This window comes from Bacillus rossius, chromosome 1 (genome assembly GCF_032445375.1).
Source record: "Bacillus rossius redtenbacheri isolate Brsri chromosome 1, Brsri_v3, whole genome shotgun sequence".
NCBI classification, from domain to species: domain Eukaryota; kingdom Metazoa; phylum Arthropoda; class Insecta; order Phasmatodea; family Bacillidae; genus Bacillus; species Bacillus rossius.
Genome location: NC_086330.1, coordinates 87,246,417 through 87,371,091, shown reverse-complemented (window position 1 = coordinate 87,371,091; position 124,675 = coordinate 87,246,417). Strand labels below are relative to the sequence as shown.

Sequence of the window (124,675 nt, the reverse complement as noted above, 5' to 3'; positions counted from 1 at the left end):
ATCGGGCTCAATGGTTTTTACCTGCTCAACTAAGATTTCATAGGCAGAGTTCTTTTTTGTGTTGTTGTGGTAAGAATTACTTTTAACGTTCCACAAACATTCATGCTCCCGCCATAATTCTATAAAATTCACTAGGAAATCTTTCGACCAGGCAGCCATGTCAACACAGTGCACACTATTTCACACCAGCACAAATACAAAGCAAGGAATGTAAATAGTGGCAACACCATGATGATATAACAACTGATTACCACTTCATTACTAAAAAAAAAAAAAACTGGCATTTTTTCTTTAAGTATTTAATAATATATATAGAAACATTATTTATTTGTAATACAAATGCGTGCATTGTACCGACATTTTCAAAGGCATGTACAATTTCAATTAATAAAAATACAGTTTGTAACCCATAACCTCACTTTTATTATATATATGAAAACAGCTTGCAAAATTGAGGTACATACTACCTACATTGCATTTCTCTAGCCATGTGTTGTGAAATTTATTATGCATGCAATTAGCCATGTGTATATTTAACTCTCTTCTCACAACTTTTTGGAGTAATATTCTTACATCAACCACTATGGCCATGGCCCCGGTCATATTAAAAAATCAAACCTTAGAATGGGATTGACAATTAAAGTCTATCACCCGGTTTCACAAATCTTATTCACGCACTTTTCAATAATTTTTTATTTTTAACTTTGTTTACTATATCCTAAATTCCATGGATTGATGGACTGATTGTTTGGACTGACAGTTCGGACTGCGACCAGTTATTCCCACACACGGCAGTTTGGACTGAGAACTCTTGAGCCCACAGTCCGATTTGATGGAAAGTCATCAGTTCGTCAGTCCATCAGTTCCGACTGATCAGTCCACCGTCCTTGCGCACACACGGCAGTTCCGGCTGTTCAGTTCCGACTGATCAGTCCGAACTGTCAGTTCCGACTGATCGTATTTTTACTTATTACTTGCGCAACAATATCCAAATAACAAATAAAACATTAAAATTTGAAATGTTAAAAACTCACCTAAGTTAGAGGCGGGTACAATTCCTTTGCCATTAGTAGAAAATGATTTAGTCGTTCACCTACATCACGAAAAAAAAAATTAATACTCGTAAACAAGCAATAATTTTGAATGCCATATGAATGCACAGGTATTGTGATGAAAATTTAAAAATGAGATATCTCCTAAAGTATTTGGAATTTCTTATCTCCGCCGGGTTTAATGAAAAGAGGAAGTTAAAAAGCATAGAATAAAAGTATTTTCGGAATTTTAACATTTTTTTTTAACAAATATCGCCTAACTATGAAAATTATAAAATTCGATATCTCCTAAAGTAGCTTAGGTAAATGTACCAGTAGTCGTCATGCTAAGAAGAGTTTTAGAAAAAAAAAATTGTTTACATAACCTCGTAGGTGTATTACTGCCCCCTACATGTTTGTTTTTAACATCAAACTTTACTCTACAATGCTATCCAACACTCTTCGATAAAAACAAATTATTTTTGTAGATTTATAATTTTGAAAAAAAGTGTGATTTCGAGCCAGTAGTCGTCATGCAAATTTTCATGTTTGCCAGTGTTCGTCACATGTTTGTGCCAGTAGTCGTCATGTGCGATTTCGGCTGCATTAGTTTTAATTCATGGATCCAGAATGATAGTATTGTACTATTTGGGCTTCAAATTTTATTTGGTACTATATTTTAAACATCAAAATGGCAATTCATAAAGATCGTTTAGTAATATAATGAATAATCCTCATTAAATTTTGAATTTACTTACAGCACTCACGGAACAAAGAGGGACAGCACAACTAACATGAAAATATTATAGAGCTGTAGCAAACCGTACGTATTCGGTACTGAGTAACGTGTGCGTCGTCTAGTAACGAGTAACGAAACGTTACACACTGCTGCATTTTGTTACTCGCATTTTTCGTATGTTTTACGCATGCGCGCGCATATTCGATGAATTTACGTTACAAAGAATGATGTTTGTTTATTAAGTAAAGTATAATTTGGAAATTCCTCGTCCAAGTTTTTTTACTGTTTATTAAAGGTATTATGTGTGTAGACAAAGTTTGAGATTGGAACAGAAACAACGTAACAAAGTATTTTTTCACAAATTAGAAATGTGTATGTTTTTGTTTTTCACTATCGCATATTTTCACGTTTTTTTGTTCTTATCTTAAAAGAGATAATATAATAAAGCCGCTCTAATGAGATTTAATTGTTTCTTGGTTAACAAAAACGGTTTTATTATCAATTATTGTTAATTGTTTATATTCTATTTATTATTATTTACGCGAGTCATACTGTACGCGTACGCAATACGACTCGATTCGTTGCTGCAACATAACATAGCATGTTATGCGGTATCAGAAGTAAAATTTAAAAATGAATCGGGGCCCATCTTCCTACCCAAGGGCGATTTGCCTTTGTGTTTATAGAACAATGTGTTTCTTGGCACACTCTTTTTTTCCGCTGCTCGTTTTATACTCATACCATTCGCTACATCTTTAAGAGCAGCTTCCATGGCTGACTTTTCATACAACAGTATTTTTTTGTTTTGGCATTTTGCCCTGTAATTAAAGAATGAGACACATTATAATGTTTAATTTACTTATTAATGTCAAAATATATATCGAATGACCCCTAAATTAATGTAAACAACAATGCCTACACAATTTCTGCAATCAATAAAGTAAAGTAATTTCCGACCCAGAAGTCATACACATGCATCGGAAGTCGTCATAGCTGACGACTACTGGATCTGATCATAATAATGTACTTTGCCTATCAACAACAAAGAACCAATATTATTTAAGAACTCTAGGGTGTAACTTAGCACAACTTTAAATAAAATATTAAATGTACCAGTGTTCGTCAGGTATGACGAACACTAGCAATACAAGGTTTTTATTGATCCAGTTTTCGTCACCCTAACTAAACCATACAAAGAAAACGAATTTTTTTAAATAAATACTTTCACCTCTTCAAGAACATTTAACCAACACATTCAGCACAAAACATCACGAATAAACATGAAAAATTACAGAATTAGAAGTAAAAATGTGCACATACCTCCTTAGTGTTTTAGTATAGGAATTCCCCTATTTATCTTCACTGCTCTACGAACTTTTGATGCACGGACTTTTTTTGATTGAAAATAGGGTTTGTTCAGAAAACTATTGTGGTAATTTCAGCTAGAAAGTCGACCAAATTTTTGTCAATATTTAAGTTGGCGATATATTGAGCTACTTCTCTATTATTTACATTTGAAGTTGCTAGTGACGACCATTGGAGCAGTGACGAGTACCGGTGCACTTACCTTATTTGGAATTTCTTATCTCCATCGGGTTTAATGAAAAGAGGAAGTGAAAGAGCATATAATAAAAGTAGTTTCGGATTTTTAATATATTTTTTTTCCCCGCAAATACCGCTACACAACATGTTTACCGAAATTAAAGTCTTATGGCTCCGCTACAGTAGGATTGTCCTCTGTTGTGTGATTTGCCCAATTACACATGATGTCACTTCGCTGTGCCCCTAAGTGATATGAAGCTATGGTTGAAATGGCCAACTTTTGTAGTGAGGACGGCAGCAGATTAGCAAAGAGAATGTGATTCGTCATTCGTTATGACTTGTACCAATCAGATTTGGGTTAAAGTTCTGATTTACGTATCCAATTTTACCCCTTGATCCTGATGCATGAACCTGGATGTAACAAAAAGTTGTGATAGGCAGTAACTCTGAATTATGATCATAAGTTGAATATAAATGAAAAAATTTCTACAAAACTTGAGAGAATTTTTAGTGTTGTGATTTTCAAGTGTTTGTTTGCCGAGTATCTTTTGACATAGGTAATTAAAATTATATACCACATGATCAATGTATACAGGATCATGCAATTCAGAATCAAGGGATAAAAAATTGAATACAAGATACAGAAAAATTACGTAGATTTGTACTGGTTGTGCATTTGTGCAATTAAAGACATATTTGTGAATAATTGAGGTCAGCACTAAATGATTAGGTCAATTGTGTCAACGTTTCCATAAAAAAATTTATATAATTATTAATGGCTTCCGAGAAATTACTGTTTATATGTTAAATTAGGTAGCGACAGCCGCGTCACTGCACGAGCTCTGTAATGTAAATTTTAATCTGTTAATTCTGAGAAACCATTAGAAATTTTCAAACGTTTTCAGGGTAAATAGAGAAACTTCTGTAGTGCACAAAAATACCATTTTTGGAATTTTTTTTATTGGAAAGGAGGGACCCTCACAATTTACTAACGATAATTGTACATAAAACCATGTTAATAAATAAAATACACATATCTTAAATAGTTAAATACCTATATGCAAAATTATATGTGGTCTGTTTATAACTTGTAAGAATGTTAGATATAAGATATAATTTCTCTCTACAACCCATTGAAAATAGTACAATCACTCTGAGTTTTGTTTAGATTAATATTACATATGCACGTCGTCCAAGCACCAGCATAGCTAGGGCCAATGAAAAATGGTAAATAAAAAAGGCCCATTTTGGTGAATAAAAAGAGTTATTTCGGTGCAAAATTTCGGTGAAAAAAAAATTGTTTAGTTAGAAAAAAAGAACTATTTCGTCATTATAATTTTATACACATATATATGTTTGATGGAATTATTGTTTTGTTTGGTCAAAATTTTATCAAAAACGTTTTAAAGTACAACATGTACATCTAAAATTTAGCAAGCTGCATATGTAATTAAAATTCTCAAGATTACATACAAAAAAAAAATCAGAAACTGATCATAAACGTTAGTGGCTCAAGTCCATTTCGACTATCTCTGAAAATCAGCTTTTATATATTTCCTGCAAACTAGTCCCTACCAAAACACTGTACTTATTCAACAGTACAGAGAATTGTTTTTTTTTATTTACGTTTTTCACCGCTTCAACTGCGTGTGCGGTATTTGTTCATGTATACGTTGGCACTCTTGGCCGGCATTTATTTTCATGCGTTGCCGTGACAACTACGAAAATAAACAGTTGTCTCGGCTAGAACGCCCAGATACAACAATTAGCATTTTGAAAGTTATGATTTGATTGGCTAATATGGAAGTGACGCTATTTTTCTGGACTGCGTTTGGCCGATTCAGAGAAAGGAACAAAGAGTGAGTTAAGGCCTATCGACGATGGCGTCACTAGACACATTTGTGGTCGGCAAAATAATGTGATTTTTGTCGTTTTATGGCCTTCTACGTCTCGTAGGAACGTGTGCGACGACGGAGACTGAGTAGGCGTACGTCTGGATGTAATAATTTTCATTCGTGAAATATATGGTTCTAGAGTAACTTGACGCTTAGTTCCAGAACCCAATGCTTGACACCTATCTTTTAGTGATGGGCAGAACGGTTCTTTTGACTGAATCGGTTCTTTTGGATCAGTTCCGTGAAATGATTCGTTCAGAACGATTCGTTCATCTCGTTCATTTCGTTCTTTTCTGTGTATGGGATCTGGCTCTTTTATCAGGTGTCGTAACTTATGAAACAAGATTATTTATATTTTATTACTTTTTAAGTTACAAATATTAATATACAGGCTATTTACACTCTAGTGACAGTAAAGTGTTTACATGTAGACCAACACATTTAGAGAAAAAAAGACAAAAATTTAATAATACTACTGCGATTCAGTATGAAGAGACAAATGAAGTAGGTACATTAATCAACCCAAAAATGGTAAGTGTGACCATTTGTAGTTACTTACTTTCCCTGTTATTTTTTAATTCATCCGGTTTTTTTAGTTTTTTATTTCCAAATTTGTGTATGTGAATGTGAAAAAGCAATTTTAAACCACTACTTAACAGTTGACATTTTCAGGTCTAGATACTTTTCATGTTACCCTATTTTATTTGATCAGTTATTGTTTGCTCTTGTGAACATGCCACTCTGTGATTACTAATTCTTCAGACTCCTCACGTCATGAATCATTTCACGAACGAATCAGACCGGGCGCGTGGCCGGTTCTCTCATCTCGTTCTCTCGTTCTCTCCGCGTTTTCGTTCTTCCGAATCTTTCAAGGTACCGGATCTCAAAGAGCCGGTTCTTTACATCGCGAACGAATCGCAAGATTTCGTTCTCTCAAAGATTCGTTCTTTTTGAACAAATCGTTCACGAACAACCCATCACTACTATCTTTGTTCACCTTGTGCGATGCTCAAAATTTACAGTGTTTTTCACACATGTCTTGTCTTTTCTAGTCGACTTGCACATTACAGAACTTGCACATCATGATGCCTTTTTCTTTACTGAACACGTAAAATCCTTCGTCATCATATTCTTTAGCTCTTTCAAAAAAAACAACATTCGGCATTTTATACCTTTATCCACAGTGACCACGGTAATATGACCAACATGCCACAAAAACTTTAACGGAAAATGATCATGGAATGCGGAAAAGATACAAAATTGCGTGCACTCGGAAATAAAGATCTTAAACTCGACAGTCACGCACTCGTGAAAATAAATTCATAGAAAATTTCGACACTCTTAACTACCAACGCCATCTGTGATTTGTCCACCAGTAGCTAAAGTGATGATGTTTATTGCCACTCTACTCTATGGGTGCTAAAGAAAAACAAAAGCAAAGATGGCGTCTCACATATAAACGCTTTGAATAATAAATGTTTTGTGCAGGTTCCAGAATGATTCAACGTGATTTTTCGCAATAAAAAAGATTAATTTCGCGTAAATATCGCAATTTCATCATATTTCGTGAAAAACTACGGATTTCGTGCATCACAGCAAATTTCGTTAAAACGAAATGCAGTATATTAACGTCTTATCACTACCAAGTAGGTTTATTTGTATTACACATCATGTACAAGTGATTTTTTTTAAATTTTGCGATTTCGTCATTAACAAAATTTGACTACCCCTAAGCATAGCACAGAAATTATTCTAACAGTGCCTCAAATCCTGTACTGGTGGTTGGAAATATGCATCCATGGTGGTGAATGTAATTACTTAATTCAGGACAAACACCACGTTTAGTAAATTGAAGTGGAAACATTGCGCTGCAGTCTGCCTTCACCCAGCGTTAGAGATTAGGGTGGACACCCTGACATAGTTTTTGTTTTGTAGTAGTTATGTATACTTACAAATGTTCCCTGTGAAAGTTGACGTTTTCTTGTTGATGTGTGCGAGACGGTTCCGTTGGCAGGCTGGTACCTGGTGTGGAAGTTGTTCCTGTCTCGGTTCCGGTTCGTGCGGGAGTTGCTGGGCGGGGCTAACGATACACCTCCGGGCACCGAGGGGCGGCGCACCAGGAAGGTGCGCAGAGATTGAGCCATGAACATCCGATGTGCGCGGCCGGAGGACCTCATGAACATGCAGCACTGCAACTTGCTGTGCCTGCCCGAGAACTACCAGATGAAGTACTACTTCTACCACGGCTTGTCATGGCCTCAGCTCAGCTATGTGGCAGAGGACGAGAAGGTGGGTGTGGCGTTGGTACCTTTCGTATTTTCTGGCTGGGTCCCGTCACAGAGCCGCGTTTTCTTTGTCTGCTTGAAAAACTACTAATTTGATCATTTATTCTGTCTGCTTACTGTGTTGGTGTAATTTTCTAGGGTGAGTCTTCTGAAGAAATATTGAAAAATTCTGATCTTGGTATTTTTTAATTTTTCATCAATATAATCAATGCTTGTGTGCAAACTGCATTGCAATATTTGTGTCGTTTTACTGTTTTAATGGTTAATTAGGTTAGGTAGTTTAGTGTGAACAATTGATTACATAAGGCAACATTAACTAGGTGTTTTTTGGTGCAACTAATTTAAAAGAATATATATTTTTAAAATTTTTGTTTTGTTTTAGAAAAGCATTCTTTCTATGAAAGTACTTTTTTTTTTTTGTTTATTAGAAACATGCATTATTTTATTCAACCATATACACTTCCATTCTTTAATGTGTTTCCAATCTAATGCCATACCATTGTTCTCCATCTAAACTGTATGTTTTAGTTGGTTTTTAGTTAGATTGTTGCAAAACCTGTGGACATTTGGTATTATTTTAAAATGTTGTTTCCTCTTCACTATGCCATCAGCTGCCAACTTGTGTTCTTGAAAGGAGTACGTAACATTGGAAAACTGCAGACACGTGCACTGGTTATGCTAATGTGATGATGGGTCACAACATTAGAGCTATCACAAAGAACTGCAGGGTGTCCGGCGACTGGGAAAACCTGAAAAAGTCAGGGAGTTTTGGTGGTCAGGGAAAAGTCAGGGAAAATTGTGAAAGTTCTGAAATGACCAAAACCACTAACCACTCTCTTATCATGAAGGTTTTTCTCAAAGTTTTACAGAATACACTATTTAGTTTTACTATTTTACAAATCAAATCATATTTAAACTAATGTTTTCCTTTACGTATCTGGACTTGCGACATACAAGCGTGCTACTTTCATGAAGTCTATAAATACCTACCGTATGTATGACATGCAACCGTATTTTGATGATAATACCGCACACAACGTTAGGAAGGGGGCAGATAATACCATAGTTTGTAAACTTGTAAGCTACTGTTCATAGTTAGTCTGCCTAATATATTGCTACTGTACCATATTTTTGGTTACAACATACCATACTTTTGGCGTTCTCGAGTGTACCCGAAGGTTACAGAAGCTGGCGCCATTACTGCAGTTTCCTCCGTTTGTTTACACGTTTCGTCAGTTCTCTCAGATTGCCAAATATAATTTTCTTTGAAAGATACGAATAGTATTTTGGAAATAAAATACTTACGAATTTTAGTGCTGTGATCTTGGGAAGTTATAAAATGTAGCATATTTCTTTACACCGTAGCTATGTGCATACAAACTTACGCTTTGTTTATTGCGTATCTTTCACGGTCTTTCTGCTAGATTTTACTGGAGCTGCGACTAGGCCTCTACAATTTCGGTGAATAATGTCTAAATTCAAGAAAACATCGTTCAATCAGACATGGTTACTTGACCCAGCATTTAGTTGGTGCGCGGAAGTGCCGGGCGATAAATTTAATTTTTTTTGTAAATTATGCAAGACTGTCGTTTCCCTCAGTAATATGGGCAAACAAGCTCTTTCAAGCCACATGAAAGGCCAAAAACATCAACGTGCAAATAAATCAGTGAATTCTTCCAAGTCAGTTGGTATTTTTTTCAAATCGGTTACTGCTGTGTCTAAAGTTACCACAAGTAAATTCGATGGACAAGTTGCTGATGGACAAGCCTCTAATGAACAACTTCATTCGTCAGGTAATGTCAAATCATCTGAAAGCTCTTTGTCACATAATAGTGATTTGCCTAGCAGATCCCAGTCTGTGAGTTCTCGAGGTGTTGAACAATATTTCAGGAAAGACAGTGTTACAAAATCAGAAATTTTGTGGTGTTTAATGCCATTATGCAGCATTCTTCTCTTAGGTCTGCTGCCAATAGTGTATCTTTATTCAAAATAATGTTTCCAGATAGTGAAACAGCTGCAGGAATGCAATTACAGAAAACCAAATTAGCATACACAATTGTGTCAGGCCTTGCTCCTTACTTTCAAAAGGAAATGTTAAATAATGTTGTTGACTGTCATCATATTGTTGTTGCTTTTGATGAAAGTTTAAACAAAGTTGCTCAAATGCAACAAATGGATATTTACATCAGATTCTGGGACAAGGAAAAGGAAGCTGTTACTACACGATATTACAACTCTGCATTTCTGGGTCACACAACTGCAAATGATTTGTTACTTTCATTTAAGAAATCTCTGGAATATATCAATCTGAAAAATGTTGTACAAATTTCCATGGACGGCCCCAATGTCAACAAAAAATTGTTGGTAGATTTTAAGAAGCAAATGGCAGAAGATAACCAAGATGCTGGCATTTTGCTGGATATTGGCAGTTGTGGGCTGCACACCCTCCACTGTGCTTTTAAAGGTGGCGTGAAAAGTGCAAGCTGGAAAGTTGTCGAATTTTTAAGAGCTTTGCATAACTTGTGGCACCATATACCTGCCAGAAGAGCTGATTTTATATCCATTACAGGCTCTTCATTGTTTCCTCTCAAGTTCTGCTCGATTCGTTGGCTTGAGAATGTTGAGGTGGCAGACAGAGCTTTGAAAATATTTCCAAGTGTACAGAAGTATGTTGCGCACGTTTCTGTTACAAAAAAAGTACCAACATGTAATAGTTTTCAAATAATTGCAGAATCTGTTAAAGACAAGGCATTGACAGTGAAATTGGCATTTTTTAAGTCTGTTTCTTTAGAACTTGAACCGTTTTTAAGGGAATTTCAGTCAGATACTCCTTTAGCTCCATTCCTGTACAGCAGTATTTCATCACTTGTAAAAAACTTGATGGAAAAGATAGTGAAGCCAGATGTTTTAAAAAATTCACCCTGCCTCACAATTGATGTAACTAAAAAGGAAAATCTTATGTCTCCAAAATTAGTGGAACTTGGTTATGAGACAAGAATTGCTCTCTCGCAGGCAAAATTGTCAGAGCGAGAAATACTGGAGTTCAAAAATGAGTGTCGTACATTTTTGCAAACTATGATTTCAAAAATAATGTTGCGTTCTCCTTTTCACTTCAAGTTGACCAAAGCTATTTCATGCTTTGACCCTCTGGTAGCTACGCAAGCAGTAGTTGCCCAGGAGCGTTTGTCAGACGCCTTAGAAATATACTGCAAAAACCAATGGATATCTGGTAATTTAGCTGACAAAGTACACAGGGAGTACAAAGACCTCTGTGCTTTGGAATGTGTACAGTATAAACTGGCCTCTTATAGAAGAAATTCTATGACACTGGACAAGTTTTGGTTGGAGCTACTGGCATTTGGTAGTTTCGAGCATTTGACACAATTCCTTAAACTGGTGCTGATATTATCTCACGGAAATGCCTCATTAGAGAGAGGCTTTTCAGTTAACAAAGAGTGCCTCGTTGAAAATATGAGAAATGAGTCTCTGGTTGCACAGCGTAGGATTTTTGATGCAGTGATTGCTGCAGGTGGTTTGGACAAAGTGGAAATATCAAAACAGATGATCCATGCTGCGCGAAATGCTTATGCCTGTTACAAAGATACTACAGAGAAGAAAAGGAAAGATCGGGAAGAATAAGTAAACAGAAAACAAGAGAAACGAAGACAAGTTGTAGCTTTAGCTGAATTGGAAGCTCAGAAGCAATCAATTCTTGAACATGCTGCCAAGGAAGCAGCCCTAATAGATAAGAAGATGCTGAGCCTCAAGAACTGAAAATATTCTTATCATTAAGGTCAAGAATTAAAATTATATATAATATTAAGTGCATAAACTATTTTTTGTCTCTGTATATTTTGATATAGGTCTATGTTAGGATATGCAGTATTGATATGATGGACTTGACTATGCTCATTCATGAAGTGCAAGCTGAATCATTATTTGAAGTGCTACGTTTTTTTATAAATAGTCTGGTCCAGAAAAAAATACTTTTTAGAAGATTTCACAGCCTGGAATATATACTGGTAAGTTTATGGTCAATATTTTTTAAGATCATCCCTTTTTTTTAGTGCTGTGATGTCATTTACAATTTTTCTGGAAAAAATTTCATTTTTGTCTGGAAACCTGGAAAAGTCAGGGAATTTTTCTATCATGGTTTGCTGGACACCCTGAACTGAGACACGTGCTGGCCATATTAAAAGTTTCATCTGAGCTTATGTTGTCATGAAATGAATAAACTACATATCATCACAACTTCTACAATAAATGAATAAAGGGGCTTCCTGCATAATGTGCCACTGTATTGTATGTGTGTGTGCTGTGCATGCTTGCAGGGGCAGATGGTGGGCTATGTGCTGGCCATTATGGATCACGTCACTGGCCGTGCAGGGCAGTAAAGCCCTGTCACTTGTCACTATAGTGTAGAAGTGTGTGCCATTTGTGCTTGCAGGGGCAGATAGTGGGCTATGTGCTGGCCAATATGGATCCTGTCACGTGTCACTATAGTGTAGACGTGTGTGCCGTGCGTGCTTGCAGGGACAGATAGTGGGCTACGTGCTGGCCAAGATGGAGGAGGACACAGAGGACGCACCGCACGGCCACATCACGTCTCTGGCCGTGAAGCGCTCGCACCGCCGGCTCGGACTTGCGCAGAAGCTCATGGACCAGGCGTCACGTGCCATGGTGGAATGCTTCAATGCCAAGTACGTGTCGCTGCACGTGCGCAAGAGCAACCGCGCGGCCCTCAATCTCTACACCACCACGCTCAAGTTCGCCATCTCCGAAATAGAGCCCAAGTACTACGCAGACGGAGAGGATGCCTACGCCATGAAGCGCGACCTGTCCTCGTTCGGGGCCAAGCTGCCACTGCCGGCGCCACCCAGCCCGCCCCAGTGATTGCCGTGTTTTTGGGCGAAGGCTGGAGTTGCTGTGTTCTGCACGTGTTGTGCACGTTCTGCAGGACGCTGTGATCTTGCAGTACTACAGAGTCTAATAGGTATCGAGGGAAACCACACAGATGTGCTGTGCGGAAAGGTATGGGTTGGACGCTCATGACATGTACATGCTTGTGATGTTCCATGGATTTGGATTGAGGCATTGCCACTACATGCTATACCACGGGCATCGTCATTCCAATCAGTCATGCTTATTAACGATTCTCCTGACTGCAGCCAACTGGATCCTGTGTCATTGGACTATTTCTGCACTATTTCTGCTCGTACATTCACACACATCATTGCCACATCTCCTTGCTTTGTCATTATCCTTGAAAACCTATGACTCTGTAACACTTGGTCAGCTCTTTAAATAATTTTGGACTTGTTTATGTAATTGTATTTGCCAGTAATGTCACATGGTATTGTCCATATCTGAGAAATTCATTGCTGAGCTCATGGTTTGAGACATAGTGCAAGTGCGCAAGTACACAGAGGTAGCAACGCCATGCTCGGCTGTAGCCAAGATTACCAATGCTCAATCATCAGGCAAGGAACTAGCCCTTGCCTTTTTGGGTTTTCAATTATTGTGCTATAGTTTCAGTTATGGATTTTTAATCAAAATATTTGAAGTGACAGGACAAAATAATATTTGACCTGTTCATATTTATCAACAAGCCTCCCAACCTGTGATGTTCACAATGTTTCATGCAGATTATTGCAAGAGTCATCACAATTACCCTGGTTACAGTTACACCTACATCTCATCCTTCGGAGCTGTTTGTAAACTGCTGCTTGATGTTTGATAGCTCTCAAAATAGATAGGAATAATCCATGACAAAAGCCAAGAAATGAATACTTTGTTACTTCTCTATTCGGATATCTTTGTGCTCACCGGAAATTAGCTATAGTTGGAGAAGAGAAGCACAGTTACATTGACAGCACCACTGCCATCAGAAACTTTACGGTTACTGTCATGTGTTTGTCCGAGCCAGCCTTCAACCTTCGCAAGGCTGAAGTTCCACATCAATAAGAATTCCTGTATTTGCCATAGTTTTCCTGGGTGATTTGTACAAGTTTTTAATTGTGATATACTATCTGAATTGCTATTAAAGTCAAATCTTGCTGTTACAACTACTACACCAATGTTTTGTTTTAGGAGTTTCTACAAGCTTTATTTCAGTAACATAGTGGTGTAAAAATATGCTGTACTTTTTGTAAGAAAAGCCTGGGTAATACATGACGTAATACAGAACCTGGAGCTGTGGTGTAGCAACACTGGGATGTGCACATCTTCACAGCTATCCGCACATAACCTTGAATTTCTTTCATGAACACCTACAAATGGCAAAAGTTCCCATATTAACAATGCACATCATGTGTCTGAAATAAAGTTCATGTCAGTAGCTGTATATCAATGCCTGCATGAAAGGATGTCTACATGTTACGATATGTAACAAAATTGTACTGGAAGTTATGAAACTTAAATGTCTAGCAACCTTTTGCTAACTTCTTGCATTTCTGTTTATATAGAAACACATTAATGCAGTAAAACCCAGTTGCAACCCCCTTTTGAGGAAATGTGAAAAATGTGTGTTAAAATGTCAAAGTTTAAAGAAAACCAGCAAATAATTTGAAGCGTATTGCACTGTGGTTTTTTCTCGTTGAGTGGACACCCCTCCTAGCAAGAAACGGCTCCATGGCAGCAGCATGTCTCCCAGTCACTAACACCGCTTATTCTTGGATGCGCTGCGCGCTCAGCTTCTGCTATTATTAGGAACTAGGGAACTCGGGAAAAAATAACGTATTTGTGGTGCTTTAAGTTGAAATGCAATTGTCTAATTTTTTTCATCTTTTTAAAATCAAAAGTATCTCAAAAATGGTATATGGTAAAAAAAAATGCATTGAATATAACTTGTTGCAAATTTAATCATGACCTGAAACAATTCTTATCTTTAAACATTGTCATCACATCATATATCATATTGGCAAATATCTACAGGCCCTGCGGCTGTTTTGAAATTCTTCCGCTGCTATTCTGATTACTGTAACAGCGTGGATGAAAACCTACATGCTCCACCTGTAAACTGCTTTACCTATATTACTTTTGGCTGTCTCCTGAAGGACCACATGTGCAACAGATGAGAAATGTGTTGGAATGAGGGAAAAAAAAGGGGGGGTGGGAGAGAGGTTATTTTGAAAGCTCGCAAAGTGACGTAAGGCGAAAGGTCAGTTAATGGGTAAACTATATACAATGAAACCCCTTATTTACACTTTTCAGGGGAACAGAGACAAAAAGTGTAAATACCAGGAAAGTGTAAATTGAGGGAAACATATTTTTAAAATGTAACATACCTGGTTTAATGAACTCCTTTTACTCCAGTAGTCAGACACATCAATTATAGACACTGTGAACTAAATATCTTTTAAACAAATCCTTCATTAGGCCTATGTAAACAAAAATAAATTTACAACATATAACTTATAAAATTGTGTGAATACAACATTGAAGCAATGTGTGCCATGATAAAATGTTACCATAAAAAAGTTTTGTAGGCTTATGTGCAAAAACTTTCAAGCCTAACATAGGCCTATTTCTTTGTAAAATAATCAGAAATCTTGGTTTGCTTGCATCTTTGAGTGTTCATGCACATGATCTGCTTCTCTAAAAGTATAAAAATTATCAAAAACACCATCACAGTTTTCACCACCAGATACTCCAATGTAGTCTCGCAGAGTTTGAAGAGCAGCAAGAGCATCTTTACTAGTGGTGCACCGATATGACTTTACCGATTCGATTACCGATTATGAGAGCAATAATCGGCAGATACCGATTCAGTTACCGATTATAATGAAGAAAATTTTTTAAGTGTAATAATGCACACAAAATTTTTTATTCCCATGTGAATTTAATAACAAGATTAGGTAAAATTGAGAATACAGTTATAATAACAGTATAAAAATATATAAAATACACTATTAAGTCATTGAAAGGGGAAATTAAATTAAATTCTATTTAAATATTTGTTATTGTAAACAACTTGAACTACAGTCTAATAATTGTAATTTACAATGGGTAAGTTTTTGTTGCGGAAATCTAGCATTATTATCGACTATCACATAAGGTTGCATCAAGAAATTACCGTTTAACAATGTAAACATGCTGCTTTATTTTGTTCACTTGAGTTAATAGAAAAATGTTTCCACACTTCACTTTTTTTTCTCCCTACTCGCCATCTCACTATAATTATATAAAAATGACTAAAAAACCAATTCTAGCACATGTGATTTTATTTATGTTGACTGAATATAATTATAAAACTATATATACTTTTTCATTTTTCACGTCACATACAAAAAATAACAAACGGATAATGTTACCAAAGACGCCTATAACGAGTTTCTAAAACGCAGTGATAAAAACTAGAAGGTATCGGGACCACGATTTTGAACCGCTACTACGACTCGAAAAGATCGATTGTCATAGAATCCACTGCAACTGTTTGTGGTATTTTGATTGCGTGCCATCTATTTTACTTCTCTGGCTATACGTAATGTACAAGGCCACTAAACAAAAGACGAAACGTAAATAAACGTGTAAGAAAAATGCATTTTTTATTGTTTGAGGCAATGAGATTTATTTAACTTAACAAAATATCTGTAATTATGATATGACGCAGTTAGATGAATTTTGTAATATATACAAATATTACCGTATTTCGTCCTAAAATGTGTAACAGAATATTACACGGTAAAAACCTACTTAATTACGCCGGGACGTAAATAATCGGCAAAGTAATCGTTAAGATAATCGGCGATTACGATTAATCGGTAAGTACCCATAATCGCCGATTACGATTCATCGGTATCCGCATCGGTGCACCACTAATCTTTACTCTTGGGTGTTGTCACTTCATCATCATCATCGTCGTCAGTATCCTGTTGAGAAGTACTGACATGGCTTTCTACAATATCTTGTATACATTGCACTTCCGAAGTGATCACCTGACTGTCCACATCCACGTAATCTTGAAATAATTTCTCCTGCAACACCCTCTCATGTCCAACATCTTCAATGTCACTGTAATCATCTTCACTGAGAGTGTAAGCCTTTTCTGAGAACACAAATCCAGCTTTTGCAAAGCAGTTTTGAATTGTTGATGTTTTCACTTCTTTCCGGGCTCTTGCACTAAAATGCAATGCAGTCAGCAGATTTATCTTCATCAAAGAAGGGTCTTTTCCAACATCAAGCATTGTTACTGCCCTTGAAACTAGGTATCTGCGGTACAAAAACTTAAATGCCTGAATGATACCCAAGTCAAGGGGCTGTAGCTCACTCGTGCAGTTTGCTGGGAAGAAGACAATATCAGTGTTGCGAAGCTGGATGGTTGCTTTGTGAGCAGAGCACTGATCGACGAAAAGAAGAACTTTCCTATTTTGCAAAGCCATTTTTGAATCAAATGCATGCAACTGGCTCTGAAACAAAGCATTGGTCATCCAGGCTTTGGTGTTTGCTTCGTACTTTATTGGGATTGACTTGATGTTTTTAAAACACCGAGGTTTCCTCACTTTGCCAATGACATAAAGGGGGAATTTTTCACTTCCATCTGCATTGGTCAGCAATAACACAGTAATCCGTTGATTGCTGAGCTTACCTCCGTGACACGTTTCCCCTTTAAAACTACAGGTTTTGTCTGGTAGAACATTGAAAAACAACCCTGTTTCATCAACATTGAAAACATTTTTTTGGGTCAAATCCAGCAATTCTTTCCTGTAGCTTTTCCTTCCACTGTTCCAGTCTCCACATCCACACTTTTTGCTTTCGCCACAAACCACCTTGTAAACAACATTGTGACCTGCTTAAACCGATCAATCCATCCATTGGAAGCTGAGAAATCTTGAATTCCCAGCCTAGAGGCAATAACACGTGCTTTTCCTCTCAGTATTATACCATTTATTGGTAAATTTGCGGCATGTGCACCAGAAAACCACTCAAGAAGAATATCTTCCAGCTGTTTGAATTTCGAGTCCTTCACATATTTACGTTTTTTAAGACCTTGGCCCACATTGTGCGGCATTTGCAGTGATGGTTTCTCTGCTTTTGATGATGGTGTTAAGTGTACTCACAGGGATTGAAAGTTCTTTCTCAATGTCCACACGTGATCCAACATATTCGTCGAACAATAACGACAAACAGTTAAAGATGTGTCAAATACATTTACCGCTAAAGCCAATGATTCTACCAGCGCTCGTAGCGGAAAGCTGTGGAAATAGAAGTCATTGTGAATTGTGCAAGCTTACTTGCACTGTTCACAACGCGAATGCATTCACATACGCAGCTTTTGATATATCTTTCTTCTATGGCGGCCATGTTTCGGTGCTTGTAAACACTGAACGAGACGTTAATAACGGGAATGAAGAAACTTTTCCGACGTAACAAGCGTGAAAACGACATATACCGCCTTATGGAAAAGAAATTGGGCCAAAAACAAAGGAGGTAAATAACGAGAAAATGTAAATACTGTTAACGTAAATACGGGGTTTCACTGTAGTGCAAGGAAAAATTATTTTAATATTAACTAATGTATTCATAAAAACTTACTATTGACAGTAGACATTCGGGCCTACAGTGGTAACTGTAGGCAACGTGACTTCTCATACTGTAACGTACTGTATTATGTAAATCTTTTCACAACTTTAGGGGTGATATATCCTCCTATTCCTGCCCCCCCCCCCCCCCCCCTCATACACTGAGGGAGTTATGCTTCAGATAGTTAAAATGCTTGGCATCTCAAATATTAAGGACTTTGTGTTTATTCATTTTTTTCATCTTTAGCATTTAGGTTGAAACAGTTTTAACTCTGCCCCACATAATAAAGTAAATAAATGCTTCAAAGGGCAAGGTCAAGGGGTTAACACCAAGTGTTGAGAGAAAATATATTTTTGTCCAGCAAATGCCACATGCCTGGGTTTTGACATCACTCATTGTTTCATTACTCGTGTGTTTATAAATGGTTGAATGAAATTTTTTTCTTCTAATCAAGTATTTTAATTATTCAAACCAACAAAAATTTAAAGCTGTGAATCCTAATATCACATTCGAATGACAAACAGTATGATTTATAAAAGTGCACTGAATTACATCATAGTTAAAAACATAAGCTTGTAATCACAACCTTGATGAAAAGTCTTGAAGTGTAACTTATGTAAATAAGTGTAATACAGTATGTTGTACATGTAGCAGACAAATTTTTTATTGCAATACAATGGTGCTAAATATATATACTATATTACTAATCAATATGTAATAATATTGTATTAGATATCTAGAAACTAACTCAAAACAATAACATGACATTAACCACTAAAACTTCTGTGTTTCCTTGCACCTGTGTGTCAATCAACTACACACTAAAGAGTTCTTTAACCTCACCAAGTACTGCTTAGTAATGGATATATTTAAAAATTAGCACAAATCACGCTAGGGAAATCAGTATTCCTTACGAGTCCTCACTAAGTGGGAAAGGCCCTATTGGTTAGTACTCACATTTGAGCAGCTAATAAGGAATAACAAAATGTGAACAGTTCACTCCTCCCAGCATAGCTGGTTAGTCAGTTTGTGTTCCGTTAGAACACTCGTAGTCCGACAATGAGCTACTCTGAATGCTGTTTGACGGGGGCAGGCGGTGGGGCCAGGTCCTCGTTAAGCTTCTTGGCCAGGAAGTACATCTCGGCCAGCGCGATCACGAGCGCGCACATCACGCCGAGCAGCAGGCGGAACCCAAACTCCAACTGCCCCACCATGAGCTCCACGCCCACAAAGCCAAATGCAAAGCCGGCTGCTACGGACACCACGAACTGGAATACGGCTATCAGCTGCCGGTTGATCTGCTTCACTGCAACATGGATCTGTGCGCTCACAAACAACCACTGCGGTAACTCTACTAGTGATTTGAAGGAAGGTCCATGTGCTACACACACAGAGTTGGTATGCTTATTTTCTTTTCTGAGATTTTACTTGCTCTTTCAGATAAAACATTGAAATCCAGTTTTAAAAATAATACAAACAAATTTTAACTTCCTGTAAGAAGCCATCCTTCACTTAGTATTGAAAATGAATATTTACTATCCGTGCTTGGAGTACCGATAAAATGGACTGTAATAACAAAGTCATGGAAGCTTGCTTTTAATGCAACAAAATGTTAATTATGCTCTCCAACTGTACTTTTTTTCTTTAGAAACTGTGACCATGTTTATTTAGAACAAGTAAACAACTCATTTTCTTGCCACATGCCAATAAAATTGTACTTAACTCTGGCCACTAGCTTGAATTCTTTTATGACTTTGTGTTCTCACTTCTTTGGCAATGAGGGGATGTGTATTCATTTGATTTAAATGAAAATACAGTCAGTGATGCTGCTTCTGCTGGCCCTCGCACTGCTACACTGTGGGCCCAGTTACACATCATTTTCTCATCAGTAGAGATAGTGATTTATGGCATTTAAAATAATAACATTTAGCATTTTGAAATGGAAATTGAGCATTTTGTAGCATTTTTAAAAACAAGATTTAGCCAATTCTCTCATTTCTCTCATTTTACATTACTGAAGAAAAGTATATTTTTAAATAGCATTAAATAATACACATATTAATTATTAACCACAGAAATAAAGATCTAGCACAACTACAAAGATAGCCTATCTTGGCAGGTTTCCAAACAACATTTTAGCACTTATGAGTGCAATAAATTGAATACTTAAATTAACAATAAATATTTTTTAGCCGTGTTCATGGCCATAGTTGATGTAGGGTGCACAAATAATGTTATTAAAACTTTTTTTTTTTTTTTTTCAATTTTTTTTTCTTTCAATTTTTGCCTTCTTTTGGTTTTTGATCATGCCAGAAACCGTTGCTTGTCGTTTTACCGACTTTTTTTCTTCATCCGACTTCTCGGTGAATCTTTTTTTTGCAGCCTGATGTCCCTCATATTTAATGGCGCTTTTCAAGTAGGCCTACATTTTTTTTTCCACTCCAGATGGCGATTACATAAATTACACATTAAAATATTCATATCACTTTCGTAGAACTTCACTTTTGTATTCATTTATGCGATTGCGAATGGAAATGACGTTTCGTCCCATTTTTACCACGAGAAATAACCGTATACAACACGTTCACGAGTATGCACGTATTTGTAAACACACCACCTTCCACAGACTACACAAGAACACGGCTTTCTCGTGAAACACAGCCAGAAAATGGGACTTACAATTGTTAGCGCGGCGAAGCAGAGATGTCGCAATATGGTGGCCTAAAAACTTGTACTCTGCAAGATGACGGACACTCTTCTAGCTTGTTGTTCTTTGCTTTGTTTACAATCGCGAGGCGCGGATGGCCATTCTACATTCAATATTTATGAACAATAGTGTTGTGAATGATGTGACAATAAGATACTTGTGCTGAATACGCTATAAAATGATAGTTTCTTTTGATACTGAACTGAAACGAAATACAATATGTAAATAAATTGTGAAGACGAATCTACGTTTTTTACCTTGATTTTGCATTTATCTTGGAATAGTCTAGATTTCGCATTTAATAGTGGAAAAAATATAATTTAGCATATTTTTTCATCCATTTCGCAAAAACGAAAAATCACCATCCCTACTCATCAGCATTGTTTTAAATTTAAAAAAAATATATATGATTCAGGAGTTTCAAAATTTATTGAAGTAGTTTGACCTAAAGAGCTGAGAGCACACACACTACCAGACTTCAGTCAAGTTAACATTTTGCAGAAATTAATTCCAGGTACAGTCAGGGAGTGTGACTTAACTGGCAGAGTATTGCACATGGACCAAGAGACACCACATCGAGCCATGAACGAGAGCAGAGCAACTCACTCTGGTAGGCGAGGGAGTCATCACGGTGGTACTGGTGCGGGCCGGCAGAGTCCACGTTGCGCGTCATGGCGCGGTACTCGCGGGCGGCCTGCTCTGCACGCAGCCGCAGCACACGGGCCTCTAGCTGGGGGTCGCGCTGGGGCACTTGGAGCCCCGGGAGGCACACCTCGCACCCGCGCAACAGCTCGTGCACGTGAACGTCCGGGGGCAGGTGCTCCTGCAGCCAGCGCACCTCCGGCACGCCCAGCCAGGCCCCGGCCCCCTCTGCCGCTGCCAGAACGGCTCCCGGCACATCCCCGGAGCCCTGGACCGCACCCCGGCACGCTTCGCGCAGCCCCGGCGACACAGACACTCTGATGCTGCCCATGTTACTGGAGGTGCAGCTTGTGCTCTAGGTCGGCATAGAAGGCACTCAGCTGCGCTTGCTTCTCCTCAAAGGTGGTGTCCACTGCGCTGCACTTGTCTGTCATGTCCGTGATGAAGTGGTGCCACTCGGCCTTGCGTAGCTCGCGCCTGCTCACCAGGGGATCGGCCTGCGCACACATACTGGATTGTGAGAGCGAGACCCTTACGCCCCACATCACAGCTATTTCCAGAGGAATCAAAATTTCTACAATTAAACATTTTTTTTTGGAATTTCGCCTACAACAAAACTTCTAAAGTAAAGAGTTTTGTTATGTTTCAAAAGCAATATCAAAGAAAATTCATTGATTCCTTTGATTAGGAATCTCACCCAAATAAACAGATATTTTAAAATAATTATATTTTTTTATTATTAATCTTGTGTTTTGGACAATTGGGCCTTTATATATATATATATATATATATATATATATATATATATATATATATATATATATATATATATATATATATATATATATATATATATATATATATATATATATATATATATTGTTTTAATGTGAATTTTGTTTAGTAAATCAGGATTTTGATCAATACAATCATTGAATCTTATTAATATAGTTGGGAGTATTTTAAATTTTATGGAAACAGTCCATTATTATTTGCATTGCACTTATATTAGTTGAGTAAAGCTCTTGTTCCCAAATTAATAACAAGTTTTTTCCATCCCTAAAAGAAATAATTTTTCAAAATTAACTTAAAAAATATTATTTTGCTAGACAAATTTATGTTACCGTGTTTTATCGCATAATGTTCGCACGCGCGTAAACGTCGCAACCATATTTTAGGCTGTCAAAATTGGGATAAAAAACTTATCGCGTAAACGTCGCATGTTTTTGGTCCAGCTAGTAGATGCCAAGCACTTTGTGTAGGTATCTTTTCCATATAAAATAATGTATTTTAAAGTAGAAATCTAATATGTTTTTGGTCATTACCACTTACTTAATGAATGAATTTTTTTGACGTGTAAATTTTCTTATAAAGACGTTTTTAAACGTTATTTCCTTTATCTGATCGTCTGCGTCGCCGCGGTGTAGGTACAATCTAAAATTTAATTTCGGTCATTACCACTTATTTATTTAATTAGCGGAAATACAAAGTTGTCTGACGTGTAAATTTTCTTTTAAAGACGTTTTTAAACGGTATTTTCTTTATCTGATTGGTCTGCGTTACCGCGGCGTACCGCTTATAAAAATGTAGCCAGCGCATCATTCATGTTTGGTTATGTTGCTTCCCTTATAGAGCGCGCGCACGTAGTCGAATATCAATATCTCGCCGATTGGATGCAACGCGCGCTCTCCGTCAGGTGCCGAGTTAACTACATTTGATAGCCCGCATTCTTTCGTGGCAAGTGTGTACTACAACACGTTCGTTCACGTCAGATTCAAGTGGCTTGCGTTCACGTTAGAGTTTTGGTTTTTCTATTTAAAGTTGAAGAAAGGTTTTTGTTTAAGGAATTATTAATATAGATTGTTTGGCGTGCTATTGTATACTCCACCTTTTTTTTTTAAATAAACGTACTTTCCATGAACGGGTTTTGTTTTTATGAATAACTTTACCTAACAAAAAAATTTTTTTCTGCATAATCATCGCACCCCTACTTTTCAAACTTGATTTTAGAATAAAATGTGCAACAATTATACTAGAAAACACGGTATGTGTGTGGTTACAGCAAGGTTTAACCCCAATTTAAAATCAACAACAGGGATGAAACTTTTTTTCTATTCACAATTGAATCAGAATTGACATATTTTTGGTAATACCCTACTCTAGAATGTTCATACGTAATAAATCCATAAAGATTTTTTAATCTGTGAAACCTAACTGATGAAGTTTGACATGACTAAAGAAGATACAGACTTGCAGATCACAATCTTCCTCTGTAACAATTGTAGTTGTCATTTACATTTGCAGTCATTTGAAGTTTCATTTACAGATCAATAATACAATGCAACACATTTCAAACATGCCCTGAATGTGAGTTGAACTATATTTCCATTGCACAGTGAAAATATTCTGAGTAACAGTGTATAAGACGAGAATTTAACGCATGTTTGAAGAGTAAACAGCTGCTCTCTTCTTGAATTAAAAGTTGTTTTATGTGACAGTACATATGTCACTGTTGCATGGAGTCCCCACACCCGCCAGTACCTATACTGCTGCTCTATTGACGACAAAGGGGCAGAGCTAGCTTGAGCCAGTTGTTTAACCTTATGTCCAATCTCACAACCTCTACAATTTGGTTCAGTATCTGTCTCGCTTTAGGGCAATGTCTCTGTCCATGTGCTGTGAGTTGAAGAGCAAGGTGGTTAGAATTGATCCCTCTCTTGTTTATGAAACTGCTAGAAAACAGTCCCTCTTATCTATCACAACCTTAGTCCTAGATTACTATGCAAAAGTGAGCAACATTAAACAAAAAAAACCACTCATAGAGTTTGTCTACATTTACATAACTTAACCATAAAATGCTAGCCAAAACTGTTTGAACTGCATTGGATAAGCAGGTTTATCCATCTGCCATATTACTTTATGAGTGCTGGCGAGAGAAGAAGACTGGAATAAACTGAAGGCTGAGGAATGGAGGAGGGACAGAGGAAGATGGAGCCATTTTACTTTGCTGACCTGGCCACAGGCTGGAAGCAGATGATTATAATGATGGATAAGTAGGTCATGCATCTTCCATGCCCAGGACCAAGTAGCCTCACGTCTTATATGAAGGTGCATTTTTTACTTTCCAATTCTCATTTCTGTAAAGCTGACACACAATTATTTAGAAACTACATATGCACCACCACTATATGTAGTATCCCAAATACTACCATTAAATTGGTAAGAATGAGGAATGAGCAAGACTTGGCTTGTTCCCTGGAAGAGGGCTGCGTACCGACGCGTGCTGCTGCTCTTTGTCGAGGATACGCGCGCACATGCTCACGGCCACCTCCAGATTGGCATCGATCACGGGCAGGTGTGCGTCGCTCGCCAGCCGAGCTCTCTCCAGCTGCGCGTCACAGATGTCCGTGACACGCTCGAGCACAGAGAACAGTCGCGTCACCTCCCGCTCCCCTCTGCGCTCCTGCACACCAACACACTCGCAGACTTCAGCACTTGCCATCCTTATTTCAAACCTTAGCAGAACATCAAGTCACTAGCTTTTGTCCCAGCGCAGTGCAATGTACAAGCCACACTTGGATTATCATTACCAAGCACCATCTTACCTGGTCAGTACTGCTTTAGGTCATTATTTTATATTAAAAACTGTTTAACATTTGTTCATTTTGAGTGGCTTAACCATCACACCATTAAAAAAAATATATATATAAATTAATACATACTTTTTGCATAATTAGCTGCAAAAGATTCCTTTTAACATTTTTGAAGTTATACTTCTTTAGGCGCGTTATGAAAAAATGATGAGTGAAATTTTAAGATGCGCGCGCATCACTGTAACACAAAATTAACAGGTTGAAGCTGCCCGCTAAACCGCTCAATAAGTCTCGAAAAAAATCTACAAGGGTCATTCCATGTCAAATCAACACACCCATTTTACATGACCACTTTGGAATCTCCTCAAATTTTGTATAGTGGTAGTAGGTACTAAAAATAAGAAAAATATTTAATTTTAATTTTTTATCTCAAACGGTTTCCAAAATACAGCTATGTAAAGTTTTCAAAAAAGCGCCCAAAAACGCTGGACGAGCGTTTTTCAAATTGCTCTAGAACCTGTTCTAATTAAGCTAGAAAGGTGGGAATGGTGTCATTTTACTCCATTTTTTATGGGCTTTCTTTTGACATATAACACACCATAGGTTGTAATAAAGTTTTTTTTTTCTAAACTCAAAATCAAAATTTTGATTTTGAATATATCAAAAAGTGCGTCCCAAAAAATTTTGAAAAAATTCCTACAAGTAGGCTATATTAATGGTAAGCATAAGTTAAAATTTCAAAATGGGCAGATTATGGCTTCATGGTTAAATATTATCTGCAAAGAGGTGAGATTTTGGGAATTTTAATTTGGTAAAGATATTTTACTATGTTCTATTTTACCAACATCAGTAATGCTAATAATTTTACTATCTATAATAAATCTACACAAACATAGGTGTTGGTAGTTATGGCTATGGTTATGGTTATAATAAAACGTTTCAGAAGTTTTCTTTCACTTCGCACAGTTTGCAGAGTCTCTTCTTGAAAAATAACTACATGAAAACTGTAAACTGGAAACTAGAATTAGTTTAAAAATTAATAAAATTTGTTTACGCGGCAATGTAGCGATAATCGAGGGTCGCCATGATGGTATGGTCCAGTATGGTCGTATTTATCCCGACAACAACATCGTGTACCTTCGGGAAAGTTCGTATTGATATTAATTTATTATTGAGGTGACTGTTTATTAGTTAATGTCTTTATATAAGTGGATTTTAAAATATGTAGGTATCATTCAAGTAATTTTTAAAAAACAGTAAAGAATAAGCTAGAAAGTTTTAAGACTAACATTCAGACTGTAATCAATCTGCTCCAGCAGGCAGGAAGGAGAGGGCCTGAGGGGGGAGGGGGCAAGCTTTGCTGACAAGTTGAGACCTGCACCTCACAAGAATAGCTCACATAGCAGTTCGTCTGAGTCTGGTGCTCTTGTCAGTAGAATCAGTAGTTATGCTGAGAACAGTGATGTGATAAAGTATTAGTGAGTGTAACTACTAGTAATGTGTGACAGTAGTGAGTACTAATGATAATACAGTTATGTAATGTACATTATACATGTCAATATTTTTATTCAATTAATTATTATTTAAAGACAATTTTTTGTTGAAACTTGTAAATTGCAAAACGGTTTTAATCAATTTTAAATTTTAGACTTTAAAAAATGGAGAAAAAAGTTGTGTTTATTACATTACAATGTTTTAATCCCTTAAAAAAAGAAAATCATACAGTCAGGGATAAAAAGACATTAAGAAATGTCACATCATGGATGTGCAGTTTATATCCTGAAATTCCAAAGGAAGCTAAAATTTGCAATAAATGTAGGAAAGAAATTACAGCTTTGAAGACAAACTTAAATGCCAATCAACCTGGCCCTTCAGCTAAGCCTTGCTTAGTGGCATTGAATGATGAAATGTCCAGTTCGGATTCAGACAGGGACCCTAACTTTTCTATTTCGAAAATAATAGTAGATCAAATGAATACTTCTCTTTTGGAGCTAGAAGAGTCTCCTATTGACAAAAGGAAAATCCAATCCAAACAATATGCAACAACCAAAGCAAGAAAAATTCACTCTGCAATGAAACGAAAACTTTTTGTAGCAGCAGATCCATCATCGTCCAGTCAAGAGGACGATCTTGACCAATCAGTTTTACAAAACCTCAAAGATCAATTTTCCGTTTCAAACAATCGTGTTAAGAAATTAATGATACTTACTTGCCTCCCAGAGGGTTGGGGGATAAGGAAGATTATGAGGGAATTTAATGCGCCAAACTATATGGTAAGACAAGCAAAAAAAATTTTAAAAGAGAAAGGTATATTAGAGACTCCCAATCCCAAGCCTGGTAAGACGCTCTCAGAAGATGTTGTAAATACTATTCATTCCTTTTATCTAAATGATGAAATCAGCAGAGCAATGCCCGGCATAAAAGATTGTGTATCAGTTGTTGAGGCAAATGGAAATAAAACCAAAATATCAAAACGTCTTATCTTGTGTAATCTGAAGGAAGCTTATACTCTGTTCAAGGAGAAATCCCCCCACATTAAAGTAGGATTCTCTAAATTTGCTGAACTAAGACCAAAACAATGTATTTTAGCAGGCAAAAGTGGCACGCATGCAGTGTGCGTATGTACTATCCACCAAAATGTGAAGTTGATTATAGAAAATGCCCGATTAGGAACTCTAACTAATGGTGAATTGAAGTCGTACAAGCAGTGTATGGTCAAAATGCAATGCAATCCACCAGCAATAACATGTGTCATGGGTGAATGTGCCGATTGTCCTGGGGTTACACCTATACAAACAATTCTTGAAGATGCCTTTGAAGAAAATTTGATAGAAAATGTCACCTTTCGTCAATGGGTGTCTGTAGATCGTTGCACTCTTGAGACTTTAAACAAATCTTCAGAAGACTTTATCACTTTCTTTTTGGAAAAACTTTCACCTCTAATAAAACATGATTTTATTGCTAAAATGCAGTCTGCTTTCATCAATGATAAAAAAGAAAATTTAAATGAATCAGAGTTTGTGATAAACCTAGACTTTTCCGAAAACTACACAATTGTGGTACAAGACGAGGCTCAGAGCTACCACTGGGCTAATGAACATGTAACTCTTCACCCTTTTGTAATTTATTACAAAAGTGAAGACAAACTCAAACATGTCAGTTTTGTTGTGGTATCAGATTGCTTGGAGCACAATACCGTGTCTGTTTATACGTTTCAAAAGAAACTTATTGAATTCTTGACAAAACATTTCCAGGCATTACCAAAGAAGATTTTCTATTACTCTGACGGGTGTGCTGGGCAATATAAAAACAAAAAAAACTTCATAAACTTGTGCTACCATAAAGAGGATTTTGATGTTGAAGCTGAATGGCATTTCTCAGCTACGGCTCATGGAAAGGGCCCTTGTGATGGGATTGGTGGCACGGTCAAGAGACTAGCCGCTAAAGCTAGTCTACAGCGGCCATATGACAGTCAAATCCTGACAGCCATTCAACTTTATGAATGGGCAAAACAAAATATCAATGGAATACATTTTACCTTTTCAACCCAAGAAGATCATATTGAATCTGAAAAGTTTCTCGAGGAGCGTTTCAACCAGGCTATTACTATTAAGGGTACTCAAAAATTCCACTGTTTTATACCTGAACCATTGAGTCTCTCAAAACTAAGAGTTAAAGTTTTTTCGGAAAGTCAAACTGAAGACACTGTAGCTGTTCAAACATCACCAGATAAATTGCAAATAAGTGATGTAAATGGCTACATAACGGCAGTGTATGATTAAAAGTGGTGGGTTGCTTATGTTTTGGAGAAGAAGGAAGAAGATGATGAATTAAAAGTAACATTTTTACACCCTCCTGGACCGGCAGCTTCATTTTCATATCCAAGGAAGCCTGATGTGTTGTGGATATCAGTAACGGACGTCCTCTGCAAAGTTGATCCTACAACTCCTACTGGAAGGATTTATACACTTACAGCTGAAGAGACACTAAAAATAACTCAGGCAATGTCAAGTAACAAGTGAATTTGTACTCAGTAAGTAAATGGAATGCCTATTTGTTCATGTACAAACAATTAATACTACCATACACTACATCAACCGTACTGATTTTAGAAATCAACTCTCATTTCAAATATTTTTTACCTATTGAACCCATTGCATGCCCATTTTGAAATTTTGACACATGCTTCCCATAAGTACAACCTACTTTTAAGAATTTTTTCAAAATTTTTTGGGACGCACTTTTTGTTTTATTCAAAATCAAAATTTTGATTTTAAGTTTAGAAAAAAAATTTTTATGACAACCTATGGTGTGTTATATTTCATAAGAAAGCCCGTTAAAAATGGAGTAAAATGACACCACTCCCACCTTTCTAGCTTAATTAGAACAGCTTCTAGAGCAATTTCAAAAACGCTCGTCCAGCGTTTTTGAGCGCTTTTTTGAAAACTTTACATAGCTGTATTTTGGAAAACGTTAGAGATAAAAAATTAAAATTTAATATTTTTCTTATTCTTAGTACATACTACCACTATACAAAATTTGAAGAAGTTCTAAAATGGTGAGGTAAAATTTTAATTCAAAGTGTGTTGATCTGACATGGAATGTCCCACAAACAAAATAGAAATAGAACCTCTATTAGTCGCGCATGTTGGCACGCTCGTCGCCTCTGATCACTGTTTTCATATTTATAATATTTATCCACATGTTTTTAGTTTGTACATTCACAACACGTGTTTTAGTTTCATACAAGTGCGAATTATATATGTGCCAATAAATTATATTCAGTAGTGATTTAAATTGAATATTTTGATTAATATTATTTACTGTTCGTAAATATTAGTAAAAAAAAAAAATTGTGCTTATATACTTTTTCAAGTGCTCCAATATAATTGAGGTTAACTACCCGTATGTATTATTTATTGATATAAATAAAATATTATTATTTAATATAGTTAATACTAAATATTATTAAATTATTAATGTTAACATTTATTATTGATTATTTAATATTTACAAAATAAAAAAATTAATTTAATAAAACATTTAATAAAAAATTTGGGATAAAAATTAAAATCGAACATCAAATTAAAATATTAATTTTTAATATTTATTATTAAATTGAATAAATAATAAATATTTATAAAAATTAATGAACTCATTTAATGAAAACTTTTTGATAAAAATGAAAAGTGAATATTAAATTTAAAAAATAATAAATATTTAAAAAATCAATAAACTTAAATTAAATTTTTGAATTTATTATTAAATTTATTTATTTTCTTTTAAAATATTGAATAATCAATAATAAATATTTAAAATTAAGAATCTTATAATATTTAGCACAAATTATGTCATATATATTTATTATTCTCTAAATTTTATTTATTTAATTTTTCAAATTTAAACTGAACTTTATTGACTGTGCTGACTATCTTTTTCCAGCCCTTTTATTATTTTATTGTAATTAATTATTTGCATGCAATTAAAAACTACTTTTTAATGATGCCAAAGAAGTATAACTTCTCACGCGCGTACATAAGTACATGCACCCATTTTTTTAAATTTAATAATCATGAGAGTTAAATGATTAAAAAACCAAAACATTTAGGTATAAAGGTAATTCTACTGGCTCTTCAAGATATAGTTTTCATTTATTAATGAAAAATGTACTGTATTTTACCTAGCCTTACAAATTTTTTTTTAAAATTGTGGATATTTTGACAGCTAAGTAAAATAAATCTTTCTTAAAGAAATTTAATCTGTATCATGTAGTAGGCTTATTGCCTTTAAGTGTAAAGGAGTTCTGTTTTGTAATCTATTTAATTATCCTAGTGAGTATGTCACAAAAACGTTTAAATTTAACTTTGGCACGTACACACAGTGTGGGTGCAAGAGTGTATTAGTGTGAGATTGTTTGACAGAAAGAGACACTGTGAGTGTAAATATATTTCATTTTGTGAAAGCTAAGCTATTCAAAAGTTTACAAGTTTAACAGTGTAAAACATAAATAAAAATAATTAATTGAAATGGGTTAAAAATGTTAAAATTCCTATTGGGAAGAAATTTAATCAGATAATCAACATTTCTACCGCAAAAAATGCTGCAAAAGTTGACTTTTCTTCCAGACTTGCAAGACCTTTAAGGCCAGCGACGACCCTGTGGCAAAGTGCAGGCACATGGGCGACACTTTCCGATGGACAACAGGAAACGCAGACAGGTTTGATGCCTGATAAGTGTTGTCGCATGAAGAAAGACAACGTTGCGGGGAGAGGTAGGGCTGGAGGACTCTGGCAAGTTGTTCGTCTAGAAAGGACAAGATTCCGGATTTGACGCTTAAGAAACACTGCAGGTAAAACCCTGGAAGGAATCACACAAGGATATTCTGTGCCTTGCCCAATAACCATTACTGGTTAAAATTTACAGTTTTTTTTTGTTATAGAAATGTTGATTATCTGATTGAATTTATTCCCAATAAGGGGTTTAATCCATTCCACATCACTATTTTATATTTAACATTATTAAACTTGTAAGACTTTCGAATGGCCTAGCTTTTACAAAATGAAAAATATTTACACTCATTCACAGTTTCTCACACTCATACTCTTTTACTCACTCACTCTTCACACTCTCTCTGCATTTTTGTAACCAGCTGCAAAAAGTTACTTTTAAACTTTTTGTGACATACTAGGATAATTAAATGGATTACAGAACAGAACCCTTTTATGCTTAAAGGCAATACGCCCATGATACAGTTTAAATTTCTTTAAGAAAGATATATGTTACTTAGCTGTCAAAAAATCCAATTTTAAAAATTTCAAAAGGCTAGGTAAAATTCCTGTTTAGTATCTCTTCAGTGTAGCAACTATCCAGCTGTCAGTGCAGGGCAGTGCTGATGGGTAACCCTTTAAGCGTGATACCTTTCACCTTCTTTGCTTAGAGGCTAACAAACTACCTATGCACTGTAAAATGCCCCAACACAACACTTTTAAAACTTTTGGGTTCACAATGTAGCGTTACTGCCAGGTAGAAAACATTCCAGTTTTATTTTGAGATGCCTCAGCCTCGTACAAAGAGCTTTGAAATAAAACCTTAATTTTCTAACTGTTTATGAATGCATACCTCATGCTTTGCTTCACTCCACTGTACAGGGCCATGTAAAGGAGGGGATCCAGTATAACCATTATAACTTTTATTATGAGTAAGTATTTTTATAATTGAATTTTAAAAAAATTGATTGCCTCACTACCGTAAGTACAAACCAGCATTAAACATAGACTACTTGGACAAAATTCCTGCCACTTCTGTGGATGAGGCATGTTGGACTATAATGGAGGGGAATTAAATTATTTTATGCCATTAAGGATTACAATAGATTTTCAAAATAATCTCTCCATAACCTAATGTAGTAAAGGTGTAATTTTCTGATTCTGTCTTCAATTTTGTTTTCCCAAGTTTAAATCCTGGAAGGGAAGAGTCCGTCCCCACAGACCTACCCCTGGCTCGTCCCTGCACTATGTCCTATTTATGTTGGTCTCACTTCAATCTCAAGCCATTTGAGCCAACCACATTGTAATTATAATGTAAGTACATATGTACTTGGATGATGATTGTAATAAAATTACACAGTACAACCCGTACCTTGATCTGAAATCATCATAGTTTCTGGCATGCAAGATGACACAGCAACATAAATGCACTACGTCTAAACTGAAATGATCTTTTCAAAAGTGAAAAATAGAAGATAACTACTATGCCCGGCAGTTATCTTGGCGTCTGAGCTCCCTAGTCCTGTCTGGCGGGGAGGGGAGGGCGAAGAGAAAGCGAAACCCTATTGTCAAGGTCAGCGGCCAGGTTGTACTAGCAGAATAGAAAACATTCGGCGCGTGACTTCCTACACTACGTAAGTCTGTACAGTGGCGTAGCGTGGGTGGGGCGGAGGGGGCGGCCCGCCCCGGGCGGCAGCCCGCGGGGGCGGGTCGCCGGTGAAGCGGGTTGAGATCTGATCTATGATTCATTCATTACATGTGTCAGACACACTATAATGTTCCATTTTTATCTAAAATTTTGCGCACCAACTATATTTAATATTTATTTAAAATAAAAACTGCGAAATCACTGACAGAGCTCTTTATAACGTTTGTTTGTTTACATACGAACGGCAACATCGCATCACGCCGCGCCGCCCGGCGCGCGCGAGCTGAGTTGAGCGGCACTCCTTATTATGTTAATTACTCATACAAAATCTTTTGTTTCACGCGTCGGCCCGTGTCAATGCCTCTCTTTCGCACTCATTGAATTTAGTACTACGCATTCTACTGTAAAGTTTGACCTTAACCCAGGGCAAACCAAACAACTTCCGCAAACCGGGACACAGTAAAACTCCTATATTGCCCCGTACCGCGAGCGCAGGTAAACCCAAAAAAATATTAAAACCGAAACTAATAGCAGTCTTAAAAATACTAATAAGGTTGCGAACAGTGAGAGGAGGCAGCAAGTTAAAAAGACGCAAAATTTATATGACAACATTTAATAAATATATATATCATAAAATCGTTTCATCACAAATCGGCGCATCCATCATAAAATACATACCCTATTACTACTTATAAAAAAATAGCTATATAATAATACTAAAAAAATACTTTAACAATTCCCCCAAAAATTATAATTTGATCATATACTTCGGAGCTCCGAAAATTAAATATAATTACCAAAAAGGCATTAAAAATATATAAGAACATATTAATACAAATACAAATATAGATACGCACCGCTGTAAATACCAATTAACATAGGCGAAATCTAGCAAAAAGTTGACACACCTTAACATGCAAATAAATATACCAAAAATTTAGCAAATTACAAATTATGGGTTTACAAGCCGTTCTCAGTTAAGTCATTTTCTAACGGTCGACGCCTTTTTTCTTCTAGGTCTGGCAGGGATTGGGTGAAACACGCTGAACGTAAAATCCCAGTTTCAGTTATATTAATCCGTTAATTTAAATCCCAAAAATTCACAAATTATAGTTTCGCACCAGGGGTCAAAGGGGTCAACGGAGCAGTGGCACGGCTGGCACTTACTTGCTTTTTGACGTCGTGATGTCCGATCACCAAATACACTCGTTTGCTCACGAGTGTTTTTAATGGCAAACCCTTGCCATTATACGTTACCGTAGCTGCAGGTAATTGTACGGATATGACGAATCCTTCGCCATACCGTCTTGGAGTTTATTTCGGCGCACATAATTCATCCTTGGAAAATCCTCGCGATATTCACACACGCCTCACCAACCACTCGCGTTCATCGTACCAAAGCGTTCTAAATTATATAAATGAACCCCGTTCATATTCAAAAAGGAACACTCGTATACAGTTACTTCGATGTGGAACCATCACCATGGCCAACCCACGTTTTACTTCACGTGCGCGCCCGCCTGGGCCTACCAGGCGACTCCGCTCGCCCGTCTCACCTGACGTCACACAATCAGCTGTTCTGCTCGCGCGCCGTCTAGCGCAGCGATTACCAACATATTCTGTAGTGTCCTCGAACTTTCCAGACCAATTTAATAACTTAAAATCTTATAACTTAAACATATTAAGACTAAACAAGAATTACAAATTTCTTTTTTAAAACAACATATAACAAACTTAAATCCAAAATAACTCGTATTACCAGGGCATCCGAAAGATTAATAAAATACGTTAACCATTTCTGCCAACATAAACATTATCAAAGGTAGCAGCTGTAGCACACATGCTACAGTACTGATCTTTGTTTGTTTTAGTGCATCGTGAAGTACCGTTACGCAATCACGCTTTACTCGTATGTTTGTTTCGCGAGAGTTTCGGATACGGAACGAAAGTCATTTTGATTGTGTTTCGATCTTTTAAATACTGTTGAATCTTCTAAAACTAAACATTTAGAACTTTACCCAATCTTTGAACTAGTTTTTGAAAATGTAAAGAGTCAAAGAAAGCGGTGCGGAATTCCGCAAAAAAAAAAAGGCTAAGAAAGAAGCAGATGCGAAGAAGTCTCAAGGTGCATTACTGAAATATTTTAGTTCCAGTTCTGGTTCGAAAGCCACGTTAACGTCTTCGGTGGCATCCTGCAGCAGCGGAAGTGATTCCAGTGTAAGTAGGTATATGATTCCTCCATCTAGAATCATGCATGGCCTAGAATTACTCCAGTTATTTATTATTATTTATTATATATTTATTGTTTACAAAAGTTACAATATTTCTTACATTAGTCTCGAAAAACCTATTCACCTAGGTTTGTCTGCGAGTACGGAGTCACACTCGTTCATTAAATCTTATTTTATAATACACTTAAAATTGCTCTAATAGCTGTTTGAACATTGATTATTGTTTAAAAAGTATGGAGTATATTAACATAAATTACATTGAGTTAAGGTACATCTTTTTAAGTTTACGACTGAATTTTGTCCTGCTACTTGAATTTAAAACTTCAATAGGTGATGTTTTGTAAATCTAGTAGTAACCTAGGAATATTTTTGTTTTGTTTTTGGATAACTTGATTATTTATGGTACCTGTCATACAAAGAAAACATAATTTTTCATTTAGCTCAAAAATAGCACCAACAATTTTTCTCAAATTTCTCGTCATTTTATCTTTTAATAACATCTATAACATGGCTTACTCAGTCAGTTTTTACCGGGAAACTCTAAAAAAGGTAGCTTCCATACAAAATCAATTTTGTTTGTAAATTTTCCTATAAGCCCGGAAAACCGCGCCGTCACCAAAACCACTTTTGTTTTGTGATAGATAAAATAATTATTTGAAATTCGAACGTGTCCTCCGGCCAATATTCATGGGAATACATAACTTATTTTACAGGTACAAGAAGAAGACGTACCTGCCGTCACAGTTGGAAGTAGTTCTGGTCCCACCACAGAGCAGGGTCAAGACGAAGTCGACTCATCAAAAGTACCTCAAGCATCTAGTCATAAGCCTGCAGAAAAAGTGAATGTTGCCAAAGAAGACATAATTGAAATCGTGCCTTCTGCTCCTGCCGAAATAAAAGATGTGAATCTCGACGATGTAGGTTGCTGGCCTTCTCCTATGACCGATGAAGTACGAACGCTTCTAGTACGTCGCGGATCTGACTCAGTACAGCACATCGATTCCAAATTTGCCGATGTTGTTCGCTCAGGGACTTCAACGAAAGGCGGTACCCGAAAACTAACCAAAGAGTGGTTCTACAAACCATTATCTAAAGGCGAAAAGGTTCTCCGAACATGGATGGCGTACTCGCCTTTGAAGCAATCCTTGTATTGTTTTTCGTGCCAGCTGTTTGGCAATTACGGCTCTAACTTCGCATCTGAAGAAGGATTCAACAAATGGTGGAAGCTAAATCCAAGAATAGGAGACCATGAAAATAGCCTGGAACATGAACAGAGCTTCTTGAAATGGAAGGAGTTGGAAGTTCGCCTGAACTGTAAAGCAACCATCGATCAGAAACAACAAGAAGTTTTCTAAAGTGAGGAAAAGAAGTGGAGGGATGTACTGTACAGGTTGCTGAATATTATCCAGTTCTTAGCCAAACAGAATCTGGCCTTCAGAGGACATCGAGAAGACATTCGAGGAGATGATAGTGGCAATCGCGGGAACTTTCTGGAGTTAGTGCACCTCCTAGCTAAATACGACCCTCTTCTAATGGAACACCTGACAAAGATATAGCTGGGAGCAAGAGTCTCAGTTTCGTATCTATCTCCAGAAACCCATAATTAATTTATAAACTTACTGGGACAGCAAGTTCGATCCACCATCATCCGTCGTATTCAAGAAGCTAAATTTTATTGCGTAATCTTCGACAGTACACCAGACATCTCCCACAATGACCAAATGAGCCAAGTTCTGCGATACGTACATATCGAAGGAGAAAAAGTCGCCGTGGTAGAACCTTTCATTGACTTCTTCGAACCAAAAGGAAAAAATGCAGAAGATCTCAGCAACGATATAATCGCGAAGATAACATCAGACGGACTGGACATACAGAATCTGAGAGGACAGGCTTATGACAATGCTGCCACAATGTCAGGGATCCACAATGGAGTTCAAGCCCGGATTAAAGCACTGAATCCGAAAGCTATATTCGTTGCATGCACAAACCACTCACTAAACTTGGCTGGGGTACACGCTGCTTCTGAATCAGTGGATTCCGTGACGTTTTTTGGAACTCTGGAGAAGCTGTTTGCCTTCTTTTCCGCATCAACTGTTCGATGGAACGCTTTGGTTGCCGTCACAGGTCAAGCAGTAAAACGAGTCACTGAAACGCGCTGGAGCGCTAGACATGTAGCTGTCAAGATGCTTAAAAATAAGTTTGAGGTAGTTCTTGAGGTACTGGAACAATAAACAGATTCATCTCAAACTTCCGAAACAAGATCGGGAGCCAGTCTTCTCCTGACAGCCATACAGTCATTTAACTTCCTAACTTTTCTTGGATTTTGGGCTGCAGTGCTACCTGAAGTAGATGACGCACAGATTTACCTGCAGCAACGAGGACTAAGTGTGGATAAGTGTGCTCAGAAACTCTGCGCTTTGAAAACCCTCTTAGTGGAAAGTAGAGACCGTTTCGTGCAAGAAGCAATTGACTTTGCTAAGACTCTCTGCGAAAAACTCGGAATCGAACTCAAAACGAGAAGAATTCGCAGGAAAAAACCGTACATGGCGATGAATCTTCTGAAGATGCAGCTTTGTCTCACGAACAGGAAATCCGTCGAGAGATTATCGCATCATTCGACAAGATCATTCAAGAAATGACGACTCGATTCCAGCAAATTCAAGAAATATCGGACAAGTTCAGATTTTTGATGCCAGCGAAACTTTTGGACAGCAAGTTCGAGTGTGATAGTGTTGCAAGTTGTGAGAGAAGTTTTTCGAAGTTGAAGCTAATAAAAAATTACCTCAGATCTACTATGAGCTCCGCTAGACTATCAAACTTGGCTATATTGTCGATTGAACAAGAATTGGCTGCTAATATTGATTTTGACATAGTTATTTCTGACTTCGCTGCTCATAAGGCCCGTAGAATCCGCTTGTAAAACCGCTCATCCTATTTTAACTTCAATAAAAGGTACCTCATTGCATGTGAAATTTAATTTTAACTAAGCACCTATAGAATGGGGGCGGCAAAATGGGTCTCCCGCCCCAGGCGCCGAGATGGCACGCTACGCCACTGAGTCTGTATCCACGTCCGTGGGGGCCCCAGGGCGGTAAGGCCTTTTGGCTAAGAGCGCTGGGTTACTAAACCAAAAGTGAGAAATCCTATGAATTGTACTTGTATTCAGGGCTCGATTTTAGCGCCTGTCCGCCTGCCCGGGACAGGCAAAATCTCGTCCGGGCAGGCAAAATAAAAAAGGCAACTGTCCGGTGGACAGGTGCAACTTGTGACGCCGAGGTTATTCGCACGCACTAATGCAGCAGAGGTGATTAATAACATTTATGCGACCGCGACCGCAAATAAAACGTCTTTGACAATATCTATAAATAAACAATGGCTGCTCTTTTGTGACGGACGACTCTGGCTATTGTACACCGCGGAAAAAAAAAAAAAAAAAAGTAGGTTATGTACAAACCGTGATGAAATCTTCTGAATCATAATTCTTAAAATCTTACGTTCACGTCATGATTCACGTAACATAGTCGTATTCGTATGCTAGAGATGCAAAACGTCTCACACCAATGATGTTTGTTTTTGTTGCCATGTTTTAATATTAATTTCGTTGCAGTGCAGCCAACAATTACGTAATTTACCGTTGTATACTTTCAAAATATAATTTTTTAAATTTATTGTCTTTATAAATCGCGACTTTACTAATTCCTTGCTCTACTTTAACATAGTTTGTTAACAGAAAAGCGTTTTCGCGTGGTTAACATTTCACGGCGTACTCCAGATGCAGCTGACAGTGGCCGCAGTGACTACGACTGCTTGAAAATTCGCCTGTCAACTGTTGCATCAAAAAAAAACATTACTTGTTTACAGAGGACACGGTAATCTTTTACAGTTTATCTTGTCACGGCGATTGTTTAAGTATTTAATTAACTGCGTTACACAATGTGGAAATTCATTACTGGTGCTTCAAAACCACCAGAAAAGAAAAGAAAAACGGACGAGGACAAGTCAGAATATAATGTTAAATATGACAAAATCGCCCGGTCCCGTACCTTTTTAACGTCTTGGTGTTCCGAGTTTCTTTGGCTTCGTTACGACACAGAAACAAAACAAATGTTTTGCAAAGTCTGCGAAACGCATTCAAAATCATCTGGATCAGTTTTTGTTACGGGCTGCTCAAGTTTTCGCAAGGAAAACCTAACGTTGCATGCTACAAGCAGTGCCCACAACAAGTCTCAAGATATGGAAGATGCAATACTGACAAAACCTGGACAATCCAAAGCAGAGATGACCTTACAAAGTATTCAAAAGGATGTTTTCACTAAACTGGAAATATTGTTTCGTACGTCTCATGCCCTGGCTAAACATGGGCGACCTTTCACAGACTTTGTTTGGCAGTGTATACTTGACACAAAGAAAGGCCTGGATGTTGGTAATACTTACCGCACTGACAAGAAGTGCAAAGAATTTCTGGGTTCCATTGCAGAAATAGAACGCCAGGAATTGGAAAGTAACTTAAGAAGTGCACCATATATTTCAGTAATGTGTGATGAGTCTACAGACAGTGCTGTACAAGAACAGGTCATTGTTTATGTAAGGTTTGCTGTTAAAGGGGTAATACATTGTAAGTTTGTAGGTGTTAAACATGTAGAAAGGCCTAATGCAGCCCTGATTTATGACTGCATATTGTGTGTTTTAAATGAGTATTGTGGGTTCACCATTTCAGATTTAAAGCTGCATTTGGTAGGCTTTGCAAGTGATGGTGCAGCAGTGATGCGAGGATTGCATAATGGAGTTAGTACCAAATTGAAACAATCAATTCAGCCCAATTTGGTTGCTATACATTGTCTAGCACACCGTCTTGAACTCGCATTGAAGGCTGCACTTTCTGAAATACCATTGAATCTCAAAGTGGAAAATTTCTTGAAGAAATTATATGCATTCTTCCACCACAGTCCAGTGCACCGAGCGATCTTGAAAAAATATTGTGAAACTCTGAGAATCAAGTTCTGCGTACCTACCAGAGTTGGAGGCACTCGTTGGGTTTCTCACACCAAACGAGCCTTGACAAATGTGCTCAAGATTGTTCCTGCACTTATCCTCACTGCAGAAAATTTACGCCAGGAATCAACGTGTAATGCATCAACTGCTGGTTCATGCAAATTTATTGAAGATGCACTGAACAATTTGGAATTTTTTCAGTATATTCACTTCTTTTGCGATGTAACCTCCATTTTGAGTTACTTTTCACAACTTTTGCAACATCCTTATTTGACTGTAGCAGAAACACAAAAGTCACTGTGTGATACTATCACCATGTTGCAGAAGCTCTGTGACAAAGATGACTTTCATCTCCGTGCATGCAACAAATTAATTGAAGATGAAGCTAAGCAGTTGAAAGGAGCTCCTTTGCAGACACCCAAGAAAACAGCTGTTATAAATGCAATTGTTGAAAATTTAGAATCTCGCCTTGGAGATAAGAAAACTGGACTCTGTGAATTACTGACTGCTACAAATGTGTGTAGTTTTAAAACGTGGCCTACAAGCATTCAGCCAGAGTTTGGTGACACTTGCATCGTTAGGTTGATACCCTTTTTTTCTCCCTCCCTTGTGAATAATGGAGTAAAGTGTGAAATGATTGAGTTGGAATGGAATAGTCTAAAGACCACAGTTTACCAGCTGTATAATCCAGTAACCAAAGCAAATTGGAGTGATATCAATCTCAAATACCACACTGAGTATGAAAATGTACTCTCTCTCATCGATCTTGTGCTATCACAGGGTGTCCAGTGAAAATGGATTTCAAAAATCCCTGACATTTCCCTGTTTTCCCTGACAAAATTAGGATTTTCCCTGACACTATGCTCGTTCCCATTTAAATTCTTATAAACTTTGTCAATATTTTTTACACTATAATATATGTAAAAATATACTGCGAAATTTTAAGCAACAGCAACTGTGTAAATAGGTCTAATACTAAAATACAAAATGTGAAAAAAATATATGAAATATGTTTATTGTACTCACATATCACCATGTTCCTCAATTTCTTCAAGAGTTACTCACTAGATGGTTTTGAAAACATAAGTCAGTTCCACTTCATATTTAAAAATAATATATATAGTATTCAAATTAGCTAAGTATGCAATAGTTCCAAACTTAAAACTTTAAAAAAACCTTTTAAGTCCAATCACAAATTAAAATTTTAACAAAGGTTTTTCTTAGCAGCACTACTTTTTTAAAGCTTCTATCTGGAAGCTTAATACAGCAGCTTCTTTTTCAGCATCTTCCAAGATTTTCTTTTTCTTAGCTTCCAAAGCAGAGAGTTCAGCAGCTGCTTTTCTTTTTCTTGTGTCTTGTTCTTCCTTTTCCTGTAATAACTTCTTCTGTTGTTCCGTGTATTCCTTGTATTTTAAATATGCATTACGAGCAGCATGAATAAATCTTTTAGATACGACAAAATTATCCAGACCTCCAGCTGACAAAATACCATCATGAATTGTACGCTGTGCAATCAGTGAAATGTCCAGCTGATTTTCTACCAAGCACTGTTTGTTTATTGAAAATCCCCTTTCTACTGCTGCGTTGCCATGAGACATAATAAATATCATTTTCAAAAAAGATGCTAAATGCCCTGTATTTTCACTACAGTAAACATTTAAAAGGTCAAACCAAAACTTATCCAGGCGTACTTTGGATCGGACATGGAGTTTCAAATGTTCCTGCACTGCAGTCAATGAACACAATCTTTTGAATTCCTTCGATATTTTGTCACCTTGAATTCCAGAGAGCCAATTATGACTAACAAATATATCTAAGGCACATGACAGCCTCTTGATCGCCAAATCGGGAATAAGGGCTACAGAAGGATCAGCAAATGAAATGCCTCTTGTCAAGCTGAATGTAAGAGGTGAGCGCTTTAAAATCCTTTTCACACATTTTAGCCAGTCTGCTCTAAATAATTCCATATCCTTCTGACTTGCATTTTCTGAACGTAATGCAGCTCGTGTCCCAAAACCTAAGTCAATTTTTTTACTTGACACAAGATTATTTGCAGATAAATCTATTTTGCTCAGGGTAGTATTTGCCATTACGTCTGCTTTGACAAATCTAGTCATAAAATTCTTGATGACTGAAGAAAAGTCGGAAAAGAGGTACGGCGCCATGGGGTCATTTGTTTGATATTCTTTGAGAAGTGGTTCAACTTCAGCAGCAACAGATGAAAAAAAAGCAAGTTTAGGTCCAAGTAACACATCTTTAATAGCACTTTTCACTATAACAAAACTAGCACACGTAGGTTCTGTATTTGACTTTAGACCAGCAACATAGTTCCGAAGATTTGGTAAAATTTTCAATGCTCTGTCTGCTACAGGAACGTTGTCTAACCAACGAACTGGACAAAATTTTAGAGGAAACAAGCTGGAACCAGTTATTCTAATGTAGTCTGCACGACGAGTGGGGATGTTATGAAACAGGTTGTAAATAGCACGCAAGAATTTAACAATTTCCCAACCAGTTTCCTTCATTGCGCCTTTGAAGGCACAGTGTAATGAATGTAAGCCACAAGTGCCGATATCCAATATTACCCCCTCATCAGTACGACCTTCCTTCAAATCTTGCTTCAAGTCTTTTAAAAACCGCAAATTTACATTGGGGCCATCCATCGACACCTGTATAATTTTGTGTAATGTATTCACAGGCAAAGAGTTTTTAAAAGCACTTAACAGGTCTGCTGCAGTTGAATGGCCGAGAAATGCTGATGTAAGATATCGAGTGCAAGTAATTGAATCATCTTCATTCCAGTAATGGACAGAAATGTCCATTTGCTGTTTCTGGGCAATTTTATTTAAACTTTCATCAAAGCCAACTACAAGATGAGAAGATTTTGATATATCAGCATGCAGTTCCTTTTGAAATTCTGGAGCCAATCCGTGAACTATTGTATAGGATACTTTCGATTTTCCCAACTGCAATTTAGCTGCAATTTTGCTGTCGTGATACATCTTACGATGCATTGCTACACTATTTTCTGCATTCCTTAAGGAATTATGAGCCATAACACAATACAAACACCAAAGTATTTCGGCACGTGTTACAGAATCATTTAATAAGTAATTTGTCAATGATTTTGATTCCTTTCTAGCACTGCCACATGTGCACGTGCAAGAACATGTTGCGGATGGGTTTAGATAAGAATTATCAGCATTCGAGGAAGTATCAGGCAGAGATTTAGAACTGTTGACTGGATCTGTTTGGAACAACGGAGGGGAAGATACTTGAGGTGAGCTGGGTACATCAGAACTAAACAATTTTGAAGATTCAGACAAAGGTGAAGAAGACTCTGAAGCAGAATTATTTTGTGACGCTGCTGATGTAGGCCTAGTTGTTTTACAGTACACTGCTATGGATGAACTCATGTGAAATCCTTGCACTCTTCTGCTGTGTTTCACTCCAGATGCATGACTGGTAAGAGCCTGCTTCCCCATATTACTCAGTTCAATCCTGTGATTGCAAAGTTTGCACCAAGCTGCATATGGGCTGCCATCAATAGCCTGAGCCCATGAGAGGGATGGGTTCTGGTTCCATTCATCCCTGAATGTAGTTTTTCTGAGTTTTGAAGCCATGTTGTGACCTGTTAAAATTAAATAATTTTTTACCTTTATCACACTAATCTTTAAAATAATATTCTTGTGAGAAAATTAACCTATTTTTCATTAATTAGCAAATAAACGTTTCAGGCACCACAAACACAGATAAAATCAATGCAAGTACTGATAGGCCTATCAGCACATATTTTCTATACAAAGTATCCGTCAGCTTCAACTTCAAGCATCTTTTATAAGATAGGCCTAGGCCTAATGTAAACTTATGAACTGAAAATAAATCTGAAAAAATATAGGATATGTTCCAGCAACAATAGCTTGTTTCAGGAAATAGTCACATTTTATCTACAAAATTGCTGTGTGTTCATGTATTTTAAAAAATTTGCATTGTCCGGCCTGGCCTACTTCGAAGCAAGAAAAATGCCTAACTAACGTAAAATTCAAAAAATAAATAATATAGTACGTTACAACATGACTTGTGTTTGACCCGATTTATAAACTCTGCAAGCACGCATGTCCGAATCAAAAAGTTGAACTCTCACCTTCTTAATGTTCCGGTTTATAAACAGTTTATAAACCGGAACGTGAAAAAAGGTGAGTGTTCTACTTTTTGCTTTACTCAGACATGCGTGCTTGCGGAGTTTACAAACCAAGAACATCACGAACCGTTGCCGAGCGAACGAAACAAATTAGGCAACAGTTTGCGACTTGCCCATAGAGCAACTATAGTAGAGTATACATACATTTTGTTTCTTACCTTTGTTTGGCTGATGATATAATAATTCACTTATCCATCAACAAAAACGATAACCAAAATCAACAAGAGTACACAAATGCGCGCCATTTTGGCCAGCCTAACAGGCCGCAATGTGTACAGCCATGTGCCGATTATAATCGATACGTCGATCATTGTGTACGCGGCGAATTGAACAATTGATATGCATATTGTATCGTGCTGCTGCGTGAAGAACAAACACGGCCAAAATTTCCAGACGATTTTTAAAAAATCCCTGACATTTCCCTGACACACGAAATTCCCTGACAATTCCCGGTTTTCCAGGTTTTCCAGGTCGCTGGACACCCTGTATCACTGCCAGCTCACACTGCAGATTGTGAGCGAGGGTTCTCGCTCATGAAGTCTATAAAGACAGACTGGCGAAACTGTCTAAATGATGATACACTGTCTGCCCTCATGCGTGTTCAAATACAGTCACCTTCTGAAAGTGAGTTTGATCCAGCACCAGCAATAAATCTCTGGTATCATAATGTTCAGAGAAAACGTCGACCCTTTCAGCCTCCTTATCGAAGATGTTCAATACAGAATCAGCCAAGTAATTCGTGCAGTGACTCAGACAGTGACTCAGACAGTGACTCGTCTGAAAATGATTATTAAATAAGAATGTTAAGTGTGTGATAAAAATAGGTGCAAAATATAGCAAAAATCCTTTTTCCTCACTTTTTCAGCGACTTTGAATTTTTTTTTATTTGGGTAAAACAGCGGACAGGCAAATTGGATGGCGGACAGGCAAAATTTCGATTACACCTGTCCGTTGGGCAGGTTAAAATATTCCTTAAAATCTAGCCCTGCTTGTATTACATAAGTGTAACATTGTGTAAATTGCAGTGGTTCTGCCCGAATATTTGTACTCATCTGTCAGAAAAAGTAACAAACTATTATCTAAACCTGTAACGTTTTACTTTGTCCCATTAAATATACTTACGGTGTCTGCTAATCATTATGCTAACCAAAATTAATTGAAATGTTATCTCAGTAACTAGCGAAAACCAGACACGATTTATTTTTGAAAACTAGGTCACTTAGTATTTAAAATAAATTTAAAACTATGCTTCTCAATTCATTGTGTTCTCAAAGTTAATTAAAACAAAAGTCTTACAAGAAAAAGGAAACGACCAAAACATTACGCAATTGTAGCTCTCCGCGCGAAAGCTATCTCACAGTTGATGACGCAGGAGCCAGTCTAGCCCTTATCGTTCTCCGGTTTCCGTACCTAAAACGTTCCATTTAGCGCTGGATGTACATTTAAGTAAACATGAAGCTTGTTATGTTATATTTGCTGCTTTAACTTCATGTCAGTCGTTTAGGAAACACCTGACTACCAACGTTAATGGCATTTAAAAATGCTTGTGTATGTGTGGCTTTATATTTTAATGCACCTATAATCGATTATTTATTATAAATGTAAATACAATTTGCATTGTACTTCCACTTTAGAATGCATATTATAACCTTCAAAACATCATATATATTTAATGATTTGTTTAATGTAAGTGTGAAGTTCTCTTTCCATGATAATTGATTGTATTAGGTGACGAAAAACCAAAATTAAGTTAAAATTAATTACTAATATTACTATTCTTATTACTTTCTCTAGGTACTCCCGTTTTCCCCGTTCTGTCATTTCGTCAACGCTTCATACTCATCATTTCTCCACAATAGGCTATCAAGACCCTTACTTGTTAATAGCCGCCCAACTCACACACACCCTAACTGCCCAAATATTTTACTCCACTCTACACTACGTAATAGTAACGCAGTAAAGATATATTTCCAATGTTTATTAAATACTTAAATATCTGTTTTTTTCCTGGCGTAGTCTGTGGGTCATGTGGTTGTTTTTTGCTGACTTTACGAATCCTGACTATGGACCGTTCACTCACACCCGTGTACTTCGCTGCTCTTGCCGTCTGTCTCTGTAAAGGCTCGAGCAGACATTTATTTTTCGCTTCTTCATCAATAAACTGCATCACGGTTTTTATTATTTCCCGCTCTCCGCTATGTATCACTTTACCGCGCCTGTGCGAGATGCCACATTCGCCTTCCATTTTCGAGTATACACTGAAGGGCGATATTTTCCTAACAGCCACTACACGGCTCTCGGCTACGTGTCGCTTGCTTACCCCCTCTTCTTTCTCCGGTCCCGCTGTCCCCGCACCCCCGCGCTGAGACACGCCAAGATAACTGCCGGCCACAGTATGTGCACCTTGATGTAAGATGTGAAGCTACTTGTCCTGGGCATGGAAGTAGCATGTTCTGCTTGTTAACATGCAGTGGGGGGCATTTCATGAAGAAACTGTGTGTGTCAAGAAGAGGTAAAAAAAAAATCTTTTGTTTTGCTCATACTGGGATAAGAATCTGGAACTCAACAGTCGTGATGGGTGCCCGAGCACAAATATGAGGGGAGGGGTAGGTGCCACATACTTGTCGATCAGCAGTTTTATGAACAAATTAAACTACACTAAATTGCTTTCAAACAGCAGTCTACATTTAAAACAAAATAGTACCTTACTTTTAAAGGGACCCCAGAATAAAGTGAAATCAACACATGGAGGTGGTAAGTCTATCCATTATAAAACTTGCTCTTCTCCACTGTCTTCTGCAACAGCAATATAAGTACCATCAGGTGTACAGACTCCATGCAACAATAATACAAGTACAGTCACACAAGACGGCTAGTCACGTATGACAATTAGCAGCTTTACGCTCGTTAAACTTGCATCAAATTCTCGTTTTATTAGGCAATAACTATGATACCATGTATTACTTAAGAGTTGTATCTGGTGGCCAGGGAATTCAGCTGTAACATTTTTAATTATATAGTATAAAAATCTAAACAAAGAGAAAGAAAAAATATAGCTAAGTTAACTAAGGTCTCAAAAGTTCATATGAAATTAAGACTTTCGAAGTGAATTACAACTCCTACAGTCCATTAAAAAAAATTAAGACATCCTATTTAAAAATATGTTATTTAAAAATATTTAGTTTTTCTTATAAAAACCACTTGGTTAAACCAGCCAACCCTGTGATTACACCAGTTCACAAGTGTTAACTCCAACAAATAGCCAAAGCTATGTCCAACTCCATGTGAAACCGAAAAATATCAAAATATTTTAAAGTGTAAGATGGCGAGCCCTAATTCCCCTTAAAATGGCACACAAGAAGTCCACAATAGCATATATCTTATCTTCTAAGGATGACACATTAGTAATTTTTATATATCAAAATTGGTTCTAAATAATGAGTAATTTTTTAAAACAACCAATACAGTAACTTGATACTTATAAGTACTTATTAAATTTAAATGACGTTACATTACAGGGTTCCTACAGCCTGAGTCAAATTTATTTCCCTGACTTTTCCTTGACTTTCCCTGACCATTCATTGAAACTTCCCTGACCAATTATGAAAAAAAATTCAGTTTTACAAAAAATATTGATGTTTTAACTGTGCCCTAATTATATTGGCATCCTCCTCCTCCTCCCCTTCAGCTAACCGTACCACACCTTAAACATAAATATCAGAAAGCAGACACAAACTTTACTAAAACTTCCCATTTTTGACATGAATATTAAAAAAAATTCAAAACACTGTGGTTCAATAAATATGTAATTCAATTACAAAACAAAATGTTAACATGTAGGCAGGGTTGGGACTTGACATGTAAAAAATGGTTTTCTACACGTCATGTAAAATACACGTAAAAAACACGTAATTAATGTTAAAAAAAAGTAAAATACGTAAAAAAACCTTTGCTGCCATTTTATATTTTTAATAATATTATTAAATGTGGCCTGGAGCCTGTTAATGTAGAATATAAGTCTTTCCACACAAGTGGTGGCCAAAGCTTGACATCAGCATGCAATTGATATGATTGTGGTCAGCATGCAATTGATATGATTGCTCAAGTAATGTATCATGTGTATTCTAGGAACATTGTTATCTTATCACTACATGGAAAGGCAAGAGGCGAGTATGGATGTCACACTCACATATCACCAGAGTTCCCAACCATATCATATTACAGTGACAGTGAGACACACTTCCTCTTCTAGACCAAATTTGGCTAACAAGAAACAGATTCAGTGATGTAGCAGATGTTGTTATGTTAGCAAGACAAGTCCTTCTGTGGTGAGAATCTGATATTTATTATAACTTCTAATAATGAATCGTGGTGGCAGACCACTTCATAACATATATGGAGAACTTAGTTTTGTTCATATAAAAGTTGAAAATAAAAATTGTTTTAAATGCTGCTTCTGTGAAGTGATAGTGAAAAAAAACTGCAAAGGAGCGTCTCAAAGCTCATAGAAGAATCTGTTGTAGAAAAAATCCACAAGAGCCAACACTCGCAGAATGTTTCCGGCCCCGCTCTACACTCGAGATGTCAGTCGAAGATGAAGAGATGGTGGACAATCATTTGCAACAGGAGGACCTAAAAACCAGCTGTTGTGGCAGTTCAACATCACATACTGACTTGGATAAGGAGTCTACTGGTTCTGCTAGCCAACCTACAAAACGGTCCCTCAGCTCTACATCTGGAGATACAATAACAAGTTATATTGACACCATGAATGCTTCTGAAAAAAAAAAAAGAAATTGACTTAGCTGTTGCTAAATTTGGACCTTCTACCAAAAAACGTGTCTTCAAAGGTAAATGAAGTTCTGAAAACATTCAAACATCCAGCTCTGCAGCGCCAACTTTTGTCTTTTAGTGGTTCTAGAGTTTGTCTTGCAGTGGACACTCGCTGGTGCTCTCAACGAGATGCCTGTGCTTCTCTGAAAAGCAACATTACAGCAATGCGTAAAGTGGCAGCTAGCGATGAATTAGCCAAAATTTCACCACAAGTGAAATGTCTTTTATTTGATGAATATTTTCTTTCACAAGTAAATGATACAATTGCGCTTTTAGATCCTGTAAGCCAGCTTATTAATGCTTGTCAAAAGTCAGACAGCAGTGTTGCTGATGCAGTAGAAATGTGGATGTCACTACAGTTACCTGATGGTCATAATGACAAACATCATCATCTTGAGAAGCGGAGAAAACAATCTCTAAATATATACAGCATGTCAGCAAATGTACTTCACCCACAATATCAAGGTCAGAATCTTAATGAAGAACACCACAACCAAGTGGAAGGCTTCATATTGAAAACTTTGGATGCAGAAGGTCTCTCAAGTTTTCAACAGTATCGGGAAAAGGCTGGAATATTTGGTGACCGTATCAACAAAGGCATTAAATCTCCAAAAACATTTTGGTTTTTTGCAAAGAGGCACCATAAGCAACTAGCAGATTTGGCTAGTAAATTACTAAACATTCCAGCATCATCTGCGCAATTGGAGAGAGTTTTTTCCAACTGGTCGTTTGTCCATAATGCCAACAGGAATCGCCTTTCATTTGAGAAATCAAAAAAACTAGTGCAGGTTTATTACTCTCTTAAAATGAAAGACCAAGTGTGTGATGATTATTGACTACCCTTAGTCAATGTAGTGAAGTGGTCGCTTCATTAATTTATAATTAGTGAATGTTAGAATTTTAAACATATTGTTATTACCATAAAAGAAGCTACATATTTTGAATTCAAGCAACTTATTACTTATCATTATTGTGTTGTGTTTACAAAAGTTAAAATAGTTTACCATCAGAAGTTGTTCAGAAAACAACTGTTATTTCCTGCATAGAGTGAGGTGTAGAAAAAATTCCGCATTGTCATATCAAGGAAAGAGATTTAGCATAGCATAACACTGATCAAACAAGTAAAAGTTAAAGGTGAAAAAAAAAACACCTTTTCATAAACACATATAAAACTGATTAACATAATTTAAAATTTTATGCAGTATGTGTAGATAGTGAAATATATGTATGTCTGAAGAGTACAGTACATGTATGACTAAGTTGTGTTTGTATATGAATGACTGAATTCAATTTGCACTAAATGTGTTGTTTAGTATGTAAAACCTTAACAGAAATAATAATTCAAGTAATGTTCTTTTTTGTCTCAAACCATTAATTTTAATGTTAGTTAATTACACCATGAAGAAAATTGTTTTTTACATTACGTATTTTACATGTAAATTACGTGTAAAATACTTACAGGTAATTTACTCACCCAACCCTGCATGTAGGTAACAAATATATTAAAAAAATTTAAATTACTAGTCACAGTAAAACTTTTTTTTTTTTAAGTTCTTTTAATTCCCTTTCCATTGCTTCCTTTTTATCTTCTATTTCCCTCATAATTTTTTTCTTTCTTCTACTAACTTTCACTTGTTTTTCTAACAATCTCTTTTCTCCCTTTCTTGTTGTTTCCTAACTTGTTTTCTGTTTTCTTAGTTCCAAATAATCTTGATATCGTTTTTGAGCACTTTTCACATAATCTAACATCCTTTTATCTATTTTCACATTCTCAATCCCTCCTGCCTGTTGCACTTTATCTTGAATATGGTGTTGTGTTATCACAGTCTTTTCTAGCATGTTTTCAACCAATAGTGACTTATTAATTGAAAAACCCCCTTCCATAGTTGTATTACCATGGGAGAGCACAAGACATATCTCAATTACTTCCCACAGGATTTTGTACACTTCATTTCCTCTCATGAAGTTTCCATAGGTGCTATCGAGTCTTGCCTCCTCATTAGATTCGCAGTGTTCTTGAAACATTTCCCTAAGTACAGTTTTCTTCACATCACACAAGTTACAGTATTCTTTTTTAGCCTTTTCTGCAACTTCATCATCTATTTTGTTTGAAGAAAGTAGCTCTTCTAAAAGAAAAGAAAACCTTTTCTGACCAAGCGAAGGTGAGTTTGAACAATTGAGGGATCTAGAGAAGACAATCCTCTAACTGCTTTTTACTTCAAAGGACATCTTTCTTTAAGTTTGGCAGTCATGGCTGTCAACATACCACAACATTCATGCATAAACTCAAGCTTTTCTCTTTCTGTTACATAGGTTGATACTTCTGCAAGAAAGCGTTTTGCTGCAAATCCAACATCAACTTTATTGCTTAGGATCAAACTGTCTGATTTTTTTACATCAATAGAGAGCAGATTTGTGCTAGTTACAGTAAATTCTCTTTAGTACGTACCCCTCCTTTACGTACTATTCTGTATAAAGTATTAACACGTCGCCCCTTGAAAGGCAATGATAATTCATAGGGATTATTATCATATAACGTACAATTTTCCTTGGCGCGAATCATTATTACTCGTAATATGTACAATTTTTATTCGTGTGAACAAAAAAAGTTTATGTAATATTTCTCTATGTAGTATTTCTACGTAGAATAATTGCATTCACTCGTTTTACTTCGCTATACGCCATATTACGTTGCTTACGTTGCTTTACAAGCGTGTTTATTGATGAACATGGCTAAAAAAAACAATAGCGTCAGTGCAGGAAACAGCGCGCGGCTAAATTTCATTTTAGCGCGAAACATTACTCAACTTACGTATTTACGTGTTAACTGACTGCCAAATCAAATTTATCAACATCAAACGAAGACACGGGGCCAAATTTTAAATATTGTTGAATGTACTATATTATGCATATTATCGTTGTTGAATAAGCAAATGGTTACGGCAGCGATGACGTGTTTTATTACTCGTACCTACTGGCTACACTGCAGCCTGTGACCGAGCGTCTCGAGGTTGGCTACGCTGCATCTTGTAGCTAATCTAAACAGTGTTTTGTTCGCGACGTAACGTAACCTAAACGGTAATAACAATAACGTATAAACGGAATATACCCTGAAATTGTAATTAAATTCCACTTGCACATTGAAAGAACTCGCGCTTTCTATTATAGATTGTTAGTTTTGTTAAATGTATACTAGATAAAATGGCAAGTGAAACTTTCCGCCGCAACTAAAGATTTGTAGGTCACACTATGAGTACCGGTACTAAAAAACGTGTCGGTATTAGTATTGCAACAAAACTCGAGATTCTAAAAGCGGTTGACAACTGCAAGAAGAAGTGTGATGTGGCAAAACACTTTAATATCGCGCCCACAACTCTGTCTACAATAATCAAAGACAGAGCTAAGATAGAAGAGATTGCAGCAAAATTGCACCACAAGAGGCAACGGTACAGTAAATGTGTGGATAGTGACCTCGACAAAAATCTTTTTGATTGGGTTGTTCAGGCACGATCCAATAATATACCAATTTCTGGCACAGTACTGCAAGAGAAAGCACGCATGGAGGCGTTAAGGCTTGGAATGGATAATTTCCAAGCCTCAAGTGGGTGGCTTACTCGATTTAAAGCAAGGTGGAATCTAAGTACACTTAAAATATGTGGCGAAGAAGCAACAGTTGATACCACAGTGACAGAAATTGGAAACAGAATTTACATTTCTCACAGCAGGTTATGCTGATAAGGACATTTTAAATGCCGACGCAGCTGGCTTTTTTTATAATCTCTTGCCAGACAGTACTTTAAGCCACAAAGGTGAAACCTGTCATGGAGGGAAACGCAGTAAGGAAAGATACACTGTACTTTTCTGCACTAACTCTGAAAAATTGAAGCTTTTAGTTATTGGTAAATATGCAAAACCTAGATGTTTTAAGAACATTAAAAAAACACCTTGCACCTATAAAAACAATAAAAATTCATGGATGACTGCTGTGTTGTTTAAGGAGTGGTTACAAATGTTGGATGCCAGAATGGGAGCATACAACAGGAAGATTTTGATGTTTCTGGACTCTTGCAGTGCACACAAAGTTGGTGTCGAGTTACAGAATGTAATGATAGTTTTTTTTCCACCTAACTGCACAAGCAAATTACAGCCTTTAGACCAGGGTGTAATTTCTCAAGTAAAATGCTTGTACAGGAGGCAACTAGTGCAGTTTCTATGTTGGCAGATGGAACACCAGAAAGATGTTTCAAAATTGAAGTGGAACATTTTAAATTCCATGGAAAGACTTTGTTTGGTGTGGGACAAAATCCCTCCTGTTTCATTGCAAAATGCTTCAAGAGGGCAGGTTTCAGCACTGACAACTCTACAGATGCATCTCTGGAAGCTGATGTCCAGTGCCAAGAAGAAGATATACTTGAATGGTCTAAAGCAGTGGTTCCCAACCTTTTTTTGATCAGGGACCACTTTAGTTTCATTATTATTAGCAGGGACCACAAGGTTAAAAAATAATCTGTATCAATCTAAAAATAAACTTTAAGCCTAATCGTTCAATGTTAATCAAAACATTTAACATAAGCAATCTAAAAAAAAAAAATAAACATTAATTTATTAACAGTGTTATGATGATTGAAAACATATAGGTACTTTTAGTGCGCAATTCAGTTTGCATCAATGAGATTTTTGAGCTTGCATCTTCTATACAAAATCTTGAATTCTTGGGGTAATATTTTTGCTCAAAGCTACACGCATATCATCACTTTCTTTCAGTCGATTCCTGGATTTGTTTTTAATGATCAGTAATGCAGAAAATCCTTGTTCGCACAAATAAGTTGTTGAGAAAATCATAAGATAGCGCAAAGCGATTTCTCGAATTTTAGTATACGAAATTGCTTTCTAACACCAAAACGTCTCCAAAGAATCAGATTCAAAAGCGTCCTTACAGATCCTAATTTTGTAATTCAATAAGTTCTTCTTGAATTTCTTCTGCAACTTCTCTAGTGTTAGTGCCAAAAGGGTTGCGTATCAGTTTTTGGTCCACATTAGCTTCTGTATTGTTATATTCTGGGAAGTAACGGTTGAATTCATCAACCAACATTTGCAAATGACATTTGCTGTTTTATTTTGTATTCTTTCCCTAAAAATGACATACTTTTTGTCGTCAAGGAGTGCACTGTAATTAACCTCGCCAACTTGGCTAATTCATAACTTAAGTTTGCAAATAAAAGCACGAAGTTTATCTTCAAAATTAAAAATATTTGCAACGCCTTCTAATTGTTTCTGAACCTTGCATTTGCAAGTTCAACTTATTTAAGTGTGTAAAAATATCCACAAGATATGCCAAATGCATCTGGGATGTAAAATCAGAAAACTGTACTAGTAAGTCTTACATTTTTTTCTCACCTAGAAATAACTCAATCTCTCCTCTCAGCTCGTATAATCTTTCCAGCATATTGCCTTCCGACAACCAACGAACCTCTGTGTGAAAGAAGAGATTCTCATGGTTGGAGTCCATTTCAGTGCACAGTTTTTTTCAAATGCGTGAATTTAAGGCACTGCTTTTAATGACATTTACTACTTTTATGGCCAATTTCATTGTATCATTAAGGCATTTAGGAAGAGTCTTGGAAGCTAACGCCTGGCGATGAAGAATACAATGCGATGTTAATGTTGACGGATTCCTCTGTTTGATTAACGTTGCTAGACCGAAATGTGATCCTAACATCGCAGGAGAACCATCCGTACAAAACCGAATAGCTTTTCCCACATAATGCCATATTTATGGAAATATCCAGTTATTATATTCATGACGTCGATACCTCTTGATGTCGTTTCCATTTCCTGAGAAAACAACAGTTCTTCTTTGATTATGTTATCGTCGTCTAAAAAGCGGACAAAAACAAGTAACTGAGCACAATTAGAAATGTAAGTGAATTCATCGCACTGCAAAGCGAAGAATGGCGACATTTTAATTCTTGAAACAAGTTGCTCCTCGATATCATTTGACATGAGTTCAATTCTAGCTTTCACCATGTTGTTTTACAAAGGTATATCTTGTATTTTTTTTTTTTGCTTCTAACTCTAAAACTTCTTCGACGGCTTTGATCAAACCAGGTTTCACAAGAGTTTATCTTATTGTGTGAGGCTTTTTTTGATTGTGATATTAATTTCGATATCTCAAACGATGCTACTAATGTTTTTTCAGATGATGCTCATCTTGTACCTCTATGCCCGAGTTTCATTTTTTTTTCAATTCTCCAATTTTCCTTGAAAGAACTCTGGTGGTCGGTCAGAAAAATTTGGATGAATCGTTTCTAGGTGACGTTTTAATTTCGCTGGCTTCAAGGCTTCGTTCGCGAGAACAGTTGCGCATATAACACATTGTGGTTTTATTTCTCCATTACTTTCTATCGAAGTAAATCCAAATTTAATAAACTATTATCATATTTTCTCTTAGGCGGCATTTTCTGAAAACAAAACCAAAATGCAATAGAATGTACACTGTTATGCTTATATTATGTTTTATGCCAAGTAAAAGAATAAAAAATAATATAGCAAAATTTTTTCATAATTCATAAAATAAATAATTAAATAAATAAATAAAAACTGGCTTCCAAAAATTTCTAACATCGCTATAATTTTTTACAAACTTAAATCTTTACTACACAATTTAAAAAATAATGTTGTCTAATCGTTAAAAACAAGGGTCTTGGTAGGTACCTTAAAAAATTTCCCTTAACCCTCTTGGTGCCAGCCTCAAATTGTCTAATTCTATGACGGTTATACTAAAAGTGCTAAGTCATATATAATTAGGTTTTCAACTAATGGTACCTAACTGTTGTGAACATTTGTAATACACAAACACAAGAATCACACGTAAACTAACGTCCACATTCTGTTTTGTAATTGCATGTTTTTAGTGAAAATGTTTAACAGAGAAAAATGCGTAGCCTACTTACCCTGTTCATATTTTATCAAAATATCCATAAGAATATTGAGAAGTTACAGATGTTGACCCACTAAACAGCTAAACAGAATCACTAACACAACACTGCTGAGCGAAAGAAAAGAAAACATGCGATTGACTGACCGGCTTGCGCCATAATGTTTAGTCAGTTGCTTGCCCTTCCGCCGGTCGCCTGCGCGCCGCGCTCGCTTTTGTTCACCAACGCGCGTTCATTTAAAGTTTGAAATCTTTCACGGACCATATTTTAGCTCTCGCGGACCACTGATGGTCCGCGGACCACTGGTTGGGAACCACTGGTCTAAAGTCACAGTAAATCTGCAGGTGCAAGAAGCAACATTTGCTGACTATGTTGAAGTAGACACAGCTCTGGAGACTTGCCAAGAACACAACGACGACATTTCTGCTCCTGCTGGTAGTACTGAAGACCTGCTGGAGGATGATGCGGAACAGGAGATAAAACGTCCTACAAAGCAAGAGGCAACCAATGCTCTGGATGTTCTCCACAGAATGTTTTTGACATCTGAAGTGCCAGAAGCAAACATGGAACTTTTCAGGAAAGTTGAGTGTGTGGTAATGAAAGATATTTCACAGCGAAAAGTCCAATCTACCATTCTGAATTTCATGCAAACATTGTAGGTCTAACTAAGTGTACATTGTACAGTTGAACATAGTTTTTATTATTAGTACATAATTATTTTGTTAGTTTTATTTACCGGTAACTTATGTCAGTTCCCAAATTTTTGTAATTAATGTTTTCAAAGTGGAGAAAATATGGAAATATGGAAGATACGGAAATAATACTGTATTGTAGGGCCTATGAAATGAGCATTTAAAAACATCTCTGATGCACTGTATGAATGGCTATTACTTCCACTGCAAAAAGAGGTAAGCCTACTATGTATGTATATTTAAGGTTACCTATGTATTTAAATTATATTAACTATGTTTTACTAATATTTTGCATTACTTTATTTTTTTAAGTAAGTAAATCACATCATTGATAAAAACAAGGCGTGTAAGACCACATACATACGTTTTAATTAGAAAATGAAAAAAAAAAAAAAAAAAAAAAACTGTAAACATGTGCAGGAAGCGACATTTTTTTTGGTTTAGGGTAACTCCTCTATAAAGTACTCCTCTATAAAGTAGTATCATATTTTTGGTCCCCTAAAGTACTTTATAAAGGGAATTTCCTAGTACACTTCATCACGTCAGGCTTTACACAGCAGTTCATAATTTCTCTCAGAAGTTTCTCCACTGCTTCAAAAATAAATGGACTCATGGGTTTTGAAGTTTGAAACTTCTTAAGAAAGGGCTCACACTAAGGTTTTTGCAACTTTTGCGGAAGCTTGGCTACATTAACAAATTTTGCAACATGATCCCATATCTCTAATGCTCTTTTAAGGCACTTGGCATTGTCTAGCCAACGTACATTACAGAACTTCAAAGGAAATATTGTGCATTCCGTCAGCTCTGTAAATAATGCTCACCGAGCTGGAGAATCATGGAAAAGAAAATATAAGTGTAGCAACAAGGTACTTATGTCCCATCCAACAGATTCAATGTCAGTTTTCAAAGCACCATGAACCACATGCAAACTACACGTTCCCAGATTCAGTAATGTGAAAGTTTCATTGCTTGTGGTGGATCTGATGTGTTCTTGGAGACATTTGAAAAATTTCAAATTGATGTTGGGGCCATCCATAGACACCTGTATTATTTTGGAAGGTGGCAGAGGAGCAATTACATCCAAAAAATGCCTAAGCAAATGTTCAGCTGTGCTTCTATCAAGAAACACACTATTCAAGTATCTGGTAATAACCATTTGCTTTTCTTGATCCCAAAACCTGATTACTATGTCCATTTGTCCTCGCTGAATTACTTTGTTCAATGCTTCATCAAAACATAATACAAAATTGTCGCACAACTTCAGGCGATCTAGCATATTCTGCTGGAAGTACGGTGCTAGCCCATGAACAAGAACTACGCAACTTTATCTCCTCCTAAAGTAAATGCATTGGCAACTGCACTATCGGGAAACATCATTTTAAATACAGTACTTATGTTACTGCAAGAATTAAAAGACATTTTCTTGCACACAACCTGTAGACTCCAAATAATCTCTGCTTTCATTGCATTTTCTTTTAAAACGTAATTGTTGAGATTTCTTTGAGGCACTACATTCTGTAGACTAGTGACCATGTTTATCTGAAGCTGAGTGCATTGTGACGTGAAGACACTATTTGAGCAAGAAGAATCACTACTCTGTCCCTTGTCTAAGTTAACGTCTGAAATTGCTGTTGATCCAGAACAACTTGCAATATTACCTGGCGTCTTTATGAAAAAAGAAGACAAAGAAGTCTGACTTGTCGCACCTCCCACCATTTTCAAATGGGTTGGTCCTTTCCCATGAGAAACTAATGCTTGCTTTCCCATATTGCTCAAGTTCAAAGTCTTTTTACATACACTACAAAATGCCTGAGTATTATGCCCATCTAAAGGACGCACCCATGCTGAAAAATCTGGAAACAGAGCTGGGTTCAGCCACAGCTGATTAAATACAGTTTTTTTGTCAGACATAATGAACTGTAACAGTCTTTACATAATCAACCTAGAACAAAACAAAGTAGGTGGATGGTTACACACAAAGGCTTACTACTCCACATGCAACAAACAGGTAGCCTTCTTTTCACAGGCAAGAGAGCCACAGCCACAACCCGAACAGTTCCAAAGTTTACTGAAGTGAAAGGTTAAGTTAGATTCGGTCAGTTACATAAATAAAAGTTCTTTCTATTTTTATATTCTAGGAGGTTAGGTTATGTTCCTGTTATTTAAAATACTATATCACCGTAAAATATATAAATTCTTGAAATATGATGTTTTTTCATGGGTGATCATTCCATGTAGTGAAAGGAACACGTCCGCGTAGCAAATACAGTTTCTCACGCCTTGGCAAACGTTGGCAACACATACTGCGCACCGCTGTGTTGGTTTTGAGGGCGTACGGTGTTGTAGTGCGAATTATCGGTGAAAATTAGTGGGCGCCACCACGTGAGTGGGCACGTGGACCCGGCTGGAGACCCTAATCCAGGGCGTTACGTGGCCCGTGTATGGCGAGATATTAGCCCTCTAGATATTACACGCAGCTCTCGACCCTACCTAAGCCCGCTCTCAGCGTCGGGCACGCTTCTAATCCGCAGTGGGTTCTCAGGGCGTCCCACACGCCGCCGGCCAGGTTGGGATCCCACGTGGCCCCCCGAACACAAAAAACACGTAACACAGTTAATTGGTTTATTCTACTCACGATAGACGTCCTTACACGCTCCTTCACTGATACAACTGAGAAAACGCCCGAGGCACGAATCAGATTAGGTGAGGAGGCGAACCACACACGTGGCCGCCCCAAGTCGTTACGTATTACACTCGTGATATAAAAACTCTGAGGAGTGAATATTTAATACTTATACAGTCTCTCCGACCGAGAGAGGCCCCGAGGATGAAAAGAAAGTGATTTGAATAAATGAAGCTATAGAATTACTACTCAGTGAATCAACGGTGATGTCCTCGGGGTGTCGGCAGAGACGTCCGCTCTCGGCCGGCTGTAGAAGGAGACTGGGATGAGCTCATCGCTTGCAGGTGGCAACATGGCGCCCTTCGCGCCGAACACAATTACCGTTACAACATTCTGCGATTCCGTGCCCCTGCGGAAGTTAAGTAAATAATAGATTAACATTAAAAAATATATAAAAACTACTGGCAATTTAAAGTACATTAATATTTACGTAGTTATTGAGAATTTATAAAAAACATTCCTACCCTCGTCCAAGTCCGTGCCTATTCGGGTCCGCCCGGGCAACGTCTATAGTTTTTTAAGTAACGTAATATTTAAATTAAAGAAATACATGAGTAAACTGCAACAAAACACTGGGGCAAAAGAATGAAAGAAAAAGTGTTACAATATTAATTAACATATTTAGGGGTGCGGCGCACTGCATCTAAGCGCCCTCTTGCCGGGCTAGAAACACACGCACACACGCACGCACGAGCGGGAGGTTTGAACTGAGACGGTGGTTGGGCGGTGTCATATCAGGCTCAAAGGGGCCGCAGGCCCGGACGACGTCAGTTTGTTACCAGTGATTTTGAGCTTTGTTTTTGTTTACCTTGACGTAAATTTTCGTGCTTTATTGACACGTTCTACAGATAATTTATTCACGTTTATGATTAATTTTCACGATATTCGTGCAATGGCGAGTGGTCGTGAAGGAAACGCTGTTACAGTTAAGCAAAAATGGAATATTTCGAGGTAGTTTGACAACCACGTTGGATCGTGAGTGGCCTTAACCAAGGCATTGAGAATTTCTTGTGTCTACATTAAACACAATTGTTCATAATTGAACATCCATTGAAAATTCCGCAGAACAATGTGGACTAATGGCAAAAAAAATTTTAAAAAATCAAGTTGTTAATGTTAGGCTTATATATTTTATCTTAAGTTTTAGGATTGCCATTAAATACTAACGTTAATTGCAAACAAAAAATAATATAGTTATTGTTGTAAAACTTCATTACATCAAGCATTGACTTGAAGAATAATTATATCTATCATTATGTAGTTTTTAGTATAATTTTACTTTCCCGTCAATTACACTTTCCTCCGAATTACACCTTTTTCAGTTTTCCCCTTGAAAAGTGTAATTCAGGGGTTTCACTGTATTTTGAAACAAACTAGTAAGTGTGTTGGCAAAACAATATTAATGGTAAATACAGCGTAATACTTAATATATCTCAAAACTTAAGACATACAAGCTGAGTTAGTGAACTTCTTTACTACTTCCACATCTTCATTCACCACTGCATGCAGAAGACTGCAGTAACCTTCAAAAGATACAGTGAGCGGAACAGAATTTATTGCAACTAGAGATGATGTATGTATGTACATAGCTAATAGCCAGACCCATGATGTTTTTTTATTATATATATTTCTTTCAGTTATTTTTCGAAATTGTACTTTCCACTACATTTCACTGACTTTATAGCTATCTCCCTGACTTTCCCTGACTTTATAGCTATCTCACTGACTTTCCCTTGAACCTTTATTTTTCCCTGACTTTCCCTGACATTCCAGATTGTAGGAACCCTGCATTAGTAAATCACATCTGTGTGTAGTCATGGCAGGTCACTAGTTCTTTGTAAAATGTTTATTATTCATTCAATTGTCTATGACAGTTGTGCTAAACAGCAGAGAAATTTAAAATAAATGTAATATTTTTTTTTATTCTTGTGATGTATTGTTTGAAATGTAAGATAAAAAATATTCCAGAACAGGTATCCTTTAACGATATGGAAAGTTAGTCAGTCCCGAATAACTGGTGTGTAATGGTTAATTTTGACAATTAATACATCGTCAAGCCACGACGTATTGAATATTGCAGGCACAAGTGTCCAAAACGAATTACTGCCAATTTGCAAGAAATTTCGGATCATCTTTGGGTTCCTGTAAAGGTAATCATTGAATTGCTGCACTATCTTGTCTTCCTTAAACCAGGGCAAGAATTCGCAAACATGTTTCATACACCATGCCTGAATCTCAATGAAAAGCCCTTCCTGCTTCCGTGAACCTCTGGGAGCACCCCTATAAAACAAGCACATCCACGACCCAGCGTAGGCGTTGCAATCTCATCCGTGCAGACTTCATTACCTCAAACTCCTTAACAAAGTACTTGATTTCTCCGTTGAGGAACGGCCGGTGGTCAAGCAGCCGGGTCCAGATCTCGCCGGCGTCTGCAACAGTAGTAACACGTCTGGCACCATCTTTCATCCCAGAAAACTAAACAGGACTTTTGTTTTTAACTTAGTATTTTCGTACTCTGAAATGCATATTATATGGCTGATGTAACATTATGCATATGTACACCTACTCATTTAAACCAATTAATATGGGAATGGTTGTGTCAGAAAGTTTAGTGTTTGATTAAACTGTGTTTGAACAAAATTTTTCAATTGTGTTAGAATCCAGGCAAGCTAAATAAAAACATAATAATATAAGACTAATTTTAAAACTAAATTCAATTATGAAAAAAATTTCAATACAATATAAAAAGTTGGTTTAAAAAGAAAACTCACTATAAATTAATAGTAACTTGTTGAGTAAGAATCTAGTCACATAAAGTAAAGAAACAAGTACAAAATTACAAACACTTATCAATCATTTCCCACAATAAAGGACGAAACCTGCATGATGAGATATGGCACTCTATAACTTTTGGTGTCTATAATCATACCAACATTCCCCATTTTAAAACGGGTACTAAAATATGCATGCACTAATATCTTAAATTTCCCAATTACTGACAGTAGATCTAATCCGAAAGGACAAAACATTACAGGTTCCAGAATACACCAAAGACTGTCAGTGGTGACAATGCCAGATTAGCTGAGGCTGACTGTGGTTACCAGTTAAGGCTAGGTCATTGCATAGCACACCTTGTTAGTGCTGTTTTTACATTGAACACCGTCTTTGTCTAGTGCCTGCAGCAGTATTGTTGCTCATTCCAAACAATAACTTAACTTTACAGTAAACTCCACTGTCTTCGTCTATTATCTTCAGTGTTGTTGCTCATTCTGAACAATAGCTTAGCTTTTGAATAAGTAAAATGGACAAAAAAAATCAAGCAATGACCAAAATCAACAACTGTTATAAATTTTTGTGATGCTATACATTTATTTGAATATGTCACTGATATAAGACATATTGCATATATTTTGCATCTGATTTCGGTTTTAATTGCCTCTGAAATTAAGGGGTATTTACAATACCATTTCTTTCCTCACATTCCTATTTCGTAGAGTGTGTACTCTTTTCTTGTGCAAAGTTGTAGTTAGCTATGATAATTCTTCAGAGCCCTCCTAATAGAATGTATAGGTAATGCTGCAGTTGCCACATTTAATTAAAGATAAAAGTGAATTAGGTTCAATCCAAAACATTAAAAATACCTTCATTAGAAATATTACTAAATTACTGAAAGTCTTGCACATTATTTTAAATTTTGACTGTATTCTTATCTACTTGTTGGTAGTGAAAGGCTACAAAAAGAAAAATATTTCAGATTTAAAAAAAAATGTTACAATTACAATCTACAAAATATCACTGACAAAAACAGAATTTTAAGGGAAAATAAAATATAAAAATCACGGTATGACAAACATTCCCAAATCAGATTTTCGAAGATGCAATATTAACTCTGCGATTGGCCAACATTTTTCAAATTAATTTTTTTTGAGCATAAATGAGTGTGTTTGTGTGTGTTATTGTGTGTGTGTGTATTCCCCTCCCTTTTTCCTGGTTCTAATAACAATCTCCACACTCAAATATGTAAAACCAAGTAAGAATTAAAAAACATTTGAAAGGGAATATCAGGCAATGTACATTAAGTAGTTCCTACTCAAAAATACCATTTTTGTAAGTTTTTATCATATTTCCTGCACTCTAAAATTATTGATAATTGTTTAGAACAGATGATTGGCAGCAAAAATGTTATAATTTAACATCAAATAATTCTTTTTTATTTCCATGAGGAGCATTGTAAACTTTAAATTCAACTAATTCTCAGGTGAATGTTAAAGATAATTTTTTTTTTAATCTATATAAAAAAATCAAAACTATAAATTTGGCATCTACATTTAATCACATATATTTTATTTTCCATTGAGGCATATAATGATTTAAGCAGTTTAATATTTCAGACAATTCATCCATGTTTACAAGGTAAACCTTCGTATTCTCCACTGTTTGTGTTCAGTGAGGAACAAAATAACAAGCTGTAACTGCTACCAGCCTGTTGGTGCCAATTGATTGTATTATAGGTTTCATTTCTAGTATTATTTAATGCCTTTCATGTATTCACTATGTTTATTTAGGGCTACTTTATGCATCATTTTTACAGTTCCCTTAATATTTTACTTTATTTTACATAATTTTAACTTTGATTAATAGTTACGAGTTGTCAATTTGAAGATATTTGAAGTTTAAACTCTAGAACAGAAACCAGCAAATGGATGAGGTCCTAGAAATAGGAAGGTCCTAGAAATAGGAAGAGAGCAAGATTTTCAGTGTTTTTTTTTTTTTTGTAGCGTAGAATATTTTGTTGAATGAATAGCGTGTGATGGCAAGTGTGTTTTGGAAGCTGTGGCTCGACTATGTGGTTGTGTTTGCTGGATACACAGGTGGCAAACTCCACAATTTCTGCAGTATCTCGCTTTATGTATTATCTAAGATTTTACAACAAACACAAAACTTATGCATGATTTCCTGCTCACTGCAAAGCCTCTCCGCACCAATGGCAATCCTCTGCCTCCTTGTGGCACCAATGGGTGGTTGTAAAACCAGCAAAAGAGGACTCTGCCGGGATGACCTGGCTGGGTACCAGAAATGGTGATAAAGCTGAATCTGTAGGCAACAACAGATGCAAAAGAAGCCTTTCTGGAGGGTTCGACCGCGGAGCCCTGGTGGTGAGGCCCAAAAAGGCCAGTCTCCGTCGAGAGACATTGCCTAATGGAATGGCTTCTGTCTGCCACTATGGACTGGGAGCATAACCGGGCTATGCGGCTGTAAATTCGCCTAGCAAGCGGATCGGTGGAAAAACCCATGTGGGGTCCCCCCACTCTCTAGATCCCACATGAGGCCATCCCATGTTTCTAGTTCACACTGGTTAGTTGTTGGTGCTCAGTTGCACCCGGGCTGAAATGTTGTAAATCTCCAGAGGTCATAGGGAGATCGGTGGAGAGACCGAGGTATGCGCTCCCCGAGGTCCTCCCGTAGCTGATTATCACGTAAGACAGCATCACCGAAATTGGTGGTAGTACGGGGTGGTCCCCTTTTATTGGTAAAGGACCCCGTTGAGGTTTCCTTTTCGGCCCTGGACCACGATTGGAGTCGGCTTCGTACTTGGCAGTGGTGCCCTTATCGCTTAGGGCAGACCTGAGTAGGGCTCCCTAGCTCTGAGAAAGGTTGTGGCAGGGAGATGCAAAATGGCTCCGGTGGTAACCTGGTGAGTTACCAGAGGTTGGGGTAGGCCTCGACCGGACCGCGGGTATTCTGGGTGTTTTGAGGGGTCCCAGAATGAGGCGGGAGGTTGGTATGACGCGCCAATAGCACTGAGCTTTAGGGCTTAGGGGTTCAGTCAACTATTTGGTGAGCCGATTACTGACTGCGTGTGCGGCATGATCCGCACCCACGCCCGTGGGGGCCCCGGGGCTTGAGTGACACGGCACTCAGGTGCCGGGTCAACAAAGAAAAAATCCCGTTAAATATGAGTTTTCTTTCACTGCAAAGAGTGTGTAGCAGCCTTCTGAAATGGGAAGGTTTCTTAATTTTTTTCTTCTTTATGAAATTTTAATGTTTTCATTTCAGCCTATTTGTGATTTTTACTTGAAAGCTAAGCTTTTGAAGGTCTAAATGGTAGGTTTTGTAAGTGTGAGGTAGAGACATTTAAATTCAGTAAAACTGTTGTTATACATATTAAGATTTGCAAACATATATACTTATCAAAATGGTGTGGCCCTTGCCTAGGCCACAACAAAGCTTGGACATATATTTCTTTTAAGTGCTTAAATTTTTGGCGCCTTATCTTAGTAGTTATTTTATTGTAATTCTTAATCTTAATATATATATATGTGTATATATATATATATATATATATATATATATATATATATATATATAGAGAGAGAGAGAGAGAGAGAGAGAGATATATTTAATTTATTGTTTATTTGGTTATAACGGTTCGTTATATACAAAAAATAAATAGATGTCCACCAATTTTAGTTTATGATTTATTTTTAGTTCACAATAGAATGCACCGACGATTCCAAACACTTCCAATGGTTCATTCACTCGTTCCACATGTATATCTGACTGTCGAAAATTGCTCGTAGTTCGTGTGATGAGAATTAACGGACAAAATAGCGTCCTTCAGTAATGTTTTGCTGCAAATACATGAAGTCAGTGCGGCCTCAAACGTGGCAGCACCCAGCGAAACCGAATTTCGCCCCGAGCCAAATGCCGACGAAGGTGGCCGCAATTTCTAATTACTGTCCGAAAGAAATTAAAACAAATTAGGTTGACTTAATACTCGGCCTGGCTCTGACCACCAACGTTAAATTATCTATTAGCAAATTACATCATAATTTGGCGAGAAGCCACCGAACGCGACCTACTGGGGCAGCGATCGACAGACGACTGGTGAAGTCCTGCCACACTCTTCTCCACGCAGGGAGTAGACGTCACATGACCTCACCGACCAATCACACGCACTCTTCATTCATGCTACAGATACAAGCCAATCACAGAACAAGTTACAATACATGAAAAAACCTTTTACACACAGAACTCTGGGCTTCCCCTGATCTATCTCTTTTCAATTTCACATCAAAATCAGGGACTTCCATTCTCGTTCTCTCTCCCACACCGTGAGAGAGCAGTTATCACTCAGTTCCCACGCAGGGGGGAAATTACCATCTTTATCTCAGTTGGCGGGGAAGCACTGTTTCTTTCTCACTCCCACTTACAGGCCTCTCAAGCCTCTCTTTCTATCCATCACACCAGACACAGTCCCTTGTTCTAGAATCATCCAACACGTTAATTAAAATAAAGAACAGCCATCATAATAAGATTACTTTACAAAATTAAAATCATTTAGAAATAACCTGAAAAAGTAGGCCTAAATAGGTAAAAATCTAGAACAGCGGCTCATTTGTGAATAATTACATAAAAAATAGTAATGATTAAAAATGTCTAATAAAATACATAATACCTTCTTAAAACATTCAGCAAGTGAAAAATATCAACTCTAACATACATAAAAGCTGTAAAATATCCTTGAAAAGACCTTTTAAGAAATATCTACATGCATAAAAACAGTTTAAAAGAAAAATTATTTAATTAGGAGGGCAGGGTTCTGCAACATTACATTACCCCCCCAACTTTTCAATTAAATTAACACTACATTTAATTGAAAAGTTACAAAAGTGAAAAACTAATCTGTACAAAAAAAATACAAAACATCCTGAGAAATAAATGCATCCAGTAGTTACTACCCTTGTTTATATAGAAATTACAAAATGTCCTTATTTAAAAATTGTCATAACCTCAATTCCTTTGTTAAAAAGCCAAAATTTGAAAACATACCTCTTACTACAGTGTCAACAACTCTCTACAAATGGTTATCTCACTCTCACTAGTGAAAAATACAAATAACTTTAAAACTGATTTCTCTACAAGCTTCAAGCAGGAACCCCCTGGTCAACGAAGAATCTTCAACAACAACAAAAACCTCTGAACAACTTACTATCACAGCCGTGGAATCCTCAACACCATCTGCAATAAACTCCAAGAATTTACAAAAACTTCAGGAATTACATCTCCATGACCACCTTAACGACGACGAATAAACACAAAAACTTCAACTTCTTCAAAAACTTACACCTCGGCAGAAACCTCGACGACGACAACAAATAACCTCAAAACAAATTATCTTCTTTAAAATCCTTTAAAAACCACAGTTACCATTATTCTCTGCAGCTTATGACAAACTCCTCAAATCTCATGGAACACCCACTTTAACCCACAAATCAACCAAATTCTCCATTCTTCATATCTGCACTTATAAAACTTTGACAACACTATCGCTTCAAAACTGCTGACACAAAATTTTCCTATATTCCATCCAAAAAAAACAACTTCTAAAATTTTAAGACTCTTCACAATACCACTATCACTAACTTCAACTTCTGGATAACACTTATTTCAAACTTATAACTAGTCTGCACAACAATTATAACCCAGGAACTACAACTTCTAAACAGAGGCATCAACTTCCTAAGACACAAACTCCTAGTAAACTTTCCACAACAAAGACAACTCTAAAAAACATGAAATTAAGTATGTAAAACTTTAAAAACTTTTTTATAACTCACTACCTTATCACTCATCATATTCAAATTTTCTTATTAAAATGTTACACCTCATAGCATTTCCATTTGTTGACCTCATTCACTTAAATTTCCTTGTATCATTAACCATAGTATAAAAAATACACAAAAATATTGTTATCCTCGCACACAAAAATACACACAGCTCCTTCCAACTCTCTTCTCCTTCATTCCTAGCTCCTGAGCTAGCCGAAAGGTAAGGGGCGCTCAATTACAACCCTTTTAGCTGCTAGTCAGCTCGGCTAACCTTTTACCAAATTACACAAAAATACACAAAGTTTATTACAACCTCCTCTATCATTCCTTCCTAACTCCTGAGCTAGCCGAAAGGTAAGGGACGCCCAACTACAACCCTTTTAGCTGCTAGTCAGCTCGGCTAACCTTTTACACATAAACAAAAACCACAATTCTTCCAACTCCCTCTTTGTCATTCCTAACTCCCGAGCTAGCCGAAAGGTAAGGGACGCTCAATTACAACCCTTTTAGCTGCTAGTCAGCTCGGCTAACCTTTTTACGAAATTTAAAACAAAAAATTATACAAAGCTATACACAAATATACACTGCACTTGTCATTACACATCAAATTTTATGCTTTACATACCTCAAATAAATTTCTACAAAACAACAAGCTGACAATTCTATAGTCATGGCATGATAAATACTTCATTAAGATACAGACGTATGTTTCTATTCTTCAAAAACAAATTACATGAACTAATGTCCTTCCTCAGGTTTCAAATCATACCCCCCCTTTCAGCAACAGCACATAAAATTAACCTTGATGAGGGGTGGGAGCAACCAAGGAGAAGGGACGCACCCTTGCAAAAAAAAACATCGGACTCCACGCCGGAAACATATTTAAAATTAACCTCCTGGCCCCCCAGCTGCCTCACAAACCACATTACACAAAAAAAAACATCTGCTGCTTATTTAGGGCAATACAAAAAATTCACCTAACCTTTGGCCATCCTGAACACACAACTGATTCTGCATCTTCAAAACTCGACGACTGTTATTCATTAACGTTTAGCATTACATTTCATACCTTTAATATAGGATGTTGTCACCCTGTCATTCAATCCAAAACAAACATTTCGCATTACCAATATGTGTAGCATTTTCATTTAAAATATTTAACCATTTCAAACATATATCATTTTCCAAAAAAAAATAACTCATAATAAATTTCAGTTAACATCTTCCCATGACACAACATTTAACAAACCAAACATTCATTACCCAAGTGCAATGAAATTCTCACAATGTAAAGCATTTCTTCACATAATATTTAGTAACTGCCTATTTAAAAGAATTTATACATATATTCTCAGTGTTATTGTTTCAAAACAACAGAAAAATAGTCACAATAACAAATAGTTACTTATCTTTCAAATTTATGTGTATAGCCTTCCTTCTCTCTAAAAATCTTGTAAAAATTGCTGTCAGAAATCTTATTAGTGCATTTCTATATTATACTATAACAATTAAAAAAAAAAATACAAAAACTCTACAAAATACCAAACATACTTAATTAAAAAGTATACAATTCAAAAAATAAAAAAATCTGAAAAATATTTTTAAAAAGTGGCAAAATTTGCGAAAAATTTAAAAAACATCAAACACAACAAAGCTGAATTTGACTCCACCCCTCCATCTCGGCAGTGGGCCAAACAAAACCACACACACAGTTTCACAAGGTTGCAATACCCCGGTACATTTACTACTCATTTCTTCTGTCTTTGAACATGACAAAAAGCAGCTTACTATCTTGGCTACAGTTCTGTACACATGTTTCCACACAGAAAACCTCTGAACATGTTGCACAGTTTTTCTCACATGGATCAGTGCGAAAATTTTAGTTTGTAACTTATTCGGTACACACAACCAACATCTTGGTACATCACTGCTTACATTTTGAAAAAATCTCCCTTTTATCATTTCTCCACCATCTGAAAAACTCAATTCACTGATCATTTCCTCAGCAAACTCATCTTTAAGTGAATCTGAGAATGCTTTCATTTCAATCTCTACTTTCTTCATTTGTTTACACAAAATCCTGATACCATGTGTATTACCTCTGAATTTACTATTTTTTTCAACTACATTGTCTAAACATTCCCTATTTACCTCATCTAGGAATTTTTCACATTTGTTCTCAATGTTTACATTTTCATGTATATCTATATCATGTTCCATAAATTCCACATTTTCTTTTAACAATATAATTTCCCTTTCACAAGTTTCTACATTAGTTTGTCCCCTTTCCACTTGCGATTCACAGCTTTCAACCCTTTGTTTACAAGTGTGAATTTCCTTGTTTACATCAGTTTGTACATCAAGTTTAACCTCTGTATTCCCTAACGCCTGCTGTATATGTTTAATAATTTCATCCTTCATCTGTGACATTCCCTGCCTTATTTCCTGCTTGTTTTGTGCTAGACCCTGTTCTAATTTTAGAGTAAGGTTTTGTTGTCCCAGTTCAATTTTATTAGTAAGATCCTGTTGTCCCTGTTCAATTTTATTAGTAAGATCCTGTTGTCCCTGTTCAATTTTCTGTGTCATTTCCTGACTGTTTTGTTTCATTTCCTGGTTCATTCCTTGCATCATTTTCATTAATTTCTGTAACATATCTGACCCCCCCATAACCCCAACTGGGCTACAAATCGTCATAATGAAATATAGATACTACAAAATTTTAACACAAATCTTAGTTGAATGCTCAACACAAAAGAAAAAAAATGCAAACAATTAATATACAGTACACTCCCTATTTAACGCGGTTGTCGGGGGACATAACTTTTACCCGCGTTGTTGCATAACCGCGATGTTTCGATGTGACCAAGGTCAAAAGGCATAAAACACCGCCTGTGTTCTAATAGGTCGGCAAGCACGCACAGTATAGACGGCCCGCCTTTGTGCGGACTTTGCATCCGCAGTTTTCACTAAACGCGGGTGAAAAAATAAAAATAATAAATTTTAAAGATAAATATTAAATGTTGATTTTTTTTTTCCGCATGCCGCGCACAGTTTGTCGCACGGCCTACGAGCGCGCCACACGCCGCCATACACACGTGCGGCACACAAGCTGCTGCCAGTCTCGTGGTGTCAGCCACAGTATCTGCTTCGTCTGAGTGTCCGTAACAAAGTAAGGGCAGTGTGTGCGGTTACACACGATTCTGTGGTCAAAGTCTTCTAAATAGAAAGGCCATAGTAATACTTCAAACCGAATATGAATCGCAAAGTACCGAGTTTGATTGACAAAATAAAAATTCTAGATTTACGTTGACGTCGACCCAAGTGTCTCCTCGGCTCCTTCAGGCCGTTATGCCTCGTCAACGTCCTCCCTGGTGTCCCCAGTGAGCCCACAGTGTTGTGCATCGGCCAGGGACGCACCCGCGTGCGCCCTAGCATGCCAATGAGTGTTTTTTCTATGTGACTTTATCATTTTATATCTGTGTGTATATATTTGTAAACGATTAAGGGCCTTAAATGCATGTAAATTACTTATTTTATTTATTGATTCTTGTGTAAATTCGTTGTTTAATTAATGTCTCGTGTAAGTCTTTATAAATAATTCTGTAACTTTTCTGAAGGGTTTCGTCGTAGTATGTAATTGCAGCCTGGCGCGCCGCGGGACGGAGCGCTCTCCCACGCCGGCCGATTTCCCCTCCCTCCCCGGCACCCGCGGGCGCCGGCCCGCGGGCGAGCGGGAAGAGGCAGTCGCGTCCTGGTCTCGAGCGGAGACAGACGTGTTCGTCGCTCCGCGAGCCGCGTACTTTGCGCTCGGGGTTAGTCGTTCGCTCAGTTCACAGTTTGTCACGGCAGCTGAGCTGCCACCGCGAACCAGCTTAACATTGTTAATTTACGAGTTTTCGGGAGACGTGTCCAGCGGGCAGTTTCTACAACGCGAACGTGGAGTTACGGGTTTCTGAACTTTCGCCGCCTAAGGGACATTACGTAATGGGCCGCGTACGCACAGCGCTCCATCTTCGAGCCCTCTCTCACAGGGTCAGCTCAGCATTGAGAACTTAACGATCCGTGTTGAAACGTATTCGCGAACAGTACGGTCATCAGGGAGTCCGGGTCGCCGCGGTAGGGCACTTGTCCCGCGACGGCTCCGCCAGGCTGCGGCAGGTCTTTATATGTTAATAAAAATAGGCTCGTGAATTCGTTAATACCGTGTTCTGCTTGCGACAGCCTACCAACATTCCTCATCACTTCACTCTCCCTCCAGGTCCCGCCTATCCCGGTCCCAGCCACGTTGGCCTGGACCCACACCTCTCCGACGAGGGCAGTACGGGCATAACAGGACATTTACTTCAACGGGAAAACGGGGACCTGAAGCCGAGGGACGTCAACGTACTTACAGATAGCGTGTCTTTTGCAGAAGTATGCAGCAGATACGTGAAAAACGATTCTAGCATTCGTACAATATAAAATAAAGAATCGTCTATCGTGTAAAGTGGCTAAACTTTGTTATCCATGCTTACATTAAATTATAAATGGTCACATGTGGGATACAAAAATTGCGCCAAAATAATTTTAGCGCAATCAGTGGCGCCGTATTAAAAAGTCTGTTAAACGTTGTCTTTACTTATTCCATCAAACGCTGTGTCGAGTTGCTGAGTGTGTGTGGCTCGGATCGGCAAGTGTTATATTCCCTAGCCTCTGGTTAAAGGTCGGGAGGCCGCTACACATAAACATATCCGGGGCTTGTTTACTACCTCACGGCAAAAGTGGTACAGTATGGTTCACGTAAGTATTGGACCACTGGGAATTCCTCGGCAAAGATTAAAAATACGCTAGCTGATTTACTTTACTATTTAATGTTAAAACATTATACTAAAGTAAAAATATGAACGTGTATAATACAACGAATAATATTACGTATGTAGGTTCAAGTTATAACAAAACATTTATGTGTCTCCGCTTGTCAACACACGTGAACACGAGAAGTGTGCCGACGGAAATGAGTGAACTACTCAAGGTCACCAGACTTCCCCCCTTTCGGCTTAATCGCCCCTCTCAACACTGGCGCTTATATTCCACTCCTCCCGTCTACCCGGGTGTCTTGGTCGCATATTCTCGGCTCGCCTCTCCCCTCCCAGCGCTTGCAGTCAACCAAACCTATCCAAAATCAATCCCCAGCCGAGTCACGCTGGATAATGTCGCTGGACGGTGGGCTTTATCGGGTCCCCTGTCCGATGCTTCATTTGTGAGATAAAGCGACGTTAAGAACTAGTGTTTCAGAAAATAACACTGGGCTGGATTGGACCATAATTTGAAAACACTACAAGATAGAGGAATAATGTACGGAGATATCTTGTTTAGAATTTCACTGCGGACATTTTCTACGCCTAGGCTTTTTTCTGCCCGTTGCTTAGTTTGTGAGTTACAACGCAAAATTATCCTAATCGGCTGTCAACCATTTATTGCATTATTATTACTACAGTAGAACCTCGTTAATCCGTGACGCGCTAATTCGAGAATCGGATAATCCGGGATGATTTAAAAGTGCAGAAAAAAAAAGAGAAGTAAATATTGTCAGCGCTTAAAATTAACGTCACGCGGGCCGGCGGCCGGCAAACACTGCAAACCATCGCGTGGGCCGCCAAACTCTGCAACGCTGTTTGTACCGACCCTTTGTGTCGTCCCCCTTTCAGCTGTCACATTTGTCACTCTTTAAACTTGAGGGGGATGTCCTGACGTCTGCTTCCCGTCTCCCTTTGTTTGTTTCCACCCGCCAATGCACGGCAGGCGCCTGGCGAGTGACGTGTCTGGCTGGCATTCGGCTGGACGAAGTTTTGATGAGTGGGAAGGGGGCTACCCAAAATTTATGTGTGCAAGTTCGGCACGATCTTATCTTTCTCTCTTCGGCTGTTGTAAATGACCGTGAACTAATGGCTAGGCAGTGCCGTATTTTTTTAAGCCGAGACTAATTCGAAGACGGCCCTTACCGTGAACGGATTATCCGGGTTTATTACTTTTTTTTACAGGATTTTAATTATCCGGGCATCTGCGGGTCCCATTTAACACGAATAATTGAGAGTTTACTATTTTTTATCCATCTGCTGCCAAGGCGTAGTAAGCCTCGGTAGATGTTACGTCACATGACCTTGGCCTTAACCCAACTGCACGCCGGTGTCTGAGAAGCTTGACAAGACCTTCCGGGCTTTTAATCGCTAGTCCGTGAAATTCGGTAATCCGTGATTATCTCGGTCCCGACCATCACGAATTAACGAGGTTCTACTGTTATTATTATTATTATTATTCATTTATGATTGGGGGACATGGTTTGACCCGCGATATACCCGATTCCGCGATCTATCGGGGCGCGGTATACCGGGAGTTTACTGTAGTTACATTTTTCGACTTGCTATTTTCGGCGATTCATCCCGCGATGTCCCGCGAAGTGACGATCTCGATGTCTGGCAATGAGGTCCTGAAGTCCCGCGTTGAGATAGGCCTGAAGTACCATGGTGTCTTGGGTCGCTCTGTCCCGCGATGTACCGCTTTCCGCCGTCTCTGGAACTCTTCACTCGCTGCAGCAGCCAGTCAACTCTCGCCGCATTCATCGCTCAGCTGCGCCGACAGTTCCGGAAATACTTCGCCGTTTTCTTCTAAACTGTTTAATATTAGTCGTAAATTTATGTTGTTTCAGGTTATCGTAGTCACAAACTGTTTTAAGAATGTTTATATCTTCTCCTTCGCTGCCGAAAAGTCCGTCTTAATCTCAGGGTCATGTCCAAATTCAAGCCGCGCGGCCGGGCGCCTAATATAACGGTTCGTTATATACAAAAAATAAACAGATGTCCACCAATTTTAGTTTTTGTTTTATTTTTTTCACAATAGAATGCACCGACGATTCCAAACACTTCCAATGGTTCATTCACTCGTTCCACATGTATATCTGACTGTCAAAAATTGCTCGTAGTTCGTGTGATGAGAATTAACGGACAAAATAGCGTCCTTCAGTAATGTTTTGCTGCAAATACATGAAGTCAGTGCGGCCTCAAACGTGGCCGCACCCAGCGAAACCGAATTTCGCCCCGAGCCAAATGCCGACGAAGGTGGCCGCAATTTCTAATTACTGTCCGAAAGAAATTAAAACAAATTAGGTTGACTTAATACTCGGCCTGGCTCTGACCACCAACGTTAAATTATCTATTAGCAAATTACATCATAATTTGGCGAGAAGCCACCGAACGCGACCTACTGGGGCAGCGATCGACAGACGACTGGTGAAGTCCTGCCACACTCTTCTCCACGCAGGGAGTAGACGTCACATGACCTCACCGACCAATCACACGCACTCTTCATTCATGCTACAGATACAAGCCAATCACAGAACAAGTTACAATACATGAAAAAACCTTTTACACACATAACTCTGGGCTTCCCCTGATCTATCTCTTTTCAATTTCACATCAAAATCGGGGACTTCCATTCTCGTTCTCTCTCCCACACCGTGAGAGAGCAGTTATCACTCAGTTCCCACGCAGGGGGGAAATTACCATCTTTATCTCAGTTGGCGGGGAAGCACTGTTTCTTTCTCACTCCCACTTACAGGCCTCTCAAGCCTCTCTTTCTATCCATCACACCAGACACAGTCCCTTGTTCTAGAATCATCCAACACGTTAATTAAAATAAAGAACAGCCATCATAATAAGATTACTTTACAAAATTATATCATTTAGAAATAACCTGAAAAAGTAGGCCTAAATAGGTAAAAACAGCAGCTCATTTGTGAATAATTACATAAAAAATAGTAATGATTAAAAATGTCTAATAAAATACATAATACCTTCTTAAAACATTCAGCAAGTGAAAAATATCAACTCTAACATACATAAAAGCTATAAAATATCCTTGAAAAGACCTTTTAAGAAATATCTACATGCATAAAAACAGTTTAAAAGAAAAATTATTTAATTAGGAGGGCAGGGTTCTGCAACATTACATGGTGATGGTTAGTTAGCGGCTATAATAAAAAATTGAGCGAGGGCAAGAATGAAACTATTGAGTGGGAAATTTCTAAAACTTGTCCATTATACAGAGCATTGGATTCTGCAATCAAACAGTGTCATTGTGCGCCGATAGATGGCAGTAGTGTGCAAAAAGATGAGGGGGAGACCTGGCTAATGACACGAACGTGTGGTGGGTTTGGTGTGCTCCGCAGTCAAACTTGGGCGTTGAGATGTGCGAGGTGTGCGCCGCATTTCGGGCGCCTGGCGGCATGAAATTGCGGAGAAGAAAAATAACGGTCTACAGCAGTCGTGTACACGGCCATGATGGTGTGTGGATCGTGGATTTCTGCGAGGGCTGGAGTGACAAAAATGCACACTGGGTGTGTGCAGCCTGCCTTAAGGGAATACAAACTGCAAGTTATGAATTTAACATTTTATATTGCTTGCGGATAACGCCAGGACCAGAATGACATCAGACACACAGGTGTGACTTCAAAAAAGGTACAGCTTCTGAATTCAGCATGCTGTTCAAGGAAATATACAAAATATGTTGCAGTGTGTGTTTAAAATTGCAGCAAAAATTTTTGCAGTTTAACCAAAGTAAAATATTTAGTGTACAACTGGTAGCTGTAATTTCCCATTGGACTGGAGAAAAAAATTATTTTGTGGCAGTGACTACGATTGTAGCATGCTTAAAAACAGCTTTGCTCATCGAAGAATTATGTGTGGATAGTATACGAGTTACAAATACAGTGGATACCCACATCGGCAAAACATTCTGGTGAACAAAAAAAAAACTTAATACATGTAATATTTTTTTAGGATAGTAAATGGTAAACGTGATAGTTAATTTTTAATGATTACCCTATGTCTTTTAATCATTTTTTTAGCTTGTTAGAGTAGTTTTTAGAGTAGCAGTTTTCTTTGAAGCCAATTAGTATAAAAGTTAATATTGTAATATTTATCTGAGTCAGGCCACAATAAAGTGGGACATTGTTGCTGATGACAGGTGTCGTGTCCATCCTGGTCCCTAGGTCCGCTGTTGCCCATAGCCGTCTGGGTCCTGGCATGAGTGTAACAAAGTGCTTTGAGTGGTGCTTCGAGTGATGACCGCACCCGAGCGTGGCGGCGGCTGATGTGACGAACAACAATGTAATCTGACCCGGACCGCGTACTGTCTCTCACGCATCTCGTGCGTCCCCCTCCCCTGCTTCCAGCTCGCTGTGCGCCGGTGCGTAGGAGTCAGTTGTAGCTCGCCTGTCATCCGCAACGGACGCGTCTGACCGCTGCTCCCGCACTTCACCGCTAGAGATTCGTGAGTGGTTTGCAGTTTAGCAGCCAGTGCCTTAACGACATAAACCGAACTACGGACATACATTCATTCTAAATGGCGACTCGAGCAGCTGACAGCTCAAGGGGTCGCTGTTGTCCTGGCCCCCTGTTGTAAGCCACAAGGTGAGAACCCGTTTTCTCCCCGAGTTTTAGGCTGGTCGGCACCCTAATCACGACTGGGAATCACTCGCAACAGGGGTCCAGAGCCAGGTGTCGTCATTGCATATTTCAATATTTAATATTAGATCAGGACAAATGTTAAAAATTAGAATAGCAGGATTTAAACTTATTGTAGACAAATTGCATTAAGGGCTTAGCAAAACAATTGGTTTAATTAATACACATGCAAACTTAAAAATCTTAACATTTATGGTCACAGAAGGACAACCGTTTTTTATTATTTATTAAATTCCAATCTCCTTTTTGTCAAATATTTCCTCATACGCCTATGTTTTTAAGCATAGAGTGCCTTGTTAAATTAGTGTTCTATTTAAAGGTAAAAAAATGCAATTTCACATTGAATATAGGTATGTCTTTTTCTTGTCCTTCCATGATGTTACATATTATAATTTTTATAAATTAATTCTACATACATTGAAAAGCAAACCAGAAGTCAAACCATTCCTATCAACTCACATTTTCTTGCAAAACATTTTCCTAACTATATTTATATACTGAGGAAATGATTGAATTGTTAACATGCCATCCTTCCATGACAAAAAAATACTGTGGCTTGACCCTACTTGTAAATATTGTCTGTGTATCTGTGTTTGTGTACTGTGTGTGTATGTGTATATATTGTTAGGATTTACCGCGGGTTCGTAAAGGATAGCCCAATTAAAGATTTTTATCACACACAGTTTTATTTATTGCCACTACTTATGTCACTTACAAATAATCTAAAATGGCAAATAATCAATTGCACTTAAAAATGTTGCTTCCCCAGTCACTTGCTTCTCACACACCGCACACCTCGCTGGGCTGCACCTCGGGCGCAACTCTCGCCGCAGCACCCCTCGTGGGTCTCCGCCGCGGGACTCCGTCACCGCACTCCGCCGCCGCCGACACTTGCCTTCACAGAGGATCTGCTCGATGCCTCGCTCAGGACTCCGCCGCACCCGCGACACTATTGCCCGGAAACTCCCCCGCGGGAAAACTCCCGACTCCACTGAACTCACTCACTCCCTGCCCTGGAACCTTCATCCAAGGACTTTGCCACTCAGCCGCACTCGCGGCTCTATCGCCCCGGAAGCTCTGCCGCGGGAAGGCTCCTGCCTGAACTCTCTCTCTGAACTCCATTGGCTCTCTACTGACTCCTGACTGGCGTCCTCGGGCATATATATAGGCCCCGGCGCAATTCCAGAACTCACGAGAGCGGCCGGGGCCTGTCGCGTCACTCTGAGCCGTCCCGACGGCAGAAATCTCTCGAAAACACATGTCGGCGGCTCGCGCAACTCCCAGCTGTCCGGTGTCAGTTACGTGACAAAGGCAGGGTGCCGCGCGGGAGTGATGGGAAGGAGGGGGGAAAATGACAATCCTTGTTATCTTCCAGGCGCGCGTGGCGCATATCATATTGCGGCAGTGGCCAGCTAGCTCTGCACCTGCACATGTCCCGGCCAATGTCACGTTCGTAACTATATATATATTTTTTTATGTACTATTTTATATAATATTTTTAATAAGCACCGATAATCATGTAAAGGGGGTTGGTAACAGCCATTTGTGATGGAACAATTGATGTAACTTTGTTGAAAATTAGCTGGATAAGAAATCTGTGCATTTTTCAACTAAAGTTTGTGTATTTTATTGAGTTTGTAATATTCTCTTTTTCAGTCACTTTCCACGCAGTTCTCCTTTTTTGGTACTTGCAAAATTGTAGAATCCTTTAAAACCATCGTTCAGGAGTCGCAAATCTTTTGGTTGTTTCTTTTTATGGGGCACTCAATTAGTGCACGACTGGTTTGAGTTTCGCAACTTCCGACACAGAGCGCCAGAGTGCTCGCCTGCGAGTCAAATTCTGGCTTGACAAGGAGGTGGAGGCCACAATGGCATAAATGGTGACTTAGTAAACCTCAAGAATATAAAAATATTTTTAGTTGAACTGCTTATATTATTGCAATGTCTAGCAGATAACATAATAATCTTAAATGTTGAAAAAAAAAAAAAAAAACATTTTGTTGGTTAATTTACTTGTCTTAAAAGGCTGCACTTAACAAAGTTATTAATTTTGAATAAAATAGTAAGGAATGTTTAGTGAAATCATATTGTATATAATAAACATTATTTATTTATTCTCTTTAAAACAGTGATTTTAAATCCTGTCGTTGGAAATCTTAGAGAGTTTACTAGTTCCTTTCCTTCCAAGGTACAAAAAAAAAACCTTGAATATTCAAACAAGAAAATTAGACATACGATTTTGACAAAGATTTTGATGAGTATTTTAACTGTATTAAGAATTTGCAAAATGTTACGTGTGTCCCATTAGACAAAAATGTCACACATATTGTTTTTATCATTAAATATACAGTATGTCTGTAAAGTCAAGGTGCAGTTATGAATGCTTGTTGTGGCTAACAGACACGAAACGTAAGCTTGGAACTTGTGCTACATTGGACAGTATCGCAAAGAGTTTCTGTAGTATGATGTGCAACAGTTTATGCACGCAAGTGATGACGCAACACCACGAACACCATGAACCACAGAGGATCACATTTCTCTCTGTCTTGTTTCGTTGCTTTCCTGTGACCGGCCGACTTTCAGGAAACACTGTATTTTACATACAATTCTATGGATCTACAATAATTACAAAAAATGCATAATTTTTTTGTGATAAATTTCATATAAATGATGATAACCCTCCTGCCTTGGCTTACCCTTAGCAAGTTTTGGTAAATTCACCTCGCACCTCTCAAAGTGACCTTGCACGTTTCACTTGCCGGAACAGTACGGCAGGTAGTCATTCGACTTGGGGCGGGGGAAGGGGGGTGGCGGCATGTGATGGGAGGGCAAGAGGCTCTCAGATCAGTTAGATCATGCATTCGATACTCCTCCTTTCAAGGAAGAGTTGCAAGGACAAGTTATTTGCTGGGTGTTTTCGTGAAATTATCTATTTGTGTGTTATTTTTTATGTTCAGAGTATTGTGATTTTAAGAAAAATTATTAACTTGTTTGGTAATTATCTGACATTGCGACTTTTTAGAACGGAAAGAAAAAATCTGAAAACATGATTTTCACACACTACACACGTCCCTAAGTGAATAGATAGGTATTGTAATGTAAGCTGTAAATGTTATTTTTTCACAAATCGAATTAAGAAACCTTCCTTTCAGGGTTAATTCAGATAAGTCTCTAGTATATGGAAAACATAGAATCCTATTTACTGCGGGTAAACAACGAATGGTGGCTGCACCGTTGTAATGTAAGATATAAAATTTTAATTTTTTCACAAACTAGTAGAATTATGAAACCATCCCTTCTGAGTAAATTTAGGGACGGGTGTAGTACGTGAAAACCATGTTTTTCAATTTATTTTTCTTTCCGCTCTCAAAAGCCACAACATCCTATAATTACCACGTATTTATAAATCCTATAATTACCACGTATTTATCACATTATACCTAACAATGATGAGGGTATATTTAATGAGTATGAATAAAGTATTTTGGTTAGCATGTCCTTTATGACTACACATTATGTAAATCATATCCTTATTCGCAATCTTATAATTAAACACATACAACCTAATTTTATTCAGCTCTCAGAATTTGTAGCATGATGATATGCAATGCCAAACCAACATCATCTTCCGACACATCTCAATTCAAAATAGTAATTTTTAAATGTCTGTTTTTACATCTGTTTTAAAAATAATAATCCTAAATCCTATATGAAAATTTACTAACTCTTTCTGACCTATGTCCATCTGCACCTAATTCTTACAACTTTTAGGGAGCGAACAAGACAGCAAGGAAAACAAACCTGTTTATGAAGAGTGGCTATGCAATAATTTGTATCTGATTATCAGACCAACCAAAACATTAGCAAAGAAATAGGTATGATCTCAACCATTTACATTACAAGTCCACAGTGTGATTATGCATACAGAAATTTCAAGAAAATTCAACAGAAATCCAACTACTCGATTGTGGGAAGTAAACACATCAGGATGGAGCCAGCAGAAATTGAGTTTCCAAAAGTTTTGCTGAAACTTTCAAGTAGTGACGCAGAAGATGAATTCCAGCACATTTCATCATCAAAGAATTAGAACTTGAGAGGGTAAATATGTAGTTGGGTAGTATTTGTGAAAAAAAAAAGGTTAAAAATCCGAAAATACTTTTATTATATGGTCTTTAACTTCCTCTTTTCATTAAACCTGGCGGAGATAAATTCCAAATACTTTAGGAGATATCGAATTTTTTAATTTTCATAGTTGGGCGATATTTGTTAAAAAAAAATTTTAAAATTCCGAAAATACTTTTATTCTATGTTACAGGTCTTGTATTGCTAAATAAGAACGGCGATATCTCCTAAAGTATTTGGAATTTATTATCTCCGCCAGGTTTAATTAAAAGAGTAAGTTAAAGAGCATAGAATAAAAGTATTTTCGGATTTTTAACATTTTTTTTTCCCACAAATACCACCAAAATACATATTTACCCTTGAGAGAATTTTATGAGACGTTGACTGCCGTCGCTCAGCAACAGGTGAACCATCTGATTCCTCAGACATGTTTGGTTCTTTTAATAATAGAAGTATTTTTATATTATCAAAGCAAAGAAGATTGGGTAAATATGTAGAGTAGCGGTATATGCGAAAAAAAATGCTAAAAATCCGAAAATCCTTTTATTCTATGCTCTTTCACTTCCTCTTTTCAATTCAACCGGCGGAGATAAGAAATTCCAAATACTTTAGGAGATATCAAATTTTTTAATTTTGAACATGTAGAGTAGCGGTATTTGCAAAAAAAATTTCTAAAAATCTGAAATTACTTTTATTATATGCTCTTTCACTTCCTCTTTTCATTGAAACCGGCGGAGATAAGAAATTCCAAAAACTTTAGGAGATATTGAATTTTTTAATTTTGCAATACAACACATGTACAACCATTCGACCGTTGCCATTTTTGTTATTTTGCTGTGTGTTCATGAATGCGTAATAAATAAAATGGTCGATTAGGTCAGGTCAGTTACATTATTAATACTTTTAAACTAAGCAGACATAAAAAATAATGTGAATTAATTTTAATGGCTGTTTAGTTTTAAAATATTTATAATGTAACTGACCTGACCAAACAAACCGGGACAAAGGATGAACAGTAGGAACTAAAATGGTCGATTAGGTCAAGTCAGTTACATTATGAATACTTTCAAAATAAGCTTACATTAAAAATAATATGATTTAATTTCTATGGTTCTTTAGTTTTAAAGTGTTTATAATGTAACTGACCTGACCTAACAAACCCGGACAAATGATGAACATTAATAACTCACGTAAAATTTTTTTGTTACTTATTACTTGCGCAACAATATCCAAATAAAAAATAAGACTTTATAATTAGAAACGTTAAAAACCCACCTAAGTTGGAGGCGGGTACATTTCCTTTGCCATTAGAAGGAAATGATGTAGTCGTTCACTTACGTCGCGATACCTCCGACGGAACATTAATAAATAAATAAATAATCACGTATTGGTTCATTTGAATACTGGCCAATCACGGAACTGTCACGTGACAAAATTGTCCAATAAGAAACATAATAGATACTCGTAAACCAGAAACAATTGTGATCGCCGCATGAACACACAGGTATTGTGATGAAAATTAAAAATTTTTTTGATATCTCCTAAAGTATTTGGAATTTCTTATCCCCGCCGGTTGATTTGAAAAGAGGAAGTGAAAGACTATAGAATAAAAGTATTTTCGGATTTTTAGCATTTTTTTTCCGCATATACAGCGACTCTACATATTTACCGAAGATTGTTTTCCAAAAACTTCTAAGAAATGTAAAAATTGTAAAGTCTTGAACATTTGCCACTCGGTCAGATTTTTTTTTTTTTTTTTTCGCTCGTGAAAATCATAATGAATGTTGCCGTAAACGAGGATATATCCGTGAACCCGCCTCATGCTGTCCCTTGTTATACTAGTGGCTTCCATGCTTTGAGAATAAACCGTCAGCTCCTGCAAATAAAGACCCGAAACCACCGACTGGCTGCCGCCCCTCTCAGTCCATTAAGTGCAAGTAAACAAACTGTCGAGCATGTACTATTACGGCTCGGCTTTGAAATGTCCCTCACTGAAATGGCATATTAAGTTTATAAATACACTTATTTTATTCAAAACCATAGGTACGTTAATATTCTAGACAATTACCGCTATGGCACAAAAATAATGTTGAAGAGCGGCATTCTCGGTTCTGAAACAAATATTAACTGATAAAAATGCCTCGATGCCCCATCAGCCAAGTTCCATTACTTTACACTCACACAATTAAGTATTAACATATTATTCAGATAATGCTCTAAATAAAATTAGAATCTACAAAAAAAAATACAAATAAACAATAACCACACCCTTCACGATTGCTGCCATATCACCAATGGCCCCAGATATATAAAATGAAATATATAGATAATTTTCATTGAGCTGTAGCAAACCGAATGTATTCGGTACTGAGTAACAAGTGCGCCATCTAATATCGAGTAACGAAACGTTACACACGAACGCTTTCCGTTACTCGCATTTTTCCTAGTATTGATAATTTTCGACACATATTTGTTGCTTTTTTCATTATAATCGACGCATTATGAAATGCGATGTTATTGTGATATAATAACATAAGCTCACAGTTAAAATTTTCAAAATAGTAGATCAATTGTAACATTAGTATATTACGTCAACAGTTCACTTATAGTTCTACACTTTACCTATTAAATCAAAATAAAATTTAGAATGACGTAAAAACAAGTCTGGATTAGAATACGAAAAAGTGAAAAAAAATGCACCTTATGACGCCGACCGACAATGCTCCTCTATGTCGCATAGACCGCTATGCCTCATCAACGTCTCGCAAAAGCGTGTGCACCGAACGCGCCCGTGCACGCAGCAAAGTGTAGTTCGTGCGACGAGGCGAACGCTATGCAACGAGTGCTGCGCCAGCGGAAGGATCCGGCCGGGTGTGGCATATCCCTCCGTCGCACTACAACAAATTATTTTAATTATATTTTCCACAGGTTTTTATTAAACATTATTTTTCATTAATTAATAATTCAGTCCTGTAAAAATTATGTCTCACTGTGCGTTTTGTCCCGAACCTGGCCGGTTCAGTTTCCCGCGAAATTCACACGTTTCCGCGGGAGGGCTGGCGGGGGAAGGGGTTCGCGCGCGGCGACACAGTTAGTGTCCTTCAGGAGCTCCGACGGGCTGGCAGCCTACGCGCAACGCGGCACCATCAACCTTTGCTTTCACCGACATGTAGTTTTCAATAGTGTAAAATTTTCTTAAACTTTTACGTGCAGTTCCGTGGTCGGCCTCAATCTACCATGAGGTATTTAACTTAATTAAATCAGTGCTCCAAGATGAGTGTTCTACATAATACAGTTTAGGTATCACCGCTGCACGGCATCCTGCCGCCAAATGTACTAACGAATCAGTCCCTGGGACACATCTAGGTATCACATAGAGTCGCCGGAGACACGGGCCTACGTGCCACTAGCCCAGTTTATTAAGTGTTAGGTAGTAGTGAAGTGTATTGTTCGTCAAGAGATCGTACGTCATATTAGAGTGTATTTTTGAAACTGTCGCATCACGTGTACAAGTCCGCCCCTCACGCGCATTAAAATCGTGAGCCGCCACTGAGGAAGTGAGCTGCGCGTGTGACTAGTCGTGTTGGGCAAACCGTTACGGCCAGAACGGGCAGCACCATGTATTGGGCTGTGCTGTATTAAATTCACCAAATAACTTCCAGAAACTTTGTGTAATTCTTCAGGCGTCCCGAGTGGCCATAACAGCTCGGGGGGCCCTACTGCATTAACCCCTACCTCTAGCCAAAAGGCCGGATCTTCCCTGAGATCACGAACCCAAGCAAAAATCACGTCTAAATAGTCAGAGGTAGCGGGGACGGCGTCACTTACGCAGTTTGGTATGTAATGTACAAGTATGTTTTCTACAAATTACGAATGTTGCGATGCCGCGACGTCATACTGTACGCGTACACAATACGAATCGATTTGTTGCTCTAACATAACATAGCATGTTATGAGGGTATCAGAAGTAACGAGCAACGTAACGATAAGATAGTAAAGAGTACTAATAGTTATAATAACGAATACATACGGGTACACTTTTTTTCGTTACATTTACACCTCTAATTTTCAATTACGTTGGATTAAAAAATTAACCGAATATTAACTATGTATTTAAATTAGTGATGGCAAACCATATATATATATGTTGACGTCGACCCCAGTGTCTCCTCGGCTCCTTCAGGCCGTTATGCCTCGTCAGCATCCTCTCTTGCATTACTAGTGCAACCTAAGTGCAGTGTCTACGAACAGGGACGCACCCGCGAGCGCCCTGGAATGTCCAAATGCGATCTTATGTCTTGTAAATAACTTCTAATATCCTATACTATTTGTCACTGTGTTCCGTTGTAAATATTCACGAGTGTCTACGTTTTGTTTAATAATTTATAATGTCTGTTTCATTTAATTATTGGCATTTGGATATTTTTGTATATATTTTAAGTGCTTATGCTGTGTCAGTAACATGTAGATCGGCAAGCCTGGCCCGCCGCGCGAGCCGCGTCTTCCCCGCCAGCCCGTTTTCCCTTCCTCCCCTCCGCAGCGCGCACGGGTGGGTGGCAGAGTGTCAGTCAGTCGTCTGCTGGCAGTCGCACGGGGTGGACCTGCTTCGCTCCGCTCCGCGAGAAGTAGCACGGAGTCCGGGTCGCAACGTGGACGAAACGTCAGTCAACCGACGTGGTCGTCCAGGCTGTGACAGGATTCCCAGTGATAAATCTCGTTAGCAAGATCACGTCTTCGTCACTTCGCAATTTGCTCCGCTCGAGACGCACGCTGTGCACGTGTGAACCTTCTTCCTTTCTTAATCAGTACGTATCGTTACCGAACCATCTCCGCATACGTAACAGGACGCGTATGTGCTACTCCGAACTGCCGAACTTCCTAGTCAGTACGTATCGTTACAGAACCGTCTCTGCATACGTAACAGGTCGCGTACGTGCTACGATGCACTTCTGAACTTTCGTAACCGGTACGATTCGCTTCGGGACTGCATTCACTGTTATGCCGGTTCTCATTTTGTTGCCAAGAGTTTGTTTCCGGGAGTCCGGGTTGCGGCAGAGGAGGACGCTCGTTCCGCGACGTGCCGGCCAGGCTGCGACAGGATTCTTCACGGAATAAAGGAGCTAGTGAAAACGGACAGCATCATCTTCTCCTTGCTACCATCTACCATTCCTTCTACCTACGTAAATTTCCCTCCTGGTCCCATATTTCCCGGTCCCGGCCACGTTGGCCTGAACTCCACTCTCTCTCCGACTGGAGCTACGCGGGCAAACCAGAGCGAGTCTCAGGACAACTCACAACAGGGAATTATGGACCATACGCCGAGGGACGTCTATATATATAAATATATATATATATATATATATATATATATATATATATATATATATATATATATATATAAGAGCCGTGTAGTGGCTGTTAGGAAAATATCGCCCTTCAGTGTATACCCGAAAATGGAAGGCGAAGGTGGCAGCTCGCAGAGGCGCGGTAAAGTGATACAAAGCGGAGAGCGGGAAATAAAAACAGTGATGCAGTTTTGTGATGAAGAAGCGAAAAATAAATGTCTGCTCGAGCCTTTACAGAGATTGACGGCAAGAGCAGCGAAGTACACGGGTGTGAGTGAATGGTCCATAGTCAGGATTCGTAAAGTCAGCAAAGAACGACCACATAACCCACAGACTATGCCAGAAATTTTTTTTAAGTATTTAATAAACAATGGAAATATATATTTACTACGTTACTGTTACGTAGTGTATAGTGGAGTAAAATATTTGGGCAGTTAGGGTGTGTGTGAGTAGGGCGGCCATTAACAAGTAAGGTCTTGATAGCCTATTGTGGAGAAATGATGAGTATGAAGTGTTGACGAAATGACAGAACGGGGAAAACGGGAGTACCTAGAGAAAGTAATAAGAATAGTAATAATAGTAATTAATTTTAACTTAATTTTGTTTTTCGTCACCTAATACAATCAATTATCATGGAAAGAAAACTTCACACTTACATTATACAAATCATATAATATATATGGCTCGAGCAGACATTTATTTATCGCTTCTTCATCACAAAACTGCATCACTGTTTTTATTATTTCCCGCTTTCCGCTTTGTATCACTTTACCGCGCCTCTGCGAGCTGCCACCTTCGCCTTCCATTTTCGGGTATACACTGAAGGGCGATATTTTCCTAACAGCCACTACACAGCTCTCGGCTATGTGTCATCTGCTCACCCCCTCTTCTTTCTCCGGTCCTGCTGTCCCCGCACCACCGCGCTGAGACACGCCAAGATAACTGCCGGCCACAGTAGAGGTTATTAAATAAACCAAAGAACAATGAACAATAAGGTGCACATCTTCTTTCAAACAGACATAGGTACCAACCTGCGTTGTTAAATATTGATAGTACGTCGATATTGATAGGATTAATTTTAGTATGTATTGTTAGTTGCGACATAATTTTGTTTTGTGTGTCTGTTTCAGATGGAGGATAATGGTACGGAAAAGGCATACACTGGTCTAGTGGCTGTACAACCATCTACCTGCTTTGAAATGAACACTGAGAATCTTATAAACGAAGAAAAATCACTGCATAGTGACATCAATAGTGAATGTGAGGACTTTCGTATAATTGAGAACGATTCTGTGTTTCATCCTAATTAATTATGAACCCATTGAATCATGTTCGGAAGATGAAGTACCACCTAGTACTGCTGAAATAGAACAGCTTTAATAATCTACAAGGGATCAAGATTTTAATGAAAGAGCACTATCAAGGAAAAGAAAACACCAGCCAGAATCATGGAAAGCAAATGTAAAGAAAACCAAAATAAATTCTGGTCAAGCATACTGCACTATCACAAACAAACAAAAATATGCTAAATCAGTAAAAGGTGTTTGTGGGAAAAAGTGCCGCATACAATATTCTACTAAAATACCAAAAGACAAACAGACACAAATCAAAAAATCATTCTGGGAAATAGGAGACCATGGTCTACAGCGGAATTTTGTAGTGAGTAATTCTCACAAAGTCAAACCACAGTATAGATATTTAAAAGAAGGCAGCACAAGAAGGTTCAATATCGCATACTATTTCACAATTGACGGGAGCCGAATTAGGGTTTGCAAGCAAATGTTTATGAAAACTCTAGATATCGGAGACAAATTCAAAAGAAACTGCTGGAAAAAAATTGATGATTATGGGATTTTAGAGAAAGAAAAAAGGGGAAAACGTACTAAGAAGAAAGTTGACGAAGGTTTGAAGGAACAAGTCAGAGCTCACATTCGTTCTTTCCCAAGAATAGAATCCCATTATCTTAGAGCACAGACCAGCAAAGAATATCTGGATGGGAGCTTAACAATAGCCGAGATGAACAGACTGTACACAGAAAACCAAGTCAGAAACAGCCTGCCTGTTGTGAAATGGAATGTCTATCGGGAAATATTCAACATTGAATTTAACCTCTCCTTTTTCGTACCAAAAAAATATCAATGTGCACTTTGTCAGAGTTATGCAAACTCCAGTGAGGAAGAAAGACAAAAAATACAGGCTAGGTATAATGATCACAATAGAAACAAACTTTTAAGCAGGGAAGAAAAGTTCAATGATGCAAATCTTGCTCGAAATGGATCATTGATATTGTCATGCTTTGATCTACAGGCCGTCCTACAGGTGCCATGCGGAGACATTTCAATGTTTTATTACAAAAGAAAATTGAACTGTTTTAATTTTACAATTTTTGATGTTGGAAAGAAGGTTTCTGCTTCTTTTGGAATGAGTCAATAGCTAAACGCGGTGTCAACGAAATAGGGACTTGCATTATAGCTTTTCTTCAAGAAAACTGTCAAACTCAACAACCTGTTTTTTTTTTTATTCTGACAATGCTGCCGGACAAAATAAGAATAAGGCTATTGCATCTCTGTATCTCTTTGCTGTTCAGACACTAGACATACCCCGAATCACACACAAATACTTGGTTTCTGGCCATTCTCAGACAGAAGGAGATTCCATACATGCCACGATTGAGAGGCAAAAGAAGAGGTCTCTTAAATCAGGTCCAAAATATACAATCAAACACAATGGGCACCACTGATTCAAATATCAAAGAAGAATGGAAAACCCTATACCATCACGGAGCTTGCTACAGAGGACATTTAAGATTTTAAACTGGAAAAAGAAATAGGCAGTAATTACAATGTTAATGAGGATGGTCAGAAAGTAATTTGGAATTCCTTGAAAGTCATTGAGACAAGGAAAGATTCTCCTATCATTCTGTTTTAAAAAAACAGACTACGAAGAGAATGATTTCAAGACGATACTCGTGAGAAGAAATCAGCAAGGCCATCGCCTTAATGTGCCAGTTCTGCATCAGGCATATCAAAATGTTCCAAGACTTCCGAGGAATAAGATTAAAGATCTTCTAGACTTGTGTTCTTCATGTGTGATACCAAGGATTCATCATCCATTCTACACTAATTTGAGAGTACAAGAGGAAAATAACAAGGACGAAGAATATAAAGATCTATTGGAAGAGATTTATAAGTGAACATTATCTTTAAAATGTTTTCAAATAATTATTTTTTGAGAAGTAAGAAAGTGTTTGTAGGTTTAACTTAATTTGGGTAGTCCTATTTTCCCATAAACATTGAAAAATAATTGTAACAGAAGAAAAGTTTGTCCCTTCGTTTGAATTATAAGAACTTTAGTGTGACAAACTAAAATAGATTTATTAATCTCCATTTTCTACTTAAAGATATAAAGGAGATTGATTAATTTTATAGAAACAGTGCAAAATAGCACTTTTTAAGCAGTTTTTGTATCTAACCATTGGATACATCGATGTTAAAATTTTTATTGTTACCTTAAGATGAAATTTGATGAGTGAAGAAATTACAAATAAAGTTGGGCAGAATAATATTATAAAATAAAAATATCAAATTCTAGAAAGTTGGGGGGGACAGTCCCCTCCACCCAAAAAGTTCAGGGGGACACGCACCCCCTGTCCTCCCCAGTTCCTTCGCCACTGGTGAAGCGTGGGAAAACAGCTCCGACCAGTTTTGGACTTAAATGACATATTTCACAATATATGATTATTGAACAACTGGACGTAATATCCCTTGAATTATCTTTTAATTGTTATTAACTTGGTTGTTTTTGATATAAAAGAATAATAACTGATTTAATTTAGCGCATTGCCACACCCGGCCGGGCGCTGTAATCGACTTGGTGTTCGTCGTGGTGCACTTTCACTCATTCGGTGGACATCACGCTCGGGCGTGTTCGATGCACTTAAGAGTAAGTGTTGTTGTGACATAACGGCCTGTGCGGACCAGAGGAAGCACCGGCGGTTGGCGTCATAGTGTAGAGTAATTTGTGATAGTACAATGCATTAACTGTGTCCAAATTCTTTATTTAAGTTTATAAATTTGATGTCGTCCGGCCGAATGCCACCCCAAAGCCTGACCTGCTGACGCCAGTATCCGACCCCGCTAACGGAACACACCCCTAGCAATGGGCCATCCGAGTTAGGCGAGCCCCTGAGGACCAGGTAGAACCAAGGGCCATGTCTTAATTAATTAAACACCTAGACCCCAATTCATTATAAATCAGACCTAATTGAATAGTAATGCCACTTTTTATTAAAAACCCTGCCCAAGGAAAGTGCGACGCAGGAGTGCCCGAGTCACTCACGCGTGAAATTACGTTAATACGTTTGTGAGCGTATCCCTTGCGGCCTTCAGCCTGAATTAATGATAGTGTTGTGTAACGTAAATATTACCTCACCGTTTTTGTGTGTAACTAGCCACTGGAGCAGTCAACAAGTAACGAACATTCTCTGGTGTGACTCTTATTATTCAAACTTAATTTATGTAAATTTGTTAACCCTAACTCTTAGAGAGTATCTGCCAATTATATTAATCATTAATAATTAATGTACGAATTTAGAGCCACTCTCAGTTTCCTGTTGTTAAAATAATTTCAGAATACGGAACTTTAGAAACTTTGGCGCGAGAGAACGCTGAGACCTTCCCTCGCGCCAAGGGCAAACGCCAGTGCCGAGCGACTCGCGGACCAGGGTGGACGTGCGTTCCACGGGGAGTCACCACCCTTTGTCTCCATTGAACATTATTGCTGGTAACTACAGTCATTTAAAACCAAATCATTTTTCGTTGCCTAAACTCCCCGTGCGTCCCCAGTCCTTTTACGGCGTAGGGCCTAACCCAGCCGCTTAACTATAAACTCCCCGCACTAGACATTACGTGGGGCAGTTCAAAATACGGCACGGGTCGACTCCCGCTACAAGTGACTTTTTGTTAAACGTCGAGTGCACAGGCACCGACGACAGCTATGTATAGAACTTGAAGTGGTCGGTGCGCTGTGTTTGAACTTCGCGCAGCGCGGCGGGCTTTGGCGCTCCTTCCCTTCCTCGTTTTCCCCCTCCCTGCGTCTAGTGCTGTTCTTGACTTCCCCTCTTGAGGTGTCCGCGCATGTGCGTGGCGCCTTCTGTTTTACTTAAAACTACATGTATTGCCTTGAAGGCTCTTCTTGTTCGTTAGCGACTCATGTAAATAGGTTGTGATAGCCAGTCGGTGCTGGTATCGCACTGAATTCAGTATGTAGGTCAGATAGTTAAATGTAGAGAGTGTGACAACGGGGAGACTACATGTAAGTGTTTGTAAGGTGGTGACCTTTACAGTCATGTAACTGGTAACAGCTAAACTCTTAAGGCATTCTAAATTGTTTATTCGGCCGCCACCTTTGAAATTCCTTTTGGCATTTTTACCCTTTTCGTTTTTTTATTAATTGCTTGCATTGCTACTTGTATTTTGTCTGATGTTTCTCCCCGTCATGTCGTTACTCGTGTTTAGGGCTTGTCTTTCGCTTTTACGTAATGTATGTAATCACGTAGTGTTAAATTGTTACATATTGTGGGTTTTCTCTTGATGTCATGCATTTCAATTAAGTTTCAAACTGCCTTGTGTAGGTTAGGCCGCGGTCGCCCGCATTAACATTTACGGGTCTTGTAATGTCTAATGAGGCATTTGTCTGTGCTAACGTCATTCTCGGTCGCTGTGATGATTGAGGGTTGTCACTTGTTGACGTTAATTTAACGAGAAATTATTCTTTATTATCCAATACTATCCAATACTATCTGTCTAAAGTAAATACTAAAGTATTTGTAATATTGAAAATACGTTCACGTATTTTGCCGTGACAATTGTACTAGTGCTCTTGTTCTATGGGATAATTACTTAATTTTATATAATTGTCTTTGTATCCCTTTGCTAATTAATCAGTATTAATTTCTATGTAAAAGGTTGGTGTAATTGTATGAGGATTTACATGAGGCTTTTGCCCACAATTAAAACGAAATGAGTTAATTTAAATACTAGCTGATTTAACCTTTGCATCTATCCTTGACTATTATTAATTGGATTACCCTTTTGAACACTGTTTACTCATCTCATATTATTTTATTAATTTTTAAGGATTGTGTTACACGCGGTTGAATGGTTCTCGTGAAAGTACTTCACCTGTTGACACTTTCCTATGAAGCTCATGGAAGCCTTCAACTGCGCTACTCTGCTGTTTTGCGCTGAGTGTTAAAGTGTTTGTTTTTCTCTTTTGACTTGCATGCACCATGGGGTCACTGGTCACGGGATGGGTGTATCGTCTGCGCCGTGACGAGCTGGTTCAAATCTTCTCCGTGGAGGGCGTTCCCTTCGAGGAGGGCGCTACCGTTGCTGTTCTGAGGAGCCTACTCGTCCAGCATGTTCGTAACTCCTGGGAATCGGCGGAGGAGGTACCGTCTCGGCAGTTTCCACCCCCTTCTGGCCCTGCTTTGAACTCAAAATTTAATTCCAAAATATTTTTTTCCAACCTCAAGCTCCTCCCTCGGCTTAATAGTTGCGAGCCACGAGCTGTTTTGGATTTTTTAAGTGCGGCTTCGCGTCTCGAAGGGCTGAAATTAGTCAGTGAGACAGAGTTATTAAAGACCCTACTGAGTCTCTGTGGAGCCACATTTTTGCAATTACTTACTGACGCAATTACTCAGAATCTTTCTTTTCCTCAGTTCAAGAGCAGAGTTTTGCAATTTGCCTGTCCTCCACGAGTGCTTGAGAGCTGTAAACGGGACATAAAATTTAGGTTTCAATTGCCTAACGAGCCCACTCTTCAGTTTATTAATTCCGTGGCCAATTATGCGGCCGTTCTTAATTTAAACCTCTCGGAAACTGATTTAGTACAAACTATATTAGGGAATGTCTATCCGCTTGTGCTTCAACATAGCGCCATGCTTAGTCCTCCAACAACCTTGAATACCTGTTGACACTTTCCTATGAAGCTCATGGAAGCCTTCAAACTTGCATCTAATTTAACTGCGGACTGCGGTCCACACAAGTGGACCCAGGTGCCACCGCATTAGCAATTTTCGGGATTGGGATTCCATTAGCAATTTGGGATTTCAATCAACCTCTTCCTTAACCTCGACTGGAATGAGGGTTTAAATTAGTGACGGTGCTTCAGAGCACTCAGTGTTAATTCAATGTAATTGCGTAGGGTAATTCAATGTAAGCCGTGTAAGTGTAAACAGGGCCTGTGACGTGTTAACAGCCAGGGATCCCTCCAACCGCAAACTCGCCGACGGTCATAGCGGACCATGCAGGGGCAGCGCACCCACTGAACCCAAATTTGGTTAGATGCAAAGCTAGCCTGGCACCCTCCCGGAACACATTCCACTAAGAGATAGTTTTCCCGCTGGGATCCAAGCCCGGTCTCGAACACGAGAACCCAGACGACGGCAAATTAACCAAGTGACCATATTAGTGCAAAAAATATTTGTGGATTCAGTTTGAAAATGGAGTTCGAACAGTACATTACATTCCAAAGAGATTCGCAAAAGCCCCTGGGGCTAGTAATTTCTTATTTCGTGGGTCCTTTCAAGAAAAATGGCATAATTTGCAAATAAATTCTAGTATAAAAATTTAAGATGCATAAGCATGTTGTTTTCTTTGATAACATATTATGCCATCACTCGGGGTCTTGAGCTTGATACCCGGGGTGAGCCTAGTAGTTGCTGGTGTCTCTGTTGAGGTGTTAGTTCTCCGGGAGGGTGCCAGGCTAGTCTTAAAAGCGTATAGCCATTGGTGTGTTGGGTCGTCGGCCCCAGCAGGCACTACTAAGCTCCTGGGCTATTGATTAGGGTATGGTGGCTGAACGCAATAAACACACGCACGTAATTACCTGACGGTTGTTATTGAACAGATGGGAAATGCGGGCAACGGCACGACCGTCCTAGTTGATGACCTGATGTCGACTGCTGTTGACCGCGGCCAGCCTAGGAGGGGGGGGGGCAGCGTCAGCCTGCATAGGCTAGGCTAGGGGTGCAATCTCGCAGCGGGGTCCGGTACTGGCGGGGTGGAGACCGGGCTTCACTGTCACAGGCGGTATGATGTAAAATGCCCCCCCCCCCCTGGAGAAGCCTGGTATTTCCCTGTGATCGGTATCCCGCAGCATGGTTTCACCCCTAGCATTGGCAGCAGGTCCAAGCTGGAGGCGCTTGGAGTGGCAGCAGCTGGTAGGGCCCGTGCTCTGCTCACATGTCATCCTGCTCGGTGTACCCGGAGGCTGCATCAGCAGACCGGGCACCCCAGATTGTTCCCAGGTGGTAGTCTGCGAGGTATCCCAGTAGCCGTCTGACCCATTGGGGCAATCCGGTCAGGTTTTCATGTTGCGGAAGTCAGTTTTGGTGGCCGACATGGTCTCTTCACATTCTGGAATCCCGGGTGATGCCCGACCACTCGAGTTCTGGTTGATCCGGTCCTCCTCTGGTACTGTTGCGGGTGGTGTCAGCGCGTTGTCGCTGCTCCAATTAGATGCAGTGACTGCGCCTGTGAACAGCCATGTTCGCATTTGTCGACACATTTGTCGCTGTGGGGTCATTGGCTCATCGAGGCCATTATCATCTAGGTGACACGGGTGCTGAGTTGGCCAATGGGGCTGTTCGTTAGCCTCGTCGTTCGGCTCGCTCACATGGAGCGTGAAGTGGGAATCCTCCACGGATGCCAGGTTGCCCTGAGTCAGTGACACAGGTGCGTCGTGGTCAGTCTCGTACGGTTCGGTCACGACCGGTAATGTACTTGGTGCCTCATCTGCATCGGATGTCGTTTCATCCGCCGAGACATCAGTGATGGTTAGTTTCTCATGGTAATTGTTTGCGTCTGGGCCGTCGTTGGCGTGAGGCTTGCCCACCGTTCTGGTCCTCGTCCCCCTCACCATCAGGGGTGGTCGGATCATCCAGTTCTCTCCTGGGTGCAGGGTGTTCTGGTGGAGTCAGTGTTAAAGGCAATTCTGGGAGCCTGTCTTCTGGGAGTGTGGCAAGGCGTAGGTCATCACGATGAATCTTCTTCACCCGCCATCCACCTAGGCGCACGAGGTATGTGGTCTGGTTCAGGCATATCTGTACAGTGTAGGGGCCTCCCCAACGGGGGGCCAATCCTGCGCAGTAATTACATGGTGTGACGACAAGGGATGGACAAGCACAAACACTTGGTCTCCTGCTTGTATGGTGGGTGGCATGTGGTTCATCGTTGATGTTAATTCCATCGCGTAGACTTTTTGCCATTGGCGTGCTTCTTCGTTTTTGGCTATGCGGCGGCGGTCTCGCTCTTCCAGTCCTTCTGTCGGGTGTGGTACTCCATGCGTGTCCCATTCGCCGGGCAGGGGTAGATTGTGTTCCCGAACCATCTCGGCAGGTATTCTACCAGTTGCTGCATTCACCCAATGATGCATGCAAAACAGGGCATCTGATATGTGCCTGTCCCACTACGCATGGTCTGAGCTGAGGCATATGTGCATCTGCGCCTTCATTTCCTGGTTGCGGCATCCGGTGGGGTTCACCCGTGGGTGGTATGCGGGTGTGGTGTGGTGCTGTATTTGGTGGTCGTCGCACCAGGTCCTCCACTGTCGGCCCAAGAACTGGCTGCCATTGTCAGAGAGGGCTGACTGCGGTTAGCCCCAGCATGGCAAGAACACGTGTGCCAGGATATTGGTGATGGTGTCGGCTCGCACATTTCGACAGGGATAGGCCTCCGTCCACTGAGTGAACAGGTCAGTTACTACAAGCAAGAACCTGTTCCCCCTCGATGTTCGTGGATATGGGCCTATCACATCCAGTACTATTGTCTGGAAGGCTGTGGTGGGTTCCCGTGGCCGCTGCTGCTCCTCCCCATCTCGCCGTCGTGCCTTCCGTGATTGACAGACTTGACATTAGCGCACGTACTCGCGTATATCGCTGGCGACTCCGGGCCAGTGGTAATATTGGCAAACAGCCCATTTCGTCTGGTTGGTGCCAGGATGGCTGGCTAGGTCGTAGTCATGGTAGAACTGTAGTACAGCTTCCCGGGCTTCAGGTGGTACGTATGTCTTCCAGTCCACTTGGTGTCCAGGTGTACGGCACCACATTGTCCCGTCTCGTACACACCAGATGTCATGTTAATCCATTGTCGCCTGTTGGCGCCGTCGATCGGCCTCTGGTGACGTCCCTTGGGCTTCCAAAACTCGGTGGTGGACGTCGGCTGCTGTACTCGGTGGTACATCGTCTTCCTGGTCATCGGCTGTAATCTGCGTGCATGTTGCATCTGGTTGGGCTTGCCTGTTTTGGTGGTTGGGTGGCAGCATATATTCCCAGTCTTCATGGTCGGCTAGCTCGCTGTTCACATCTGGCTCGCGAGACAGAAGGTCGGGCAGCTGGTTGTCTGTTCCGGGGACGTGTTCGACTTCAAAGTCAAGTCGGTCTCCATTCTGGTCCATATGGAACAGCACAGCTCTCACCCCTAGGGCACTGGCATCGATTTGCAGGTACAGGCGGCGCTCTGGGTCCACCTGTGCCAATATGTAGCAGCTTGTGAATGCGGCCTTGATGTGGTCAAAGGCATTTTTTGCGATCGCATCACACCTGTAACACAACTGTGGTGATAAAAGGTCTGTGAGTGGAACAATGATATTTGAAAAGTTCGGTTTATAGCTCCTTAACCAGTTAACGAGTCCCACAAAACATTGTAGCTGTTTGCAGGTCCTTGACACCTCAGCCTCCGCGATTTTCCGCAGGTTGACTGGTTGTCGGCTGTTGCCTGCCGCATCAACCAAGTGCCCTAAGAACTCGACTTCGAGCTCCCCGACATGACACTTCGATGGGGCTGCTGTTAGGTGATGTGTCGCGAGCCGCTCTAGGATGAGGGCAAGGTGGCGGATGTGGTCCCTCCATGTCTCGGAAAACACGATGACATCACCGAGGTAGGCTATGGCAATCTGTACCGCATACCCCTCTAGCACCAGCATCATCATCTCCTGGAAAGTGGCTGGCGCGCACTTTAAGCCGAATGGCATGGCCATGAATTGGAAGCACCACCCATACGATGTTTTTAAAAGCAGTTTTAATTCGGTCCCCGGTCCGTATGGAGTGCAGAATACTTTGGCTCGTCCTAAGCCTGTGATGGCGGCCTTGGCACTGATCTGGGGCGGAGGTGAGATGATGGTAATGGCGTTCAGGGGCCGGAAGTCCACACAATAACGCAGTGAGCCGTCCTTTTTTGGGGCCAACACCACACATGAATTATAATGGTTATTGGAGGGCTCGAAGACGCCATCCCTAACATTTCCGATACCTGCTCTCTGATGGCTCTCTGCTCTCGGAAGCCATATCCCCTGGGTGGTTCATGAATAGGTTGATCATGCAAGGTTGGGATCCGATGCTCCGCCACTGTGGTGCATCGCAGGGGGTTGGCGAGTGCAAACACATCCTGCCTCTCTTGCAGCATCTTTTCCAAAGGTGCCTGATGCTGCGGGGGTACATCGTGACGCAGTTGCGCCAGTGTAAGCGGTTCGCCAAGTGGTTCGGGTGCGAGGCTCGTGGCATACACTGTGTATCGCTCCGGGGTTCCCATGTAGACTCGTGCAGCCTTCAGCTCCACCACAACATTATGCTCTGCTAGCCAGGGCTGTCCTAATACGAGATCCTCATGCAGGTCCTCCACAACGAGGGAAAGAACTGTGGTCGACATTTCCTGAAGGCTTACCGGGAGTTTGGCTTTGCCCACTGTCCTCCCTGGCCATGTAGTGGTCGCGAGGCGCAGCTCGGCGCGGTGGGGTTGGAGTGATACCAGGGGTACTAGGCTTGAAACATGTCGTTCGCACCTGTGTCGACCAGTGCCACAGTCGGCTGGCCATTCACCACCACCTGGATGCGCCAAAGTTGTCGCGTGGCTGGAACAATTGGCTCAGTGTCGGTGTGGTACCTGGCATCATCCCGATGGGTAGTCGTGCAGGTGGCATTGAGGGCATTGGTCCTGTGGCTGGTGATGCCGTTGGTAAGGATGGTGCCAGTGGCACTGCTGGTGGTGTGGCTGGTGGTGCCAAGAATGAGGTTGCAGCAGGTGGTGCCATGGCTGAGGTCATGGCAGGTGATGCCTTAAAGGAAGTTGCAGCAGGTGGTGCCGAGAAGGCTGTGGCAGGTGGTGCCGAGAAGGGAGTTGCAGAAGGTGGTGCCGAGAAGGGAGTTGCGGCAGGTGGTGCCGAGAATGCTGTGGCAGGTGGTGCCAAGAAGGGAGATGCAGAAGGTGGTGTCGAGAAGGTTGTAGCAGATGGCGCCTTTCTCGTGGGGAGTGGGCCCCTCAGTCCCGCACTCCCAGTGGTGCATTTCCTGACTGCGGCTCTGTCTGCTGCTGGCGTGGTGGTGGGGTAAGTGGGCATTCACTGTGCCAGTGATATGCCCCAGTGACGCAACCACGTTGGCACTGAGGTGGCCGATCATGGTTCCGTTGCGACTGGTTGTCCCGGCGGCATGGCTGCGTGGTGCTCTGGCGAGACACCAGTGCATCCTCGATGGCCCACTGCCGCCTGGGTGATGGTTGCGGCTCACTCGGCTTGGCTTGGTGGTTGGTCACTGGTGCGCCTTGTAACGCTAGGCTGTGGTACCCCCGGTCTGTCGTTGATAGGTTTCGGCACCACACCATTTGGAGGTTTCTTTCAGTGGCCACTGCCTGTTGCACATAGTCTTCTACCGAGGTGTGTCTGTAGCAGCGGAGGAAGGGCTGAAGCTCATCACGCAGCAGGGTGGTAACGCTCGGCAGCGCTGCCGTTGGTTCTGGGTTTGGCATGATCCGCCAAAACAGCTGCATTTTGTGGGCGACAAACTGTTCCACTGGTTCCCTGTCTCGTTGCTGTCTCCTGTAGAATTGGGAGGTACACTGTACCACCGCCTCTCCTGTGTCAAAACGCTCCATGAACTTGGTGGTGAACTCTGGCCACAGCATTCCGAACAGGCCCCAGAGGCTCCACCAGTGACATGCCACGCTCCGCAGCTGCTCACTTGCACATTCTGCCCAAACATCAGGTGGTATTGCTGCCCTCGCTAGGCGCACCTCGCATTGCCGTACAAACTCGCCCGAGTTCTCCTGCGGCAGTCCACTGAAATCCGGTAGTGTTGCTCTACCCGTGTTCGTCACCATTCGCAGTGCCCCCTATGTGGCGCTCAGGTCGGTCAGCGATGTGTGTTCCCGTGCCTGCCTTAGCTTCTGTTCGCGCTGTGCACAGTTTGCACATGCTGTTGTTTCTATCTTATCTGATGGTTTTCCCATGGTGGTGTGCGTGATTGGTGCTGTGGTCACTAGGGCAGACGGTGCAGTTGCTGGTAGCCCTGCTTCGTTCTTCCCTGGCCACACAGGATTCCATTGCATTTCCCATGTGGGCTTTACTGTTTCCCACTTGATCGGGAATTTTAAGGTGTCGGGTGCACATCGGCATGTGTTATGTCACGGTAGTGTCCCTGTTAATAGGTCCATGCCATTAGGTAGGAAGCAGTTTGCACAGACTGTGGTTGAAATGTGTGTTAACATTTTACCGGTGAGCGATTGTGTTGTTGATGTCACTGGTAGGTGTCAGTTATTGTGGTGTAGCTAATATAATTTAAAAGAATTAGATCGTGTAACAATTTTTACCACTACAAAAGAAATTCACACATAATGTCCGGTGATGTTTGGTGTAGTCAGGGTGAGGACTCGTGCGCGTGCACAGGAGGGAGGGGTGGCGCGGTAACCGCTGCCCGGACGACCGCACAAAGAGTAGAGCGATAGCTCCAACTGGTGGAAGAAGCAGGTTGGGCCGTAAAGGAGTTCTCAGTGTGGGAAGCAAGGGGAGGGGTGTGGGCTGTTGCCCGGACTGTCGCACAAAGAGAACAGCGTTAGCTCGGGTGGGTAAAAGGGGAAAGAGGTGTTGGCCGCTGGTCGCACAATGAGAAGAGCATTAGCACCGGCTGGTGGAAGGGGGAGGTCGGTCTCGCTCCATTGGAATGTCCAGAAGTAAAATGTCCGCTGTCCTGGTCGCGCCTGCCTGTCCAACCCCAATTCCTTCACGCGCACAAGATGGCCGTTTCATGCGCACTGGTTTCCTTGGTGTTGGCGGATCGTGGAAAAACACTGGAATTATTAATTTTTGTCACACGCATGGGCGCCAAATGCCATCACTCGGGGTCTTGAGCTCGATACCCGGGGTGAGCCTAATAGTTGCTGGTGTCTCTGTTGAGCTGTTAGTTCTCCGGGAGGGTGCCAGGCTAGTCTTAAAAGCGTCTAGCCGTTGGTGTGGTGGGTCGTCAGCCCTACCGTGCACTACTAAGCTCCTAAGCTATTGATTAGGGTATGGTGGCTGAACACAATAAACACACACGTGTAATTACCTGACAGTTGTTACTTGAACGGATGGGAAACACAGGGAACGGGTGAGGTGAGTCTTACTCTCCCTGGACTTTCTATAGTAAAAATAACCTGATAGTTATGCCCTTATAGGCAATGTAACATTTTGTAGTAAAATATATGAACACTGATAAATAGTGCGAATTAGCATTCATTTCTCAGTCAATACATAAATATAAGTTTTAGCATTCAGAATTGTTTTAGAATACACTGGAATAAATTAAAATCACAGTATTTTGATATCATTGCAGTCAGAAAATTTTCAATGCATACTGCATATCAGCATAGGTTGTACACTCCTACTCATAACACTTTGTAGATTTGCCTTAGCATTACTTAACTACAGCAGTCCTGATTGCTGAAGATATCTAGACTACCTTCTGTAATTTGAGTCGAAGCACTATTTCACGTTCGTGGATGATGGTGTCTAGTTCCAAAAGAATGTTATTTTCCGAAAAATTTAAAAATGTGCCGTGAATTAATAAAATAATTTGCTTGGCTTGCTGTGGCTCAAGCCAACAGTCACACAATATAGAAATTCATAAAAAAAAACCTAAATTGATGCAAACATAAAATAGATAAATATCTGAAACAAACAAAACCTTAAAATAAATGTTCCTGTTAAAAATAACACAATTTAAAGACTTCTTAGAGAATGCAGACTATTTTTGTGAAAAACCATCTCTAACTATCAAGAGTAGAACATAATATGTATTGTTTAAATATTGACGACACCCGCAACGGTCCCTCCCTAAAGGGCGCAGTGAGCGGGTGTAGTGCAGTGCGGTGCAGCGCCACCGCAGGAGTATCGATTGCCGCCCGCGCGAAAGTCGATCTGTTACATTCTGTACCCGCTAGTTGTTAAGTTCATGCAAACGAGTTTATTTCACAAAGTCTTTATCACATGAATTACGTTATAATTAATAACGAATTTTTGGGTTAGCGCGACCATGCCCACAATGTGTTCTAACTTTTTTCACACGGCACGTTGCGCGGGAAGCCGGCTCTGAGTTGCACATCGCGACCAGGGTGTCCACAGTTAGTATTTTGGTACTTGATCTAGTACCTTTATAAGTCTTTTTAGTGGTCTAGTACATTTACGCTCAGATCTAGTAATTTTTTTCTTTAATACTGACGCGAACCCCGCTACCGCTATGAAAATTTATGTGATTTTAATGTTGTTCGGAATCTCAGGGTAGGTTCGGCCTTGTGGCTAGAAGAAGTGGTTCGACACAATAGGGCCCCCCGAACTGTTTAGGCCACTCGGGACGCCTGAAATGAACAAGAAAATACCGGCTGATGTCTGATTAATTTATTATGGCACAGCCCTATACATAGTGCTGCCTGTCCTGGCCGTAACGGTTGTCCTGCATTGAATCGTCACACGCGCGACCACTCTCTCAGTGGCGGCTCACGATTTTATTCCCCGGTAAGGTCATACACTTGGATACGATGCGGTGATTACAAAACAATCCCTGACTCTTAGGCCTGTCCCGAAAATTGATGCGTTAGTAAGTTTGAATGTACGTGTTGGTTGGCTAGGTTATCGCGTGAAGCGCCGACGTAACATCTCGTAGTTTACACACAGTACTTACGTATTACAAAGAACGCTCGTTTTGGAGAACTGAATAATTAAGTGAAATACCACTCGGTAAGTCGAGGCCGACCACGGAACTGAAAAGAAAAAGGTTTGAGAAAAATTACAACTATTGAAACTACATATCAGTGAAAGTAAGAATTGCTGGTCCCGTGTTGCGTGGAAGCTACCGGCCTCTATGAGCTCCGGAAGGATACTGCCGCTCTCACCGCGCGCGACACCCCTCCTCCGTCATCCCTCCCACGGAAACGTGTAATTTTCGCGGGAAACTGAACCGGCCAGGTTCGGGAAAAATCACACGGTGAAACATAATTTTGGAGAAAATCAAGTATTAAATAATGAAAATAATGTCTAATAATATCCTGTGGAAAAAATTACATACATTACATTTGTTGTAGTTCGACGGAGGGATATGCCAAACCCAGCCGGATCCTTCCACCGATGTAGCACTTGTTACCTGGCGTTCGCCCCGTTGCACTTTCTACACTACGGTGCGTGCACGAGCGCGTTCGGTGCACACACCTTCGCGAGACGTTTATGAGGCATAGTGGTCTATGCGACATAGATGAGCATTGGCCATCGGCGTCAATATAATAATATTACAGTCACTCCAATATGTTTTATTATTAAGCGTAATTATTTTTAAAACTATGGAATGGATGTGTGTGGTGTGATATTTAAGTTAGAGCATTGCAATGTCATAATAACTTCCTAAATTGTTAAAACCATAACAAATTATAATTTAGTACTTTTTTTTTCAAATTTAGTACTTTTATGTCGCCTAAATTGGTACGAAATATTTTTTCCTTGTGGACACCCTGATCGCGACTAATAACTCGGCATTTTGTCTCCACCGGTCAGCAGGATGGGTTGGCCTCGCTCGCGCAGCCCGAAGCTCCGCACCATTCAGGTCACTGTCACACTCAACACCGCGTAAGCTCATCACCATCATTCATCAGCTACGTGGTAGCCCCCCACATCAATTAACATTTTGCCAATGACAGAGAATGCATATTGCATAAGCAACTACCCACGTTCTTTGTTTTGTTAGTCAAGGGTTTCGTGCACATTTATGGTTTTGTTAAGATTGTGTTATGTATTTGACGCCGACCACCGATGCTCCCTCTGGTTCAAACAGGCCGTTATGCCACAACAACACCTCTTAAGTGCATCGAACACGCCCGAGCGTGATTCCCGCCGAGTGTGTAAAAGTGCGCCGCGACGAACACCAAAGCGACGACAGCACCCGGCCGGGTGTGGCAAAGTGCCGAATTAAATACGTAATTATTCTGTTCAAAAACAACCAATTTAATAACAATTTAAAACATAATTAATTTAAGGGAAATCATGTCTAATTATTTTATAATCATATATTGTGTAACATGTCTTTTAAGCCCAAAACTGGCCGGATCTGTTTTCCCGCGCTCCACGTGTTTAGGCGCGAGGCCGCAGGCGGTCTCGAACTCAGTTACGGTCGGGAGCTCGCAGGGGTCGGACGCTCCGCGAACGTCGAGCCGTCAACTTTCGCACTACATCCACATATCAGCAATAATGTAAGTTTTAAAATCCTTCTTCCAGCTCGGCGCCGACCCCACCCAGTCGCACGATATTTCGTGCGACTCGTAACTAATTAAATTTATCCCAACAGGGAACTTTACATTATCTACGTAATTTCGTGTCCAGAGATTAAGAACAGCGTAATTGTGTTACGCAGTTTCGGCTTCACAGCCAATTAATTGTTATCATCGAAGACTCTTTGTAACGAGTGTCGAGTTCTTACTTACTAACTTTCGCCTTTTAACTTTCATCGTCTGTAAATGTGTAACTTGTAACATGCAATCTAACCGAGTATTTTCTGATTAATAAGTGACTGTAACGTTTATGACTCCAGCGTACCGGGTTATGTACTTTTCGGAACCTTAATATTTCGCCATAGGTTAGATTGAAAATAACTTTGGAATGTCCGTTTGTATGTGCTGTTTTCCATGTTAACGTAACTGCCTGTAGAAGTTCTTGCAGCACAGGAGATCTGTGGCTATCCGTCGCGCCATTCACATTTATAATCGGCTACTGTATAAGTCCGTGTACACCACTTGGCAACCTATCCTGGTCGCGCGTACCGTTTACGTAGAGATATACGCGTGTCGCAGCGTTCAGACAACACTTATTGGTCCAGTACCTGGACCAATAAGTGTATCGGTTCTGAATAAAATGCAGTGTCGTTTCAAATCGTTTACCAGTTATTTATAGGGCGTCCTGGGTGGCCTGAACAGCCCGGGTAGGTTTCGAACAGAGACGCGCTCCTGCCTGCAGCCACGAGGCCGAACCCCCGTTAAAACCCCTGAGATCACTTTCAACATTAATAATCAATTTAAAAACTTAGACAGGCAGCAGGAGTGTCGTCATATGGCGCGCAACTATTGTGGCTTTTAAAAAACGAACTTTTGAATGTATTTTAAACTGCAAAGTACATCAAAAATAATTTAGCACGAGTGAGTTCTAAGGCCGGCAAGTGGCATTTAGATTTTTTTGACTTTTATAACATTTCGGGACTATTCACTAAGGAACATTTGTATTTCAAAAAATCTTAATTTTATTTTCATAACTCCAATGCGAAAGTCTCACGCCAAGGCGGCAGCGGAAACCGGCGCGCCGGGTCACGGTTTACGGCGCCGATAGATAGCGACGGGAGACAAGAGGATCGGTTTCCCCGCGATGTGATAACGTCGGCACCGCGAAATACGGCCGGGATTAGTTACACGATGTCTCACTGCGATCAGTTACGTCTCGGAACCGCGGGAACGGCGCGCAGCAACCGCGGGACAGCTGCTCGGCGAAGTGTGACGTCACAGGAGACACAGACAGACAGCCGCACACGGCCGCGCACGCATCACTGGGCTTCCGCGGGACAGGAGGCGTGCGAGCATGGGACACTGACTCGATGGTGAGGGGAGGCGGTCCTCCCTACCTGCTCGCGCCCTGTCATCGACGTCCTGATCCGTCGTCCGGACAGTCTGCCGCGAACGTGTGACAGGTCACACATCAACATGAACGGGGACGACCCATGGGAGACGTGCTTACGGGCGGTAAATGAGACCGCGGAAACAGACGCCGCAGGGCGTCCCGGGGACAATAGTGACCAGACCGTAAAACAGGAGCCGCAGAAACCGAACGTACGAGTAGGCGAGTGCAGGGCCGCGCAGTGCCGTGGACAGTCTGACGAGTTAGCCACTTGCTACCTGTGTGGCACGCTGCGCCACCGAACATTTACCGTCGCGCGAGAATTCCTGGTTTTTCGTGACGGACTCTTTATGTGCCAGGCATGTGAAAGTAGGGCGACTGCGCCGACGCAAGAAGCGGTCATGGCCGGCCCAGCCCGCGCAGGCGCCGGAATTAGGCTCCCCGAGTACGCCGGACAGGAACACGAGGACCCACGAACATTCGGCCGCCACGGCCGTGACCTTTTGGCCCGTTACGGCGTTCCACTCAACGAGTGGACGGAGCGAGTGAGTGACCAGCTCAGAGGAGCCGCCCGTGACTGGTGGGCCATGGTCGGGGAATGCGAAATGGCATGTGACGACTTCATCTCTCGGCTGGAGAGCCGGTTCGACGACGCGCGTACACGGGCGCAGTGCCAGCGCTCCCTCTGGTGTACCCCGCAAGGTGACGACGAGGATGTTGAGTCGTTCATACGAGCCAAAGTTCGACTTCATCGCCGTCTTACCACTGGAAGCCACCTGAGCGAGGCCCTTGGACTGGTGGTCTAATTGATGAGGTGGGAGCTGCGCCCACATCTGAGGGGCGGCACCGGACGTGGCCTGGAAGACTTCGTGCAACTGGCCAAGGAAATTGAGCGGGATGTGCAGCCGCTACCGCAGCCGCTCACCACAAGAGCTCGGCAACAGGGGACGGCGCGACAACAGCACATAGCACCAGAAGACAGGCAGGTGGTGGTGCCTTATAGAGTTCCGGCACCTCAGAACACTACACTGGTGGGCGAGGTGCGGGGGCGCACTCCCCCGACAGCAACAGCACGCCTGCCTGAACGTGTGGTGCCACAGAACTGGCACGTAGTAGGACACCGAGCACCACCGCCACCTGTTACGTCAGGCGGTGGTGCCATGCACCACGTGTCGCCGCCCCGCCCCGGATCGCCGCCGCACCACGCTGTCACGTCAGCGCACACTGCGACTCTGGCAGCGCGGACGGCAGCACCAAACCGGCTGGGACGAGCGGGTGACAACGCGGGGGGCCTTATCTGTGTGCCGGTCCTGGTCAACGGGCAGCCTGTCCACGCCCTGGTGGACACCGCGGCGAGCCACTCCTACATCGCCGCCCACCTGGTACCTGAGACGGAGCTGGAGCCGGGGGAGGAGGACGTCCTTCTGGCCACTCGTGGGACCCGCGCGCTCATGTCTGGGCGCGCCCAGGTAACAATCACCATAAGAGACATGGCTAGTCAGACCACCGCCCTGGTGCTGTGGGAGTTGCGGGACGACCTCATCCTGGGGCTCCTATGGCTCGTCCAGGAGGACGCGTCCATCGACGTCAAAGACTGTAAGGTACATGTGGGGCGTGCGAGTCGCAGGACGGTGTACAGCATCGGCGGGGACAGGCCACTCGTAACCACACCGGCCATCACTGTAGGTGAATTACGAAATGAGGTCCCGGCAGAACATGTGGACAGATTTAATGAGGTTCTGGCACAGCATCCCCAGGTGTTCGCGGCTGCGGACATGCTACGTCGCACAACGGTAACACAACACACGATCCCTTCCCGCCCTCATGAACCTAAATTTGTAAAACCTTTTGGATTTGGACCCAAAGAACGCGAGGCCATCCAGGTGCAAATAGCAGAAATGTTATTTGATGGGGTGATTGAGCCGAGCGAGTCGCCCTACAACTGCCTAGTGGTGATGGCGAAAAAGAAGGATGGACGCTCAGGATTTGCGTCAACTTTAAACCTATCAACTCTGTCACCATTCCGGCCCCACCACCTCTCATTAACATCACGGATGCCCTGGCAGGACTAGGGGATGCCCGCATCTTCACATCATTAGACCTTAAGTCAGGATATTGGCAGGTCCCAGTATGCCCGGAGGACAGGCACAAAACCACGTTCACAGTTCCCGATGGCCGCAGGTTTCAGTTCTGTGCCATACCGTTCGGGCTGATGGATGCCCCCGCGACCTTCCAGACCATGATGGTCCGCGTCCTGATTGGATTCATGGACAAGTTTGCCGCGGCCTACCTGGGCGACATGATCGTCTGGTCGCGGACGTGGGAGGAGCATGCGCAGCACCTTGCCATGGTCCTCGAGCAGCTGGCTAGACATCGGCTGACCTGCGCGCCCCACAAATGTCACGTCGGCGCCACGGAGCTAGAATACCTGGGCCACATTGTGAGTGCGGACGGATGTCGTCCCCTGCCAGCGCAACTTGACCTGATTGAATCTAAGACCACACCGCGTACCCGCAAACAACTACAGCAGCTCATAGGCCTACTCAATTGGCTGAGGGGCTTCATCCCCCACTTCGCCACCATCACGGCACCAATGACAGCCCTTATCTCCCCCTAGAACAGGTTCAAATGGACGGATGAGGCGGACCGCGCGCTGGCTGATGTGAAGCGTTGTTCCGGGAGTGCCACACGCTCGCCCGCCTCCGCCCCGAGGAGCACGTGTTCTTGCAAACTGACGCCAGTCAGGAGGGGATGGGGGCGGTGTTGTACCAGGTAGGCCCAGAGGGCGAACGGCACGTAGTGGAGTACACGAGCGCCAAGTACTGCCCGGCAGCGCACCGCTATCATGTCAATGAACAGGAGTGTCTCGCGGTCGTGTGGGCGGTAGGGCGCTACCGACACCACCTGGAGGGTGTACCCTTCGTACTGACAGTCAGTGTCTCAAGTGGCTCGACTCGGTACAGGGCCGCAAGTCGAAATTCATGCGGTGGGCTCTGACACTCCAAAGCATTGACTTCCACGTCGAGCACGTTCCAGGGCGCGAGAACCAACTGGCTGGCGAACTATCACGACACCCCGATCCTAACACCGAGTACCATGACGAGGGCAGCTGGGAGAAACTGCTACCACCAGTAGGGCACACTGCAGACACTCCAGGGGCAGGCAAACCCGCGGTTCTATACGCCACTGTTTCCAACACGAGTCCAGACACATCTCTCCCCGACACACTCACGGACCTACACCGTGTTGTGCTGGGGGCACAACAAGACGGCGAGTCAGTGAGGGAGTGGGTGACCAGGTGCTGGGAGCAAGTGCAGCCGTACCATAGATGTGTTGACGGGTAACTAAAGACACGGGTACCGGGGGACATAGGGACCTGGAGGATGTTTGTACCCGCAGCTGCCCGTTCGGCCATCCTAAGTTTCTATCACGACCACGACCTGGCCGGTCACCCGGGTGCGGAACAGACGCAAGGGGCGCTGCGTCGGGAGTTCCAGTGGTCCGGCGTTGCCAGGGACGTCCGCGACTATGTGCGGAGGTGCCAGCTATGTGTCAATAGCTCAAGTCGTGGAGGGCCGACGGAGTAGAGCAGCAGCAGCCCCGCAGACCAAGCGAACCTTTTCACACACTAGCTTTGGACATCATGGGGCCGTACCTCCGCACGTCACGCGGGAAAAGGTTTTTAGTTGTCATCACCGATCTGTTTACCCGCTGGGTCGAAGCCTTCCCAGTCTCCAATGTCAGGTCAGGCACCATCTTGTCACTCCTAGAAGCTGAGGTCTACCCACGATTCGGCTTCCCGAAAATACTGCTAACAGACAATGGATGCCAATTCACCGGGGGGCGCTGGCGGGCCAGATGCCGCCGGAGGGGAATTTCCCATCACACCACGCCCACATACCATCCTAGGGCAAATCCCACGGAACGGAGGAACCAGGAGATAAAGGTTCAGCTCCACCTCCGTCTCGGGGAGGACCATTCCAAGTGGGACATACACCTGCCCAAATTATTGTATTGTCTGCGCCGATGCACCAATGCAGTGCTGGGCCACTCTCCAGCCGAACTGCTCCTGGGACAGAACCTGGCCCTCCCAGGGGAGTGTCGGGTAGCCGCGGTGGCTACCAAGGACCTATGGGGGGAGGAAATCGCAGCCATGAGGGAGCAGGCACGCACTCAACAGGAACAGTTCCTGGCTCAAAAAACACCACAGTCCACCCGTCCTCCTGCACAGCTTGAACCCGGTCAGTGGGTGTATGTGCGGCAGCACCACTTGTCTTCTGGAAAACACAACTTCTGCGCAGGGCTGGCCCCCAAGTGGTCTGAGCCACGCCAATTTCTGTGGCAAACTGGTCCATCCATGTACACCGTTCGCACCCCCCAGCGGGCGACCGGCCAAGGTGCACCGAGACGACTTGCACCTCGCAGTCAATGACCTGACCCCAACAGGGGCGGGACCCCCGGTTGATAGGCCACCAGGCACACCTCCGAGCCCGACTTCGGGCTCGCCCGAACCGGACGTGGCTGACCTGCACAGACACCACGACGGCCACGCAACTGCCCCTTCACCTACACAAAGGTCAGATGCTGTTTGTTCCGTACCAGGGACTCCACCCGAGTCCACAAATATCATGGACTCCTCAGTTCCCGACTGCCCCTCACCCAACATCCTTCCTCTTGTAGCGGACACTATTTTACCAATGACCAACCTAGCACCGACCTCTCTGGCTGAGGAGGAGACGACTCACCTTGTCTGGCAGCCGGACGACGGGGACTCGAACCATGTAGAGGACGATGTCGACGAGCCCTGGTGGCCGCTGGATGTCAGCTTGAGCGAGTCCACTTTCACCATGTCCATTGAGGAGCCTACGTCAGAGGGGGAGGGGGAAACAGCACAGAGGCGGTATCCGCAGAGGCGGCGGCGGCTGATGACCCGCACGTGCTCCTCGCAGCCACGGCCGCAAGCAGACGGCTCGACAGGCTTTGGGAAAGGGCACGCAGCTGATAACACCCGGGACAAGGGTGAGGGGGAGAACCAAGCCATTCTAGATATCCATGATAGCGCTAACACCATCCCTTCCAGGCGGGCACGTCGCCCTCCGGTCCATCTGCAGGATTACGTCACCGGAAACATCCAGAATCAGGGAAATGCTTGCATCCAGGGGGTGACCAGTGCACACCAGGGAGGGCGACATGAACAGGAAACACCAATATTACATCCTATTAGAGTTTCACACCGCGTTCCACAGGTGCCAACCCATTTAAGGGACTACTTCCTGGGTCGAATCACGACGGCGGGGTCCCAAGGGATGACGGGGCTGTCTCCGACTACGGCAAGGGAGGACCCACACCCATTTTTCAATCTAGTCGTAGGCTCACGGTCGAGTACAAATCAAATACTACATCACCCACTAGTTACGCCCTCCAGATGGGTCATGCCAGAACCACTATTAATTCAATTGTAGAAACACCTTTACTGAGTATGCCACGCCAAGGGGTCCCACCACGCTCTAGCCCCTCAGTGCGACGAACCAGTGCACCACTTCCATGCGTGTGAGGAGTAGTGTTGTTGAGCATAACAGCCTCGTTGGAGGGGGGGGGGGGGGCATTTGACGCCGACCGCCGGTGCTCCCTCTGGTTCGCACAGGCCGTTATGCCACAACACCACCTCTTAAGTGCATCGAACACGCCCGAGCGTGATTCCCGCCGAGTGTGTAAAAGTGCGCCGCGACGAACACCAAAGCGATGACAGCGCCCGGCCGGGTGTGGCAATGCGCCGAATTAAATACGTAATTATTCTGTTCAAAAACAACCAATTTAATAACAATTTAAAACATAATTAATTTAAGGGAAATCATGTCTAATTATTTTATAATCATATATTGTGTAACATGTCTTTTAAGCCCAAAACTGGCCGGATCTGTTTTCCCGCGCTCCACGCGTTTAGGCGCGAGGCCACAGGGCGGTCTCGAACTCAGTTACGGTCATGGGGGAGAAACTCTATTGCCGAGACTGACACCAAGATTTTCAAAAGGTTTTGGGCCCGTCCGCTAGAGGGAAGTACAATCTTCCATAAACTGTCATGGCGTCTCTTGTTCTAATTTGAAATGTAGCGGTTACCCGCCATTTTTTTTGTTACACATTAATTCAAAGCATCATGGCGTCGTAATACAGTTTATATTAAGGCCCTGTCACACTGTCAAATATATTCTATCCAATAAATTGGACAACAAAATTTGAAGGGTGATTTTGGATGAAATACGTCTTCAAATATATTGGTATTCAATATTATTTGACGAGCAATGTAAAATATATTTGAAGTCATTTCACACTATCAATTTTCTTTGAGTGAGCTCGTTTTACCAAACATTCTGTAGAGAACTGTAAATGACAGTATTTAGAATCAAAAACAAATTTTGGGTCAAGGAACGCGGGCTTTTTTAAGTAGGTTATATTCCAATTTAGGTATATTGTGATCATACACAGTTTAAAATTTACGTTTTCCAGGTGTTTGCAATGCCTGCATTAAGAGCATCAAAGTGTTTCAAAAGCTGTAGCTGTAATTGAAATTGTAGCAAGTCTCAGTAAACTAGAAGAGAAATTTAAGAAAAGGAAACACAGATGGTGGACGAGACAGTGTATACTTTCCCGGCAAACAAATGGTGTTTTACCCCTTTTTGTTATGAACTTCGATACGAAGATGCCGATTCATTTCCGAACTATGTAATAATGGATTCTGAAAGTTTTGATCTTCTTCTTTCAATTGTGGAGTCTCGCATTGCAAAGAAGGATACTCATTTGTGCCAGTCTATACCAGCAAAGCAGAGGCTGGCAGTTACATTAAGATTTTTGGCGACAGGGGAATCATTTACGTCCCTTATGTTCTCTACAAGTATTCCACACAACACCATCTCAAAATTTTTACCTGAAATTTGTAGTGCAATTTATAGTGCTCTTCAAAAACAATATTTAAAGGTATGTTTAGTAAGAATAAAACATATAATTAAATGTAAATCTGCAAGTAGGCACATCCCTTCTCATTCCCGCTTATTTTCTCACCCAACTAGCTGCTGTTGTATGGACACTTTCACTTGTATTTCATCAAAATTGTTCCTATACTTTAAAGTGAATGTGTTAATTTTTGCTGTGTTTAGAAATTGGCAATTTTGTTTTGTTTTGAATTAAGTGTATTTACTGTTACAAACCTCAACCTGAGCCTTTAAGCTAACTTCACCTCAGTCACATTATCTCTTTAAAATAATTTTTTAACGAGATATTAGACCAGGTATGCTTGTTTCGTACAGCCTGGGAAGTACGTATAGGCTTACTGACAAGGATCTGCTACACAAATATTTACATTCACGAAAAATGGTATTACTTTCAAAACTTAAATAATAATAATTGAACACGTAGGCAGAATTTTAATATTTCTAGGCCTTTCTTGCAAATCACCAGAGCTACTTGCTTACTCAGAGATGCTGCTTTAACATAAGTCAAGTACCATCTATTGTCAGGAAATTATGAGTCTATATTCCAGAAAATTCCAGACAATACTTACAGAGTAGCAGCTATTGTGAAATAAGGAGAACAATGACTTATAAGAAAGATTGATTGGGTAAGCCAAAATAATTTTAGTTACATTAAGTCTCTGAATTGAAATATTTTAAAATTTATTTTAGGTGTTATTAATTTGGATTTGAAGGTAAAAGTTCCGAAATGCATATCCTAGTTTTGATACCTCATTCCTGATGGCACATTTTGTACGCAATGCTTGCTGTTTTAATTTAGTGTATCAACAATACCTGAACATAAACAAAACTGGTATAGCAATCAAATAATGATCGTAAGTTGAATAGAAGATGTTTTCTGGTTTAAGGACCATAATATTCCAAAACTACAGTAACTTCTTTTAGTCAAATATATTAACCTGCACTTCCGTACATACAGATTCAATTGGAGGAAAATATACAATAACCATTATTCCAGCAGGAAATAAAATAGTATTAATTCAATTACTGCATTTATTTCCCATTCGCCATTGCTGATATTTAAACTATTACACTTCGGAAACGGAAACAAAAGCGGCCGTTTTATTTTAGATAACTCTGATTGGCTGATCCCATCCAACATCCAACATATTTTAGAACCAGTCCTATACGTAAAATATTTGAAGGAAACTCTAGACATTCAATCTCTCAAATAAACATGGCTGCGATAGTGACGTTTAACGTGACGTCACAACCCTCAAAGATATTGGATCCAACATATTGGAAGGTGTTGGAAGCTAAAATTTGACAGTGTGACAGGGCCTTTATGAGAATTAACTTGGATTTACGTTTTATTTGGCTGTCATAGTTATGACGACTCGGAAGAAAAGCTGTTGCGTTCCGGGTTGCGAAGATAAGTAGGGATGCAACATCGCTCTTAAAAACATCGATATCACGAACATCGATGTTCAAAAGAAAAAGCATCGATGTAAAAAAAACATCGTTCTGACAACCGATACATCGATGTTTTAACCGATGTTTTTAAATATCAGGAAAACCACGCCAAAATGATTTAAATTATAGTATGTAGCGAAAAACCATACCTACTACAGGTTCCTGACCACAATATCCACAAGATAGCTGTGAAAGTTGAGCGGTGACCGTAACATTATATAGCGGAGAAATAAAGATAAAGGTGTACTGCACTGCCCTTAAGTGGTTTCAAGATTCTGTATTGGTTGTTTTATGCCTAAAAATTACTCCAAAAACACGCCTTTTAGCCATTTTAACTCTACCAAAAACACGGTTTAAAAACTTAATCCGCATTCAAAAGTACCTTTCGGCATTCAGCGAACACTTAAATGCTTTTCGTAAACATACCCCACTCGGATATCTTACGTAGTTTTCAAATCACGTTTTTCCTGAAGCTCTGTGCACCGTATGCAGGAGATTATCCAGGCGGGGGGGGGGGGGGGGGGGGGTTAGGGGTTCAATTCCCCCCCCCCCCCCTTAGCGTCAAATCTTTAATTAAATTTCTTATTCATCACTCAAACAAATTTCATATTAAAAATTAATAAAAAATTTTACCATTACAATATTTAAATTTAAGTACCGAAAAATGCTGAAATAGCACTATTTTACACCTTAAAATCCAAATTTTCCCGGGGGAGGACCCCCGGACCCACCACTTTAATACAGGGGGGTGGGGGGGCATTATTCTTAACACCCCAAATACACAAATCCTGGCTACGCCACTGACTGTATGTTTGCCCGGGCAGCCTGCAGCCTTAAGACACAGGCTTATTTAAAATAAAATTACCCTTGTCTTTTAGGTTTTTAGTTATCATTTCGTGAATATATTGTAAATAGTACAGATCATGAGAGATCTATCTATCCAAAAACCATTGCGATACGACATTTAGTTTTCAACAAAACTTTTTTTTTAAATTTTCGATACTTATAAAACTTAAATTTTTAAGTATAAATAAATGTTGTAAACGCTAAACCATTTTGGTTGGTATCCTTATTTTTTTTTACAGTATTTGAATAAGTCTATATTCATTTAAAAAATAACTATTTTTTACACAATTTATTTTTAATTGGAAAAAAGATTAGGGAAAAAGCATGAAGTGTATGTGCAGGTTTCAAATATGTAACATTAATTTTCTCGATAGAGCTAGCGAGACCGTATCGGTACCAATTAATAGCTTGTATGTACAACAAACTATGAAATTGTCCATAAAGTCTCGCTGCTTTTTTCCTTATATTTTTCAAAATTTAAAAGAAAATTCTTGTGTAAACAAATTTTTTTAACGGTACCTATTTATTTTTTCCAAATGATTTTACACATCTTAAAGTACTGGAAAAAAATTGATGCTGAAATCAACCAAATAGTTCAGTAAGTATTTACAACATTTTTGATACCTACTTAAAAATGTAGGTTTTTATAGTAAGTATAGATAGTTAAAAAATTGTATCTTAAAAACTAAATGTATCGTAATGTTTTTTATACATATTCAATAAATATTCATGAAATGATAGCCAAAATATTATAAAAAAACTAGGGTAATTTTAATGATGAACGATGTCGATGTTTTGGACTTTTTCGTCGATGCATCGGCGATGTATCGCTCTTCAAAACATCGATGCTAACATCGATTTTTCATGAACGATACATCGATGTTTTGAAAACATCGATGTATCGTTTGCATCCCTAAAGATAAGACGAGTGTTCGCCACCGTGGTCAAGTAAATGCGCTGGACAGCAACAGCAAAACATGGCGCCATACTGTATGGGAGGGAATTCTACTACACACGCTGAAAACATCACTTTTTTAACATAATTTAACGAAAATAAAAGCATATAAAAGAAAGAAAAATGTATGAAATATACAACATAACAACATATATGAACCATAATATTAACAAAAAAAGTTTTAAACAATAAAAAACTTAAATTGTTGAAATATCAAGATAAACACAGCCCATATATTTTACAAATTTCTTTATATTTAAACGTCTCCAGGACTCATACAATGTATTGGCCGAACATCAGCCATGTACCAAATGAAAGCTGTCACCTTACTTAACAAAATATACTCATCAGAATTTTAGTCTGGGCCGACACTTTTAATGCCGACGGACAGCAACAAGATCGCGCCCCCAGTTTCACTTGCAGGCAATAGTTTCACCCGCCCATTACAGGCCTTGAAAAAACCATTTTACTTCTCCGTTAAAAAGTGAAATATGAAAATTCAACAACGAGGTCCTAAGCACAAGATATAAGGCTTTTTATTTAACCTAAAAAATTTGTAATTTAAAAACATTTTTTAAAATTATTTAAGGTCAAACAAAGTTCATATTTCAGAAAATGGCATTATATTATAACGACTCCAGGACTCATACCATGTATTGGCCGAACATCAGCCATATACCAACTGAAAGCTGTCACCTTACTTAACAAAATATACTGTTCAGAATTTTTGTCTGGGCCGACACTTTTAATGCCGACGGACAGCAACAATATCGCGCGCCCAGTTTTACTTGCAGGCAATAGCTTCACCCGCCCATTACAGGCCTTGAAAAAACCATTTTACTTCTCTGTTAAAATGTGAAAAATAAAATCCAACAACGAGGTCCTAAACACAAGATGTGAGGCTTTTTATTTAAACTAAAAAATTTGTATTTTTAAAAACATTATATAAAGTTATTTAAGGTAAAACAAAGTACATATTTCAAAAACTTGCATTATATTAAAACGACTCCAGGACTCATACCAAGTATTGGCCGAACATCAGCCATATACCAAATGAAAGCTGTCACCTTACTTAACAAAATATACTGTTCAGAATTTTTGTCTGGGCCGACACTTTTAATGCCGACGGACAGCAACAAGATCGCGCGCCCAGTTTCACTTGCAGGCAATAGCTTCACCCGCCCATTACAGGCCTTGAAAAAACCATTTTACTTCTCCGTTAAAAAGTGAAATATGAAAATTCAACAACGAGGTCCTAAACACAAGATATAAGGCTTTTTATTTAACCTAAAAAATTTGTAATTTAAAAACATTTTTTAAAATTATTTAAGGTCAAACAAAGTTCATATTTCAGAAAATGGCATTATATTATAACGACTCCAGGACTCATACCATGTATTGGCCGAACATCAGCCATATACCAACTGAAAGCTGTCACCTTACTTAACAAAATATACTGTTCAGAATTTTTGTCTGGGCCGACACTTTTAATGCCGACGGACAGCAACAAGATCGCGCGCCCAGTTTTACTTTCAGGCAATAGCTTCACCCACCCATTACAGGCCTTGAAAAAACCATTTTACTTCTCTGTTAAAATGTGAAAAATAAAATCCAACAACGAGGTCCTAAACACAAGATGTGAGGCTTTTTATTTAAACTAAAAAATTTGTATTTTTAAAAACATTATTTAAAGTTATTTAAGGTAAAACAAAGTACATATTTCAAAAACTTGCATTATATTAAAACGACTCCAGGACTCATACCAAGTATTGGCCGAACATCAGCCATATACCAAATGAAAGCTGTCACCTTACTTAACAAAATATACTGTTCAGAATTTTTGTCTGGGCCGACACTTTTAATGCCGACGGACAGCAACAAGATCGCGCGCCCAGTTTCACTTGCAGGCAATAGCTTCACCCGCCCATTACAGGCCTTGAAAAAACCATTTTACTTCTCCGTTAAAAAGTGAAATATGAAAATTCAACAACGAGGTCCTAAACACAAGATATAAGGCTTTTTATTTAACCTAAAAAATTTGTAATTTAAAAACATTTTTTAAAATTATTTAAGGTCAAACAAAGTAGATATTTCAGAAAATGGCATTATATTATAACGACTCCAGGACTCATTCCATGTATTGGCCGAACATCAGCCATATACCAACTGAAAGCTGTCACCTTACTTAACAAAATATACTGTTCAGAATTTTTGTCTGGGCCGACACTTTAAATGCCGACGGACAGCAACAAGATCGCGCGCCCAGTTTTACTTGCAGGCAATAGCTTCACCCGCCCATTACAGGCCTTGAAAAACCCATTTTACTTCTCTGTTAAAATGTGAAAAATAAAATCCAACAACGAGGTCCTAAACACAAGATGTGAGGCTTTTTATTCAAACTAAAAAATTTGTATTTTTAAAAACATTATTTAAAGTTATTTAAGGTAAAACAAAGTACATATTTCAAAAACTTGCATTATATTAAAACGACTCCAGGACTCATACCAAGTATTGGCCGAACATCAGCCATATACCAAAAAAGCTGTCACCTTACTTAACAAATTATACTGTTCAGAATTTTTGTCTGGGCCGACACTTTTAATGCCGACGGACAGCAACAAGATCGCGCGCCCAGTTTCACTTGCAGGCAATAGCTTCACCCGCCCATTACAGGCCTTGAAAAAACCATTTTACTTCTCCGTTAAAAAGTGAAATATTTAAATTCAACAACGAGGTCCTAAACACAAGATATAAGGCTTTTTATTTAACCTAAAAAATTTTGTAATTTAAAAACATTTTTTAAAATTATTTAAGGTCAAACAAAGTTCATATTTCAGAAAATGGCATTATATTATAACGACTCCAGGACTCATACCATGTATTGGCCGAACATCAGCCATATACCAACTGAAAGCTGTCACCTTACTTAACAAAATATACTGTTCAGAATTTTTGTCTGGGCCGACACTTTTAATGCCGACGGACAGCAACAAGATCGCGCGCCCTGTTTTACTTGCAGGCAATAGCTTCACCCGCCCATTACAGGCCTTGAAAAAACCATTTTACTTCTCTGTTAAAATGTGAAAAATGAAAATCCAACAACGAGGTCCTAAACACAAGATGTGAGGCTTTTTATTTAAACTAAAAAATTTGTATTTTTAAAAACATTATTTAAAGTTATTTAAGGTAAAACAAAGTACATATTTCAAAAACTTGCATTATATTAAAACGACTCCAGGACTCATACCAAGTATTGGCCGAACATCAGCCATATACCAAATAAAAGCTATCACCTTACTTAACAAAATATACTGTTCAGAATTTTTGTCTGGGCCGACACTTTTAATGCCGACGGACAGCAACAAGATCGCGCGCCCAGTTTTACTTGCAGGCAATAGCTTCACGCGCCCATTACAGGACCTGAAAAAACCATTTTATTTCTCTGTTTTAAACTGAAATATAAAAATCCACCTACAAGGTCCTAAACGCAAGATATGGCGCTTTGTATTTAATTTAAAAACTTAGTATTTGTTAATAGTATTATTAAAATTATTTAAGGTCAAAAAAGGTACATATTTCAAAAACTTGCATTATATTAAAACTACTCCAGTACTCATACCAAGTATTGGCCGAACATCAGCCATATACCAAATGAAAGCTGTCACCTTACTTAACAAAATATACTCATCAGAATTTTAGTCTGGGCCGACACTTTTAATGCCGACGGACAGCAACAAGATCGCGCGCCCAGTTTCACTTGCAGGCAATAGCTTCACCCGCCCATTACAGGCCTTGAAAAAACCATTTTACTTCTCCATTAAAAAGTGAAATATGAAAATTCAACAACGAGGTCCTAAGCACAAGATATAAGGCTTTTTATTTAACCTAAAAAATTTGTAATTTAAAAACATTTTTTAAAATTATTTAAGGTCAAACAAAGTTCATATTTCAGAAAATGGCATTATATTATAACGACTCCAGGACTCATACCATGTATTGGCCGAACATCAGCCATATACCAACTGAAAGCTGTCACCTTACTTAACAAAATATACTGTTCAGAATTTTTGTCTGGGCCGACACTTTTAATGCCGACGGACAGCAACAATATCGCGCGCCCAGTTTTACTTGCAGGCAATAGCTTCACCCGCCCATTACAGGCCTTGAAAAAACCATTTTACTTCTCTGTTAAAATGTGAAAAATAAAATCCAACAACGAGGTCCTAAACACAAGATGTGAGGCTTTTTATTTAAATTAAAAAATTTGTATTTTTAAAAACATTATTTAAAGTTATTTAAGGTAAAACAAAGTACATATTTCAAAAACTTGCATTATATTAAAACGACTCCAGGACTCATACCAAGTATTGGCCGAACATCAGCCATATACCAAATGAAAGTTGTCACCTTACTTAACAAAATATACTGTTCAGAATTTTTGTCTGGGCCGACAGTTTTAATGCCGACGGACAGCAACAAGATCGCGCGCCCAGTTTTACTTGCAGGCAATAGCTTCACCCGCCCATTACAGGACCTGAAAAAACCATTTTTTTCTCCGTTCAGAAACTGAAATAAAAAATTCCAACTACGGGATCCTAAACTAAATGTGTAAGGCTTGTTATTTAACTAATTAAATTAGTATTCTTAACAGTATTTTTTTATATATTTAAGGTCTAACAAGGTACATATTTCAAAAACTGGCATTATATGATAACGAGTCTAGGACTGATAGCAAGTATTGGTCGAACATCAGCCATGTATCAAATGAATGCTGAAATCTTTCTTAACAAAATATTCCTATCATAATTTTTTACTGGGCCGACACTTTTAATGCCGACGGTCCTCAACAAGTTCTTACGCCCTGTTTTCCTTGCAGGCAATAGCTTCACCCGACAAATATGTTGATATTTTTATTTATTTCATTATATTTGAACCACTATTATAGATTTTATTATTTATTGCATACTTAATTATTGTATATAAGTTTTTGATATGTCTTACATATACTGCAAGGGGTGGAAAATTTTCAATCTGCGCTGCCATCGGAAGAGGACGTGTTGTGGAGCTGCTCCAAGGGTTTATGACGAGCGCAACGACCCGACCTTTCAAAGTATAAAGAAAGGTTTCCTTTCTGCTAAGACGCTCAGGCTATAAAAGTGTCAACTCATCTATAAACTTATAGTCACCCGACTTGGCTACACCCGGGAAGCTAACATCCCTATAGCCTTCTTGTCGTCGGGCGTACATTCGCTAGCTTCGCTCGCGCGTGCTGTCGGCCGGGAGTGCCCTGCGTCCTTTGGGAATCACCTAAGGCGTGCAGTTCACCGAAGGGGAGTTGATGCGGGAACCGTAGCGTTTACTCACGGCATGCGCGGGGTGTGTCGCCTTGCCCAGGCCCTTGTCTAGGAAATACAAAAAGAATCACAAATCTGTGATAAATTTGTCCATAGCTGAATTTCTGCCAATTGTTAGAGTTGACTATGCTTAATAACATACCTGAAGTTTACCGTTGTAGACCTTATGCGTATCACCGAAAACGTGCAGTTAAGTCCTAGAAGTTAGAGTCTTACAGCAGTCCATTAAAATGATTCCCGTTTACGCAGTTAATAACGTAGACTCTCTGTAAGTGCATAAAAATAATCCAGAAACACTATTCAACACGATCACGTTAAAAAAATTCAATGTTGAATAAAAAGTTGAAACAAAGTCCATAACGTTATTGATTATGTTTTTTTTTAAACATTCATTGAAATAAAAGTATGATTTACATACAAAACAAGGGTCGGCGTGTGTGCCGTCCTGCGGCGGTGCTTTGGTCGCAGCAAGCCGGCGCGACGAGCGTTGCACGCGACCTTCATGGCCAAGTTTCAAAGTTCCGAAGATTTAGTTTAGGGATTGCTGCAGATATGTTACGTTTATTCGATTTAACAAAAAATCATTTAAATTATCGCAAATAAGATAATAATCTAATATTTTTTCTTAAGTTATGATGGCTCCATAAAGTTGCAATAAACAATTTTGTTAGAACTTGTCAACAGGAACACCCAAAAATACCAAGTTTAACAATTATGTATACAAATATCTAAAAAAAATTGGGAAAGCTTTCCTTCTCATAAAGAACGATTTAAGCTTTTATTTTTTATTTGACTAAATCTGTTTGAAATGGGAAAATCGAAACACTAATGAACTTTAAAGTAATAACTCTAGGCATCGGACGCATGACGTCACATTGGAGATGAGGCACAATATCAATATTTGAGAGCATGTTTTCAGTTCGTAAACTTAAAAAAAAATGCTTTAGTAAAGACTGAAAAACCAGATTAGAAAAACTAAGTAAAGAATTTAAAATTAATACCAATACTAATCAACAAATAAATATATGATAGTTATTGTCTTATTCTATTACTTCAGTAACGTAATCTATTTTTTATCCAGGCTTCATGGTCTATTAGAAACAAAACATTTACAGTTTTCATAGCGCCCATAAAGGTTTGTGGTTTTTATCTTAGGTAAATATTTTCATTCTGATGTATTGTAATAAAATCAAATAAACTTTTGCATCTACTTACATTAGTTAATTGGAGGAATTTACTAGCGATTTTTATCTTTATTTTTAATATCTTTGTTGCCTGTGACTAAAACACTCCAACACAAACGACTTTAGCATGAAGCCTAGAGCAGTACACATTGCGACGCTCTAACGGCTCTAGCGACCCAATAGGTTATTGTAGACAACTAAATATATACCATTTAAAAACTAATAAATATCAAGAAACTTAATTTAAAAGACTTTCAAGTTCCTGTAGTTTATATATATATATATTAATTCCTGCGATTTTGTAAAAAAAAAAAAACATTTCGCAAAATTTTGTTGATACAACTTTCTTATTTTGCATTATATATATATATTAATTCCTGCGATTTTGTAAAAAATATAATGCAAAATAAGAAAGTTGTATCAACAAAATTTTGCGAAATGTTTTTTTTTTTACAAAATCGCAGGAATTAATATATATATATATATATATATATATATATATATATATATATATATATATATATATACACACACACACACACACACTTCTAAACTTTCAAAAGTATAAAAGATTTTGAAAACTAATTTTATTTGATAACTGAGAAGATACAATAATAAAAACGTTTGTAGAATTCATATTTGTAGAGCGCAACAAGGAGCTAAGATTTAGGACATAACCGCTAGTTTTCTGAGTGATGCACAAGGTATGGGGCGATAAACTGTTGATATGTTACTACAGAACGTTGATTCTAACTCTACTAAATAAATTCAGCGTTTATGTTTTTTTTATATTAAAAGTGTTAGTTTCCTAAGAGCTAAATTCACCGCAGCCCAAGTGACTTCAGCACCTCCCGCAGTAGAATAGGCCTACACATTACGCCGCTCGGAACGCTTCAGCGCCAGCGGGCAGATCAATGGAGTCACACTCTTAAGCAATATACCATTTGTTAAAGCTTAAAAAATATGCAACTTCGTTGGTTTAAATGAATTTTACGTGGGGCCTTTCATGTTTATGTAATTGTATTTTTATTTTCTTAAATTAAAAAAAAAAATTGGTTGTCTGTAAAGTCGGTTTATGGACGATAGTTTAACGTGACGTCATAACAAAATATTGATGAAATGATTGCATACTTTTATGAATAAAATTGAATCAATTTTATTGAATTATCACTATTTTGTATTGATACAAAGAAGGAGTGAAATGAAATCTACTACCTATTTAATGAAAATATATTTAATCTTTATAAATGTGTTTGTTTTTAACAATTGAAGTTAAGTTCCTAGAACATTTTGGGCTTCATTATGAGATTATACTATAGAAATTGCATTTACAAAATTTATTTTTGTGGGTCAATGCAAGAAATTGTAACTTAGGCCTTAACTGCACGATTTTGGTACAACGCACAGGGTTTGCAGCGGTAAACTTTTGATATGTTACTAAGAAATATTGATACTGCTGCTGTACAAAATTTCAGGTTTTATGTAATTTTCCATATGTTAAAAAACTTTGTTTCCTAAGACCAAAATTTGTTCCAACCCGAGCGACTTAAGTACCCACACGGTAGGATACACACTACGACGCTCGGAACCTTTCAGAGGCCCGGTCAATTGAGTCAGAGAATTAACCAATATACCATTTTAAAGCTTTAAAAATATGCAACAACGTTTGTAAAAGTGATTATTACGGCGGACCATATATCTTTATGTTAATCGTGTTTTTAATTCTTTCGTTGTGAATAAAAGACACTTCTTATTACTTCATCGATTAATATCGTACCTTTAGTATTAACATTTTGAAAATGTTTTAACATAAATGTGTAAAATGGTGTTTCTAGATTATTTGGATGCATTTACGGAGAGTCTACGTTAATAACTGCGTATACGCGAATCATTTTAATGAACTGCTGTAAGTCGCTGCCATCTAGGACT

General features: G+C 39.6%; 4 protein-coding genes across 6 annotated transcripts; 1 reads left to right on the top strand and 3 right to left on the bottom strand.

Moving 5' to 3' along the window:
- The first annotated feature begins 7,217 nt into the window (after positions 1–7,217).
- LOC134539272 (N-alpha-acetyltransferase 10) lies at positions 7,218–13,563 on the top strand. Its single transcript, XM_063381097.1, has 2 exons — positions 7,218–7,496; positions 12,026–13,563. The coding sequence occupies exons 1-2, from the start codon at positions 7,350–7,352 to the stop codon at positions 12,383–12,385; spliced, it is 507 nt and encodes a 168-aa protein (XP_063237167.1). The 5' UTR covers positions 7,218–7,349; the 3' UTR covers positions 12,386–13,563.
- Positions 13,564–18,448: 4,885 nt separating this feature from the next.
- Positions 18,449–21,693, bottom strand: LOC134539262 (transmembrane protein 199). Its single transcript, XM_063381087.1, has 2 exons — positions 21,327–21,693; positions 18,449–19,319 (listed from the first exon to the last, which is right to left on the bottom strand). The coding sequence occupies exons 1-2, from the start codon at positions 21,691–21,693 to the stop codon at positions 19,078–19,080; spliced, it is 609 nt and encodes a 202-aa protein (XP_063237157.1). The 3' UTR covers positions 18,449–19,077.
- A 1-nt stretch (position 21,694) lies between these two features.
- Positions 21,695–84,048, bottom strand: LOC134539247 (biogenesis of lysosome-related organelles complex 1 subunit 5). 3 transcript variants are annotated; one of them, XM_063381078.1, is made up of 4 exons: positions 83,942–84,048; positions 61,786–61,868; positions 24,637–24,825; positions 21,695–21,859 (listed from the first exon to the last, which is right to left on the bottom strand). In XM_063381078.1, the coding sequence occupies exons 1-4, from the start codon at positions 83,958–83,960 to the stop codon at positions 21,695–21,697; spliced, it is 456 nt and encodes a 151-aa protein (XP_063237148.1). In that variant the 5' UTR covers positions 83,961–84,048. The 3 variants fall into 3 exon arrangements, with proteins under 3 accessions (XP_063237148.1, XP_063237131.1, XP_063237140.1); XM_063381061.1 differs by lacking the exon at positions 83,942–84,048 and adding an exon at positions 64,404–64,647; XM_063381070.1 differs by lacking the exons at positions 24,637–24,825; positions 83,942–84,048 and adding an exon at positions 64,404–65,592.
- LOC134539238 (uncharacterized) lies at positions 35,467–50,460 on the bottom strand. The gene is made up of 2 exons (XM_063381049.1): positions 44,452–50,460; positions 35,467–43,723 (listed from the first exon to the last, which is right to left on the bottom strand). The coding sequence occupies exon 2, from the start codon at positions 43,713–43,715 to the stop codon at positions 41,322–41,324; it is 2,394 nt and encodes a 797-aa protein (XP_063237119.1). The 5' UTR covers positions 43,716–43,723; positions 44,452–50,460; the 3' UTR covers positions 35,467–41,321.
- Positions 84,049–124,675: the final 40,627 nt, after the last annotated feature.

Coding starts and splice junctions, on each gene's coding strand:
- LOC134539272 (XM_063381097.1), top strand. CDS start 7,350: ATGAACATCCGATGTGCGCGGCCGGAGGACCTCATGAACATGCAGCAC. Junction 7,497..12,025: donor ATGTGGCAGAGGACGAGAAG/GTGGGTGTGGCG, acceptor GCGTGCTTGCAG/GGACAGATAGTGGGCTACGT.
- LOC134539262 (XM_063381087.1), bottom strand. CDS start 21,693: ATGGGCAGCATCAGAGTGTCTGTGTCGCCGGGGCTGCGCGAAGCGTGC. Junction 19,320..21,326: donor TGACTCCCTCGCCTACCAGA/GTGAGTTGCTCT, acceptor TCCATGTTGCAG/TGAAGCAGATCAACCGGCAG.
- LOC134539238 (XM_063381049.1), bottom strand. CDS start 43,715: ATGGCTTCAAAACTCAGAAAAACTACATTCAGGGATGAATGGAACCAG.
- LOC134539247 (XM_063381061.1), bottom strand. CDS start 64,632: ATGTCTCTCGACGGAGACTGGCCTTTTTGGGCCTCACCACCAGGGCTC. Junction 61,869..64,403: donor TGGTGCGGAGAGGCTTTGCA/GTGAGCAGGAAA, acceptor CTACTGTTGCAG/ACGCCGGCGAGATCTGGACC. Junction 24,826..61,785: donor ACTTTGTTAAGGAGTTTGAG/GTAATGAAGTCT, acceptor GTTGGTGTGCAG/GAGCGCAGAGGGGAGCGGGA.